General features: G+C 44.1%; 2 protein-coding genes across 5 annotated transcripts; one reads left to right on the plus strand and one right to left on the minus strand.

The window, feature by feature from the left end:
- The first annotated feature begins 3,953 nt into the window (after window positions 1-3,953).
- On the plus strand, window positions 3,954-31,544 carry SYT13 (synaptotagmin 13). Its single transcript, XM_030559981.1, is given in 10 exon segments — window positions 3,954-4,497; window positions 9,597-9,600; window positions 17,600-17,659; window positions 17,662-17,754; window positions 17,757-17,816; window positions 19,286-19,334; window positions 19,336-19,424; window positions 21,334-21,644; window positions 26,522-26,651; window positions 27,912-31,544. Coding segments are annotated over 10 exon segments (1,284 nt in total). The 5' UTR covers window positions 3,954-4,314; the 3' UTR covers window positions 28,217-31,544.
- Window positions 31,545-39,882: 8,338 nt separating this feature from the next.
- On the minus strand, window positions 39,883-106,960 carry PRDM11 (PR/SET domain 11). Of its 4 annotated transcripts, none has more exons than XM_030559977.1 (8): window positions 106,778-106,960; window positions 85,566-85,684; window positions 84,763-84,866; window positions 83,232-83,494; window positions 80,387-80,454; window positions 53,938-54,125; window positions 49,922-50,572; window positions 39,883-49,163 (listed from the first exon to the last, which is right to left on the minus strand). In XM_030559977.1, exons 2-8 carry the CDS (start codon window positions 85,679-85,681, stop codon window positions 46,999-47,001), a joined length of 3,555 nt encoding a protein of 1,184 aa, XP_030415837.1. In that variant the 5' UTR covers window positions 85,682-85,684; window positions 106,778-106,960; the 3' UTR covers window positions 39,883-46,998. The 4 variants fall into 4 exon arrangements, with proteins under 4 accessions (XP_030415837.1, XP_030415838.1, XP_030415839.1 ...); XM_030559978.1 differs by lacking the exon at window positions 106,778-106,960 and adding an exon at window positions 106,592-106,617; XM_030559979.1 differs by lacking the exon at window positions 49,922-50,572 and having other exon boundaries at window positions 106,778-106,959.
- Between the last annotated feature and the right edge of the window lie 37,219 nt (window positions 106,961-144,179).

Below are 144,179 nucleotides of genomic sequence, written 5' to 3' on the forward strand. Positions count from 1 at the left end.
TGAACTAGCTGCTGTTTTCTGTGGAGCTTCCTAGGTCTTACTGGTGGCTCTGTCCTTTTCAACATCCCTAAGGGCTGGTCCAGACTAGGGGGAGGAAATCGGTCTTAGATACGCAACTTCAGCTACGTGAATAACGTAGCTGAAGTCGAATATCTAAGATCGGATTACTCACCCGTCCAGACGGCGCGGGATCAATGTTCGCGGCTCTCCGTGTCAATTCCGGAACTCCGTTGGGGTTGATGGAGTTCCGGAATCGATATAAGCGCGCTCGGGGATCGATATATCGCGTCTAGATTAGATGCGATATATCGATCCCCGAGCAATCGATTTTAACCCGCCGATACGGCGGGTAGTCTGGACGTGCCTTGTGGAAGTTCTGTTGTAGGGCATGTTTTTCATGCTGACCAGACTTGGATTTACCTCTCTGTTCCACTGGTGTCCATTCTCCCTGTTTGGCTCTGTCTGGAGCTCAACACCGATGGACACAGGAACATCTGGAAATTAATGTTGAGCAGATGGAACTTCTATTGATTGCTCCTTATGAACTTTCAAATGCCTTTTGCTTTTACACTGTTCCTCCTGATGACTTCACTTTGAGTCCAACAGCTGAGGTTGGAAACCTTTGCATTACTTTTACTTTAGGGCTGTCATGCCAAAAGAAGATCAATTTCATTATCTATCAATCCTATTTTTGGAACATCCTCAGGCTTGTATTAATGTGCACAGACCCTTGATTAGAATTGAAATATTGTAGTTCACAGCCAACTGGTCTCTCGGTTGTCCCTGTACATTGTCTTCAGTCATCAAAAAAACAACAACAGTGGTTACTGTTATAACAACAACAAAGTCAATCAATCACATAACACAATTCCATATTTTGGTGAACTATCCCCCGTCATCCCTGAGCCCTTGTGGCTGGGTATCCCAACACCAGCGTTACCGTCTCATTTCCCTTCTCAGGCTCCTAACGACTCTAAGACTCTTGCCTCCTCATGGCTGATTTATTACAAAAACATATCACAGATAATCCATAACAAAAGAACCAATGCAGTCTTTTTGTCACCCACAGCACAAATAGTCCTTACATCCCACAGCATCAGTCCATCAATATAGAACATACCACACTTAAGCATCTTCCACTACACGTGGGCTCTTTTTTGCTCCTCTCCTCGCTTTCTGTCAGGAGGACCACCCCAGCTCCTCCAGGTGGAGTGCAGCCCTGCTCTTCCCAGCAACAACATACACACCCAGCCTCTCTGCTGGAAGTTCATCCTCACTAAGGGAGCATCTATCACACTTCCTCCCATCCCTCTTATGTTAATTTCTTCTCTCAGATAGGTCAGCAGCTAGACCCTTCCACTGTTCCCCTGGCCGTCAGCCCTCCAGCATGGAAACATCAGGAGTTAAGACCCTCCACTGCTACTCTCCCTTCAGTCCTCAGCTCTGGCTCACCAACTTGGCAATCAGCAAGCAACTCCCTTTGCTGTCTTCAGCTTTCCCCACAAACCTCACACAGCTTCCTTCAGGAACAACCTCCTCCTTCTCTGATTCTCCTTGATCCCATATAGTCCTAGGTGCTGCCCCACAGTCTTAACTGGCCAAACTGGGGGCACCTGTACTGGCACAGGGGAGCTAGACCTGCCAGTGACCCTGTGACAATCTACATTAGCTTCCAGTGCAGAGAGTTGACCCCTATTGTGCATAATTGTGGAGTGTCATTTATAGAATTTCTTCTCTCCGATGAGATTTGCAGAGTGTTAATCTGCCTTTTTAAGGAAACCATGTCTATTTCATGCTCTCTGATAAAGAGCTATAAATCACTGCCCAGGGTCTGTGCTGACTTCTGCCTTGTCAGAGGTCTCCAGTGGTGCAGGAAAGTCTACTCAGGGGAAGAAGTTGTAACAATAGAAAGCTGCCATAAATTGCCATCCACTGGCATCCCCCTCAGGGACCAATTGCAGCCAAAAATTCTGTGGCACTGGCTTCAGAGGATTCACAACCATGCAGCTGGGAGATGAGGCTGACCAGACTTGGATTTACCTCCCTGTTGATTTAAAGTGCAGACATACAGCTGAAACACTTGGCCTTAGTGTTTCACGTGGCCTTAGTGATCCTCTTTCCAAAAGTGGCCAGCTTGGGTGAAAAATGATGTCATCTTGGACGTCAGTAATGGGGTGTCCATTGTCAGGGGCAACAAGCCAGTTGCTATCCTCTTTTACTGTTGTTTTAACAACCACACAATTTTCCTCTTTCATGTCAAAACAAATAGTTGATGTTTGTGCAAATACTGCAATTAAATTATGTATCTGCACTATTTGTGTACACCATTGCACATGTGCACTTCTGAAACCTTTGAACACAGTCCCTTATATGGGTTTATGTACTGCTGATGTCCAGTTTTTGCAGGTTTTTTTCCCCAGCCAAAGGCTGCTGAATGACAATTTCAATTAAAAATGTTGTCTTGTACTTTTCACAGTTTGTACAGAATGTGGCAAGAAAACCTTGTTCTCACCATGTGAACTTACAGAAAACATCACAGAAAAGTATAGTATCAAAGTACTATTTGGAAAACTGTTTTTTTTTTCCAGCCTTGCTTCCCCAATTGATTGTTAACAGTTTTATAAAGTTCTCAGTGGTGCTTGTGTGAAAGGTGTTAAAAAGCTACAACTGATGGGCAGAACTAAATTTCCATTTCAAGTTCCTTTTCATTCAGTTCTGTCCTTGTTGGTATTCCACAGCACTTCTCCGCTCATGGACTTGAAGAATGATTCCCAATCACTAAGGCCTTTGATTTGACAGTTGCAGTTTTGTTTAGGACCGTTGGAAGAGGTAAAAGAAAACAGAACCTCCTGGGCAATGTTGTTTACCCTGTGCCAGCCTCCCTCTTCATAGAGCAGCCTGAGGGACCCCAGGGAACTTCACACATTGTTTAATATGAATGTGAGACAGTGAAAAGAGGTGATCAAAAGGAAAGCTTCAAGGACCCATTAGAATTAGGCTTGGCAGAATTTGATTTTTATTTTTATGTAATTTCGATGGATCACATCGATGTTTATTTCTAAATCTTTTTTTCTATTTTTAGCCATTAAAATTCCCAGTTGAACAGAATTATGGGGTTTCAGCATTTTATTAAAGTTTTATCAATATGCATAGGGCCAAGTTTGATCTTGGTCCAGTCCTTGCAGGGACAGGTGTGCACATTACCAAAAACACCCTTAGAAGTGGCACCAATTTTCCCTCTTTATGTCCGTCTCAGCAGAGAGAGCAAGGACTGAATGGGACACTGAAAATGAATTGCCCTATCATCCCAAGAGGGGATCCTTCTAGGGAGGAGGAATGCTGGCAGGGCAGTAAAGGGAAGCATAACCTGCTGCTGTCCATGTTCAATTCTATTCTTCTCTGTTCTGTTCAGGTTTGTGTGGCACATGTTACTGCAGTACCGGAGATCCTTCCAGTAGGGCATTAAGCAATGTGACTACACATCTGTCACATGTTTGTTCTCTCCTCAGAGGGAGAAGCGTGTGCACTGGAGTGTCTTGTTTTGGTAGAGGATGGATGTGTTTATGTTAAAGCAGGTAGGTCAAACAAATGTGCTTTGAACTTGGAGAGGAAGGTGCTGAGGTTTACGGTGGCCCTTGGTTCCTGGGGTAGTGCGTTCTACTTTCTTGGGCTGGCCCCGAGAAGAACTTCTGTCTCCTGCACAAACAAGCTTTGCTCTGATTGTAGAGAGTTCATTGTGCCAGTTTCCACAGCTGCCAGGCTGGCAGCTTTCATCAACCACTACATTAACTTCAAGTAAAAAAAAAAAAGCCCTAATCCAATCCCCTCCTCCCTCCTGAGAATTAAAAACCCAGCCCTCCCAAACCCTGCTAAAGAGCTGATCCAACACTTGGACCGCTCTGTGAGTTAGCCTGCAGGGCCCACCCCTTTCTGCTGACGTCTTCCCTCTATCACACATCAGACTTTTCCCAGTGGAGCTGGAAAACAAGCTTCAATGAAAACTGCCTGCTTGTGGCTGTAAAGGGATTGCAGACACCACAGCCACTACTACTTCTGCTTTTCCCTTCCTGGCCAGGAACATAAACCCAGAAACTTCATCAGCAGGTTGGAGAAGCTGCCTCATTGTCTGGCAAACCTGGGATAATTTATTTCTCTCTTCAGAGTCACTTCTTTTCCCTGCTGTTATTGAGGCTTTTTTTCCTACTTCAAAGTGAAGGAAACCAGGCTAAACTTTGAAAGGGACTGAATGAAATACATACTGCTTGAGAAGAAGAATCACATGATTCTTGTGTAACATCTGTGCAGCCTGAAACAATGGTTTTGTCTATCCCAGTTATAGCTCTGGGTGCCACCTTGGGGACTGCAACTAGCATCCTTGCCCTCTGCGGTCTCACCTGCTTCTGCAAATGCAGGCGACATAGGAAAGGACTCTTGGGAAAGGACCAAGACATGGACACTGAAAATGCTAAGCCCAGTATGCTTCAGCCAGTCCAGCAGGTAAACCACCTTCTCTAATTTACTCTGCCACTTTTCTGTAAGTGTAGATGGTAGGAATGCAAAATCCATGCCAGACTGTGGTGAGTGATTTATCACATCCTATTTGTTTGCAGGATTCAGGATGTAGCAACATTTCAGTGGGGGAGGGGAGACTCAGGTGAGCTGCAAAATGCACAAAGCAACAGTCAGCTCAGCTGTCATTTTACCAAAGAGAAAGCTCCTGGTGGCAAAAATACAGAAGAAGATTTGAAATTCCACTCGAATTGTCAGGCTAGATCCCAGGGGAAATCATTCAGCTAGAACAGAAACCTGGACTTTCCTAAGAAGCAGTCAGAACATAGTTGTGTGCAGAGTAGGAGCAGAATATCAGCAGTGTAAGAATCTTTTATAATTTTTCTCTCTCTGCACACACATACACCTATGGCTACTGCAGTATAGTAGTGGACAGGTTTCTATGTAAATAGCTGGTTTGTTATGAAAACAATCCTCCTCCACATGTGAAACAGATGAAGTTTTAGGAAAGTTAAGACATGAGGTTAAAATAAGGTTTATAATATAAATCTAATAACCTTAACTGTGGAGAGTCTACTTTCAAAATCACCATGCCTACTGTGACATGCTTTTTCTTTTCCTTTACATTTACTAGAACAGCTGTTTTGAAGGGCTGCAAATGCCAGATATTCTTGGTGATCTGACTTAATTGCTCAAAGGATTCAATCAAAATAGGAGCATAGGAATTGGCAGGCTGGAACAGACTTACGGTCCATTTACTCCTGTGTCCTGTCAGTAGCCAGATGCATCGGCAGTAAAGTGTAACACTTCCCTGATGGACCTAATTATGGAACACTCAATGCTGAACCTTGGGGAGAATTGTTTTTAAAAAACTTTTTTCCCTTGGTTGATTATGACCTCAGGTCTGAAACATAAAGCCTGATGGTCACTGAAAGCTTTACCTTAACTCATGTTACTGTAGATGCTATTCTCATTTATATGGGTCTAATGAATTTTTTCTCATTCTCACTAAGCCATAATAACATGCTACATCAGCTAGTTCCAAAAGCTGATGATACATTAAAGACTTTGTGATACATTCATTTGCCTTTAAATTATACGGATTGCTCTATTATTTTGTATCACTGAAAACCACAGTATGAGCCTGATGGCTTTCTCTATGCCATTCATTAGTGTATACTCAGTCCCTGTGTAATGGACTCTCTTTTTCTTTCCAGAGTAAATACTCCCAGTCTCACCATATTTCTGCTGTGGTTGTTTTGAGACAAGATGGCCAAAGCTGATTATTTGCAGTGTTGTAGCCATGTTGGTCCCAGGATATTAAAGACACAAGGTGGGTGAGGTATTATCTTTTATTGGACCAACTTCTAGTGGTGAAAGAGACAAGCTTTCGATCTACACAGAGCTCTTCTTCAGGTCACCTGAGCCGTGTGTAGCTCGAAAGCTTGTCTCTTTCACCAATGGAAGTCAATCCAATAAAAGATATTACCTCACCCTCCTTGTCTCTCAAAGTTGATAACATTGTGGTATACAGATGTAATGGCACCAGGTTTCCATATTATCGATTCTTTTGGACTGCCACTAGGTATTGAGTAGATACCCTTACTTAACTTAGGGCTGGTCCAGACTAGGGGGGGGGAAATCGATCTTAGATACGCAACTTCAGCTACGTGAATAACGTAGCTGAAGTCGAATATCTAAGATCGGATTACTCACCCGTCCAGACGGCACGGGATCGATGTTCGCGGCTCTCCATGTCGATTCCGGAACTCCGTTGAGGTTGATGGAGTTCCGGAATCGATATAAGCGCGCTCGGGGATCGATATATCGCGTCTAGATTAGACGCGATATATCGATCCCCGAGCAATCGATTTTAACCCGCCGATACTTAAGACTGAGGGGAAAAACAACTGAGGAAAGTTGGCAGTTTTTCAAGGGACGCTATTAAGGGCCCAAAAGCAAGTTATTCCGATGGTTAGGAAAGATAGAAAATGTGGCAAAAGACCACCTTGGCTTACCCTTGAGATCTTGCGTGACCTACAAAATAAAAAGGCGTCATATAAAAAATGGAAACTAGGTCAGATCACGAAGGATGAATATAGGCAAATAACACAGGAATGCAGAGGCAAGATTAGAAAAGCAAAGGCACAAAATGAACTCAAACTAGCTATGGGAATAAAGGGAAACAAGAAGACTTTTTATCAATACATTTAGAAGCAAGAGGAAGACTAAGGACAGGGTAGGCCCACTGCTCAATGAGGAGGGGGTAACAGTAACGGGAGACTTGGAATGGCAGAGATGCTTAATGACTTCTTTGTTTCGGTCTTCACTGAGAAGTCTGAAGGAATGTCTAGTATAGTGAATGCTTACGGGAAGAGGGTAGGTTTAGAAGAGAAAATAAGGAAAGAGCAAGTAAAAAATCACTTAGAAAAGTTAGATGCCTGCAAGTCACCAGGGTCTGATGAAATGCATCCTAGAATACTCAAGGAGTTAATAGAGGAGGTATCTGAGCCTCTAGCTATTATCTTTGGGAAATCATGGGAGACGGGGGAGATTCCAGAAGACTGGAAGGGGGCAAATATAGTGCCCATCTATAAAAAGGGAAATAAAAACAACCCAGGAAACTACAGACCAGTTAGTTTAACTTCTGTGCCAGGGAAGATAATGGAGCAGGTAATCAAAGAAATCATCTGCAAACACTTGGAGGGTGGTAAGGTGATAGGAATAGCCAGCATGGATTTGTAAAGAACAAATCATGTCAAACTAATCTGATAGCGTTCTTTGATAGGAAAACGAGCCTTGTGGATAAGGGAGAAGCAGTGGATGTGATATACCTAGACTTTAGTAAGGCATTTGATACAGTCTCGCATGATATTCTTATAGATAAGCTAGGAAAGTACAATTTAGATGGGGCTACTATAAGGTGGGTGCATAACTGGCTGGATAACCGTACTCAGAGAGTAGTTGTTAATGGCTCCCGTCCTGCTGGAAAGGTATAACAAGTGGGGTTTCCGCAGGGGTCTGTTTTGGGAGCCGGTTCTGTTCAATATCTTCATCAAACGATTAGATGTTGGCATAGAAAGTACGCTTATTAAGTTTGCGGGACGATACCAAACTGGGAGGGACTGCAACTGCTCTGGAGGACGGGTCAAAATTCAAAATGATCTGGACAAATTGGAGAAATGTCTGAGGTAACAGGATGAAGTTCAATAAAGATAAATGCAAAGTGCTCCACTTAGGAAGGAACAATCAGTTTCACACATACAGAATGGGAAGAGACTGTCTAGGAAGGAGTATGGCAGAAAGAGATCTAGGGTCATAGTGGACCACAAGCTTAATATGAGTGAACAGTGTGATACTGTTGCAAAAAAAGCAAACGTGATTCTGGGATGCATTAACAGGTGTGTTGTAAACAAGACACGAGAAGTCATTCTTCCGCTTTACTCTGCGCTGGTTAGGCCCCAACTGGAGTATTGTGTCCAGTTCTGGGCACTGCATTTCAAGAAAGATGTGGAGAAATTGGAGAGGGTCCAGAGAAGATCAACAAGAATGATTAAAGGTCTTGAGAACATGACCTATGAAGGAAGGCTGAAGGAATTGGGTTTGTTTAGTTTGGAAAAGAGAAGACTGAGAGGGGACCTGATAGCAGTTTTCAGATATCTAAAAGGGTGTTATCAGGAGGAGGGAGAAAACTTGTTCACCTTGGCCTCCAATGGTAGAACAAGAAGCAATGGACTTAAACTGCAGCAAGGGAGATTTAGGTTGGACATTAGGAAAAAGTTCCTAACTGTCAGGGTAGTTAAACACTGGAATAGATTGCCTAGGGAAGTTGTGGAATCTCCATCGCTGGAGATATTTAAGAGTAGGTTAGATAAATGTCTATCAGGGATGGTCTAGACAGTATTTGGTCCTGCCATGAGGGCAGGGGACTGGACTCGATGACCTCTCGAGGTCCCTTCCAGTCCTAGAGTCTATGAGTCTATGAGTCTATGATACGGTGGGTAGTCTGGACGTGGCCAGAGATCTTTTCCCCTAGACATTACAGCTATTTCTGAAACCCTCAGGTGAGTAGGGTAGAGTGTGTTTTCCAATAGAGATTTGCCTGTAATTATTCTGAATTTCACCTGTTAAATGTGTTGCCTAGTTTCCTAGGTCCTCCTCGGGTTTCTCATTAGTTTTGGCTAACCTAATAGATTATCATCTGCTGATTTTTCCAGCTTACTCTTTGATACAATACTACAACAAGACTGAGATTTTCAAAGTTTACAATTAAAAATGTATGGGAATTGAGTGCCCACGCCCCAAGGCTGCTTTGAAAAATTTCATTCCAAACCTTTACGGTGCATCTCTTTCACCTATTTCCAGACTGTAAATATATTGACCAGCACTATCCACAGAGCACTCCATTATCCACTTCTTCACACAAAGACAATTTCTTTTCTAATACTACTTTTTATTGTTTTAGCTCTAAACCAATTTTTAATTCTTTATACAACTTCACCCTTGGAGTAACAAACTTTGCTGAATAGCCTCTTGAGAAAGACTTTAAGAAAAGCCTCTGGAAAGTGTTGATACATTTCTGCAGCTTCTCCCTTAGGGTCCCATCCTGCAAATTGCTAAGCATTCTGATCTATCACTGAAGTGCATTTAGATCTACCACTGAAATCAAACTGTGCTCAGGGTGCTCAGACTCTCATAGGTTCAGGCTCTCATAATATTTATTAATTTAGCAAAGCTTGCAATATTTTAATATAGTATGTGACCAATATCTTGTTAAATTATTCACCCAACTCTTAGTACAACATTAGTCTCCTCCTAGTGCTCCAGGGTAATAGTATTTTGATCATCAGTTAGTTATTATGGTTAGTATCTAATGTTTTTTGCAAGAATTCCATAAAGACGATGTCTGCAAGATGAACAGAGTATTCTGTTACTGAAGGTGCAAAATGTCCCTAGTTCCCATATTCCATATGTTTGCTAGTTCTTTCCAAATTAAAAGGAACCTATTGCCAGGAACATGCACTCCCTAAAATGTCTCTGATTTAAAAGTCCTCCATATTCATTGTAAAGATTAATTTCAAATCTAGTTTTGTCTGTGAAGTGCTGTACATCATCTGTGTCATTTGTTATGAACAGTCCTGTCTTTTTTTTGTTGTTGTTGTCCACTAACAAAAAGCTACTCTAATACACTGTATGTCCTAGCCAGTGCTTGGAACACTTTATTATTGAGGCTTGTCAATATCAGGCGATTCTGATACACAGAGATGACAAAGAGAGAGGAAGCTAGACTATATTGGATCCAGTGTTGTTGATGTAGGTCAATGTTAAAGAAAATAACACATGAACTAGTTATCTCCTAGGGTGCGCCAGCAGGATCTACATGGGGAAGTTAAAGTGCTCTATAAATCACACCTCACTAGTGCCCTTTGCCGGTGCTATGTAGACAAGCTCTATGTTTGCTGTATAGAAAAGCCCCAGGGCTCTGAAAAGCACCTATAAACAGGATTGGGTCTTGTGCAAACAAAGATTCATAGATTCTAGGTCTGGAAGGGACCTTGAGAGGTCGAGTCCAGTCCCCTGCCCTCATGGCAGGACCAAATACTGTCTAGACCATCCCTGATAGACATTTATCTAACCTACTCTGACATATCTCCAGAGATGGAGATTCCACAACCTCCCTAGGCAAATTATTCCAGTGTTTTACCACCCTGACAGTTACAAACTTCTTCTTAATGTCCAACCTAAACCTTCCTTGCTGCAGTTTAAGCCCATTGCTTCTTGTTCTATCCTTAGAGTCTAAGGTGAACAAGTTTTCTCCCTCCTCCTGATGACACCCTTTTAGATACCTGAAAACTGCTATCATGTCCCCTCTCAGTCTTCTCTTTTCCAAACTAAACAAACCCAATTCTTTCAGCCTTCCTTCATGGTCATATTCTCAAGACCTTTAAACATTCTTGTTGCTCTTCTCTAGACCATCTCCAATTTCTCCACATCTTTCTTGAAATGCTTTGCCCAGAACTGGATGCAATACTCCAGTCGAGGCCTAACCAGCACAGAGTAGAGCGGAAGAATGACTTCTCGTGTCTTGCTCACAACGCACCTGTTAATGCATCCCAGAATCAGGTTTGCTTTTTTTGCAACAGCATCACACTGTTGACTCATATTTAGCTTGTGGTCCACTATAACCCCTAGATCCTGTTCTGTCATACTCCGTCCTGGACAGTCTCTTCCCATTCTGTATGTGTGAAACTGATTGTTCCTTCCTAAGTGGAGCACTTTGCATTTGTCTTCGTTAAACTTCATCCTGTTTACCACAGATCATTTCTCCAATTTGTCCAGATCATTTTGAATTATGACCCTATCCTCCAAAGTAGCTGCAATCCCTCCCAATTTGGTATCACCTGCAAACTTAATAAGCGCACTTTCTATGCCAATATCTTAGTCGTTCATGAAGATATTGAACAAAGCCAGTCCCAAAACAGACCTCTTTGGAACCCTACTTGTTATACCTTTCCAGCAGGACTGGGAACCATTAGTAACTACTCTCTGAGTATGCTTATCCAGCCAGTTATGCACCCAACTTATAGTATTCCCATCTAAGTTGTATTTGCCTAGTTTATTGAGACTGTATCAAATGCCTTACTAAAGTCTAGGTATACCACAACCACCACTTCTCCCTTATCCACAAGGCTCATTATCCTATCAAAGAAAGCTATCAGATTTGTTTGACATGATTTGTTCTTTATAAATCTATGCTGGCTATTCCCTATCACCTTAGCACCTTCCAAGTGTTTGCAGATTATTTCCTTAATTACCTGCTCCATTATTTTCCCTGGCACAGAAGTTAAATTAACTGGTCTGTAGTTTCCTGGGTTGTTTTTATTTCCCTTTTTTATAGATGGGCACTATATTTGCCCTTTCCAGTCTTCTGGAATCTCTCCTGTCTCCCATGATTTTCCAAAGATAATAGCTAGAGACTCCGATACCTCCTCCATTAGCTCCTTGAGTATTCTAGGATGCATTTCATCGGGCCCTGGTGACTTGCAGGCATCTAACTTTTCTAAGTGATTTTTAACTTGTTATTTTTTTATTTTCTTCCAAACCTACCCCCTTCCCATTAGCATTCGCTATGTTAGGCATTCCTTCAGACTTCTTGGTGAAGGCTGAAACAAAGAAGTCATTAAGCATTTCTGCCATTTCCAAGTTTCCTGTTACTGTTTCTCCCTCCACACTGAGCAGTGGGCCTACCTTGTCCTTGGTCTTCCTCTTGCTTCTAATGTATTGATAAAAAGTCTTCTTGTTTCCCTTTATTCCTGTAGCTAGTTTGAGCTCATTTTGTTCCTATGCCTTTCTAATCTTGCCCCTGCATTCCTGTGTTGTTTGCCTATATTCATCCTTTGTAATCTGTCCTAGTTTCCATTTTTATATGACTTCTTTTTCTTTTTTAGATCATGCAAGATCTCTTGATCAAGCCAAGCTGGTCTTTTGACACATTTTCTCTTTCCTGCCCAGCGGAATAGCTTGCTCTTGGGCCCTTAATAGTGTCCATTTGAAAAACTGCCAACTCTCCTCAGTTGTTTTTCCCGTCAGTCTTGATTCCCATGGGACCCTACCTATCAGCTCTCTGAGCTTACCAAAATCCGCCTTCCTGAAATCCATTGTCTCTATTTTGCTGTACTCCCTTCTACTCTTCCTTAGAATTGTAAACTGTATGATTTCATGATCACTTTCACCCAAGCTGCCTTCTACTTTCAAATTCTCAATGAGTTCCTCTCTATTTGTTAAAATCAAGTCTGGAACAGCTTCCCCCTAGTAGCTTTTTCAACCTTCTGTAATAAAATGTTGTCTGCAATGCAGTCCAAGAACTTATCGCAGCGGTCACCAACGTTGCGCCCGCGGGGGCATCTAAATACACTAGTGTCCTGGTCAGCGGTCTAGCATCTGCCGAAATGCCGCTGAAATTTGGCGGCATTTCGGTGGCAATGCCTCTCGATGACACCGCTTGCCACTGACAAGCGGAGTCATCGAGAGGTGTCGCCGCCAACAAGCAATGTCATCGAGAGGCACTGCAGCCGAAATGCCGCTGAAATTCGTCAGCATTTTGGTGGATGCTCGACTGCTGCCATGGTCCTTCGTCTGGCGCCCGCCAGACAAAAAGATTGGGGACTGCTGACGTATTGGATAGTCTGTGCCCTGCTGTGTTATTTTCCTAACATATATCTGGATAGTTGAAGTCCCCCATCATCTGCAAATCTTGGGCTTTGGATGATTTTGTTAGTTGTTTAAAAAAAAAGATGATATCTATAGAACAAGTAAAATGAGCTGGCTTTTATATTGTCACTTTGAAAAAGCCTCAGAGCATCGGACACAGTAACTACCACAAGCTTGTATTGCTTGTGAGTCAGATACAAGATCAGACAAGGAAATAATCTAGGCCAGCATTATAATGATGTCAAGGAGGAACACAGAAGGGTCAAGAGCAGCGTCCAAACTAATTTGGTTTTATTTCATACAGAATGGATTCAGCTCTCTTGCTCTTCACTTTATTTAAGAGTGCTGTAGTTTGATTTGTAAAAAAGAGACTTTTCGTGGGCAATGCTCAGTAAGAGTATCAGCTGCCAGCACTTGCGAAGCAGAGCTGGCAGCATGAACAATAAACAAAGGCAGATGCAGTTGGAGGAGGGGGTGGATTGGTCCCCGCTGGTTTGCATATGTCTCTCATCTCTAATTCTGAAGAGCAGACAGACTAACCTATTATGTGAACCCAGTGGAGCTGTCAGTTGTTGTGTGCTGATGGATTTCCTGACTAAGTGTCTGGTTTTTTGCAAGCAGAGGAAGTTATAGTAATAACAATACTTCATATTTGCATTGCATCTTTCATCTCAAAAGTTCCTCAGCTGCTTTGCGTAGTATAGACTTACGCCACTGAAATGCAGCCACCTGTGGTCTGGAGGGCAGCAACCAGGTGGACAGCTACTGCAGAGCACTCTTTGTATAAGAGTGAAGAGAGAGGAGATGTTGGTCACAACCCCCAGGGCATGGGACCTTGTTTTTCAAGATATTGCCCAAAGGGTCCTTTCCACTGCACAGAACACAACTGATTTACTTTAGGAAGAGGAATGTCTGACCTGACCATGCTAGTATTTGAACCTATTATTTCAAGGAGTTTAAGTATTTCAGAACTGATGTTTAAATCTCTAAGGGCGAAATCTTACTCCCTCCTTTTTGCCAGCAACAGGCTTACTCACTGTGCAAGTCCCACTTATGGCCAGGGCTGGTCCTCATCAAAGGGGCAAATTTCTCTCTAAGAGTATAGACCTGAGGTCATAAACTAGAGTGGAGAGAACATGGATAGTGGACTATAGTGAACAATCCTGCACTGGCTACCTGGGGAGATAGAGGCAATGACCTAATAGGACTCTTCCATTGCTAATGGCTATGACACTATGACTCTGTGGGCATCAGATGCAGAGTGGGGTTAAAACCAAATTACATTATTCTTTTGCTCTATTGAGCTGCTCCTTGAGGAATGGGACTATTCCCTAAGGACATGGAATCTGGGAGCAAAAGGCTAACTCAAGAGACTGCTTCTCCCATGGCACCATCCACATTCATTATTAATATGAATCAAATAACTAATGGAAAAACATTAATTACAATTAAGAATATTGTCTTGCTCTCTCTCTCTCTCTCTCTCAGTCTAAATGTAAAATGAAATAGCTTGGCAGTTAATGGAACAAGAGATCCTTCCACCACAGCATGCTCACAATAAAACTGTCTTTTCCACTTCTCTAGCACCGTTCACACAAGATCCTTTAAATGCTTTAGAAGCACAAAAGCAAACTGATCAGAGTTGGGGTAGCTCCTACTCAGTCTCTGTTTTTTCCATGGACAAATCCAAATATATGTTCACACAGAGTGATTTAAATTTCACATAGCTGGGATTTACATTTAGAGTGTAGGTGGGGATGGAATTCAATGTCCCATTGTCAATTTTTTTACCTGTCTCGCCTTATCAATGAAGGGTTCCTATGTTGGGTGAGCTATAGCAACAAACCCACAGCTCTGGGTTCATTGCTGTGCTTTTCACACTATCCTTCTGTACTCTGTGTTGATTCTTGTGAACCAGCATGGGACTGAAACCATAAAATGAACTCTGGCCTATCAGACCATCCAATCAAGGAAATTTTACCTTAATTTGTTGATGCTGTCATCTTGTTTGTTCCATGGAAAGTTCTCTGACATTAAGGTACTGGGTGAGGTATAAACCAGAATCAGTAGCCAATGCCTGATGATTCCAAGAGAAATGGAAAAACCCCATCATATAGAGGATAGTATTGATAATATTTTTCCATGAAGCTTTGAGAGAAAGGCAGGGCCTGCTGATCTAAAACTGAGATGGCCCTGATCCCACTCCAAACTTTGCAACTGGCCCCTCTTTGTGGAATTGGCAAAACAAAAAACAAAACAAAACAAGATCTGAACAGTTCTGAAATCAAGTTTTGTGACTCAGGCCTGTCTTGAGTTCAAAATTCTTACTGCCAAACTGTTGTTATGTATATTACAATAGCATCTGGAGATCCAACTCAAGAATGGGGGAGTGGTAGCTCAGTGGTTTGTAGCTAAGGGTTAATGTCTCTTACACCTGGAAAGAGGTTAACCTGAAGCACCTGATCAGAGGACCAATCAGGAAACAGGACTTTTTCAAATCTGGGTGGAGGGAAGTTTGTGTCTGAGTCCTTTGTTCTGGTCTTCTGTCTGACTCTTTCTCGGCTATGAGAGGATTTCTGTTTCCGCTTTCTAATCTTCTATTTCCAAGTTGTAAGTACAAATATAGTAAGGCAGTAAGGTTTCTATTGTTTTCTTTGTATTACATGGTATAGTTGCTGGAATGTTTTGAATTGTATTCTTTTGAATAAGGCTGTTTATTCATATTTCCTTTAAGCAATTGACCCTGTATTTGTCACCTTAATACAAAGAGACCAATTTTATGTATTTTTCTTTCTTTTCACATAAAGCTTTCTTTTAAGACCTGTTGGAGTTTTTCTTTAGTGGGGAACTCCAGGGAATTGAGTCTGTGCTCATCAGGGAATTGGTGGGAGGAAGAAGTCAGGGGGAAATCTGTGTGTGTTAGATTTACTAGCCTGACTTTGCATTCCTTCTGGGTGAGGGAGGAAGAGAGATTAGCTCTCGGTACTTTTGTTTTCCAAGGCTGGAAACGGGGAGGGTGGAATCCCTCTGTTTAGATTCACGGAGCTTGCTTCTGTGTCTCTCTCCAGGAACACCTGGAGGGGGGAAGGGAAAAGGTTTATTTCCCTTTGTTGTGAGACTCAAGGGATTTGGGTCTTGGGGTCCTCAGGGAAGGTTTAGGGGGACCAGAGTGCCCAAAACACTCTAATTTTTTGAGTGGTGGTAGCTTTACCAGGTCCAAGCTGGTAACTAAGCTTGGAGGTTTTCATGCTAACCCTCATATTTTGGATGCTAAGGTCCAAATCTGGGACTAGGTTATGATAATATTACAATAGCATCTGGAGATCCAACTCAAGAATGGGGGGAGTGTAGCTCAGTGGTTTGAGCATTGGTCTACTTAAACCCAGCATGGTGAGCTCAATCCTTGAGGGGGCCACTTAGGGATTTGGGGCAAAAATCAGTATTTGGTCCAGGAAGTGAAGGGAGGGGGCTGGACTCAATGACTTTGCAGGGTCCCTTCCAGTTCTATGAGATAGGCATATCTCCATATGTATATTTTTTATCACAGCCCCATTGTACTAGACATGACAAATGCATAGTAAGAACCATTACCTGACCTAAAGAGCTTACAGTCTGAATAGATAAGATGGACAACAGGTGGGAGAGGAAACAGAAGCTCAAGGAGGTTATGTTATTTGCCCAAGGCTACACAGTTGGTTAGTGACAGAGATTAGAATACAATCTAGGCTTTCTGATTCTTAGTCCAGTGCATATCCATTAGACCATACTGCCTCTCACCATGTATTTTTAAAGCTACTGACATTTATTTATTGACAGTTCACTGGATCACCAGTCCCCAGGTTTGCCCCAGACCCCCTTTTGAGCCAGGTTACCCTTTAAGCTGTTTCACAGCAAGTTTCTTTATAGTAAACATTACATATATTTCCTTTGCTGCTTGTATGAAGTATTTTTGCTGCTCGCTTTCTTGGCTCAATTAGCTGTCACTCCAGCCAGCAATTGATTGCAAATTCCTACTGAAGTTAGGATAAAGCCACTCGGAGGCTAAGCATCAGGATATAGTCAGCAAGATAAGTCCAACCACAGGAAATATTTAAATGAGCGAGGGTAAATGAATGTTCAGAAAGCAGGGAACAGATGTTTAGATAGTTGGATGTAGATGGGGACAGGAAAGAAGTTTTTACATTACCATCCTGAACACAGAGATAATAAGATTCAATATTTGCAGAGCAGTTGTTGAAAGAACAGTAGGACTCTTAGATCTGGCCTTGTGAGTATGCAATAAGCCTTCCCAACTTCTAGGGGCAGTCACAATCCCAGTCCTTGTGTTTCCTGAGTCCAATGACAGGAGAAGTAACAGCACTGCCAATGGCACTGGACATCCTAAAACATGTGGGGAGGTGTGACTGTCGGGCTGTGGCTGGCAAATCTGTGGGAATGCATATTACACCTTCCCAAGGAGGCAGTGTGAGCATTAGTCTGCCTGATTGTGTGATCCAAAAGAAGCCAGACATCAGTCACAGCACAAACCCAGCTCCATTCACAAGCCTCTGAGCCTGGCGAGGAATTGGCATAGACATATAAAGTAGGGGCGCTATGCTACTGTGAGGTGGGGTGGGAAATCAACAAATGGGAAGTTTCCCTTTCTATTGCAAAACAAATGTGTTGAGGTGCGAGGTCTGAAGAGGACACAAACTGAGAAACTGGGCAACAGGTTTGGCAAGGAGATCTCTTCATGGTAGATCAGCCAAGTAACAATGGCATTAGGAATGACTGGATGGATCATTTTTTCCCTTGGTCTGGGCTCAGCTGGTCTGGGGCAAGTTGGTAGCATTAGTCTATTCTATACAGAATAATGAACAGGATCTTTATTTCAGTTCAGCGTTTAAGAAGACTACTGAACCCATCCAACCTCAGACCCTCCTGAAGTTTCCCAACATCTATGGCCAAAGCCAGTCGTGACTGCCCCAGAAATTGTTAACTATGTGGATTATGCCTTGAAGACAACTGAAGAGCCAACTAGAGGAAAGATGACATTCAGGATCAGAATAGAATGAAGATACAAGTCAATGAAGAGTTATGTTGTCTCCCTCAAAATGGTAGGAACATTTCCAAGTCCAGTGGAACCATTTCCCGTTCAGACTAGTGATCACAGCTCCAGTGCCCAGGTGTCTGATAAGCAACACAGGACTTGTACACACGATTAAATGCAGTTATAATCAGAATGGTAGACTAAAATGACCTTTTGGGGCTCCATAGTTCTTCTCTCTCAATGATCCCATCACAAATGTGCTCAGTTAGCAAACCATCGGAGGCTTGCTCTGTCACCATCATTTTAAATGTGGTTGATTAAGATAAAGTCGAGATGGAGCCCATCGGGGGTTCCATTAGTGAAGCAGGGGCACACACCAGTGCCCTGAATAGTTTTAAATCCAGAGTCCTCTGACCTTAGAGAGTCTAATTCTAACTGTTGCATCTGGCAGCATTTCATGCTTGTAATGGTTCTGTGCCCATATTGATTTTACCCACCTTAGCTGCCTTTTTAACAGCACATTGATCGGGTGGCTATAATATTAATACAGTCTTTCTGGGGATTTTCCAGTGGGAACAATGCACTCCATGCCTGGTTTATATAGAGATTTATTTTTTAATTTGAAAATCACTTGACAGTTTCTCTGTCTCTTTCTGGGCAGAGAGCCACTCTCCCAAGCCCTCCTCACTGGGAAAGAAGGAGGCGGTGAGCGTTTAAGCATCAGCCTACAGAGTCAGAAGGAAGGCAATAGGGACTGAGCTGCTAAAGCAAGCTGGCTGCACATAGGCTGGCACCAGAGCTTGAGGTGTGTGAATCGATGCACTAATCTCTGTGCACTACCAACTCCACAAGTGCTCTGGCTTCCTGTTGTGCTTGATTCCATAGGTCACGTGTTATTAAAATAAACAAGAATGTTCGCTTTCTCCTGTGTATACCATGTCACACTGATTTTGATTCTGACTGGCATTTGCTTGGGGAATAAGTACCATTGCTGCCTTCTGGCACCTGATCCAAACTGATACTGCATGCACCAGTGTCTGACATAAAATATTGTGGCTTCCTTTTCAGTCCTGCCTGTTGCTTTACTTGAGGTAATTAACCTAATATATACCCCCATCCAAACAGCCTCACCACTTTCTACCTAGCCAGGCACTGTGGGAATTAAGATAACATTGGCCTTCTGTGTGGAAAAAGGATCTCCTAAAAAGGATTCATTCCAATAGCTTTAGTAAATTTGTTAGCATTGTAAGTTGGGATCAGAGTCAGCTGTGAAGTCCTTACCCCCAAAAACATACAGTCTAATTCAGGGAATACATGACAAGAAATCCAAGAGCAAGATCATGTGTAGTTTCCATGGGTGGGTAATGGAGTGAGATATATGGCTGGCTTCCTAAAGCCCAAGTAGCACACAGAAGTGAAGTCTGGAAGGAGGTGGAAAGTGAGACAGGGAGGGCAGTGCTACAGAACAGTAAGTGAAGCCAGGTGGTGAATTTGGCTTGACGAGGAATGAAGCCATGCTAACTGGGTTACTTCCAGTTCCAGGTGCAGTAAAGGATGTGTGTGTCACCGAGCACCTGAACCCTGAGAGCAGCCAGCTGTAACCAGGTCCCTGAACTCTGCTATTCCCTTGGGTATGATCGACAGAAAGCTGAACTGTGTGTGGCCTTTCTTGAAGGTAAGTGGCTCCCCATCCTGCATACTTTATATAAACAAGCCTTTATTTGAAAGATACAAGATATCTTCTGACTCAAAGTGTTTCATCTCCCACATAATAATCAACATGTCCCCACAGAACCTAGAGACATTTTATTGGCTATGAGGCTTTCAAACTAGAATTGCGAAGAGATTTCACTGCTTGAAAAGAATGCACCATGGTTTAGCAACAGCTTGTGTGGTTCAAAGGCAGCATGAAGGAATCAGAAGGAGTTTGTCCTATTCTACCCATGTTAGGGCGGGCAGATAAGGATCCTTCTCTCCTACTTTTATTTTCAGGCGATGCTCCCAATGAGGTGACAGGCTCAACATCCCCTTCCTTCTCCCACCACTCCAGCCAAACGTTTTTTTTTTGTTTAGCCCTTCTGTCCAGTCCTGTAAAGCAAATCCAGATGAAAGACAAACAAGCACATGGATTTATGATTCATGTTAAGTGACAGGAAAAATCTACAGAGCTTCCCACAGCTGGACTATCAAAAGAAAGGTCTAACACTACATATAACAACCCTCTTACTCAGGCCAAGTTGGAGGAAGGGATGTTTAAATCACATTTCTCTTATAGACCCTGTGGATAAGGTAACTCCCTCCAGCTGAGCCCATCCATGTGGCCAGGCTCTCTGGCAATCTCACTAAGGACAGGCAGCTGAGGGAGCACCCTTACTACTCAGAGATAGAATGCAGCTAACCCTCTCCTTGCTAGTTACAGTCCTCCTGGGAGTATAAAGCAGAGCTGAGTGAGTAATGCACAGATAGTATGAGTTCCCCCCGAAAAACAGCCCAGTTATCATCTTCCCAAGTAAGAACTGAAGGGGTGTTAAATTGCAGCCACCATCATGGGCAAGCTGCCAGCAACAAGTCCAGAGCCTTGAGTTTCTGAGGTTGATGAGCACCCATACACATGTTGTACTCTCCCTGTCAGCTCAGAAGGAGCTCTACTCTCTTAAGGAGACAGAGGAGTCTCCTGGGTATCAAAGACTTGCCGACTCACAGCTGCTGAGCCAGTGGGCAGAAGGGCATCTTTCCACTAACAGACAAGCACGCTGACTTCTGCGGTAACAAAGAGGCCTTGTTGCTACATTATGCAGCTGAGGAGTAGAGACATTGCTGCAGATGTTGCTGCAGCCCTTGGCCTCGAGGGCTTATAGGTTCATTTGTCACTGTTCATGGAACGTGTGAAATGATATTTTATGTACATTTTTCATTTGAGACCTTCCAGCCTCGGGATGAAATAAAGAATAGGAAAATCTGGGCCTGAATATCAGGAGGAAAATCCTAACACTAAGAGCAATTAGACTGTGGAATGGTCTCCCAAAGAAGCCATTTCAAAAAGACTGGACAAAATACTTGGGAATGAACTTTAGGGACATACTGCGCTGGCCCCTGGGGGATGGACCAGATGTGCTAAGCAGCCTTGTACACCTCCACCTTCCGTGACTGACCAAGTCCCTTTAATGCATTTTATATGAGGCTCTCTTTCTGATCTAGTGCGAAGATAAATTAAAATGCCCCCTCCCCAAATATCTCATGTTGTGTCTTCTCAGGCTACTGGTTCAGTACCCTTGAATGATGCACATTTTCTTGAGTGTGATTTGAAAATCTCCCAGACAATAACAATATCCTTGTGCATTTGTTGAAGGACAAGGACAATAATATTCTTGGGCATGTTGAAGGAAAAATAAATAACATTAGGGCCTGGACTTTGGTCTCTCCAGTGCTAGTTTGAAGGAACAGCAGGTTTTAGCAACAGCTTGGATTTCATTTTATGACTATAGTGAGACAGGCAAAGGCCCCACAGCCTTCTGCTTTTGCATATCTAGCCCTTGTGGTAGGGTGTTTCTTTTAATGCAAGCTTCCCTCTCTTTGTCCTCCAGCTGTGCATGGAAGCATGATAGAAGACCAGGATGCTGGCTGTGACTGCTACATCCTGGGCACCTTGGTGAGCAAGTCTGGCACCACAGAGACCCAGACTGTGCTGAAGAAGAAAGTGCACATCATCTGGGAGGAAGCTCTACTGTTCCCATTAGCCGAGGAGGAGGTGCTAGAAGGGATGCTGACTCTCACCTTGAGGAACTGCGACAGGTTCTCTAGGCACAGCATTGTTGGGGAAATTAAGCTGAGCCTGGCTAATGTGGGAGAACCCTTCAAAATGGCACAGTGGGAGAAACTGAAGACCCCTGAGAAGGTATCATGTCAATACTTATCAGTAGCTCAGGCAATATAACAAGAGTTAGTTTCCAAAGTTAGAGATGCTGATTTCAATATGACCGATATCAATATGCGTGTAATAACCAGGTCTGCATTTACACTGGGCCAGATTCTGAGGGGTGATGAGCCTCCGCAACTCCAAAGACTTCAAAAGATTAGCAGCAGAACTCAATATCTGACCATTTCAGCAAGTAATTAAAGTGCTCCAACACAGCTCCTAACCTTATAGCTTCCAACACCTACATACCCCTTCTTTCTCCTTGTGTTATCTGATAATCAATCACTGAACTACAGTAAAAACAACAAAGAGTCCTTGTGGCACCTTAGAGACTAACAAATTTATTTGGGCATAAGCTTTCATGGGCTAAAACCCACTTCATCAGATGCATGGAGTGGAAAAATACAGTAAGCAGGTATAAATATACAGCACATGAAAAGATGGGAGTTGCCTTACCAAGTGTGGGGGAGGGTCAGTCCTAATGAGGCCAAATCAATCAAAGTAGATGTGGCCCATTCCCAGTAGAAACCTCCCCCTGCCCTCTCCCACCCTCCCATGTGGACACACTTGTTCCAGTATAAGGCCACGTCCACACTACAGAGTAAAATCGAAATTAATAAAATCGATTTTATAAAATAGGTTTTATAAAATCGATTTTGCGCGTCCACACTAGGGCACATTACTTCGGTGGTGTGCGTCCATGGTCCCAGGCTACCATCGATTTCTGAAGCGGTGCACTCTGGGTAGCTCAGTAAAAGAATGGGACCAATAACTTCGATTTCTGTCCACATTAACCCTAAATCGATATAGTAATATCGATTTTAGGGTTACTCCTCTGGTTGAGCAGGAGTACAGAAATCGATTTTAAGACCCCTTAAAATCGATTTTAAGTGCCTTGTAGTGTGGACGGGTACAGCGTTAAATCGATTTAACGCTGTAGTGTGGACCAGGCCTAAGAGTTGCTTTTTTGGGTTTAACTTAACACTTCCCCACCCAAGCCACACTTCTACTGGAATAAGAGTGTTTACACAGGGGATTAGATCAGTATAACTGTATTGGTCTACATTCACACCTTAGGCTATACTGAAAAAGCATTTCCATGGAGACGAGGCCAAAATCTGCTCCGGTAGCCATTATACAAAAGCTGCAAGAAGTCCCTGTATATAGGATTAGGAGACACCAACATCTTCAAGAGACAGGACTCTAGACAATTGCCTCTGCTATGGTTCATCTTTACAGCCATCGCTTGATAAGGAAAGACTGATTCCTTTTCTAACCCGCAGGAGTAGGTTAACGTTAACAGTGGCTATGACTAATGCCCAGTTTGAGCTGAAAGATGTGCAGTGAAAGCTGTATTTGCATCATCAGGGACCTGGGCGAATCAATCATTACACAGCCAGCTTAAATACAAGTGATGAATCATTAATTGAGAGCCAGGGCGGGAGGGAATCAGGGAGCAAGAGAGAGAGAGAGAGGAGAGATAGGAGCTATTTTTGTCAGCGTACATCCAGGAACAACATTGCTGGGATTTGTTTAAAGTTTGATATTTCCTTGAAAAACCATGAGATGCAAAAATATCCAACCCACCCTCTCTGGAATAGTCCTACACAAATATAAGAACGGAGACAGGCGCTCACAACTGACCAGGTGATGTCATTGCTTTTGGAAATGTGTAGAGTGCTGCCGCTGGTTCACAGCAATGTTCACCACATTATGAAAGCTTCAGATGTTAGACTGGTACCACTAGTCGTCTCCTCCACCCCTCCCACTCGTTTAATGCTCTCTGCTTCCATAGCACTTTCCATCTCAAGCTCTCAAAGTGCTTCACATACATTATTAACTGATGAAACCTCAGGGGTGTTAGAGTCTGGCAAATAAGTGATTTTTTTTTTAGTTCACTGCAGTTTTGAAAAATTGAAAAAAGAATTGATTCTACCTGAACCAAATACAAAAATTCAGAAGAATTTTGATGAATCAAAACAGTCAACCAAAATTTCATTTCCAGTTGAACAAAACATTTCATTCAACCTGAAACAAATGGTTTCATTTAATTTCCAGGTACCTTATAACATTAAAAGCAAAGGAAATGGATAACTAGATTCACAAAACAGCCAGAGAAGGAGGTTTCACTGGAGCAGGGATTTGAAATTGGGTCTCCCACATTTTAGGACAGTGTCCTAATTGCAGTGGTGTAGGGTATTTTGGGATAGGGCTTTCTCAATCTTTTCTGTCAAAACTGTTCTATTTTGTTTAAAATACTTGGATAGCCAAATAGTCAATCCTCAGTGCTGCAGAGCAAGTCACTGGCTATGTCTTTACTGGGAGGGAAAAAGTGTGTGTATTTACGTTGAGATAGATAGCTCTCTTGATATGAAATCCTAGTGGAGACAAGTCACAGCAGTTTTTTCCTAGCGGTACCTCAACTAGTTATGCTGAGGTGAGAGCCACCTGTGCCTTATCTCCAGTGGGATTACACATTAAGAGAGCTATCTTCATCTCCACAATATTTTCAGTGAAGACGTAGCCATTGTCAAAAGTCTGATTAGAATCCAGGGCTACTGCCTCTCTTTAGATTAATTTAGATTTAGGACACTTTTTCCAGAAGGTGGATGAGTACAAGGTATTCAGTGTTGCCTGCGCACCTTACCTGAGTTCATGAAAAAGGTTTACATTGGCTCCTCTGAGGACTTTGCTTAATCTGAGTTTGGAGTTTCCCTGGTAATGACTTCTTGGCTGGTTTGTGTACGAGTCATTCCTATCAGAGAGTAAATCTGTTGTTAATGAATGTTTGTTCACATCCACAGCAGCAAGCAAGAAAAAGAAAACTTAATCTGAAATATTTATAGCCTACTTGGAACTGAGAGAGGAAGGCACAAAAAAGTCCTGGATAAGGGATCTCTTTCCTAAAGATTCTAGTCTTTGTTGGAAAGTTCAAAGGGAATCCACTCAATCGATCAGTGGCTTGCAAGGACCTTTCTGGACCATTAACCTCACATTAAAATGGGGTTTCTGTCACAAGCTGGTGCTACTTGAGTGAATAATTACTTCCCCTTTGCTTCCCTCTTTCATATCTCTGTGCACACACACATTCTCTCTCTTTCGCTCTTCTGACGCTCCACTAGAAAACAATGTCATTTTCAAAGGAAAGATCAGTTGTCAGCGTGATTATTTTCCAATTGTTCTGCCTACAGGTATACATGAGGGCGGGGAGAGGGAGGGAGAGAGAGAGAGAGGGCGGCCAGAAGGCTAAGAAGCCAATCACTAATGGCAGAAAAGGAATACTGTGGCCTTGTAAAGTGAGTTTGATCATTCGGAGAATGTACCTTAAAGAAACTAGAGCAGAGGGGGGCAAACTTTTTGGCCCGAGGGCCACATCGGGATTATGCAACTGTATGGAGGTCTGGGTAGGGAAGGCTATGCCTCCCCAAACAGCCTGGCCCCTGCCCCCTATCCACCCCCTCCCACTTCCTGCCCCCGACTGCCCCCCTCAGAACTCCCAAGCGACCCCCCCTTTGTCCACTGACCACCCCCTCTCAGGACCCCTGCCCCCTATTGAATCCCCCTGCTCCCTGTTGCCTGACTGCCCTGACCTCTATCCACACCCCCACCCCCTGACAGCCCCACAGGCACTCCCACCCCCCATCCAACCACCTTCTGCTCCTTGTCCCCTGACCACTCCCTCCCCAACTGTCCCCCAGGATCCCACCCCCTTATCCAACCCCCGCTGCTCCCTGCTGCCTTACTGCCCTCCCAACTCCTATCCACATCCCCGCCCCCTGACAGGTCCCCTGAGACTCCCACTCCCCACTCTCCTTGTTCCCCATCCCCTGACTGCCCCCCCAACCTCCACCCCATCCAACCGCCCCCTCCTCCCTGACTGCCCCTCAGGACCCCCCAGTCTCCTACCAGAAGCAGGAACTCGCAGCTGTGACACCTGGGCAGAGCCAGCTGCGCTTCCCACACTACCCAGCAGGAGCAGCAGGCCAGAGGGACTAGGTTCCCCGGCCAAGAGCTCAGGGGCTGGGTAGGACAGTCCCATGGGATGGATGTGGCCTGCGGGCCGTAGTTTGCCAAAGTCTGAACTAGAGCTTGGGAAAATAGAAGGAATCACTCTCAGATTTGGCAAAACAAATGGCACAAGTGCTGATTTTATACATGTATTTTTAAAATACCCTTCCAAGCTTAAGTGACTAGCTCTGGTTCTTTGGGTGTCTGAGTGTAAGTTAGTGTTGTGGTACCCATGGGCATTTTCTTCTTTCCCTGGGTATAGCCCATCCGGATTATTTAAAACCAGGACTTAAGTTTAGACAGAATTTCCTCACACAAAGGGTAGCTGATATAAGGAACAAATGATCAAAGGAAATAATCAAAGGAAGAGACATGAATTCCCTGGAGAGGCAGCTGCAGGAGAATCTGTCAGAAAAGGCTAAAGGATGCAGGTAAAGTTCTCTGTTTAAATCTTTCTGGTACTGCCCAGCATACTATATCTGTTACATCCCGACTCTCCATTCTCTCGAGTAAATGTCCCACTGAATGATGCTGCTGTTAGGAAACAGTTATTTTCCAGCAGCTACGAAAGGGTTAACCCACACAGTCAAGTGAATCAGTGAGAGGAGCACTACTGTGAACCTCCTTTCAGCAGAGTTCTGTCCAAGAGTCTACTCTCTGCTTCATTCCATCAGACCTCAACTAGTCTAACTGGGGATCTGTGTGTAATAGGGCTAGGATCCAGAGAAAACATGACTTGCTGCATTTGAGAGTTTCTCCTTGATCTTTGGCACCACATTGATCAATGGTATGGACAAGACTGGATTTTGAATTTGCCTTTCTTTCATGCTTTTTTCCTTGACTTCTAGGAGCCAGATGCAGGCTATGGGGAGATACTCCTCTCCATCAGCTATCTGCCAGCAGCAAACCGCCTGCTTGTGGTGCTCATAAAAGCCAAGAACCTCCATTCCAAACAGCTGAAAGATCTCCTGGGAAAAGGTGAGTGAAGAACAGCAATAGGGAAACTGGACAAATTTCTATAGAACACAATTTAACCAGGATGATCTGATTTATGGTGAGACAATACAGTCACAATCTAATCTAATGCCCCTCATCCCCATATCTAGAAACCCTGCACATAATTAAGGCAGTATACTAGGTACATAGTACATAGTCATATATTCACTTGCCTATTCATTGTAACTGTATCATTCTATGACCATTAATGGTCTAATTACAGATAGAAACCAATGGCGGCAAAGACTGCATTTTGTGGTGTGGTTTCAGGACAGGCAAGGAGAGGGTGGAGCAGTAGGAGTTCAGCAAGAGCCAGCAGCCCTGCTACTATATTGCTAAAGTAGTGCACAGCAGTTTCAGATGCTTCGCCACACTCTCCTGGGAAAGGAGGAGTTCTGCTTGTGTATAATGATTCTTTCTTGCCCTTGGCCTATCTGAAGGCTTTCAAGGAGTAGGGTAGGGAAAGGAAGTCAGTTATATTCTTCCAAGACTTCCCTCCAACCTACAACCCTGAGGCTACGTTGACTTGCACTGCTTCATCCTCTGCACTGCAGAACTTCCCACCACATCCCCTTATGGGAAGAATGGGAGAGTCTTTGGAAGCATGCACCTGCAAGACCTGTATAGCCAAGTGGTAGAAGGGAGACAAAGGTCGTCACTGTGAATCCTTTTTGCCTCCTGTGATCTGTAGGTTGAGGAAGGAATCCATAGGATTCTTTCAACATGGGACGAACCATGTCCACTCTGGCAAAAGAATTCATATTAGAATTCAGCAGTTTCCTTTTCCCTTTGCAGGTTCTTTCCATGTAGGGAAATGGGACCCATTGCTTTTGCAGATGGAATACTGGATGGAAACTCCAAACTTTGGAGGTGTTCAGAATCTAACCCCATATCTGTGTCCTAAACTCTATCTCTGGCCTTCAGCTCTATCCCAGGGTACACAAAAACCTTGGATTTAAACTTCTCTGAGCTCCAAAGGAGTGTTCTAGATTCAGATGCTGATCTCAGTCTGAATAGGTTGTAGCATGTGTTATTTTATAACGTCTGCCTGGGCATTTTGGGCTTAATAAACTGGGATTAAAAAGCAAAAATAACTAAAATTTTAAGAGAGAAAACAATTAGAAGTTGCTCATATGCTTTTCCTTTGGTCCATAGTCATTAGTTCAGATTCTCTTTTAATGGTTGTCTGCCTGTCCTGTGCTCACCACTGTGGTGTCTTTCTTTCCTTCATTTCCCATGCAGATGTATCTGTCAAGGTGACCTTGAAGCACCAGTCTCTGAAACTGAAGAAGAAGCAGACAAAGCCTGCAAAACACAAGATCAACCCAGTCTGGAATGAGATGATCATGTTTGAAGTGCCCCATGAGCTGCTACGTGCCTCCAGCGTGGAGCTAGAAATGCTAAGCCAAGATGGCCTAGGGCAGAGCCAATCACTGGGCAAGTGCAGCCTGGGTCTGCATGCCACAGGCACAGAGAGGAACCACTGGGAGGAAATGCTGAGGAACCCCAGGAGGCAGATAGCCATGTGGCACCAACTTCATATGTAGCCATGCAATCTCTGTCATGACCAGCCAACTGCCTTTCATACTGGGAGGTCTCTGAGTCAGGAGGAGTAAGCCAAGTTATATTTCATCTTGCAGGAATGTGAACCACACCCATCCACAAAATGACCAATCACAGCATTCTGTTATGGACACTGCCTTTTTCGGGTTTCTTGCCACAAGGACTCTCTCAAGCTAGACCAGGCAAAGTCCTGGAGCCTACATTGTAGGGAAGAGTCCTGAACTCTCTCATAGGGATGGAATGCATGACCCCAACAGACCTCTAACTTCTACAAGGACAAGATTCTGACACTGAAAAGCCGCTGGTGAAAATAAATGGGGACTGTCAGATAGGCTATTGTATGTGTTACATTTAAAGGTGAGCTGAAAAGGGAAAAAATGGGCTCGCGCTATTATTTACTGCTTTATGATGGAGAAAGAAGGCCTGATTTTTAATTATTTAGTTAGTTCTCTGCTTATTTTATATGTTCAGGTCTTATCTACCCTGCTTTCCCTTGAAGACTCTATAGATGACTGGAGAGCTAGCAGGTATACAGCATACTTAATCAGGTTCCCCTTCTATGATAAGAGGGGAAGTGAGTTTTATTCACGGTGTTCAAACTACTTTGTCTTTTCATGAACATTTTTAAATCAAACACTTGACAAACTGTTTAGAAGAAAAGCTCTCTTTGTTAAAGGTTTAACACCTCTAGCCCTTCAATTAATGGCAGAGAGAGAGCTCCGTTTCTGTGTCTAGCTCTGCTACAGAGATCGCCGGCAAAACTGGGAAGCACAGATTGAGATTTTTAAGGTTAATATGTACAAGAAGAATTTTTCTATGAATACAAAATGAGAAAAGGGCACAACCCTCCTTTGTTTGTTTTTGCCACTGTAAGTCTTTTTTCAGAAACACTGGATTTCTGAACTCCTCTTGGGAATGTAGAGTTCAGACTCAAAACTCAGGCCTTCGCCTATGTCATAATGTGGTAGCCAAGCTTCTCTAGTGGAAGCAACTGGGCTCTCTGCATGGTTCAACCTCACCAAATTAGAGATGCTAAACACACACTATCATTTTCCCCTGGTATATACTTAAAATATGTCCCTATTCCTGTGGAAAAAAACAAGTAATGGAAATAGATGGGCCAAAAGGTTATAACTCAGTCCCAGGTTTCTGACCTGTCAACAAATCTTCCTCACCAAAGCCCCCATTGAGGTGGTGGTCTCTGCAATAGTTGTGTCCATTTTGCAGTCAATGTTTTCCATATTGCTTTAGGTGACCATATGGAACAAAGATAGCAAAAATAAACTGATTCCTGAGATATGAAAAAGAGAGAAGCTACGTGAAGGGAAAAAGAAAGAGACAGTAGAACAAAGAGAAAGATGGGGAGAGAGAGAGAGAGAGAGCAGATTATATAAAAACAGTGAGAGAGGCAAAGAAGCAGAAGTATTCTCCTGATAGGGTACTGTACAAACCCAGCCTTTGAAGGGAGCACTTCCAAACCCTGTGTCTGGATTCCTTCCTGTTCCTTCGTTGCTGGAGTCTTTGCTATCTTGGATTTAGGGTTGCTAAAAGCCATTGAAAACATGAAAGTTTCAAAGTCTCTTATCCCAAATCTGTGTGTGTAAGTAGTGTATACCTCTTTCCTCCCAGCGTTCTTGGGGGAGCTCTCCTCTCTGTCTCTCACATGCAGGTCATTGACATAAGAACAGCCATACTGGGTCAGACCAAAGGTCCATATAGCTCAATATCTTGTCTTCCGACAGTGGCCAATGCCAGATGCCTCAGAGGGAATGAACAGAACAGGAGATCCATCCCACAATTCAGAAAAATCACTGACGGCGTTCTATCCAGTTATTGACAATAACTTGCCACAAATCCTTCTACTTATTGCTATCCTTTCTGCTCAGAAATAGACTAATTTCTGAAGTGAGCAGGTGTTGGATATTCTGATTATGTTCCAGGAAGCAGATGAGACTGAGTAACTTACATAGGATTGTTTCACCAAGTTTGGGTTTGATGCTGAGGTGCCATACTGAAACCCAATCTTAGTTACCAGCACCGCTTAGAAGAGCAACCCAGAAGGCTGCCAGGTACTACATCATCTCAGGACTGAATAACTTTCTTTTCACTGGCCACTAACTCACCATCACCTTTCTCTTGTGCTTTTGAGATTTGGCATGACTTAAGTGTATTATTTACACTCCTTTCCATGTCTTGGGATACAGAAGGGGTATCATCAACAGAGATGTTGCTTTGTCTCTATGAGCTCACTGCTTGTCCTGCCACTCCATTGCAAACAGCGGGCTCACCTTTAAGAGACTTGCCTGGGGACAAGGCATTCAAGGGGCTAAAGATATAATCATATTGTCCATAGCTCTGGAATACTTAAGAGTAGGATACAAGACTAAAATTACAGTGCTTTCCACTTAATTCTAGCAATGATCGATTGATCCCCCTTTAATTTGAGTCAAACTACAAAAACCAAAGCATTTATATTAGCAATTACCCAATCTCCACCACATTTAATAAGATTTGGTCACTTTAAACCAGTGTTATTCACAGGTTGTTCCCTGGCCTATAGAAGATTGCGGCTTAATTAATAAGCAAGAGCCAAAATTCTGAACAAGATGGAGGAACAGCCCGCACAAGACTCATGGAGATGCTAAAAGATGGATTACAGTGAAAAGTTGTGTTAGCCACTCTGGTGTGCATTCCAGTTTACACAGCATGATGCCTATATCATCAACAGCAGTATAATAAGATCAAACATTTATTTAAATCAAAGTAATAAGTTTGGACTTGATTGGAATAAGAGGCTGCATGTTGGTGAATCATACCCTATACATCTTAGCTTCTGATTATCCCTGTTTTACACTGTTTTATAATTATAAAATTGTAATATACCATGAATTAATAGTGTTAATTTACAGTAATGATAAGACTATAGAATCATTCAGGATGTTTGATCCCAACCTCTGCAGTATAATCTGGAACTTTTTTTGGTTTGTTTTAACTGTTGCAAACCGATTTTAACATTGTCTCCTCTATAGTTTCCTCAGAGTGGTGTTAACCTGCCTTATTTTGATGATAAGTTATTTTTTTCATGTTGTTATGATAGTTAGCTGGCACTGGAGAGCCCAAGGGGCCAGATATTTCTGTGGCCAGAAATCCAGGTCATCAAGTTACTGATCACAATTCAAGCATGGTGGTACTAATTAAACTGGTTGTTATGGTTCATTATAGTGCAGAGGGGAGTGAAATTGTGGAAATACAGCAAAGAATCCTGTGGCACCATATAGACTAACAGACGTTTTGGAGCATGGCATGCATCTGATGAAGTGGGTATTCACCCACAAAAGCTCATGTTCCAAAACGTCTATTAGTCTATAAGGTGCCACAGGATTCTTTGCTGCTTTTACAGATCTAGACTAACACGGCTACCCCTCTGATTGTGGAAATAGTGGGGTAGCATGAGGAAAGGCTACTGCATTGGCACTGCAGCTCCATAATTCCATATGTACCACTTGTCATACATGGTTCCCCATCTGTGGATATTTTTACTATTGGGACTACAGAACCTGACCTTGTGACCAGTAGTAAAAAAAAACAAACCAAAAACATCTATCGTTACAATATGTCTGTAACTGTAGGGTTGCTGTGTCCCAAGCTGTGTGGATAGTTCTGTTCTCTCAGTTAGCGCTGAATCAATGTACCATCGCTGAAGTAAGGGAGGATAGCTGGAAAACATTGTTGGTTATTAAAGTTTCCATGCTATGCTTTGTAAGTCAGTGTTATATTTGGTCTCTTGCCTAATTCTAATGATGTAGCAGCTCAATCCTGTCCTCCCTAAACTGCCCCTGACAATTTCAAACTTCTGGTCCTAAACTGTTCAGCATGTGGCTGCTTGCTGTGAAAAAAATGGTGTGTTTGATATGCAAAGGAATTTCATTTCAGTGATGAATGAAGTGATCACTATATATCCTCACCAGGGTCAGCATGAGGCTCAGTAAATTGATGGACTCAGTTATGCTTTCACACATTGAAATGCAACTCCATTAAAGTCAAATAGACTTGCACCAGTAAAGTGAGAGGAGAATCTGGCCCCATGTTTTGGAAAGACTCAGAGAAAGGAGCTAGAGAAGTGTATGATATCACCAGATACAAAGTTTTCCCCTCACCCCAAGATGGGAGGAGGTTGTAGTTTGGCTCCATTAGAGAGAGAAACCCAAGAGCTGAAGGCTCTAAATTCAAGTTTCCCCAATGTTTGCCTTGGATTTGAATCTGAGATTCCAGACTGAGCCCCTCTTTTATCATTAATGATACACAGGAAATTCAGGTTATCTTACAATTACAACCAGCATTACTTGATTCCTATTATGTCCAGCTGAAGTACATACTGGACTCACTTGTAATTACCTCCACTTCACAGTGTAAAGAGTTATTGATTCTCTGTTATGTACTGTGTAGTGCAAGTTGTCAATTGTTATTTCACCAGCAAAGCAGATTCATATGTGATTCAATAATGAGGTGGAAAAATAGGGTACAATCCACATCAGTAACAGAGGCTAGAATTCAACATAATGACATTTATTAGCACTATGACAAATTTAACAAAGGCACTGAACTGATGTGGCTTTGGCCTCATTCTTGCACTTTTGTGAAGGGTCAGTTTAGGTCTAATTAGATCTAATTAAAGAGCTGAGATGGAACATGTTACATGTTTTAAAGTTCAGATCAATCACAACTGAATTTTGTTCTCTTAAAGAAAGAGAACAGAGTGATGAACTATCAGAAATAATAATACTTAGCAGTCAGCTAGTTCTTTTAACTGGTAAGTCTCAAAGGAAGGAAGAATATTGAACAGCACAGAAAAATGGTGATGTGTGCTTCCAAGAGGAATGACCAAGCTCTTCTGGTACTCAGTCCCTTTCACTGAGTCTTAATTGTACAGAATCAGCTTTTGGTTGTCCACCTTGTACTCACAGTCCAAGACACAAAAGGAGAGCATGAGACTTGTCAATCGTGTAGGACATTACAGCACAAATGTAAATCTTCAATAGTAAATAAATAATTCCAAACTGTGAACATAATGTCTGTTTTAATTGTGGTGGATAAGTCCCTATGTTTCTAACTCACAATCAGACAAGTAACATTTTTGTGGTGGGTCAGTGGAAATCTGAGGAAGACTTTTTGAGCTATGCCATGAGTACATAGATGGTATAAAGTTATGCTGCAGCATGAGACAGAATTCAGGGGCACACCCTTGCCAAACACAGGAAGAGTATTGCCTTGCTTTTCAGCAAGAAAATGTAAAAGCAGTGCTGGAGAGGCTTTCGTGAAGCTGTGAAGATAAGAACGGACATATTGGGTCACACCAATGGTCCATCCAGCCCAGTCACCCATCTTCCAAAAGTGGCCAGTGCTAAATGCTTCAGAGGGCAGAACAGGGAATTATTGAGTGGTTCATCCCATCGTCCAGTACCAACTGGATTTCGGTACCCTCAAAAGATGGAGTTGCACCCCGACCATCTTGGCTAATAACTACTTATGGACCTATCCTCCATGAACATATCTAATTCTTTTTTGAACTCAGTTATACTTCTGGCTGTCACAGCATTCTCTGGCAATTAGTTCCACTGGTTAACTGGGCATTTTGTGTGAAGTACTGCCTTTTGTTTGTTTTTAAACCGGCTGCCTTTTAGTTTATGGGTGACCCCTCATGTTTGTGTTAGACAAAAGGGAATAAACAAAACTTCCCTACTCACTTTCTCCACATGGATCATGATTTTATAGACCTCTATCATATCCCCCACAGTCATCTCTTTTGTTTAAGATGGACAGTCCTAGGCTTCTTAAACTGTCCTCATATAGCAGCTGTTCCACACCCTTCTTCATTTTTGTTGTCCTTCTCAGTACCTTTTGCAAGTCTAATATATCATTTTTGAGAGGGATGAACAGAACTGCATGCAGTATTTAAGCTATGGGCATATCTTGGATTTATATAATGGCATTACTATATTTTCTGTCTTATCTCTCTCTTTTCTAATGGTTCTCAGCATTGTTAGATTTCATGACAACTGCTGCAAATTGAGTGATGTTTTTGGAGAACTATCCACGATGACTGCAAGATGTCTTTCTTGAGAGGGTAACAGCTAATTTAGATCCATCATTTTGTATGTATAGTTGGGATTATGTTTTCCAATGCATATTACTTCACACTTAAAGATGAGAAGGGATGAGCAGATAGGATTTTGGAAATTAGGCCTCTTATGATATTGGAGTTGACTCTGAATCAAATTGTAAAGGTAAATTTGGATCTGAATTCCCATCTGAATACCCTAACTGGTGCATGGGATTAGGGGAGCTGCATTTCCAATGTAGTATCTTCTCCTTCCAGAACAGCCAACAGTGGTGTGGATTTGAGGTTCTGGTTTGGGCCTGTCCCCAGAATTAATCCCTTCAGTGCTGACTTTCTCTCAAACATTAGCACTTCAGTGAAATACCAAGTCCCTAAGAGCACAGGATGTGTCCTTTGCATCTCAGAGGGAGAGAGCAAAAATTAGAGATGGGAGACAAAAGCATGAAGACTGAGACACAGGAGATTGAGTTCTGAGTCATCCACTTAGAACTGGTGTTCAAGGTTGTAACTAGCATGAGCTGTCACTGAGGGAGAAGAGCAAAAGAGCCAAAGAAATAGCTTTGAGAGAGAAGGTGGGGGAGGCTGTACAGCTCGATTAACAGTAGAGACATCATTATGATTAAGATAATTGTAAAACATGGTGTGGAAATGGTATAGTATGTCTCATAGGGGTTCCCCCCCAGTGCTACTGTCTCAAAGGAGATCAGCAAAACGTTCCCACCTGCAGAAGGCTCAGATGGTCAATCAGGCCAATTCTACTTAATCCTTTTTTAAATATAGGAGGAAGATGAGAGGTTCTGAGGATACCCTTACTTCCAAACAAGATTGAGGCAATTAGTCATTGGGAATTCCTTCTCACCAATTTGCAGTGGTGTTATTTCAGATAAAATTTACTCAAAGCTTCCTTATTTAAAAAAAAATTAAACTGTCATGGAATTCCCAGCCTGCTGCACCAGAGCGTAACAGAATCCAGGCCCTTGCCATAGATATTGCCTAGAGAACCTGGGAAATTGAAGACTCCTCCTCTCTACCCACCCAATCCCTAGGAAATTTTGCCCAGGTTACTTCACATTTTCTCATTTAAATCTTGGTGGTTGTGAAAACTGAGGACCGATAGCAATGCCCAGAGCCAGACAGGGGCTGTGGAAATGTCTCTCCAAAGCTCTTGAATTGATATAGGTCTGCTAGTACACCCACAACCCAGACCTGCAGGCTACCTGATTCTCAATCCTAGGCTTTCCAGCACAGCTCTACTGACTCACCTTAATCCGGTCTCTGCAGCAACCTCTGCTATTCTAGTCCTTCAGCTTCTTCCACAGCTCTGTCAATGGCCAACGCAGGACCCAGTGCACTTCAATATTCACCTGCATCACACTCTGCTATAGTAAGCCTAGCCCTTCATACACACACTTCTGCTTCTGGCCTGCCTCTCAAACCTGATCTGCAGCACTCCACATGATTGCCAGTCCTGGATCATTTCAGACCTAACTTGTAGCCCTTTCCCGCTCCTTTTTGAAGGCCACTCTGCTGAGTGTCCCAATCACTCAGAAATCGAGGCAGCTGTAAGGACTACAGACAACCACCTATCTGAGGTCAGCAAACTTGTTTTTTTTACTTGGACTAAAATGGGCTTCAGCGTGATGACAAGTTGAGTCACAACATCTGTTCACAGCAGCCTTGTGCCTTTGATTTTCTGTCAGATATTTGCTATTTTTAGACACCCAATGCCCCTTGTAAATGAACTGCAGCACAATTCATGAGGCAACTGTTCTGTCTGCAAAAACTGGCATCTGCTGCTCGCTCTCGCCCACAGCTCAGTGTCTCCAGAAGGAGACAGGCATGTGGCACAGCCCACTGAAGGCTGCTCTTGCAATTTAACACCCTTGGTGAGCGATGTGTTTATTGAGCCCACTGGGGACAGGTCAGAACATACAGCTGTGTGTTGGGCATGGTGTGTGCCTGCTGGCAAAACCTTCCTTCCAGCCACTGCTTGCCTGAGACACCTTGGGAGGGGGAGGGGAAGATGGAGACTGATAGGAGAGCAAGGCATCTCCATAGAAACCAATCTGCTTCATTAATAGGAAAGTCACACCATGATTCCTTTCCTCTCAGCCTCAGCCGCTAACTCATTGAATCAGACACATCATTGCAGACTCAGTCTCCTCATACAGAGCCTGTCCTGAGGTGCCCTGCTGAATTTAAGGAAACTTACAGCATTATAGTCACATCAAAAGGAAATTAACAAGTGAGCTGACTAGGGAAATCTAAGTTTATTAAAAGGAAGGAAGAGCTGAGAGAAAAGTGTTAACCCATTAACTGCCTCTCTCCCACATAGGCATACATGCTCCCTCATTTCACCTACTACATTAAAGAAACAGTTAACAATAGACCCAGAAAAGTTGCTGACAGCCTCCCCTGCATGACTGGGTCAATTTAAAAGCAAGATGACCCCTTTCCCTCAGTGTGGGATTGCAATAGGACTCATGGGCATATGTAATATTCCTCACCAGGAAGAAACTGCAGGTTTGTTTTTCTGATGTTAGATACCAGCATTTCAGAGCCTCTTGCCAGCAGCAGCCATCTTGATGAACGGTGATAATGACACCAGCAGGAATAGGAGAGAGTTTGCCAGTGGCTTCAATGCTAACAGAACTATTACAATTATTTCCTCTTTCTCCCCTTTCACTGTTTTCATGTACATTTGGTGTTTGTTAAAGACATTAAAATCAGCAGCCCTGGAGACTGAAGTTACCTTTAGTCACAAAGCAGGTAACCAGCAGTGCAAGCTTCCCTTTCACATACTGTCTCATCCCCTGTACTCTGCTTCCATGGCCCATGTAGTCCTTGGCCTGAGCTCCCAAGATAGAATCCAATTACAGCTAATTGTGATGGTGATTTTGTGTGCCATGGACACCTGGCTGCTAGGAACTAAACTGAAACTCACCAGTTCATTTCACATGCTGTACTTGCATTTCACAGATTGGTTTAATTAGCTTGGTTTGAGATGGGGCATTGCACTGGTTCTGCACCACTTCCACAGTACAAAAAGAACTCTGGAGATCAGGGTTCTATCACTATCCCTTCCACTGACCACTCACGTGACCTTGGACAAGTCACTTAGGCTCTCTGTGTCTTTGTTTTCCCATTTGTAAAATGGAGATAAATATTTACCTACCTCAAAGAGGTGCTGGGTGGCTCATTAATGTTTAAAAAATCCTTTGAGATGCCTAGGATGAAAGTTTCCAAAGAAGGGCAAATTAATGTAAAACTTGGGTTGCTTGGTGGCCTTGAGCAAGTCACTTATGCCAAAATATTCTAAAGTAGCCACTGATTTTGGATGTTTATGATTCTGGGTGCCAAGCTTGAGACACTTTTGGCCCTGATTTCCTCAGGTGTTCAGCAGCTGCAACTCCCATTGACTTCAATTAGAACTATGCGGGGCCGATGACTTCTGAAAATCAGGCTCCAAAGTGTCTCATGTTGCATACTCCAAAACTGATGCACCCCAAATCAGCAGACACTTTTGAAAATGTTGGCATTTATTTATTTATGTGGATAGAGCTTTGAAAATATAAAGCACTAGATAAGTTCAATGGGAAAGCTACTGACCTTTCAGAATGCGATCATCGGGGAAATAGTATCACACAATTCTTGCTCCTTCATCTGAATTTGGTGGCATTTCCTCAAAGAATTTTAGCCCCCTGATGGTGGCAGTTGTGGGGCAGAGTGTGATCCAGGCCCACCTTGGGCATAAATGCTGCCCTTTGGATCTTTTAGTCAGTTCCTTCTGCTGTGCAGGACATGAAGCTCCCAGGATGACAGGGCAATTCAAAATGATTAACTAGGACTAAAACAAGAAACAAAAAATAACTCCCTCGCTCCCCCAAAAGCAAGATGCAAGCATTGATACGCTTTAAAAGAAGATAATCCCCAAACTCTGAGGGGAGGTGGGTATCCACTTGGAACAGTATCTTTATTGAGGCAGCATTCAGATAAGTAACTTTCCTTTCTCTAAAGACACCATTCACCAAGATGCTGATTCACAGGGAGTAAGAAATTTGTCGTCTTCTACACTTAAAAGTAAAGTCAACAAAACTGTCACAGTCAGGGGTATAAAAAACTACCCCCCTACTGACATAGTTATGCCGACCTCACCTCCAGTGTAGACGTAGCTTTGTTGACAGAAGAATAGTTTCTATCGATGTAGCTAACTTTGTTCAGGGAGGTGGTTTTCCTACACGAAGGGAAAAACCTCTTGTTAGTGTAGGCTGCACCTATACTACAGGGCTATGTCAGCATAGCTACACCAACATAGCAATGCCAGGTTAGTCTCTGTAGTGTACACACAGCCTAAGACAGATGTTCAGAAAGAACGGGTCCAGACCAATCAGGGCAGCAGTCCATCTAATATAGGATCTGGCAGTTGTGTAAGAAAGTGTCCCCTTTCAGTAGTTTTACATTTGCTGCTCCTTTGTCTCCATCTGAGTGCCCCTTTTTGTCTTTTATTATATAAGAAGGGGTAAATACAAGTGCATGAATTACCTGCTCCATACAAGTACTTTTTATATGATCTTTATTTGTTTACTCACTAAAATAAATAGTTCCAATCTCTTCTTGTAAAGAAGTGGTCCATTTGTGGACTCTTTCAGATATATCCTGAGACAGGGTGACCAACACAGAATGCAGCGTTGTGGGTGAGGTTGTATTATTAATTTATATGATGGCATTATCATTTCTAAGCTGGTCTTTGTTCATCCTTTTTGCTGCCTTTTTTGTTAAACTCTTCACAATGATGTCTAGGTCTTTTTACTTGTCCCTAGTCTACCCTACAGAGTTAGTTTAAAAAGTGATTTAAGTTAAACCATTACAAACCTGTGTGAAAGCATCTATATTGATTTAAAAACATGAGCCATTGTTTTAACTGATATGAATGTCCACACACAAAGTAGTTCTGGTTTAACTGAACTGGCTTAAAATCACAACTTTAGTTCACCCCATGCTGCTGTGTGTGTAGATTAGGCCTTAATGAAAACTGCATGCAAAAAATACACCAACTTAAAAGAAGGAGCATCCTGAAATAAAACTTATTTTGAGGGTGGGAGAGTCTGGCCTCCCCTACCTTCGAAGCAAGGAGAGTCCGAAATGGGATTCTGTTCTGCAAGCCAAATCCAACCAACGTTTTGTGAATGTGTGGAGACAGCTGAGCTGGGTATGGAAACACACAGGAAAAGCACCAGTGTGACTGAAACAAAGGTCTCACAATTTAGGCAACTGTAGCAGAAACATTGGAAGGCTGTGGCACTCCATATAAGGAATACAGAGAGACTGTGATAGCTGAAGTGAGGCAGAGGCAGAAGGGAGCATCTTTGCTGACCATCCTCAGGAAGCAACAGATTGGATGCAAATTATTGGTGCGCTCCTAGCAAGTTGCCAAAATAGGCCTTTTTGGGGCAGTTTAGGTGTCCCTCCCTTTAGGAAATTAAGTTATATTAGCCTTAAATAATAACATAAAGAGAAACTAACCCAACCTGATAAATTTAAATGTTTTTATTAACAATCATCTTACATTACAAGGATAATATGACAAAAGGAAAGTTCTCGTGTACATACTATGATATATCAACATAGCTCTATTCGTATCCAGTGTCCTAGGTCCTTTCACACAGGTACTATAAAGCATAGTCTGCAAAGTAATAACATTTTAACTTTCTCCGAAAATGTGATATTAACATATTAATACATATGTAATAATAGACTTCTAGATATTTTTCTCTCATTTCGTGTGTGTGTGTGTGTGTGTGTGTGTTTGAGTGGGGAGGAGGTGTTGAAACAAACAATTCAGCAGGGCTGTGCTTTCGGTGGGGGGAAGGGAGAGACTTTGTTTTCTGTAGGAAGTTTAACAAAAATGTATTGTGTAAAATGGTTGATGAGTCTCTGAGGATGCCTCAGAGGATGACAGGAACCCTAATAGCCCTCCAATCATAATGTAGTATAGCATATGGGACATGGTTCCCCCGCACAGCCCAGTGAGCATTCTGTACATGAGGTGAAGTGCATAAAGGATTCCAATGCTAGGTAGGAAATACTTATTGGCAGCATGTGGACTGGGGGTTGGTTGCTGAGTTTTAATGTCAGTGGCATTTTCAGGAGAAGGCGAGGGGTGGGGAAACCATCCACGAGGTTCATGAGGAATTGGTACTAGTTTCTCTCTGCTGTATGTGTTTAACTGGGTGCCATTCAGCACATTTGGCAGTCATAGTTGAGAGAGACTTAAGAAAGGCAGGTTTGTGACTGAGGCGTATTAACAGAGTTGTGTGAAGGGAGAGGCCCAGGATAGCAGGGGATTGAGGTTGCATGGGGGAAGTCTGCACAGCATGTGCTAATGCAATACCAGTGTAACTAGTCACTCAACGGGCAGAGCTAAAATGCACTGAACTCTCCCTCCTCCCAAAAGAAATGAAAAATTAAAACAAACATAAGAAGTTAAGTGGTTGCTAGGCTGACTCTGGAGCTGGAAAGCCAAATCTCCATTTCCCTCCTTTGGAGTTACAACAGATCTCTTTCAGGGAAGAGCAACAATGAATCCATTACCTTTGAAAGGAAAGCTACTCTAGTCATCCCATCCTGCCTCACACATGAAAAGCATCACTGAGGAGGCATGCCAGTGTAATCCGTATACTCTGTCCACAGCAGCAATTTTGTGAGGAGAGAGGAAGAAAGGAAAGAGGCGCAGACATCAGCACACACTCTGTAAATGTCAATCCATGGAAGCTGTGTCCTGGATCCACCAAGAAGTCCTCAAGTTGGAACTGCCCGTCATAGAAAAATATTTATCTTAGTTTTCTTTCCGAGGGAGGGAGGGAGGGAGGTGTTGAGCCCCCTGAATGGCTCAACTCAGCAACATCAATGCACCTTGTCTATTAGCTTAAGTGTCCATCATGTGTCATTTACAGTGTCCGTCAGTTAGCCAAATAATTCCCTTCTCCACCAAGAAAGCAATCTAGATTATCAGTCAGGCTAGTTAACAACTGAGAAATAGCTGCCCTTTGTGAAACACAGCACTCGTCGAGGAACATCAGTGCAATTGCACTCACTGGGTCCACTGTAAGGGAAGTGGCCTCTTGGCTCAATTTGGTGGAACTGCAGGTGTGAATCCCAGTTCAGTATGAACACACATATCTTTATCACTTCTAACTCACGGTCCATTTTCTTTTGTTCTACTCCCTCTCCATACATCATTGCTCCCATCTCTGATTGTACAAGAGTGACTGCACCAACTCTGCATTTTCTCTCACTCTTGTTTTATTCTAACCCCATCTCTAAAACATTGGCTGATGCTGTGTGTGAAATATACTACATATAAACAAATTCTATTGTACTGCACTGGACTAGTTACTGCAGAGTACTGGTTCCCGCTTACTGCATGTTGGTGGCCACCAAGGAATGCCAACCAGGTGAAGCAGAAAGCCACATCTTCATTGCATTCAGACCCCTGGTCATCGAACCTCTCCATGAAGAGAGAGAAAAGTGCATAAACGAGTGAGATATGTATCAGCCCAAGTGTGAGTACACAGGAGCTATGGTACGCTTATCCAAAAGAAGACAAGGGTGTTCACCTTTCTCCATCACCAAGACACAGTCCCAATACTACAGTTCCACAAGCCTTATTCAGCACCTTATTTAACATATAAGGAAAGAACCCCCTTGTCCCGACCACAGAAAAGTCCTTATACACACAAATGTAGACCCCCTCAGCATAAGATTAAAGCTGTACTGAAGTCCTCAGTCTTCTGTATTACATACCTCTCACTAGGACACAGGGCCAGGGCCACGTTTATACAAGGGCAATTGATTCTATATCTATATTATAGGTTTATATCTATTGAAAACATAGAAATATATAAATATATAGGATTTTATTTATAGATATATAGGCATGTGATTTTTATTTCTTACGCTGTGTGAAAATGTACGGGGATGTGCGTATATACAATATATAGACTGTATGCATAGGTACTGTATACATACACTAGCTTACATGCACACACGTTATACATGTCTCCAAGGGAGACAGGAATTGCATAGGCATTACTGGATTGACAGTACAATGGTTGGGGGATCAACGTACCATTTATTTACTTTTACAACCTCTTTTTATGGGGTTGAGAGAGGAATCTGGCTAAAGCAGATGTTACTGAATGTTTGCCAAGGAAACTGTCCATTGGCCAACCAAATAGCAATATTAACAAGTTAAGAAAGAAATGTAATTTCAAAGAGCCCCAGTGGCGAACTGGCTGAGTTTGCATTGTGGGATAGAAATGTATTTAGAACCTGAAAAGCAAACATGCAGAGAGTACACCTGCATACCACAGAGATCAATTCATTGTTTAATGCAAAGAACATTCCAGGACAATGCCTTCTTAGGGACACTCTTGCATATTTGGTACATGATCCTTGTAGCATGAATATGTAATCCTTACACTCTTGCTAGTACAGGAAGAGCTTTGATTTCCTGCACCTTTAGTATTGTCCCAGTTGTGATCAGCCTAGTGGTCAGGAGGCCTACACTTCATGCAACCACTGGCAAGCTCTGTAGAAGAAAACATCCATGTGCTTAGTGCACATCTGCCAACAAGCAGGATAAGGAGTATAGGAGCCTGAGAAAAAAGAGGGTAGGATTTCAGCAACCAAAAACCCCAAGGGCTACAAAACCAAGGGTCTGAAGAAGTGCATGTTATTCACGGTCAGCTGCCTTAAAGAAGACGGAAAAGAAAAAAGGCAAAGCTTATTCAAGGAATAACAAACCCATTATTTCTTTGCTCTTGAAGACGTTCGAGATACCATGAGCAACACATTCAAAACAATTGACTGTTGGTTAAAATGGAGCAGGAAGGGAATAATTTAACCAGATCCCATTCATCTCCCCATCTCAGGAGGAATCTGTCCAAGATGTCTACATCTACCCCATCAGATTTCTGAATGGTAATACACTATGTGATGCAGCTACAGCTACACTGGAACCAAACCGATTTTGTGAACTGGCACCCTCTGCTGTCCCTCAGTTATCACTACAACCCAACAAATTTCAGCCTCTTTTGCCTGTGAGAGAAACTGGCAAACTAACAGTTAAAAATATGATAATGAAATAAATCTCCGTAAGTGTGGTTCAGCTAGTTATTGGACTGAATGCTTTTTGCTTTTAAAAGCTAAATACTAGGCATTTCTTGCCTTTCCAGTTGACAGAAACAGCAGATCCAGCCACTGGGAGTCACTCATATCACTGACACACAAGTGGGGCATTTTTTGCAAGAGAAGCCCTCGCTGTTTTACAGACAGAATGGGGAGAAAGTAACCCTATACACATTTCATTCTACTGTTGAGAATTTGTTATGAGAGATGTCACCAATGATGAGTTGTATTTGAGTCACTTTTGAGCCAGTCTCTGGTGGTACTCAATGTTGAGGTTGTAAACAGGCTTTTTTGTGTGGATTTAACACTGGTTTGAACAAGGACCAGGTGAGCTCTACTATTTAAAAACTATTTTGGGGATGGACCTTTCCAGAAAGATGGCCACGGGGTTTGCAGCTCCAGCCTGAAAAAGGGCCATGTGCCAAATTACTTATTCTACTGCAAATAGAATACACAGATTTTTCATGAGAAGGCGTGTGGAACACTCGGATCTTCCAAGTTCTTATGTTGAGCATAAAAAGAGGAGCACAGAACTACAAAAAGGGGAGAGGGGAAGCTGTCTTTAAAGTCTCCCTCACACTCAGAGCCATCTATATCAAGCACTTTTTCTACTGATATGATTCACTTTGCTGCAGATTTCCTAGATATCTGTGTGTCATAAGAAAGAGAAATTCCCTGCAGTACGCCCAGTATCCTCCCGCAGTTGCATCCCAGTTCACATTGTCTGGCTATAGCTCAGAGTTCAGGAGTGGCACAGTGGTTCTTTTGGGGATTTCAATTTTTATCTTCTCACATTTTAATTTAAAAAGGTGGCAGAACAGCTCCCCAAAGGAAATTGATCTGATGGTATTGTGACAGTGCAATAAGCAGTTTTTTACTTCCCAGGTCAGTAGGGGCTGTGAACACCTTGGGTCTCTAGCAAGAGCTTCCCCGCTTATGGCTAAGCAATGAACTGTTTGAATCTGCACAATTCCACTGGGCCTCTGGTCTAGAGCTCTCCTCATCTGGGAGGATGGGTCGTCCTGATGCAAGGCTTTGTTGGGAGTGAAGGGGATCTCAGAAGTTTATTACTATTATTCACTTGCCAGGTATTACATTGCCTTCCCCGTGCTGATATGGAACAGTGTCATGACCTGACTCACTTGTTGATTTCTAAGGGGATTCCAGGGGGAAACATTCCAGTTCCTGGTTCTTAATGGTGATTTTGATGTACACTAGACAACCTCACTCTGGCACATCTGCACTAGCACACTCATTCCATATATTGTATGGGGAATGGCAGGGGTAGAAAGGAAGAAGTTAAGTGCTGCAAACTGTATTGCTTTCCTTCCACACATCACTATTTGAATTCAGAGGCTCCTTGGTCTTTTGTAACCCTTTCAAAAGTGACTAGCTAAACATCCTTGCTATACAGTATGTGTGGCAGGATTAGGGTAAGGAAAATAGGAAGTCATCACAATTAATGCTTCAAACAGTATCCAGCTCCACTCCTCAACGCACCCCATAAGGGGTATTGTATGGATAGACAGGATGCACTTTCAAACCCATCAGACATACAAGTTCTGCTGTGTCCCTTGGGCTTAGGAGCTGAGCCGGAATGTGGTGGCTCAGCCACATGTCTCCACCTGACCTGTGTGCTGCTGTTCAGCACAGATTAGTTTGGAGGGTGCGGCAGGATCCACGCAGTGGTGTGTGTTTTGTTGGGGAAGACAGTGAGCGAATCCTGGCAGTAGAAGTGACTCCAAGAGAGATTGATTTAAAACATGCTACATCACCATTTAAAACAAAAAAAGTTAAAAAATAAAATAATTATATATATATATATATATATATTTTTATATAAATGAAAAACTATCAACTAGCAGCAACGGTTCTAGAGATATCTTAGCACCAAGACCAAGGGCAGAGGGTAGCGGTAGAAAGGAAAGGTTCAGTGTTGCTGACACCGCCATCATGTTTCCAAACAACACAGCTTGGCACAAGACGTTTCCCTCTGGGAATTGGGAATATGCCAGCCTGATTCTTTTGGACAACACGATCTCAACTCCCGTGATGCTCTGGTCAGATTGGTGCTGCCCATACACATCAGCAAGGCAAGGCACTGGCATCGGGGGAGTTTTTGCACCTTTTTTTTTCTTTTCTAACCTGAAGCGATAATTGTGTGAACGCATGATTCTGTTAAAAAAACCCAACTCATTTGTGATTCAAGGTGAAAGTGCTACTTCCATATTTCTGCTGGACTTCGCGCCCTTTCAAGGAGGGACAAAATATTTCACAGGAAGAAGTACAGCATTCTTCTTCCTTTTGTCGCCATTCTGCCATGCTGTGAAACATGTCACCTTGGTCACAAGAGAATACATGAACCTTTAAAAATACATCATCACACCATTATAACCCAAGATAGATCTTGCATTGATATTCCCTGCCATGGAATTAGAGCAGGTGTTTTTTCACTCATTCAAGAAAATAAAACCAAAACCACAACAATCTATGATTATAAAGACAGAGTATAAATAATGTAAATCAGAATATAATTTTTAAGCCCTGAAATCTCCACCCTCTGATGGGTCTTGACTCATTGGCTGTCTCACTTCCACAGCAGCCCTGGTTCTGAATGAACAGTTGTATAATTTTTTTTATCTCCTACAATATAAAAATATAAATGCAAAAAACTCCCCATGCCTTCTCCATTATGCTATCTTACAGTCTGCATATGACACTGTTATATTATGTCTGACCGGTAATGGGGTTATCACAAGGGGACCTGAAAGCTTTGCCTTACTCTACAGCCCACCAGTGGGGAGGACTGAGAAATGGGCATCACAGTTTAGCTGATATATTTGTTCTTAAAATAGGGGAAAAAATATCCAACAACTTGCATAAGTGAATAAAGCTTCTACTTCTAAACAAGAAAACAAGGTGAAGTTGGGGAGCTGGGGAGGGATCCCAACACACATGCACAAGTCGTTCTGTTGGAAATCAGCCATCAGTGAATGGCTCAAATGGCTCATAACTAGACTAAACAATGAAAAGAAAGGCAGGGGGTAGCCCTTGCCCCCACCGCCACCACACACACATACAAACACACAAGGAAAACAACTGTGAGGAGGAGGTTGACAGAGACCCGTCATCTAGCTTATAGATTGATAGCTAGGTTTGAACATGTAGAGTGTGGCCCCAGCACATGCTTCTGAGAAATGAAATGTTGCCACTTACGCTGCAGCTGCCATGTTTGGAGAAATCAGTAAATTTCAAATATTGTCCTTTTCTTAAAATTTCACTTAGCTTCTACCAGACGCACATCGCCTTAACTTTTTAATTTTCAGTGTGAGTTTTTTTAATATATATATATATATAATAATAATATATATATAATATATATTTTATATAATATACCAAAGTTTAGAGTACAGACTAAAAAAATTATTCAATAGCTTTCAGAATTTGAGGCATTCCTTCCTAAATATCGGGATAAAATTCAGAGCCGTGGTCCATGCTCTGCAACATAGGCTTCTGATCAAGGGAGGACATCCTGCTCAGCATTTCTGCTGACAGTGCATAACTATTGCCTGACTTCTCCTCAAACCAACTATCTAGTGCCCTTTTGGCATCGAAGTTGGCAATGGGTGGCCCATTAACGGCAATTGTCAAAAGATCACTGAGCTGTTCCAGAGTGAGCCGAGAGCGGTTGTTTTTGCGCACTCTCTGCAGGGCATTGCGCCCCTTCTCGCAGCAGGCTGTTGAGGTGGGAAGGACTTTGAGGATCTGAACTATTTTATTTAAGAGTGGGAATCTCTGTTTGTATTTACAGATGTGACCGATTAAGTCTTTAAAACCATTTTTGGTATAATAATCCACTTTGAGTTCTCTCCATTCCATCAGCAAACTCCCTCTGGTGTCCAATCCCTCTCTGCAAACTTCTCTTGAAAATGACGGAACAGCTTCCAGGTGCTCAAATATTTGTACCATATCCTCCTTTCCATAGTTCATGAGCTCCTCCGTATTTCTGGGCCAAGTTGCAAGATCAAACACCTGACATGCTTTCACAAATGTTCGGCTACGGGAATCGAACCTTTGGGCCAGGATTACCTGGGTCTTCTGGCAGATCTTTTCTCTGATTGACTGGAATTTGGCTTCAGCCACCCGCAGGTTTTTCACAGCAACTCCGTTAAAGCTTTCACGGAAGTTCTCTTCAAATTCCTGCAAGTACTCTCCAGGCGAGTCTGCCAGCCTACTGATCTCCTGGATAGCCTCTTCTATTTTGTCATCCACTTGTGACACAAGGAGGTATTCACCTTGGAAGATGTAGGCGAGGCGCGAAAGCACAGCAATAACATCCAGCAAGAAGTAGATCAGTTTAATTGACTGGTAGTCCATAAGGAACTGCAAGAGAGCCAAGGCAATGGCAGAAGCATCTGCCCGTTGTGTCTGACCACTGACATCTTTGAGATGGGCCACGACTTCAAGGTAATCCTTGATCAGTGCATTGAGGACATTCTGCTCCCCGATGATCCACTTCACTGCTCGGATGTCTCCCAAGAATTCTGTCTCTTCACAAAGAGTGGCAGCAGTGACTCTCAGCTCACACATCAGCCTGGGAGAGTAACGATAAAAGCTAAGCAATTGCTTCAAATTGTTTTCTAGCTCCTCCAGACATGGAAGCTCCTTCCCACTGATGGCATCCAAAATTTCCAAGTGGGGCCTGTGTACCATAAAGGGTAAGCAAAGCAACCAAGGCAGAGTCTTTCTGATTGTCATGAACAAGTTGGCTCTCAGGCTGGCAGTAATGTTAGCACCATCTACTCCCAAGCCGATAGTTGGTTTCTCATCCTGCAGTCTTATTCCCAAACTGGAAAAAGCCCTGTCTAATGCTTGGAGGTAACTATCTGTTGTACAAAAGCCAAGCTCTTGAAGAGACAGGAATTCAGTTGCTGGAGGTCCATCGCTGCTTGTGTACTGAACATAAACCGCTACTGTGTCAGCAAGCAAGTCGTCACTCTGCCCATCCAGAATGATGCTGAGAAAGGGAGACTGCCTGATACGTTCTACTAGATCCTCTCGCAGAGCCCGGGCGATATGATGGATTAAGATTTGGCAGTCTCCCTCGTTCATGTACTGATCCACCACTTTGAGTTCACACTTTCTCAGTAGTTCTGCAAGAGGCCTAAAGTCAAAGTAGGGCCTACCTTCCAGAGCCAAGTGATAGGCTGTGTTGAAGAGCAGAGTCATATTCCGGCACATCTCTTCTGTCTTCTCTGGATGCATTCTGAGCTTGTAAAGCTGCAGGCACTTCTTGTGGAGGTTGCTCTGGCTGTGAAGCTTTATAGTGTGTATCTTGAACTGCTTAGAGCCAATGATGAAGGCTGAAGTCCGAGAGGATTGCACCGTGTACTGCCTGCAGACATGGCACCACATTTCATTCAACGTAGGGGAGTACCGAAGAAACCAAAACTTTTTAAGCCACTCTTGCTTGAAGCGTCGAATCCTCCTGCCAGTCGCAGAAGACATCTTTGAAGGCTCATCTGTCGCCGCTATCATGTCATTGGAAACTGATTCATCAGCAGAGTCCACTTCTTGGTCATCATCCTCCATGATTGTGGGAACAGAGATGATGCTTTCAGAAGCTTAAAAGAAAAAGAAAAGATATTTACAAAGTTCAGAGATGCAGCAAACATTCAAAACATAACACAGAATATTGTCTAAACAACTGACCCAAATTCTACTCTTCATTGGTTGCACACAAATCAACATAATTCTCATAAAAATCTTACACATCAGGCCACTTTGGACCAAAAAAAATAGTATGACATTTTGGCCACTAGCACAATGCATAAGGTAAACCATGTACTGCTTTGGAAGAGAAAGTTACTAAGTTCCTGGAGGAAATGAAACGTCTTCAGAAAGGGTCATATGCTTCCATTAAGGCTGTAGAGAGAACAATGAATGCTTCCAGGGGAGGCAAAGAATTCATTATGCTTTACACACATGCAGTGAACTAGTATATTTCAGACTCAGCATTTCAAGTCGTTCAGACTTTCAAGCAGAGCTTTCTGGTGCTTCTGCTGAAAAAAAAAAGAATGCGTCAAGAATACAGCAAACAAACCAGCTGCAATGGAATTCTGTTTTTTTATTGACAGTGTATTGATTACAATAGAAACAAACAGAGCATGTCATCATTACAGAATCTTCCCCAAACCATGTCTTCTATTCTACTCACAGCAACTGCTTCTGCCTCCTGCAAAACCTAGTCAGCAGGCTTCCATAAAACAAGGCCTTCCTCAGAATATTCAGGGTAAAACATTTTGGATATACACAGCAGATAGTAACTCCATTACTCTCCTTAAGCAGGGTTTGAAGAACATTCTAATTCTGCATGACTTACCTGTGGGGTCAGACAACTCTTGGAGCTCGGGTACCTGAGGTGGTACAAGAGGTGGCTCAGGTAACTTTCCAGATCTCAACATGTCTAGCTCAGCCTGCAGCTCACGGATCTTCTTCTTCAACCGTATGCAGTTGGGACAGAAGGAAGTTGTGGGGATTTCATGTGAGTTGCCTTGAGTCGATGCTAGTGATAGCTCAGTCGGGCTGTCTGCTGTGAGTGACAGAGGCTCTTCGTCTTCATCTTCCAAGAGGCCCATCTCTTTGGCCGCACTGTAAGAGGAACCATGGGGGACCTTCCATTCACCTTCATTTTGGTTTCTGCTGAAGTTTGGGGAGCTATGCTGAATGGCAGCTCCACACCTTTCAAAGATGTCTTCTGCCTGGTATTTGGATGCCTTTCTAATGGAAAGGGGTGTGCTTGTTGTCAGCTGGTGCTCCTGCCGCCTTGCTGATTCTAGGGAAGCCTCCAGCACATCTTTGAAGATGAGATCTATCTTCTTTTTCTTCATCTGGGTGTGGGATTCCCCCTCATCATAGCTGCGCTTGTAGGGGCTCTTCCCTTGCTTTAAGGTGGTGAGCTGGAGGGGGCCTCTCATATCCTCTTGGTTTTCCACATTTTTTTCTGACTTTTCCCTCTGTAATTTTTTATCTCCTAGAAAGGAAAGTGAGGGGTGGGGATCATCAAAGAGAACTACGAAATATTCCTCACTCCAAAACTAAAAAGAAAAGAAAAAAGCAGGTCAAATCCCTGCATATTTGTTTACTGCATTACAAATAAGGGAACTAAAAGAATTCAGAGGACATCAAGACTCAGAAGAAGAGGAGCTCTACTAATGGGCAAGCCTTCAAAATGGAGAGACAGTATCTAGGTAGCCATATAGGAGTAGGACCCATACATTTTTAAGAGAAGAAAAACTATAGGCAGGTTGCCAAACATAACAGGTATAACCAACCTGTGCTGGAATGAGACTACAGAATTAATTACTGATCACAGTGGAACCCAGGGCCCTGTGCCCAAATACCTATTTCCCTTCTGGAAGTACAGTGACTACTTTGACTTGGTAAAAGGTATCAGGTGAACCACACATGAAGCTTGAGATTCAGAATTTTCCATCAGAACCCCAGAATCTGCCCATTTCACAACAGAAAGCTTGGAAGCCTTTTCATTCTGTTTCAGTTTGGAGGCTCTTTCAGAGATGAGAGTGCAAAGAGATCAAAGACCTGCAGTCTTAATCCCTATGGTACATGTTGCCAACTCAGCTAGAGCTGGTGAATGCATTCCGAGGTCGGGACAGCTATCTTGTCCCAATGGATTCTAATAATGTGGCCACTCTTCAAAATTAAAAAATAAAAGCAATATTATACAAATGATTAATTGCTTAAAACAAAGGGAATAGCCAGATTTCCTTACCTGGATATTCAAAGGATGATAGGTTTGGTTCAATTTCCATCTTTCTTCTATCTTGTAAATAACTTCAAGCATTGGTGACTTCCCAAACAAGAGGTTGCTTTATGCTGATTTTTTGTTTTTAAAACATATTCATGCTTTCATAAGTTACAGTGTAGGAGTTACTAGGATCTTTCTGAGGACAGCAATGCTAAGAATGCAGAAAAGATGCAAGACTCAAAACACTCAGGGTATGCCACTACATGGAGGGCTGGACTGGACAACCAATTTCATGCTGGGTTGTTAGGATAGGGTTGTATCCCCACTTGCCATCTTGTATGAACCAAAACAACAGCCTGTGTTTCAACACATTTCACCAGGGCATTTCTAAGGGCTTGAATATTTTATCTTATTTTTTTCCCTTTAGTGGAGGACTGCAGCAACGGATAAAGGAACTGACTTAAGACTGATCCTACTTCTTTTATAATTAAATAAATGGTTCAGCCCATATAAAGATATTAAACCACATTAAAACCCCTTATATAATAGGTCTTAAGGCAGAAACTCTGATGATAAAAACCAAATGAAAAATAATAGCAGCTTTGTTACTTATTGGGACTTTACAAAGTCTGTCTTTTTACTTGGCAGGCTGTGCATGCTTCGGGTATGCGTCTAAATATAATATTATTTAACAGATTTCTATTTTCTACTGATCAGCAAGGTGAAGCACTTTCCAGAGCCGCCCTCAGAGCAGATGCTGTAAAATCTGGGAATTCTAAACAAAATCTGCAAGTGATGCTCAGGGCCTGTCTACACTTAACGGAGGATTGATGAATGGCGATTGATGCATCAGCGGTTGATTTAGCGGGTCTAGTGAAGAGCGGCTAGATTGACTGCAGATTGCTCTCCTGTCGACTCCTGTACTCCACTAGATTGAGAAGAGTAGAGGTAGTCAATGGGGGAGCATGTCCTGTCGACATCGTGTAGTGTGGACCCTGCGGTAAGTAGATCTAAGCTACGCCAATTTGAGTTACACTATTCACGTAACTCAGATTGCGTAGCTTAAATCAAATTTCCCCTGTGGTGTAGACAAGACCTCAGTATTTGCAATGTCTCCATTTCTGTTCTGCAATACCGAGCACACTGCAGAGAGCAACTGGCTCCCAGAGATACCTGCAGGTTTCTCGGTAGGCCTTTTCAACCATCTCAATTTCTCCTAAAACAAGATCACGCAGGAGGATTTTGTTGGTCCTAGTGAGACGCAGACCCAGTTTCTTCACTACACATATAGCTTCACTCTGGTCCAATGTGCACTGTGACTTAATCTCTGAATTCATACATACCCAAGGTCTAAATGCAAGTGTGGTGTTTGTGTGGCAGGGCTATTGATTTTCAGAACCTGTGATTTCCAGAACCAAGCTCAGACCAGCATTGGGGCATACCACTTAACTGCCAGCTGATACGTGGGACACCCAGGACATATTCCTTTCCTTTAGTATCTTCTGAAAGTTTCAGAATATTTGCGCAACTGGCGCATATGTGGGATAAAGCAAATCCCCTAAAGCTTGTATACAGTACAATTATTAATATAATTGTTCATGGAATAAGTGCATATTTACCAAATATTATCATTGATATATCATATTTCCAAAGCGTAAAAACCAAGGTGACAGAATAAACAGATCTTCCAGGAGGTCCTGCCCTAACCATGTTTTAACAGAAGACACCTTTTACCAAGTCAAGGCAGCAGCTGTGCAATAAAACACATAGGGTTTTTAATTATAAAATTGTATTTAGTTTGGCTGCCTCTCAGAGGCCCTGCCATTCTGTGGCTGGGCTTGCAAAGAAATTCCCTTGGTCCCCTTTGTGTCATTGCATTGTACAGACAATCAGGTGCATAAGAGGTTTTGTGTTTTGTTTTGTTTTTGTCATCCTCTAAATTTCCCTTACTGGCAACTGAATGCTGGCCCAAAGGACAGGGGGATTTGTTCCAGTGTGGCTATTCCTGCAAGAAGACAACAATACTAATCCAAGGAAAAAACAATGTGATTCCACTGCCAATTACAAAGCCTGCCATATGCATTACAAGCCATGTAAAGCTGTATGTCTGATGAGTCTCTAGCCAATGCAGTGATATTCCCAAATTAACTCACTGAAGATAGAGAGAAATTATGTTAGGAGACCAGACATATACAAAACACACCAAGGAAACATCCCTTTCACACGCACACAGAACCATCCAAATACTAGATGATCACAATGGTCCCTTCTGATCTTGGAATCTATGGTCTTCAGGAAGCCATCAGCTCAGCAGCCATCAGAACAGAGAGCCTTGTAGAGGGGAAGCTCTGACATCCCAGTGCTTTGTTTCAATTTCTTACAGTACATAAAGTGAAAACATCCTTCTGTGATCCTTCATTCCAAAAGATGTGGGTTTTTTTACTCATATCTATCCCAGGGAACCAGGCAATAAGGACCCTGCACTAAATGGGCTTTGTTATAGACATTCAGAACTCCATACAGAGGTTGAGTATTATTTATTTCTATTATGCCTTCAATTGAAAGCACTTGGTGCACAAAGCTTGATCACAGAAAGGGAAAAAAGGGATGATGGGAAGGAAAGAACTCACCTCTTGTGAGGTTTCTGTTGATGGTCTCCTGCGACATACTATGCAACCGCTTCATGTAATCCTCACTGTACCAGACTCTCAGCCTCTCCCCAGGCCGGATGTCCTGACAGGCTCGGAAGTAAATCCTCTCACTGTGCTGAAAGGCCAACAGGTTCTGCTCCCTCTCCTCTCGGGATATGACCACATACCTATGGGTGAGGATAAGGCAGGCTTGAATCACAAAATTCAGTGAGAGTGTTCCCCCTTCCTTTCTTATCAAAGTCAACTGAGACATATCCACAGTCATGTCAGAATGATCTTCAAAGACAGCCACAGAAACAGCAAGATTGGATAGCATTGAATTATGAACAATGATATGCCAGTGTATAGATACAAGAACACGAACAGGGATTTTAAGGACTATTAAACAGGTTCTTGGGTCTGTGGTAACTGTTTCTGCCTGTGAAGGGAGGTTACTACTTCTATTACTGTAGCAATATACATGCCATCTGAAGGCCTATCAGTGCCAGTGCTTGTGATGCACACATTCACCTTTAACGTTTTTCTTGCCTAAAATGTGTTAAATAGAATTGGTGACTTCCTGGACTCTGATACCGCCTGTTCCACCCCAGGAGTCCCTCTCATTCCTGGAAATGACAGAACCTTCTGGCCTCCCACCAATCCTGGCCTCCCACCAACAGCTGCTCAAACACCATTGGACACTTCAAGATGAGACGTATTTCTTAGCCTCTTCCTTGCTGGTTAAGCAGTACCTAGGTATTCAAAAGGGGGACGATCATGGTAGCTGATGATGAGTGCATGAGCCAAACATTTTGAACTGCAGCGTAGGAAAAAGACGGTTACTCACCTTTGTAACTGTTGTTCTTCGAGATGTGTTGCTCATATCCATTCCAGTTAGGTGTACGCGCCGCGCGTGCACATTCGTCGGAAAACTTTTACCCTAGCAACTCAGTGGGCCGGCAGGTCGCCCCCTAGAGTGGCGCCACCATGGCGCTCCATATATACTCCTGCCGGCCCACCCGCTCCTCAGTTCCTTCTTGCCGGCTACTCCGACAGTGGGGAAGGAGGGCGGGTGTGGAATGGATATGAGCAACACATCTCGAAGAACAACAGTTACAAAGGTGAGTAACCGTCTTTTCTTCTTCGAGTGATTGCTCATATCCATTCCAGTTAGGTGAATCCCAAGCCTTACAAAGGCGGTGGGGTCGGAGTGAAATGTGGCAGAATAAAACTGCTGAGCCAGAGGCTACAGCCTCTCTTGACTGCTGAACCAGGGCATACTGCGAAGCAAAGGTATGGACCGAGGACCAATGGAGCTTCGCGACAGATCTCGTGGGTAGAAACACGAGCCAGCAAGGCGGCAGATGAAGCCTGAGCCCTGGTAGAATGCACGTTGATGTGGCTTGGGGAAATATGAGCCAAATCATAACAAGTGGGGATGTCCGCCATCACCCCAGATGAGATCCTCTGAGAGGAGAACAAGCAAGCCCTCCCTTTGGCCCGCTACCGGGATAGAGCTGGGGCACCTTAGGGAATGGTTCTGTCAGCACAATATAATGCGAGCACTCCACAGATGTCCAAGGAGTGCAACGGTTGTGCCCATTGCGTTGAACTGTGGGTAACATGAAAAGCCAAAACCACCTTAGGGAGGAAAGCCGGGTGCGGTCATAACTGCACCTTGTCATTGTGAAACCTAGTGTACGGCGGAACCCCCGTAAGAGCTCTGATCTCAGAGACCCGTCTGGCCAAGACTAGGTTGAGGTCCCAGGTCGGGGCTGGGCGGCGCACCCGAGGGTGCAAGCGCTCCAAGCCCTTGAGGGACCTCGAACCCATAGAGCGTGAGAACACTGAACGTCCATCTCAGCCTGCTGGAAGGTAGAGATGGCTGCTGAGTGTATCCTCAGCGCTGATACCGCCAGGTCCTGCCGCTGAAGGCCAGAAGCAGGCCAAATAGAGGGGATCGAGACCTCAGCAGGAGCAAGATCGAGCGAATTGCAGCTGTAAAAGAAACGCTTCCACCTGGCCCGGTACGTCGACCAGGTGGAAGGCTGCCTGTCACCCCGACTCAGGAACGCAGCAGCCACCGCGAGGTGAAGAGGCTGCAGGTCCGAGTGACGAAGCCTGTCGTTGCCCTGAGTGATGAGGTTTGGGCTGACAGGCCGAGTAACGTGGTATGTCAGTGCTGCCTGGACCATTCTGGAGTGATCATGATGATGCACGCTCTGCCCCTGCGGAGTTTGAGCAGGACCTAATGAACCAGTGGGAACAGTGGGAAGGCATAATGCAGTTGGCCTTTCCACGGCATCAGGAATGCGTCCAAGATCGATTCCGAGGAGAGCTCTTGGAAGGAGCAGAACACCTGGCATTTCCTGCTCTCGCGGTGAGCGAACAGGTCTGTGTGAGGAAACATCTCCACTTCCGGAAGCGGGACGCCTCACATGGGGCAGAGTGATCACTCGTAAGGCAGGAAAGACCTGCTGAGGCAAAGAGTTAGGACGTTCCAAACGCCTGGGGGAAAGGACGTCGCCAGCTCCATCGAGTGGGCCATGCAAAAGACCCGGAAATGGATGGCCTCCTGACAAAAAAGGGGGGGGGAGGACTATGTCCCCCCTGAATACTTATGAAGCACCTGGTCGTTGTGTTGGCTGTAAACACTGAGATACAACGGCCTCGCAGCTGCCGCTGGAACCCCTGGCATGCCAGGCGGACTACTCTCATTTTTTGGGGGCATTGATGAGGAATGCCAGCTCCCTAGAAGACCAAAGGCCTTAAGCGCAGAGGTGACCATGAGCACTCGAGCAGAGAGATGAGGCGTCCCCCGTCAGGGGCAGTGAGCCGGACTTGGAGAGGACGGAGGCGGAGCTTGGCGTGTTTGGTTACAAACTTGCGGGCAACCATGGACCCAGGAGACTGAGACAAGAACGAGCTGAGGTCGTTGGGAAAGCCTTCAGACCTCAGATGATTGTTGCCATCGCCTAAAATCTCAGTTGCGATAAGCAGGCTCCGGCTAGGTAGGAGACCAGGATAGCCCCTAGGGAGCCCAACCTCTGCGTGGGGACCAGAGTGGATTGCTCTATAATAAACAGCAGGCCTTGACCTGTGAATAAGACCGTGGCGATGCCCACGCGCTGAGTGGTTTGTGTCTCAGAGTCTCCGCGGATAAGCGAATCGTCCAGATACGGAAAAATGCATATCCGACATCAGCGACGGTAGGCGGCGACTATGGCCGTAAACCGGGAGTATTGACTGTCGGCTATAGAGCGGAGGCATCTCCCGTGCGGAGGGAAGATGGCATTGCGAAAGTACGCGTCCTTCATATCCAGGGCGGCACAGTAGCTCCCAGGAGGCAACGATGGAATAATGGTTCCCAGGGATACCATGCAGAACTCCAACCTTATCCTAACCCGGTTGAGTCCGTGCAGGACCAAGAAGGTCTGAGACCTGTGTTCGAGTGGGGGACTAGGGCATAACGGGGGTAAAACCCCTTACCCCTTTCGTCCGCTGAAGTGGGACAGGGCTGGAGCAAATTAAAGGTGGTACCTATGCTCCATCGTGCGCAGGACCCAGCGATCTGAAAGTAACTGGGGCCATGCCAGGAGAAAGCGGGATCGGGATCCCGTCCTGCGACTGGTACACCGCCCTCAGGTGAACCTTGGAAGGTCCGTCTTTGGTCCCAGTGGTAATTGCGAGGGACCTTGACTTTGGCTCTTTAGGGGTCCTGACGTTCGTCTGCGACCACCTTGGCCCTGCCGTTTGCCAGAGTTCTGCCTCTGGCTAGTCACAGAGTATGGCGGCTGGGGCCAGAAAGGCCTGCGTTTGGTCGCTGGCGTATACATGCTGAGACGCATTAGGACCCTATTGCCCACCAGACTTCGCAGTCTGGGGCTGTCTCTGCCGCGAAGATGCCTTTACCAACAAAGGGTAAATCCTGAATGGCATACCGCAGCTCCGGCCGGAGGTTTAAAACCTGAAGCCATGAAATGCACCTCACGGCGACACTCAAGGCCAGAGTGCTGGCCGCAGAGTCTGCTGCGTCCAACGAGGCCTGGAGGGACGCTCTGGGAACCTTCTTTCCCCCCGTCCTCCAAGACGGCAGCGAACTCCAGGTGGAAGTTTTGAGGGAGAAACTCCTTCACTCAGGTGCTATAATTATCGCAGCTAAGCAAGGCTTGTTGCTTTGCTACCCCGAGCTGCAGGGCCCTTGCAGAGTACACCTGGCGGCCAAGCCTGTTCATTCGCCAAGCCTCTTTCTGCTTCGGGGCTGGCGCCCGCTGGCCATCATATCAGGATCGTGGTCCTGAGCATAAAATCTGCGCATATGGGATGACACGGATGCGTGTCCGGACGGCCATGGAGGTACTAAAAGAAGGCACAGGCAGAGTCTCTGACTCACTCGGACCTTGCCCAACTCGGCACCGGGGACTGGCATCGGGAGGCGTATCGGTACCTGGAACGAGATCCAGACCCGCAACCAGAACGGTGTCGGGAGGTCGACCTAGATCTCGAGGCTCGGAGAAGGGCTACAGGAGTCAAGGTACCTGCCCCGGTGCCAGGGGTCGGAACGGTGCCGATAGCGGGTCGGCGAACGGGATACCGACCGGTGCAGCGAGTGTGACCAGTACCGAGGAAAACAGCACCGGGACTGCCAGTGGTGTCCGGCGTGCCGACAGGACTTGGAGTGTCTGCGGGACCGTGATCATGAACGGTGCCGCTCTGCTGTGCTGACAGGGGACAGTCCCCTGAAGAGACTGTATTACCCGTACCGGCGGTGCCCGGGTCAGGCAGCACTGACTCTGTCATGGCACTGAGAGCCCTCGCCGTTGGTAACATCTCCGGCGTGAAGGGAACAGCAGGCTCAACCACAGTGCGTACTGGGGAGCTGTCAGGCACCGGATTCGACGGCCCTCGTGGGACCGGGATCCACGGTACCGAGGTCATCAGAGCTTCGGTAGGTGTCGGTGCCGGCGATCCGAGTTAGATAAGCTGTCTGGCTGCGGTGCCGTCAGCACTGAAGCAGCGGGAGTAATACGCTCAACCACGGCGCGTGCCAGGGAGCCGTCGGGCACCGGATTCGATAGCCCTTGTGGGACTGGAATCGACGGTGCCGATGTTGTCGGTGCCTCAGAGGCGTCGGTGCCGGGCAATCCGACTTAGACTAGCCCTCTGGCTGCGGTGCCGTTGGCATGGAAGCAGCCGGAGCAGGAGCTCAACCACGGCGCGTGCCGGGGAGCCGTCAGGCACCGGATTCTACGGCCCTTGCGGGACCGGGATCGACGGTGCCGACGTCATCGGTGCCGCAGCAGGTGTCGGTGCCGGGCGATCCGACTTAGACTAGCCCTCTGGCTGCGGTGCCGTTGGCACGGAAGCAGCCGGAGCATTAGCTCGACCACGGCGCGTGCCGGGGAGCCGTCAGGCACCGGATTCTACGGCCCTTGCGGGACCGGGGATCGACGGTGCCGACGTCATCGGTGCCGCAGCAGGTGTCGTTGCCGGGCGATCCGACGTAGACGAGCTCTCTGGCTGCGGTGCCGTTGGCATGGAAGCAGCAGGAGCAGTAGCTCAACCATGGCGCGTGCCGGGGAGCCGTCAGGCACCGGATTCTACGGCCCTTGTGGGACCGGGATCGACGGTGCCGACGTCATCGGTGCCGCAGCAGGTGCCGGTGCCGGGCGATCCGACTTAGACGAGCCCTCTGGCTGCGGTGCCGCTGGCACGGAAGCAGCAGGAGCAATACGCTCAACCACGGCGCGTGCCGGGGAGCCGTCAGGCACCGGATTCTATGGCCCTTGTGGGACCGGGATCGACGGTGTCGACGTCATCAGTGCCGTAGCAGGTGTCGGCGCCGGGCGATCCGACTTAGACGAGCTCTCTGGCTGCGGTGCCGCTGGCACGGAAGCAGCAGGAGCAGTAGCTCAACCACGGCGCGCGCCGGGGAGTCGTCAGGCACCGGATTCTACGGCCCTCGTGGGACCGGGATCGACGGTGTCGACGTCATCAGTGCCGTAGCAGGTGTCGGCGCCGGGCGATCCGACTTAGACGAGCTCTCTAGCTGTGGTGCAGTTGGCACAGAAGCAGCAGGAGCAGTAAGCTCTACCACGGCGCGAGCCGGGGAGCTGCCAGGCACCGGATTCAGTGGTCCTGGGGGACTGGAATCGACGGTGCCGAAGTCATCGGTGCCTCTGCAGGTGTCGGTGCCGGGTAACGCAACTTAGGCGAGCTCTCTGGCTGCGATGCAGGTGGCACGGAAGCAGCGGGAGCAGGGGGCTCAACCACGGCGCGTGCCGGGGAGCCGCCAGGCACCAGCAGGAATCGTAGGCTCTCTCGACCTCGGAAGAAGGGAGCGGTGCCGAGTCGACATCGGTGCCGGCGACGGTCGGTGCCGAAAGGCCTTGGTAATACCGGCGGGGTCCGGTGCCGAGGAGGCGCTTCTGCCCGCCGCTTGAACATCGCTCGGCGCCCAAGGTGGAGGGGTAAGTGAAAGTCCCGCACCTTTTTGTTCTCGGCTTAAAAGCCTTGCAAATGGGGCACTTATCTGTCAAGTGTGATTCCCTGAGGCACTTCAAACAGGAGTCATGTAGATCTCTCTTCGGCCGCGGCTTCTGGCAGGCCGGGCCCCTTTTAAAACCCGGTGAGCCATGCATGGCTCCGGCACTGGGCTCATGGAAGGGGCTACTTCCTGAACCCCGCTAACTAAACTAACCATGTTAGCAAAGAAAACACGTATAACCGTACAAATATATATATAAAAGGGTTATAACTGCATAATTATATACGAGAAAACGAGTAGCTAGGGAAGTGGAGGTCAGCTAAGCCGCGCTCCACTGTTCCAACGACCGACACGGGCGGTAAGAAGGAACTGAGGAGTGGGTGGGCCGGCAGGAGTATATATGGAGCGCCATGGTGGCGCCACTCTAGGGGGCGACCTGCCGGCCCACTGAGTTGCTAGGGTAAAAGTTTTCCGACGAATGTGCACGCGCGGCGCGTACACCTAACTGGAATGGATATGAGCAATCACTCGAAGAAGAATTAAGGGATCATCTACACTGGTGGCTTTTGCACTTGTGCAGTTTCACTGGCATCCAGTACAAAAAAACAGTGTAGACAAACTGTAAATGCTTGAACTCCAATAACACAGGCTAATGACCTGCTAATGACTTTTGATTGAAAGATTGAAGTTCAACAATGAGATTTTTTTTTCCTGTTCTCAAGAAGCCCAATTGCAGCACAGTGGGAACATGGAAATTAATCTTGTTAGTCAACCAATCCTCTACATGCATCTCGATAGTATACAGATTTAGAGGTAGACATATAATAGGCTAATGCCTCCTTTTCTTCGTCTCAGGGCTTGACTACACTCAAACTTTACAGCGCTGCAACTAGGGTGTGAAAAAACACTCCCCTGAGCGCTGCAAGATACAGCGCTGTAAAGCGTCAGTGTAATCAGGGCAGCAGCGCTGAGAGCGCGGCTCCCAGCGCTGCATGCTACACCCGTAAGGGATGTGGTTTACATGCAGCGCTGGGAGAGCTCTCTCCCAGCACTGCCGCTCTGACTACACTCACACTGCCGCGGCAGCGCTTTGAAATTCGAAATGTAGCCATACCCTTAGAGGAGGAAAGAAAGGCATCCTGTAAGCCAAAAAGGTCCTATCCATTGCTGCTTAACCGCCTTTTGTAGTCCTATATGACTAGAAGCAAAACCCAAAAACTGTGCATATAAAACTGGTTGATGCTATTTGAAAACTATGTATTATATATTTTATAATTTACAACATCTTCGCCCCTTTTCATTCCTCTTCTCTTCAGCTTTAAAGGCTCCATGTCACAATGACCCCAATGTCAGTATGGAAGAGCAGCCAATATGCCTCCTTCTACAGTCTCCTACTGTTGTGGCTTGTATGAATCATTGTTATTTCAAAGCACAGCTTCTCTTTGGATAGAGAAATGTGTGTATTTTTCCTTGAATTCACATTCTCTCTCTCTTACACACACACACACACACACACACACACACACAAAATTGCGGCAGGAAAATTTCACAAACTTGATCAAGTTTTGCAAATACAAGAAACCCTCTGGCAGCATGAGCTTCAATCAGCTCTGGTTTTAGTGTTAACCAACTGCCCGTTTGACTGTAATCAGTATGTTTTATGTACTGTTGTGCTATACACAGTACCCTCAATGGTCTATAGTCATCAGTAATTATGCAAACAATAGCCTTTATCACTCCCACCAGCAAAATAATCCAAACAGCCTACAAGACTTTTTAACTAGCCTTTTATAAATGTCAGAAAAACTGAGCCCTCATTCACAGCTACATACCACTGAGAAGAAGGCTACCAGAGATTGTGCTTATGCATCAGATATCACTTCTGTGTTGACCTATTCAGGCATTCAAAAAACAATGCCTAGAGCACCCAGGAGATATGCTACTTTGCTATCATCTGTTCAGTGGTTAGTCCACCTGAGCAGCATAAGTAGGTGCAGTGAATGTTTGCCCCAGCACAAGCAAAGTTACAGAAACGTTCCAGAGATAGTTAAGACCTGATTCTCCAGCTACTCTTCATCCCCAGCCTCCCAGTTCCATGGGAACGTTGAGATCATTCTGCTCCTCTACATAAGCACGATCACTTTTAGATATTTCATATCTTCCACAAAGGCATTCGTCCTTTACAGAATGCGTATGGTTCAATCCAGCAGCCAATGACACTGATATTTATAGGATAGTATCTTGTAGGGCAGGAAAATCTTGTATGTGCCCAATAACTAGATTTGCCATAGAGATTTTGAGAATTCAATAAGGTTCATCTTTGTGTGAGAGTGAACTGGTAACATTTTCTATTAGGTCACTCAAGAACAAGATGTTAAAGCCACGTTTTCCTGTTACATGGCTTACTATGCCCACCAACTCTCCAAACCTCTCCAATTTTCTGCCTGATCCTTAGATACACTAAGGGACCCAAAATACCCACCTGATGATTCCCACCCATTTTTCTTTTGCCAGCCTGGCTTCCCCTCCCAGGTACAGTGCTGGCTGCACACTGTTTCTTTCCAGCCACAGCTTCCAATATAACCTACCTTGCCTGCCACTTCCTGATCTTCCATCACACCGGGAACTAGTGATGTGTATGTGTGAAATACAGAGAAATGCAGCAAATGCTATTGTGGATCCATTGGATCTAGTTCAGGCTGTCTGACAGTGGCCAGTGGTGGATCTAGTTCAGGCTGTCTGACAGTGGCCAGTGCTGGATTCTTCAGAGGAAGGAGCAAGAAACCCCATAATGGACAGTTCTGGGATAATCTGCCCATACGTAAATTTCTTCCTAGCCTTGGGCAATTAGTGGTTGGTTTATGCCCTAAAGCAGGAGGGTTTGTATCCCTTGTATTTTTCCAATCTAATGTAAATGTGGATGTTCTCATCCATATAATTGAACTTTTAAAATCCTACCAAGCTTTTAGCCAATAATATCCTGTGGCAGTTAGTTCCATAGATTCATTATGCATTTTGTACAGAAGCACTTCCTTTCACCAGTTTAAAATGACATTGTCACTGAATGTCCCCTTGAGGTATGAACCATGAGAGGAAGGGAGAGAAACACTGGAACTGGGAGCATGTTTAAATGGCAAGGCAGATTCCCGAAAAATAATGGAGTGAATAATCAAACAATCAATTTGTAAGTACCTAGCAAGTAACAGTCAACATGGATTTGTCATGAATAAATGATGTCAAACCAACCTAGTATCCTTCTTTGACAGGGTAACAAGCCTTATGGATGGGGGAGAAGCAGAAGATGTGATATATCCCAACTTCAGTAAGGCTTTTGATACTGTCTCATATGATCTTCTCATAAGCAAACTATGGAAATGTAGCCTTGATGAATCTGCTACAAGATGGGTGCACAATTATTTGGAAAACCATACTCGGCATTTATCAATGGTTCACAGTCAAGCTGGAAGGGCATATCCAGTGGGGTCCTGCAGGATCTGTCTTGGGTCTGGCTCTATTCAATATCTTCATCAATGATTTGGATAATGGCATAGAGAGTACTGTTATAAAGTCTGCAAATGATACCAAGCTGGGAGAGGTTACAAGTGCTTTGGAGGACAGGATTAGAATTCACAATGATCAACCAGGAGAAACAGTCTGAAATAAATAGGATGAAATTAAATAAGAACAAATGCAAAGTACTACACTTAGGATGGAATAATCAACTGCATAAATACAAAATGTGAAATGACTGCCTAGGAAGGCGTACTTCAGAAAAGGATTAGGGGGTTCTAGTGGATCACAAACTAAATGAGACTCAACAATGTAATACTGTTGCCAAAAAAACCCAAACATATTTCTGAGATGTATTAGCAGGAGTGTTGAAAGCAAGACATGAGAAGTAATTCCTCTACTCTATTCAGGAGTGATAAGGCCTCATCAACTGGAGTTCTGGGCACCACACTTTGGGGAAGATGTGGACAAACTGGAGAAAGTTCAGAGGAGAGCAACAAAAACGATTACAGGTCTAAAAAACATGGCCTACAAGGAAAGATTGAAAAAACTGGGTTTGTTTTGTCTGGAGAAGAGACATGATAACAGTCAAGTATGTAAAGTACTGTAAAAGGTTACTATAAACAGGAAGGTGACAAATCATTCTCCTTATCCCCTGAGAGGACAGGACAAGAAGCAATGGGCTTATATTGCAGAAAGGGAGATTTACATTAGACATTAGAAAAAACTTCCTGTCAGAGTATTTAAGAATTATAACCAATTACCTAGGGAGGTTGTGGAATCTCCATCATTGGAGGTTTTTGAGAACAAGTCAGACGAACACCCATCAGGGAAAGTCTAGACAATATCTAGTTCTTCCTCAATGCAGGGGACTGAATTAGATAACCTCTTGAGCGCCTTTCCATTCCTACATTTCCATGATCAGAGAATTCCTAGCTGAGAAGAAAGGCCAGGTGATCTGCATATTCCCATAAGACCTTTCCCAAGCCAATCTCCCAGCAGCCAAAAACCTTCCCTGTTCCTTTGTAGACAGTGGCACCCGCCTACTCTGGAAAATGGTTAGTTCCCAACTGTTAACCACCTAGCAATTAGCCAGTGTCTTTGGCCTGGTCTACACATACAAATTACACTGTTGTAATTCAACCTGTTTAGGAACTGATGTAGTTAAGATCAGTACAATCCCATTGTGTAGGCATTTCTGAATTTAAAAGCACTTTTTAACAGTATTGAATCATCTTAAAACTGATGTAAGGCTACGTCTACACTGCAGTGGCACAGCTACGGCACTGCAGCTGTAGCACTGTACTGTAGACATTTCCATCACTGTAGCTAGGTGGTAGCTAGGCTGACAGAATTCTTCCATCAATCTAGTGGTGTCTACACTAAGGCTTAAGTTAGCTTAACTACATCTCTCATGGGGGCAAATTTTTTCACATCTGTGGGTAATGCGAAATGGTGAACCTACGTTTCAGGTGTAGACACTGCCTAAGGTGCTCAAATCAATTTAAGACTGTCTACATGAAAGGGCTGAAGCAATTTAACTATATCTACACTAAAAAGTTAGGTTGACCCAGCTATATTGCTCAGAGGTGTGAAAAATCCATGCCTCTGTGCGACATAGTTGAGCCAACCTAATCCCCGGTGTTGATCTAGATAACATCTCTTGGGGAGATGGAGTAACTACAGTGATGGGAGAACTCTTGTCATGGTAGTGAGCATCTACACTGAAGTGCTATGGCAGTGCAGCTGTAGCGCTGCAGCATTCCTAGTGACGACGTAGACACTGGTACAACTTCTGACAAGACCTTAAAGGCTGTTTCCCAGCAATATTCCTAAGTGAGGTGAGGTTCCAAAAGGAGAGAGATACTGGTGACCATGGACATGTAACTCAGTCAAACCCATCCATTTGCAATAGTTTCGGGTTCTGAAGAGGTACCTGCAGATTACTGAGTAAAGTGAAAATAATGAATTTTAGCTCTCATATGGATGATAAAGTCTCCCAGCTGTCCCATGTCCTGGGACAGAGAAGCCAAAGTGCAAAGTCATAGCAAATCCCTCTTCAAATGCAGACAAGGACTTTGCCCAGTCTGTTCCAACCCAACGAAATGCCAGGTCTCAGATCAACAGCACTGTTCAGATATTACACTGCTCAAAGACATGGGAGCCTGCTGCTCTTGCTAGTGTGTATTGACTGGAATTGATTCCTTAGCTGTTGGAGAGGCCAATAGGCACCAGCAGTGATTCTAGCTGTGCAGAAGCTGGCCCTGCAGTATGTGCTTTCCATTCAGTGGCTGAATGCTGTTCTGTATTCCCTTTACCCTGCTTCTCTCTTACAGCTGACTCACGACTCCCAGTGACCACAAAGCTCTCAGCATCTCCCTGCTCAGAGGAAGTTGGTGTAGCTATTTCTCTCACAGTTCAGAAGTAACGGAGATTTGGAGGGAACAAGGGGGGACCTAGCGGAGATTCAAGTATTGGAGAGAGCCAGAGGCCACTGGAGGGCAGGGTGTGTCTGTGTTGTGGGACAGTTGGGAAGCCCAGGAAAAGGTTTTTTATGGGGGAGCCTCAGTCATTCTGCCCCTCTCCCTGTCAGCCTCCCTAATTCTGTCCTCTTTTCTGCCCCCATTTACCTGAACTATCTCCTCCCTCAGGGCTCTGTCCTGGTCTGATGCTAGTAGAAGCCAAGGGGAGGGAAGAGAGAAGTCCACCTGGCTGCCTGAAGGCATGTGCCACAGCAGATCCAGGAAGAACAGCAGCAGCTTACTGCTTCCATTCCAGTGACCACAGGAGATGCCTGCCGGCAGCCCAGCCGCAAGTGACAGGGCTGCCAAAAGCTTGTGTGTCACTCCAGGTTTGTGACACTTGGCAGCACTGGGATGTCTGGGAATGTCAGACAGCAAATAGATGTGGCTGCTGAGATGGCTGCGTACACTAGATCTTTAACTGGCACAAATCCACGCTGAGATGGAGTGGGAAGGACAAATGACCCAACAAGCATGTGTGTTAAAAATGTTATATATTTATTGTAATTTAACAAAATACTTTTAAAGAAATATTTTTCCAGCATATACAAGAAATGGAAATACTGGCATAAGCACAGCAGTATGCTTCAACATGGGCACTTTCTTTATCAGGCATCAGTCACCAGTCAGTGTGATGTGCACAGGAGGACGTGCCCTTTGCAAGACAGTACAAAGCAACCATTTGACTGAGGGTCTACACAGGGCAGACAATTCTCCCTGGGAACCAGGCCCCATCTGTAATACCCCACAGAGGAAATTCTGTATATAAAACTTCATCTAGTCATTAGATTTTATAATACATGGTCCTTTCTTGTCACCAATCCCCCGTGCCCTGATGTTTCAGGGGTTTGCGCTTTAGGCTGTCCCATTAGCAGAACAGAAAACAGGGTCATCAGTGGTGGCTCCAGGCATAAAAAGACTAAGCAGATGCTTAGGGCCCCAAGCAACTCAAGAGGGCCCCCGATTTAGTATTACCCCCAAAATACTATTCGTCTTATTTAATATGGAGATTTTAACAAGCATATTAGTATGTGTTGTGTTGGTACATTTTTTGGTACATCAGAAAAAATGCAGTTAGTATTTTTAAGGAGTGGGTAAGGGGTAACGGAGGGCCCCTAAATTATTCTTGCTTAGGTACCCCAAAGGACTACCACCTCCGAGGATCTGAGGAAGTGGGTATTCACCCACGAAAGCTCATGCTCCAAAACGTCTGTTAGTCTATAAGGTACCACAGGATTCTTTGCTGCTTTTACAGATCCAGACTAACACGGCTACCCTCTGATACTTGACTCCGAGGATCATCACTCTTTAAGTGCTTCTGTACATTAAGGGCTTAATCCTAAAACATTCTGAGTATCCATAATGACCATAAAAGCCACTGGGAACTGTGGATGCTTACCAGCTGCAGTGGTTAGGCCTCCATTGTCTAGCTCTGAGAGTTCCCATGGCAGCTCTCTGAGGACAACATAATTGGGGGGCTAATCTTGTAGCTGTATCAACAAGACATCAGCATGGACCAAAATGTTATAATAAATATAAACTAAAAATGTTACTAATAATATCCAGCAGTAGCACCATATTTACTCATACAAGCTTTTTAAAACATTTGCCATTTCTCAGTTTCTCCTTAAGCCACATTAGAAAAGTTTCTCCAACCTCTGACCAAATACATTCCCCCACCAAAAAACCCCCCCCCCCCAAAAAGTATTTTTCTACAGAATACAAATATTGCAACTGAAGCAAAATGGCAGACTAATAGAAAGGAAAGTGAGCATTGCCCTGCTCTGGCCTTGATGCTCTGGAGAAATTCCTCTATGAGAATCCAAAGTTGATTAATTCCTAGAAGAAAGGAGGTTTTCTCCTCACCAGACCTTGGCTTTCTTGAACTAGAGCCCTTTCTCAAGCAATTGAAATTTTACCTATATGTATTAGGACAGTCAAATAAAAATATACACACCAGGAAAGGCTCAACCACTGCAGTAACACTGAACTGAAGTATGTTAGACAATTATCACAGTATATTTTAGAAGAGAAATGGCAAACAGTTGAAAGAAGAAAACACTCTTAACAGATTCAGAACAGTAAAGTAGGTCTCACATATTGTGCTGTCTGAGTTCCCTGTCCACTAAGACTTTGCCTACCCAACCTTTAGCTGAAGGCTTTGCCTACACAACTTTTAGCTGAATTTGCAATTGGCTTGTGACAAGGCTGGCTCTAAACCGGATTTGTGTTCACATAGCCAACATGGTTAGTACTTGGTTAGTAACTGGGGCAGTTAACTTTGTGTCACCATTTCAAGAGATCTAGGATAACATGTGCTGTCTCTGTGCAACCAGGTAGTAACACTTGTGTACAGATGTGAATCCCCCAACTCTGTTTGTGTCTCCAGTTTGGATAATCCTCCTGTTACCCAGCTCAATGAAAAGTAGGACATCCCAGAGAGCACAGGCTCACAAGCTGCTGGTGCTGCTCTGTGTGAATGTCCTCTTGGCACACAGGAACAACGGCGCAGATTTTTCTACAGTTCAAGGTGGCATGACAGATGAGGATGTGCAAACCAGGGTAACACCCAGTGGTGCTGTGAGAAAACTGCTGTGCAGATTCAACTCAACAATGTGTGCTGTAGCCAGGTCGGATGAGGGTGTTAAAACATAGTTTCAAAACCAAGATTATACATGTAAAGGCAGATGGAGCCTATGACAACAACAAAGATTAAAATGCTGAAATATAGTTCTCTCTTGTTTGGACAGAAACAAAGTGTTTGAGGTTTTAGCTTAGATATCTATTAGGAAATTTAGACTGTAAGCTCTTCAGGGCAAAGACCATGCCTCAAATTCTGCCCTAAGATACCCCAGTTAAATAACTCCACTGAAGTCAATAGAATTACACTGATGTAAAACTAGTGTACATGAGATCAGAATCAGGCACCATGTCTTTACTTGTTTCTGTAGAGTACCTAGCACATTTTTTGGTGTACAAAAACAACAGAGGTTATAACATGTCAGAAAAAAACATAGTACAACCCTGTTTGGCCACAATCATATTACAAAAAACTAGCCATGTTTAACCCTGACTGTGACGTGCAGACAGAGCCTCAGATACACTCAAGGAAATAGATGGATTAGACCCTGCAGTGCAAGTGTGCGCAATACTGCAGGGTTCTGGGTAAGTGCAACCCCACATCTTTGAGGGTTTTATGGAATCATAGAAAAGTAGGGAGGATAGAGTGGTCACCTAGTCCATCCTCACATGCTAAGGAAGGATTAAGTATACCTAGGCCAGCCCAGATAGGTGTTCATCCAACCTTTTCTTAAAAACCTCCAGTGATGGGGATTCCACAATCTCCCCTGGAAGCCTGTTCAAGTGCTTAGCTATCCTTATAGTTAAGAAGTTTTTCCTAATATGTAAGCTAAATTTTCCTCTGCTGCAAACTACACTGGATTACTTCTTATCCTACTCTCAGTGGACACTGAGAACCATCCTCTGTGTCAAACAGTGCTTGGACAGTCTCTTCCAAGTTGCAGTGGGTGGAAGGTTCTCCCTGCATCTACTTTCTCCCCGTCTCAGCATTTGTGCTTTTATATCTCCATTCCCAAAGCTGCATATAATTATTACAGTAAGCCCATTATTGCAGAGCACAAGATGAACTAATGAGCAATTACAGCCTTTAAAGCTATAATGATGCATCACTTAGTTAAGAATCTGCATGGCACATATGCCAATTTGCAGGATAATGGTGGGAGGACAGAGGCTGGGATATTTTGTGTTTTGTTTTTTAAAGGAAGTTTGCAAATATGCTGCCCTAACAATGTTTCACAGGCATCCTCCAAGATCAAAGAAATCAATCTAATTGCATCTCTCAGCCTCTAGAGCACTTAATTACAGGGGGTCATGATGGCTCGAAATAGCTACATGACAAAAAGAGTTGAGGTTTAACTTCCCCGCAGTCCAGGTTCTAAAAGGCTTGAGACACCTGTTTGTCAGTCTATCGGGCAAGCCTACTACTCAGCTGCCATAACTCATACTCCTTTACAGGTAAGGGGGGCCAGCTGCTCCTCCCCATGTAATACTGATCCTTAGGTGGAGGCCCTGTGAATTCACAACAGCTCAGGATGGGCCTCCCTTCTTTCATTTAACATGACGCAGATTAAAAATGGTGTTTTCTCTTTTGTGACCTGGTGGTCCGTGCAGGAGCAGTCTGCTTTGGGGGGCTTTGGTTAGACTCTGCAGGGGACTCAGATGGGTTCTTTGAGCAGGGTGCCTGCAGTATGGTCCTCAAGGTGGCATTAGGGTCCTGCACTCTATGAAAAGCCTGGACCCCATCACGGATTTCTGTCAGGGTCTGGCACATCTGGCTGACTTGCCCAGTCAGGTCAGCCATCCTCTGGCCAATCACATGCATGTTGTCCGCCATGTCTCTATGGATAGCCACCAGCTCCTGGCAGAACTGCCTGAACAGGTCTGTCTGCTGGGTGTGGGAATGGAGTAGTTGCCGATCGAAGCTAGAAAGGGGTGGGCTCCTGGTACGTGGGTGAGGGGGTTTGTAGGATGACTGGGCATGTGGGGACAAGTGTTGCACTTCCTGCCTTTGGTTGGTAGCTTCAGATTGATCAGATGAAGAAGAAGTGCGGAGGAGAGAAGGCCCAGAGAGCTGGCTGGCTTCTTCACCATTCCTCTGCAGCGATGAGAAGTGTTGCTCCTGCGAGGGGCCTGGCATTTCCTCATCTTCATCATCTTTAAACAGAACAAGAAGTGCAAATTATTATGGCAAAACTTTCTCTCCAGTGACTTGTTTCAAGAGATCTTAGAGCAGCTGGAAAGCCTTCTCTTCATTATCCTAGCATTACAGACAACCCTCCAGATACAGTTTTTGGTGCATAATTTAAACATGCTTGCCCATGTAAAGCAAATATTAGCACCTGAGCAAGAAATGTTGTGATTCAGGCATTCAGACTGAAGGAACCCAATCAGCTGAGGAGGGATTCAACCTGAGAGGGTATCCAGTATAACCACATGGGTCAGGATTTGTTACCAGAAAGTAAAATAATTTTGAACATGTAGTGGTGACCTACCTTCTCCAAAAGCATGGCTAAGTAAAAAAAAATTGCATGTTCTGGTTAAATTAAGACAGCTGGCCTTCAGGCTAGTGTCAAAACTCACCAGAGATGTGCAGATATCTGATGACAAACACCTGGTCATGTACTATTGTTTACATTATATTTTATATAATGGTACCTGGTCCTTGCCAAATTTGACTTGCATTGCAATATTTTTGGTTTGGTGCCAAGGGATGTAATTTGGTAATGCTGCTTTAAAACAACAGGACCCCAAGTTAACTAGGTATGCGAGACTGATGCCGGGGAAAAAAGCCACACAAATAAAACTCCATTTCAATATAACGACACTGATTTTTATTACAATCTAGTGATAATCCTGTTCATGGGCATATGTACCTCAAATATAATGATAATGCCTTATACTCCTAGCTATTTACTGATATCTTCACACAGACATAGTTAACTATTTTGAAAAAGGCTATAAATTCAGATGTGAATCTCTGGATGATAAAGACTAGAAACCCTGTATAAATATGCACATTACCCTTCTGATTCTGAAAGATAAATTACTTATTTCCAAAGGTAGGCGCAAGGAGTTATCTAAGGGAATGTCTATCTTGCCAAAAAAAAAAAAAAAAAAAAGAGATCATCCCCCCTCACAGGGTTTCAGAGCCCAAGCTCCAGCCCAAGCAGAAATGTCTACACTGATATTTTTAGCCCCACAGCCTGAGGCTTGTGAGCCCGAGTCACTAGACCCAGGTTCTGAGACACAGCATCATGGGTTTTTCTCTGTAGTATAGACATACCCTAACTGAGCCCAACTTTGCTAGTGCTAGTAGAATTCTGTCCTTGCATTTCTATTAACAACATTAACTGGTAGAGTACTAAGGGAAGAAACACAACAGGTGGGAGAAGACCAAGAGTGAAACTATACTTAGTCTATCTTCCAGAATAACAGATATCCCTCCTTCTCTACTTCATCTCTCCAAAGGCTTATACAGCAAAGCAAGTTCCACATCCACACAGAAAAATTCATAAGTAAAGGCAAAAAAACAAACCAACCCAACACAGAATAGAAAGGAGCTTAGGCCTACAGAGCTGGAAGGGGTTAGTAAGTTTCATTATAAGAAATGTAACTAAAAAGCAGAGTTAAATTTGTGTTTCAGGAAAGAAAAAAAATCATCATCAACATGCCCTTTCTATTGATATTACTTACACTGAACACTCAAACCACTAGATAAGAAGCCCACAATGGCCTGAGCACAAGAGTCAGCGGTCACCATAAAAAGAGGACCTTGTTGAAGCTAGTTACAGTGCAGCAGATCCAATAGTAATGAGATTTGGTACAAATCTCCTCCCTACTGTGATGCATGTTTGGTAACCCTCCCTAGTCCTTCCTTCATAACTGCCTTTCCACTGACTGGAAGTAGTTGCATTTAGTTCCCTATACCTGGCTGGCTTGGTTAAGGCTTTGATAGCTGCTGTCCACTCCTTAAAAAGGCAGAATCTTATTACTGTCCAATCGGGGGGGGGGGGGGGGGGAGAGAGACAATAGGGCAAAAGGCTGGGAGAAGTGGATGCAGAATAAAATTTTAATTTGGGATGGGGGAAACTCACTTCCATCTCACTTCATCATGATCAACAGAGACCTATTTGTGACCAACACCACAGTGAGCAGGAAAGCAACACAATACCTCGTATCATACACAAATGACACTGTTGTGTCAAAACTGAGATAGGTGAGCATAAAACAGAGGTTAATGTAGAGATACTTACAGCTCGTTGATGGGCTGTCAACCACGTCCAGATCCGCTCTCCGGAAGCCGTGCATCTGGTGTGACGAATGCAGCGTCGACTCGATGGCTCTCTCGTGGGCGGTCAGGACGATGGCCGAGGGCCGCCCTGTGCTGCCAGGGCTGGAGAGCGACCTCTGCATGAATGCCAGTTTGTCTTTGGTCCTTCTCTTCATGTCGTCCCATCTGTGCTTAATGTCTTTTACAGACCTGGGGACCTGGCTGACTGATGTGATTTTCCTGGCTATGCCTTCCCAGATCTTGTCCCTGTCAGCATGGGATAGACGCATTGTCTCCCTCCCAAACAGCATGGCTTCGTTCCGGGTCACCTCAGTGACCAGAATGTCCAGCTCTTCCTTGGAAAACTTGGGCTTCCTCTTTCGTTCAGTCATATTCCTTGGGTTGAACATCCCACAAAGCACAATTGGGTAAAAAGAAATCAGCGCCAAGTACCACACCCCCCACATCCAACCACATGGCCAGTGCTGCACTGGGGCTCATCTCCAGCAAGAGGGAGTTGGTGGGGACCAATTCCGCCCACACCCACAACAAGCTTTCAATATTTCTCAGTTGAGACAGAAAAGGGAGGCCATTTTGTTTTTTAAAAGGTAACTTTCAAGCTTGAAACTGGGACTCTTATGGAGGGGCTAGTTTGAGCTCCACAATTAATGCTGAGTTGAGTTCAAAGCAGGGATTCAAAGCCTTTGTTATGTATGAACATTTCAACATAGCCTCACCAATACACTGTAAATTCTCACAAAATTCATTCACTACTCAAAGTCCACTAATTAGCTTATGAATTAACAACTTAAAAATGAGACCTTTTAAAAAAAACCTTAGTATGCTGTGTCAGACCTTACTTGTGTGTTCTAAATGATTTCAATAAGGGAACACAATGCAGACTCAATTTCCCTTAAAGTTAAAACTCACTGGAATCTTATCTACAGGCTACCATATGAATGCTCTTTTTAAATTTAAGAACTGATTAATGGTAATTTTTTTTTACTTATTATCTTAAGTGAAAGTTTCTTCTTCGGTGTAGTTAATGAATACTATTCTTCAGAGAATTCCACCAAACAGCCATACAGTACACTGAGCAGTGCTGGGTCACTACACCACTCATCCAAGTTTGGCCCGGCTGCCCCTCTGCCATAGTGAGCAGCAACACTGAAAAGAGGCTCTAGCAGATCCACAACATAGCCAGCCCAGCCATGGCAAGTGTACTTTATAGCTGTTTGCTATTCATGTGCAGAGAGGGGCCCAGAAGTGTATATTTACGTAGGACCCAGTGATGAGTTAATCTGGCCCTCGTGGGTGCAAGAAAATGGAAGACTGGAGGGGCAGGGGAAACAGGTGTGTACTGAGAACGCAAAGCACCTGTAAACCCAGCTGACCTAACCAGTATGTTCAGGGTGCTTTGTGTTATTCCAGAGCAGAGTAAAGCAGTCAGAACATATAGGTGACTCTGGCCCCAAAATTTCAAATAGGTATGATTTAAGGATGATACTACACATCTTCCAATCATTAAATATATATGATAATGTTCTCTTTGGATTTCCTGTTTAGCACTGATGTATGAAGTTTCTGATCATTTAAAAAAGGAAATTCTCACACAAAATCTACATCAAGATGGAGTAAAGTTTGAAAGTATAGATCTGTAATTTAAGGTAAAAACAAATCAGTGATGACGAAACTAACCCAAAATCAACAATTACAAACCCAAGAAATTCAGACATATGCTAAAAATTAAAAGAAATCCAAACATGTTAAGTATGGAAATATCCAGTTAGAGCATCCAAACCACCTTAACTCTGTATCATAGTAGCACCGTGGTGGCAGGGGGGAAATGAAAAAAAATCTAACTTGTCTTTAAAAATCAGTTTAATCTAATCTAATCTGGCACCACACATTAAAATGTCTAATTATATTGTTACTGCATGGTGTCACTACATGTTCAACCAGAAGTTATAGTTAATATCATGCAGTTGGGTGGGAGGGAGTTTTAGTTGAAGGAGATCTTAAACAAAAGGTCCTGTCTGCGCTGCATGGACACTAAAGATCCCAAGATACGTTTTAAGGGGTAGTAATATGTCCCATTTTTGTAATCTGCACTAGTTATCAGCAGGGGGCTGCCTCCCAGTGTTGAGAGCTTTGGGACACATTGGCATGAAAGGAACTAGACAAATGTAAACTATGATAAAAACTTATGGAAAAATAAGTGGACTCTTTTCAGGTGTATTTGTTTGTTTTCCTTCGTACTGTTATGTTGAGGGAGGAGTGAAACTTCACTGAAGGCACAACAGTGGCTCTTGTTCAGGATCAAGGTAAGAAGCAGTTAAGCTCCTTTATGAAACAGATATCTGAAACAATAGGAGCCACTGCCCAAAACACAGGCCACATAAAAGGCTGGTCAGGAGCTGGGCTATGTGGGCTGAGGGGTTTTACTGGAGGCTGAATGCAAATACCGAGGGTGGCGTATTGCTCTGGTGGAGTTGTGTGTGTGTGTATACAGCTGCCTGTGCACAGATGATTCCAGAAACACCTCAGAAGCACTCAGAGAAGGCAGCAGAAAGCCGACAGCCAGAGCAGCAATGTAGCGTGACCCCAAGAGAAAGCTAAGAAAGCGCTTTGGGGGCAGAATGCTGGCTGGGAAAGGAGGATTGGAATATTTGCAAGGAAATTGTCTCCTGTATGATTCCTACTGTGTTCAGGGAAACTGGACTTTATGCACATTCTTTGTAAATAAGCAGAATTGTATCAAACAGATACCTGATAACATCATCAATTTCTCCTTCTAATTGAAACAACTGGCAAGATTTCCAGTACTGGCTAACTGTTCTGGTCAAAAGGGGTAACAGTATGATAATCCTTCTATAACGAGAAAGCAGGTGAGATTTTAACAGAGAACTTGCTTGGGAGTTGCTCTGAGCAAGGTAAGCTGACAGTGTTAACAAGACTGACCCCTGTCTACATTTACTGCTTCCACAACGTTTATCATTGTTGGAGCTGCACCGGAGGTGAATTATGGGTTCCAAATTTGCCATTGCAGCTAATGCCGTACAGGGAATTGCACAGACGCACTTAGTCACAAGCTAAAGTGAGATGTGGCAGTTTCAGGTCCTAGGGGCTCATACCAATTTTTCCTTCTGAGTCCGTGCATCAAAGTGGAATTTTCCTTTCAGTTTGCCAACAAGTGTCAGGTTCCCAGCAGCCATGGTTTGCACAGGCTTGTGATAGACTCGCGCGGTGTAGTGATAGTTACCAGGAGCCTGGGATGAGTTTTGGGTTGGTTTTAAAACCTAGTGTTTTGCCCTTTAGAGATTCTTCAGGCCTCTAGTTTTGGCACCTATTGTGTGAATGGAAGGAGAAGCTTTTAACTTTCAAGTGTTGTGGCCCACACAGAATGAAATGTGCGATGTTGCCAGGGCCTTCCCACAGGAGCCATAACAGCCCATCCATAGTTTTGAATTCACTCCTCAGCTCAGAAGGGGCAGGTCCCCAGAGACAGCTTAAAGCTGTACAAGCTTCACTTTCAGTTGCAAAGGAATATTTGAGACTTGCTAATGTGTGATATACAGAACTGTTCTGAACACAAAGCCACCTTACACTCTACACTGCTTCTGAGGAGCAAATGCACAATGGCCTCAGAGTGCTGTTTGCAGGGAGCTCGTGACTCCATCAGAGTTTCAGAGTGATACTGCTATACATTACTTTTTACTCCTTCACAGCAGTTCACTGAAACAGGAGAACCCATAGGAGCACTCAGGACCCACACGCAGACAGCTAACAGAAATGGATGTATGCCACCCAACTAAATTAAATGAGCATGGGCACTGAAGCCAGGTATCCATCCCCGGCCATGCCCAAAGGGCTAAAGAAAGTAAGACAGTGCTATTACAAACCCATCCCAACCGTGTGCATATGCAGCCATCATAAACCTGGTAGGAAAATGTTCCCAAGGAGTTGCACCAACAATGCAAACCTTAAAAAAGCAAACACAGAGACATTTCCATGCACATATGTGCACATGGTGAGGGAAATTAAGACTTTCCTATCTCAAGGTTGGGAATTTGGACTAGTAATATGTTTTTGAGAATTCAAGTGCTCTCTTCCAGCAACAGCTTGGAAACTGTAACCTGCCACAGGAATTCTAGGACTCTTACATATGAGACACTACACTTGGCTAATCCCCTTAGACACTGCCACAGCTCCAGATCTTCCCTTCACCATCTTCCAGTGAGGACAATGGTGAGTCACCCAGAAGGGTGTCCTGAGGGCTCCCTGCCCTATTTCAAAGGTAGTTCCCTTTTCCAGACGTATCCCCTGCCTCATCCCTTATGACAAAGAGTCACCAAGAGCTGTATGAAGTGTCTCCTTCACATCCCAAAAGTAACTCAATACAATGGGGCTGGTTCTCGGTTTTGTGCGAGCCATTGTAAGATTTGGGATCGGGGTAGATTCATGTTGTCTTTATTAAAGCTGGAGGCAACATAGCGATTTTGACTGAGGTTTGACTTGAGTCAGGGCATTTGTTCAAAGCGAGTCCCTATGTGAAGTGAGACTGAGGAACTCGCTCACACAAATCCCTACAAACAAAACCACTACGTTCCACTCAATACTAGAGACAACAACCCTTCATGCGAAGAGAAGACTGTTACAGTGACTGGTTCTTGGATCAGTGGCCATCTCAACATGCAGCCAGCTCCAACAGCTTCTCAGAGACAAAGCACAACGAGAAGGAAAAATACAACACTATATGTGTCATCTGACAGCTGCTTGTCACTTGCCCTGTCTTGTGTTCTTCCCTTCCTCCTATCCACTGCCCTAGTTAAAGAGGATCTGGATTCCTCAAAGAGTAAGAACTGGAAGGTGCCAAATTCCATCATTAGGAATATAAAGATGACCAGATTTGGTGGGTCAAACACACATAAAATGACACATAACACAATACAAAGTGAATCAGCTCAGGCTGCTGTCCCTGTACGACCCCATACGAGTGAGCAGACCCACTCTGTTCCCAAAGAGAATGCTTTGCAACGGCAAGGAGACAGCTACTCTTTTTTCAGGTGCTGTACAGCAGTCCTAGCAGTATAGCTTTTGAGGATAATATCCAGGAGGGGTAAGATGCTAAGGCAGGACCCTGAATACCTACCCAATCTGAAAGTTTCTGAATTCACAAATATGTTCCCCATCAATCCTTTCTAGTAACATGTTTGTTAGCATGAATCCAGTCATAGTCCCCACACTTTGGGAAGCACATTTCCAGGCTGTATGTGGATGGATCAGAAATATTTCATTCCATGGAGTTCAGTTTCTGCATGACCTGTCTGGGGTCTCCCGATAAACAACCCTTAAAGGAGTCTGGTGACCCTCTTGAACCTTATCTCCACTGTTGTCCCGTTTCTCTCCATCCAACCTTTTATAGTCTACTCACTCTACCAGGCTGAGCAGAACGGTTTGGTCATTCCATAAGGACATAACCAAGGCAAATGCTGGTTTATGAAAAGGTTCCTGTGAGATCATTCAGTCCTATGGTGCTGTACTGGTAACTGGTCCTGCATAGGGCCAATATGAAATTGGTACTGGCAGGGCCATACAAGTCAAATCCAGGAAGATATTATTATAAGATTCTCATTTCATGGGACCATGTTTTCTCTATTCCCACTTTTTCCCCTGATTGGGTTACGAGAAGAGGTAACAATAGCAGAAAAAATCTCTGCATGGCTTCTGACCATGAAAATCTCAACTATGGCTTCTGATCTCTGAAATCTATGCTGTAAGGGCTACATCCAAATATCCATCCATTCCTCCTCCCACCCCTTCTCTTTTCCATAAATTCCATAACTCCAGACTAGAGACCAGTCCTACTGGAATAAAGGTTTCTCACACACAGAAGACCACATGATAGTATTAAGAACTCCAACCTTTCTTGTCTCATTGGCTGAACATCCTGGATACAAGTGTCAGGACACCCTTCATGCAAGCAGACAAAAAGGAAGCGCAGTACCAGAATATGGCCGCCTTTGTAGTGTCTCCACACATGTTCCACACTATGCCTCTTTCCTTGGTGAAGCTAATAAGGGAACTGTTCATTTGGGCCAACAATCCAATTAACCCCAAAGTTATTTTGTTCTTGTCTGGAATGCTTTCCTGACGCCAGCTATCTAGCTCTTCAAAAATCCACCACTGAAGGCAGTGTTATTGATTTGTAAGAACACAGAAGTAGCAAGAAACCCACAAGTTCTCATGCCCTCTGTTAACTCTGCTACTGATACATCTGTGGCCTTGGGCAAGTCACTTCACCTCTTTGGAGGTGCTTCCCCATTTATGCAAGGTAAATGCTACCTGCTTATAACGTCAAAGGGGCTGCAAAGAGTACATCAATACTTGTAAAGAACTCTGAAACTAAAGAGTGCTGTATAAATGCTAAACATCTTCATTTCTTACTGTTCCATTCAAGAACCAGATCCACTTTTTGTCCAGTATCTACACTGCTCTGTGTTCTGATGCTATGAAGCCACTCAGCCAGTAGAGTTCAATAACAAGTGCTGTACCTATATAAACAATCAGACTAATGACACAAACAAGAAAACAAACAGAAGAGCGCCATACCAGATTTTGCTCTATTAGAAACATAAGGAAAAAGTCTCTCTTTCTCTCTCTCTCTCTCTCTCTCTCAATGTCTGGAAAATGGGAAAGGATAAAATCAACATGGAATATTTTCTGCAAGATTATTTGCAAACACTGGAAAGTAAAATGAGGTGGAGGAAACATAGAAAACAAGAGTGAGACTTGTTAATGTTTGTAAAAAGGGGGGGAGCGTATATCTGTTCACTATTTTTACTGTGCTTGCTCATCACAAGGAACAGCCATTCTCTGCACACACCTCTCTGTTAGATCTGACCATTCAATTTGACCGCAGAGGACTCTCACAAGAGCACATAATGGAAGAACACAAGAGTTGAACCCTGTAAAAAAGGGCCCCTTTGCAACTGTCACACAGAAGGATGAGAAGGGCATCCTGCCTTTTCTCTGGATCATAAGCCCCTTCCAGGGTAGTCAGAAGAGAGTCGGACTCACCTCATCCAATTTGCTTTGGTTTCGTCTGTCCCATCTATAGATTTGTAGCGGTTGTTCTTATCAACAATCTGTAGAATAATAAAATAAAAGTAACAGGAAGACTGGCTGGCTCAGAGGGAATCAGGGAATACAGAACTCTTCACCTCTAGATCATATTTCCATTCTAGCCCCTGGTCAGGGCATCCTGGGATATAAAACATTTTACCCCTAGGTCATGGTTTCAAACCTAGCCTGGACCAGTACAGTGTCTAGCTTGCTCCCACTGGATATGTGTTTGCAGTCCCCTCTGTGAAATGAGCTTGGTGGTATCAGTCCATTGCCCAGTGTACAAATATCCACATCACAAACCTATCACTTCAGCTGGCACTATTTTGTGCATTGTTGACAGCCTCAGCTAAGATACTAGAGACTGAATTCCCCTCTTTCTCTTCTCCCTCAGAACTGAGACATATCCTCACTTTGCAGATGGCTACACTGAGGCACAGAGATAAGGACCTTGGGTCAAGGTCACGAAGCATATCAACAGCAGAGCTGTGAGCAGAACTTGGAAGTCCTGGTTCCCAGTTCTGTGCTTTAACCACTCACAAGCAGTTCTCAAACGTTTCATATCCACAACCTCAAATCCACCTAGTGGTTTCTTTACGGCTGAAAAGGGCTGTGGGATTGGGATAATAGCAGGATGGTTTTTAATGCTGAAGACTGTGTGTGGTAGTGGAACTGCTCCCTGTAGCCCATAGGATTATTTCGCTAACTATTATACCCTACTAATCCAGTCAGCTGTATCAAATAATATGTTTCTCTTTCTGAATTAATCCATTTCATTTTTATATCATATTATATATTCTTTATCAGTATTAACTCCTATGAAATTAGGATGTGTTGAGGCATGTGATATAAATTTCCTAATAATTATACACAGATGAAGTTTTGCTGAAATGCAAGAAGCCTACCGGCCTGTATCCAGTAAGATCTGCTAAACAGCTAAAAGTATAATCAGTGAAGAGTAAATCAGCATAAAAGCTGGCAACCTTTGGCACGGATAGGAATGGTCCCTGAATTTTGGGGAACCAAAAGGGAGGAACTACACACAACCCTGAACGGGTTAATCTGGCGTCTGCAACTGGTTGGTAACCACAGGGTATACCACAAACCTGGGAGTCGCCAAAAGAGCCTAGGGTGGCAGTTTTGGAGTGAGATAATATGTAGAGAGTAATTGTCATAATCCACTAGCTAGTGGATTATGACAATTACTCTCTACATATTATTGGCAACTTTTCAGAATTGGTGTGCTGAGTCTTCATTTATTCACTCTAATTTAAGGTTTCGCGTGCCAGTAATACATTTTAATGTTTTTAGAAGGTCTCTTTCTATAAGTCTATAATATATAACTAAACTATTGTTATATGTAAAGTAAATAAGGTATTTAAAATGTTTAAGACACTTCATTTAAAATTAAATTAAAATGCAGAGCCCCCCCAGACCGCTTGCCAGGACCCTGGCAGCGTGAGTGCCACTGAAAATCAGCTTGTGTGCCGCCTTTGGTACGCGTGCCACAGGTTGCCTACCCCTGCAGTAACCTATAGGATAAGAGTACCGATAAATTTCTTAGGGTGCGGAAATAAGATTTGGGTATAGTAGGTTGGGCCTGAATAGCATAGGGTCAGGATCCTATAAAATACCTTGTAAGGATATCATAGGAGGCTTCTAGCTCTCTCTTTTCTTTGTCCTCCTATATTCTATAGACTTCTATCTTCTATCACACTATCAGCTCAGTGTGTGCAGTATAGCGTAACTACTGGACATTCTTAACTATTGGGGAAACCACAATCATTGTGTTCTCAGGCATGCCAGGAGTAAGGCTGGTCCTTCACCTCTTACTACTGGGTCCTCAAGGAAGGGTGTGAGTATGTTAAGTTAAGGCACTTACAATAGCAATGTTACCACCAGGAGTTTTGGAATTCTTCTACTGTTTTGCATTTATAAGTTTCATAGCATTTATTATTCTTTTTTTAATCTCAATAAAGTTTTTATCAATTTGGTATTGTCCTCAGTGTGTTTTTGCCAAGCACCTGGAGAGTCTTCTCCTGATATAAAATTCTCTGAGTTCTCAGACCTTGTAGTCTGAATTGGACAAGAACCTATAAATCTTCTGGTCATATGCGATCAGTGGCGAGCCATAACAACTAACCCATAAAATTCAGGTCAACATCCCGGTGGATGACAGATTTAAGGGGTGCTGGGACTGTTAAATCCTAGTTGGTGGACTTCTCCCTCCTTCATGCTTCACAGTGCTCTGCTTCAGGGGAGGGGGAAGTGCTGTTTCAAGAGGCCATGGAAACAGTTCTGTAATCTGCAGAAGTAATCGTCCCCAACTCTTAGAGTCAAGGAAGAAAACATTGAGGAGTTTCCTCCGGATTGGCTGGAAGGCATGTCAGAGAAAACATCAAGAGGCAGAGGAGAGGGAGTAAGCTATTTATTCATTCCTTCTATGTTCCAGTGACTCTCAGACTTTGAAGCTTTCTCAGCTGGTAGGCTGTGACCCAGAAGGCACCCCTTTGTGGGCCACTTGTGGGTTTTGCCCCATCAGTTCAGAAGTCCTGCACTAGACCACATTCCCTTCCAGATCTGGGAATACAATCCAGGAATCTTGACTCCCAGCCCCCTTCTCTAATCTGTATCCCTAAAAAAATAATAATTACAATAGGTGGACCTGGAGCTGCTGCACATTTAGATCAATAGAAAGGCACCCATTCTTTTAGCACAGCTAGCACCATCACCCCACAACTCGCTGCTCTAGGCTGTGTGGTTGGATCGTCACAATTAGGGAGGCAGTTAGGACACTCACCAGCCAAGAGAAGAATCCTGCTGACTTGTCCTGGCTGGAGATCTGCCCCTCATACGGCCCAAAGACATGACCTTTGGGGATAACCTCGTTCACACAACGTACGTCATTCTCCCCGCTGGGTTCTTTCACTACTTCCATGCCAGGCGGGATGGTCAGTGCTGCCCGGTCAGGGATCCCAACGGGTACCGGAGTGTCTGACACAAACACGGGGGGACCATGGTTTGGACATTCATCCACGAAATACTCCTGGCAGGACTCACAAACTGGAGGAAACAGGAATTGTCTTGTGAGCTGAAACTTCCACTGGCAGAAATGCCAACCTCTGAAAGCAATTATTAGCTTATACAACCTTCAACAATAAGGATAGAACTCAGATTCTTCTACTCCAAAAGCAAAGAACCCGGCCACTGAGGAAAAGGAGACTCTTTCAGCAATACAGAGCAATATAGGGGATTATGACACCATCTAGCAGTCTTGCCTCCATTCAGCAGGGGGCAGAAATGTGTTCATATGCATTAATGCACACACAAAAAGCCAGTTCATTAAAAGAGGAACAAGACTGCCTTCTTCTCCTGCTGCTCTGACCACGTCTCCACACCGCCTCAAGCCCTTCTCTAGCTTCCACACACTTTCTGTATCAAGTTAATTCTCCTTCCAGTCCAGGATGTATACAATTCTACTCCCACTTATGTCTCTTCAAATATCCCCTCCTATATCCCTTCTCTTCCCAAGCTCCCTGTCAATGGTTCCTTTTGTGGCTCCTCCCATATCACAGCTTACATCTAGAGCAGTTTGCCAACCATTTTATCCTGCAAGTTCCTCTTGAAAGCCTACCTGTTCCTGAGAACATGTCAGCCACAGAGGCCTGTATCCCACCTATTCTGTGCTGTCTCCTTTAAACTACTAGCTCTTGGAGGCAGCACTCTCATTTGCTTGTTGGGTACATGACCCATTGTACGCATCCAGTAAATATGCTTGCCACCATAATCCCACTGCCTTCGTCATATGCCTCAGAGACAGACAGCATCATATACTTCTCCTGTGGTAGGAAGGGATTGTAGCTTCCTTAGGGGGCTAACAATACTCAGCGTGTGCAAGTGTATGCCACTTTTGCCTCCCAGGATGTGGAGAAAGAAAAGAGGAGTTACCCATGCAGTGCTCCCTTGCCTGAGAATGATGGTTCCAAAACTCCTAAATCTGGACTTTGTAGGTTCTCTATCGGGCTGCCAGGCCTACTCCACTGTTACCCAATCCTTATGCTTCAGAGCGCCTAGCACATTTTCCATCTATTTCCCCACAGAGCCCCACTATAAATCCAGAACTTTGGAGACTGACTGCCACAAATACCTGCCTGTCAGCTTCACCACCAAGTATTTCAGCGTCCTCAGGAGTTTAACTAAAGTGATGGGTTTACAAGTAAATTCTGTCCCAGAACCTCCTTTCCTATCCAGGGGGAAGCAGGTGGACTGGGAGAGGAGGAGAATTCTATCTAAGTGGAGGTGTCTATTCCCTCCAGTGATAAGACACTTACACCAGAAATCCACTTGCTGAAAGCTCTTGGTCATGATCAAATCCCGCTTCCCTTTCAGTTTCTTAGACTCCACTTCCATGGATTGAGAGTCAGCCCTCCCAGAGCTGGGGAGAGAAAGCAAGAGAATAAAGAACTTAAGAATGTGATATGCTGGAGAAAGAATAGAAAGGAACAGACCATGAGACAAAAGGTGTGTGAACAGCCATACCCTGCTTCCCCAGACCTAAAGTGTCAAGCTTGATTTTGCCATCTAAGGGTACGGTCAGACTACCCGCTGGATCGATGGGTAGCAATCGAGCTATCGGGGATCGATATATCGTGTCTCATCTAGACACGATATATCAATCCCAGAACGCACTCCCGTCGACTCTGGAATTCCACCAGGCGAGCGGCGGAAGTGGAGTCAACGGGGGAGCCGTGGCCGTCAATCCCATGCCGTGAGGACAGGAGGTAAGTTGAAATAAGATATGTCGACTTCAGCTACGCTATTCCCGTAGCTGAAGTTGCGTATCTTACATCGACACCCTCCCCTCCGCCCCCCGTGTAGACTAGACCTAAGTTGCTGATACATAGTGCCCCAGGCTGTCCTGCCAGAACAAGGTGCTCCAATGGCATCAAGTGCCCACTGCTTACATTGCCTGGGAGCTTTGGGTGGAGAACCATCATGTCTGGCAGACACCTGCCATGTCTGCTGCAGGTCAGGGAGACTCAGGGGGATCACCCTCAATCCAACCCACCTTAAACCTATGACTGAAATGGAGACAAGATGAAGGAACATATTAGGCAGAGGTACAGTCTCTTACCAGGGTTGCCCATACTCCTGGTCTCGGCACGGAGAGCAGGCCTCAGTCTTTATGGTCACCATCTCCCCTAAGGAAGTGTGGGTCTGGATCAAACAGTCCTTCAGGTTTTCACTCATGTTCTGAAAGAGAATGAAAAAATAGGAACAGAGAGAGAATTACATATCTCGCCACTAGAAAAACCTATCTGGGGCACAAACAAAAATCCCTTCTTGGACCAAGAGGCAATAGTAATTCTATCACAGGTCAGGCCTAGGTGCAAGATACAGAGAATAACATGGGACATTGGGAATAAAAATACAAGGCAGGAGGACTACGCTACACAAAATCTGCAGGAAAAAAAAAGCTAATACAGGGCTACAAGCTTTGAGATCATCAGATGGAAGACACTACAGTAGTGCAGAGTATAATTATATAACCAAAGACTTGTTTTTAATTAATGCTTAGAAACAAAAGTCTATAGAGGGGCAATGAGCCATGACTTATCTAGGTGTTTGAATCCACCATATCCCACTGTACCACAGAGGTTGGATATGGGCTCAATGAGGAGATGGGCTCATTGAAGTCTTCATATGCTTTTGGCACTATGACACAAAATCATGTGTCTTCAGTGCCAAAGGCATGCAGGAATCCAGTAGAATGGCATTATGCCTAGCAGTCACTTCTCTCTCTGCCCTTTGTGATTAACGGGGATCACTTATCACTATCCGCTTAGAGGTGTACTGTTTTAATTAAAATGCTGCTCCCCTGTCTCAGCACAAGAATATGGAAATATTCAAATAAATTAAAAGATGGCTAATTCAAATGCTTTTTCACACAGCCCATTATTACAGGATCCCACTGAGGAAGATTCACAAAGACATTGGATATACATATTGATGTCAAGAATATTCAGAGTTGTTATAATTAATGCTAATAAAAATTTTGGAAGAGGGATTAAATTTCATGCTTCAGGACTTCAGCCAGTTTGTAACTATTAGGGATCAGGATTACCCCACATATGCCTACTGTGGGGTTCTTACACTTTCTTCTGATACATCTGGTGCGTGCCACTATCAGAGAAAGGAGGCTGGATTAGACAGAAATCAGTTCTGATCCAACATGGCAATTCTTTTACATCACAGATTGATATCATCAAAGTCATGCAACACTCAGGGCATGTCTACACTACATTATCTTAAATCGACCGAAGTTAGGTCGACTTATAGCCACTGCAATAATTACTGTGGTGGCTGACGTCCACACTACCCTCCTTCTGTCAGTGGTGCACATCCTCATCAGGAGCTCTTCTACCGACTGAAGAGAGGCAGTGCAGGTGATTGAGAGCCAGAATTTTCAGCTCTGCACAGCTCCCCATCAGGAGCCCAGCTGCCCCCCGGGCTTCTCGCCTCCAGCGGGGAGATCCATCCCTGGAGTCTGGTGGCCATGCTCTCTGCAGGGAACTGAGAGTCCTAGGCGGGGGTGGGGGGTGGGATCTGGGCTCCAGGCCAGGAGCCTCAGTGCAGCTGGGCTCCCTGCTGGGAGTGGGGAGCCAGGACCCCACGGGGCAGAGCAAGTCACCAGGCAGTAGGTGGGGAGCCCAGCTCCAGCAGAGCTGTGAAATTGACAAGACAGCCAACAGCTGATGTAAGTAATGCAGTGTCTACATTGCCACTGTGTCACCCTAACTACACCAACATGAGCCCTATGCCTCTCCAGGAGGTGGAGTTACGTCGATGTAGTCGGGCACGTACATCAACAGGACAAGGCTGTACTATGTACGCTGATGTAGTTAGGTCAACATAAACTGGCTCATGTCAACCTTATTAGTGTAAAGCAGGGCTCAGAACACTGGATATCTGCATACAGAATATTCAATTGTCAATTAGAACCCTTCTCTCAGAAATGCTCACTTAGGAACAATGGCTTGAGCACAGAATCAGAAACAAGATTCCTGGGTCCTATTCAAGATTAGGTTCTGGATTCTTACATTGTAACACTCTTGTCCATAACACGGCACAATGGGATTCTGGTCTAAAACTGGGGTCTGTGTGTGGTACTGCAATAAAAATAAATAACAGTATTCCTAGCTTTAAGACATATTCTTTGTAACTCTGAGGAAGTCACAATCTTTCAGCTTCAATTTCACACCTGTCAGTCAATCTAAACTGGAGGAAACAATGATTCGTATTGAGAATTCACAAGTTAATAATCAGTGGATTTTGAAGGTGAAGCCACAGTGTAAGTGCTATAATGCACACATGCATCTTTAGGCACAGACACTTTTGTTTCTTTATAAAACATTTCCAATCCCAAACCAACAAAAGAGAGAACTTCCTTCAAGACCTCTGAGCTAATTCCAGGGAAAGCAAGACATTGCACGTCACTGCCCTCATTGGGCTTGGGTATTTCTTGGGGCTCAGAGCTCTGTTTGCACATCCACACACAGAGAGGGGAAAGAATTCTAATAACCAATTCTAGGTACCTGGGCTGAAGACAGAGGGAACCAGCCTTCTCCAGAGAAAAAGAAAATATTTTGCCTGAAGAGCTTACTTTAGAAATTAATTAGAGCAAAAAGAAAAAGCAGAACTAATGGGGAGGAAGCAGAGGGCTGTGAGGAGCTCTTTCCCAAAGCCTCCCTGAGGGGAGGGATGTGCTGTTGTTGGCACTGGGGCAGACATTCAACTTAACTTTCCAGCAATTGCATGCAAGAAGAAGCCCTGAGGAAAGGTCAACACCCACATCCACAACTCCAAAGTCCCTCAGCGGGAAAAACTTCGGACTGCCTGCTCTCATGGACAGAGCAGATATGTGGCTGTGTGAACAGCCATTGTCTTGTCTTTTTTTTTCCACTTCAAGGAAGCATTTGAAGTTCCCTCTCAGATCCAGGATAACTACATGAAGAGCTGGCATGTAAACAGAGGAAGCCAGCTGTCTATTAAGTGCTGTATACCAGCCCTCATTAACGTGCTGCAGTCACTTGGGTGCACTCAGAAGCACCTTCTTCATGCTGCTTTCCAATGGCTTGTGATCAGTCTGCACATCCACCTTGTGCCCAATGGTGAAATTGTTCCATTCCAAAGAGCACTGCCAATAGCTCTATCTGAGCATATTCCCATTCTGTGTCTGGCAGGGCTCTACTAGCAAATGTTGTGAGCTGCTGGCTTTGCATCCATGCTGCTCCTAAGCCTCCTTCTGAGGCATCTCTCTATAGCTCTTGCTGCTCTGCGGGGTTGTGGTACTTTAGAACTAATGCTTTGCTCAGGATTTTCTTTGCCCTTTCAAACGTCTGTTCTTGGGTCTCTGACCATTCCCATGGTATATCATTGCGTGTTAGCTGTCTCAAGTTTTTGCAGGCTTCCAATGGGTGCGTTCAGACTCTGGAAAGATAACTGGCTATTCATATAAGCCACTGGACTGCCTTCATATCCTTTAGTTTAGGCATTTCCTTAGTGGCTCTCAGTTTTTCAGGGGCTGGCTAGAGACAGTTGAGAAGACTGGGAGACTTGACCAAAATCATAGTGATTTAAGTGGGGAAGGCAGGAACAGAACTTAGGAGTCCTGAGACTTGCTCCATCCACTGCACCAACATGCCACCTTCTTGGTGTTAGTCCTGGCATCACAGTCAATCACATTCTACAAACTTTAGATTCCTCTAGTAGTTAAAACTGGATACAAGATTCATCTTCACTGTCAGTCCTAAAGTGTTATATACTGTGCTGTGCTGCTGACAGGGGCAGCTCCAGACCCCAGCACGCCAAGCACGTGCTTGGGGCGGCATGCCACAGGGGGTGCTCTGCCGGTTGCCGGGAAGGCAGCAGGCAGGTCACCTCCTGCAGCATGCCTGCTGAGGGTCCACTGGTCCCGCGGCTCCGATGGACCTCCCGCAGGCATGCTTGAGGAGGGTCCGCTGGTCCCGTGGCTTCGGTGGAGCCGCGGACCAGTGGACCATCTGCAGGCACACCTGCGGGAGGTCCACTGGAGCCGAGGGACCGGCGACCGGCAGAGTGCCCCCCGCAGCATGCAGCCGTGCTTGGGGCAGAGAAACGTCTAGAGCCGCCCCTGGCTGCTGAGCACCTGCCACATCTACCACAGGGCTAGATTTATTTTAGTGGGGGATGACATAATTCCTGAACAAATTTTTAAGCATCTCTCTCATTACACCCAGGATGGTTCTAGGTAGAGTTGCGTGTGCTGTTGACTTTATGGGATTTGGTACAAAATCCTACATCCTTGTTGACCCATAGCATTTCCCTCCAATTCCTGGCTGAACATAGGCTCCTGCAAGCAGGATTTTTTTTTATACATCTAACTTTTAGTGCATTATGGTGCAGCTTTTCTACAGTAAGAGTTGAGTCAGAACACGACTGCACTGCTGTATTCACTTAGAATTTAAATTTTAGATGGACTATACAGGTACAGAGTCAAAGTGTTAACACGACCCAGAAAATATCCAACATTAAACAGTTTTAAGCAAGGTTTGGCATAGTCCTCGGACTATTTCATACCACGGTGGCAAACACATTAGGAAATTCATGCCAAACATACAAAAGGAAAAGAATAAAAATAAGGCAAAAAGCATTGCCACTGAAATTGAGTGATTAAGCAAAACAAACAATTAAAACCTATTAAAAAAATCAGGGTTTGGAGGGTTTTTTTGGGAGGATGAATATTGCTTTAAAATCTCTTTTTCTGTCAAACAGTTGCCCTTGATGTGGAAGATGAGTTTATTGTGTTGTTTAAGTTAAGAATAATAGTCACTTTCCTGCTTTTGACAAAACAGACACGGAAGGGAGAGAAGAGGTAGGACAGTAAAGACAGGAGAAATACCACTTTTATTGATGTTTTCAGGATACAGGGCAGCTTGACAATCATGGATGGATGCTTTGGGCTGGCAAGTTGGCCAATGGCAGCTGTTGCTCTGCACCCTAGCTTACCTCCTGCGTCAGGAACATCATTTGGTTGGTTTGGTCAGGTCCCTCTTCTTTCCTGGTCCTTTTTAGCCCAAGCAGAGTTGGATGGGCTGTCTTATTTCACTATGCTGGTGCTATGTAGTGCAGTTGAAAAGCCAAGAGAGAGAGAAAAGAGGAAGATAGTGGAGGATGGAAAGGGACACACAAGGTAGGGGAAGACAGAGCAGGATCTCACGTGTATTAGGCTGGGATCATCGCTGGTGCAATGATGATTGTCAAGTATTCCTACTAGTGTCTTGATGTTTGAGGTTACAGCAAAAATCCTTCCTCCACAGCTGTGGTGATGGTAAAAGTTCTTTCCTTTCCCCTGAACCAGACTTTTTTTTTTAAGAACCCCAAAAAGGGATAATGGGTGGAATGGTCCTCTTATTACTCTGTCTATCACTTAGGCCTAGTTTTCAAAGCACTAATTTTGGTTTATTAATTTTCAATCCCTTACTTCTTTTGTTTACCAGTCATCATTTTAATACCATCCTAGTTGGATAATATTAGAAAATCTTCTTTGTTTAAATTAGTTTAGTTTTTTGTTTCCTCTTTGGATTTAATTTTTTAAACAACTTTACAGAACAGGTTATTGTGACAGTTCATGGACCTTTACCTACTTTCCACTGGTTAGGCTCACAGTTAAGATAGGCCTTCAATAGACCTGAGCTACTGAAACAGAACACAGGGATGCAGACAAGATTGAGCTCCAACTGAACAGTCCTTTAAGGTAGTACCATATTCTGTAGAAGGAAAAGAGCTGCTCATTGCAGATGATAGGATTGAGATTTAAATATTTTTGCCCTTCCACTATTAAATTTAAACCTCAAACTCACAAACTGCAAACTGTAGCACTTTGTGTATTCCATCCTGCCCCATACACACTGATCTCGTCTCATTACTTTATTAAGCTATGAGTCACACTGTATCTCAAAGGTGCCCTCCCCACTTTTTATCTGCCTCAATGGCAAGCAAGAGGTGGCGAGGAGCAAGCAGGGGGCACAACTCAGGGGAAGAGGCGGAATGAGGGTGGAGCCTTATAGGGAAGAGGTGGGGTGGAACCATAGTTCGGGTGCCAATGGCTCCCTGACTTCTGCGGAGCTTCTAGTGCTTCTGCGGCTGAGCATGCTCTGTCCTGAGCACAGCTGCACACAGCTTTGTTTATCTGCAGGACCCACACTATTATATAGTGTCACGTTTTGTTTTACAAATTCCTGAAAAACAACACATGCCTCCCTTACTCCTGCTACCACACACGACAGCCCCTGTAGATGGCAATATACACACAGTTAGTTAAAGGGAAGTTATGTTTGGGGTCTGTAAGGGCCAGATTTTCAAAAGAGCTGGCATCCAACAGGCTCAGCTTCTTTGAAAATCTGGTCCTACTAGTCTTTATACTGCTCCACATACCTCCTGCAACACTTGCCAATTTTAATCTTGGTGAGTCCAGGCAGTTCTCACTCATAAAATTTAATGTCTTCAGAATGGGTTTTACATTTTGGTCCTAAGCTAAAAGTTTTCTCCTGACCACCTCCCCTAGGAACCACTGTCAAGGCTCAAAGTTCCTTAGCATCAGCAGCATTCTCACCTGTGGGGTTTGTGTTTGTTTTTGGAAGGTGGGGCAGGGGAGACTGAGGCCAGAATCAGGGAATGCCTGGTACCAGTACCCTGGGCTAGAGTAATGGATTTCTCTTGTCTAGATTCTTACAGTAGGTGTTGTGGGGGAAGAGAGGGCACCGAGTGGCTTTAGCATTTTATAACATACACGTCAAGTCCAAAAGGTTCCATCAGCCAACCTAGCTGTGAATCTGGGACCCTGCCACATAACACTCAGCAAGTTACAGGCCAGGATCAAACTGCTTCCCTGCCCCTCAAATGAAATCTCCAATGCATTTCAAAGGCATTTTCATGCAGGTTCTAAACATTCACCCAGTGTGCACTTTTTCTGGCTAGCCAGTGAAATGTCCTAGATAAGTGACACCAGTTCTTGATGTATTTCAACATCTACCCCAAAAGAAAGAGTGTGGGCAGGAAGCAGACCCCAGAGATGGAATTTTAAACAGCAGATGTGGCTATCTCAGCTGGTAAACTGCCATTTTAATTTCTTACTCACAGAGATGGGAGGTGATTCATGAAAATCAACAGGAAAGAATTAGCTAGAAAGCACAGAGATAATTCATATGGCCCAACTGTCATGGACAGAACTGCCTGCAGTACCAGCAGTGCCTGGCATCTCAACCTCCAGTGCCCATCAGAAGCACACTCAGCCAATGATCAAGGTTTCATATGTATTAGTCCCTCTGAAGAGCATATCAGTATTACAAAGAGGTAGCCTTTCACTCTTTCTGTTTCTAGATGTTCAAACCATTCATTACTTTACCAATAATATTTTCTTTTCCCTTATTTAGTTGAGTGCTGATGAAAGGGGTAGACAGAGCACAGGTGACAGACAAGTGAAGCACTGGCAGATTCTGTGAAAACTTCCCACATGGAGCTTGATCAATCACCTCTATCCATCTTGCTGCTCCGACAATGTACTTCAATACAGCCTCCCCAGATGTATCACTGCTAGGATCCCACACAATTCTGACAATGCACGTAGCCCTGAGTGTGCCCTATTTTTTCAGACTTTGGCTTCTCCTAAATAGATTGATGATCTTATCGGACTGTCTAGTGGTTTGCCACTTGGACAAATGCCCACTAGAGACTAAGTAGAGACTAAGTACAAAACTAACTTCCATTCATGATCCAACCCTCACGTGAAATCAGGTCTCTAGGGGTAGACTATATTATATACCTATTGCAACCTCAAGCCCTTCATCTTAAAAAGATGGGGGAGTAGGAGGAGATCTCAGGTCACTTACACAACCATCTACAGTTGCAGAGTTAGTCATACCAATAGACATACAGATATAGAGAAGGGCAGTTCTCAAACACACAAATCAAAAGTGTACTGTAGGAAAAACTTCTCAGATTTAAAATTTTTTGCAGCAGGGACCATTTCTACTTCTGTTCCTACAGCACCTCATGCAGCAGGGTCCCAATCCAATTCAGGCTTCTGGGCACTACTGTAATACAAATATTGAATAACAGTCCTGGCTCCAGAGAGATTGACTGGGTAGGACCCAACAGAGCTTTTTCATCTCTGACTTCTAGGATGATGATACTTGATGATACTTCATAATAACTCTTTACAGTTATTATAAAGAAAAACCACTATCAATATTACAGGATGTTACATATCACGTAGCTGCCTCCTTTCCAGAGATTTAGGGCTTGTCTACACTTAAAATGCTACAGCACCACAGCTGTGTAGCTTCAGTGTAGACACTACCTATGCTGATGGGAGGGATTCTCCTGTCAGTGTAGGTAATCCATCTCCCTGAGAGGTGGTACCTAGATTGACTGAAGAATTCTTCTGTCAAACTAGTGCAATGTTTCTCAAAGTTTTTTCTACTGCTGACCCCCTTGACATAGCAAGCCTCTGAGTGCGACTCACCCCCCTTATAAATTAAAAACAACTTTTAAACGTATTTAACATCATTATAAATGCTGGAGGCAAAGTGGGGTTGGAGTGGAGTTTGACAGCACACGATCCCCCATGTGATAACCTCACAACCCCCTGAAGGGTCCTGACCCCCAGTCTGAGGACCCCTGAACTAGTGCCTTCACACCCATGACCTACATAGTTAAACTGACCTAATTTTCTAGTGTTAACCAGGTCCTAGCTTCATTCTCCAAATGAATGGGGGAGGTTTAGCTTTAGAAAGGAAGAGGGAGAAAGTAACCAAAACTCCTGACATAATTGACATGAATTTTGAAAATTCTAAGAAACTCACTCAGCTCTTTAAAAGCATAACAATAGCACCAGTTATAACAAGAGCAAATAGAATGTTCTATAAAATGGAAACCAAAGCAAGAGCCATATTTGTTCTTCCTCATTTGTTCCTTCTTACAGGCCATTAGGAAGATAAGATCTCACAGTACAACAGACATTATTCAGAGCTGGTAAATCTGCCTGTAGCTTAGGAGTTCATGTTACATAGCTTGCATCCTTGCTGCCTGGGTGTGGGCATTTTGACCGCTTTTTCCTCAGCGTAGGCTGCAGGTCAGATACTCCTGGGATCAAATCTGCCAAGAAATCAGATATCCGTGTGCTGAATTCATCAATGCTATAATTCATTCTGCACATTCCCTTCTATATTGAGATGGGGAAGTTTGGGCACTGCATTCCCTAACCCAGTTACCCTAATTGCACAGAGCCTCTCACAGAGACAGGGCACTTCTGAAGTTATATTTCCTCATCTCTCTGTTCTGAGGGTGCATTCTATCCCCAAAGCAAGCAGTTTATGCAAGAATAGCTGCAGCTAAATTTAAAGAACACACACTAATGCAAACAACAACAACAAAGACTGGAAAGGCTTAATCCAATTCATAGCAAAGTTAATGAAAAACCTTACAATACTTCAGAAGAACAAACTATCCCATTGACCACAGAAACCCGCATGCTAGCCCAGAATATCCAAAAAAGCCTTTCAAACACATGGCCACAGAATAATCCTACTCAACAAATATCAGCAAAGTCCACGGAATCACAAAGGAAATAGCATTGATTTCCTTGGCGCTCTCAATGCCACAAAGAAAGCAATCCAGCAAGTAGTTACAGCCTCTGGATGTGCAAGATAAAGAAAGCACAGCCCCTGCAATTGCTCCATATTGAGCAGACCCTATAGCACTGGAATCCTATCAGTTTCGTTTCCGATACATTTCTGCAGCGTACAGAACAGAATTCTCAAGGAACAAAGCAACCCACCATGCACGTAGGGATATTTAACCATATATGAATGATGGTTCTGGAGGGCTAAAGAATGCACAAGACTTGAAGAATTCATAAGTTCTCAATGGCCCAAGGACTTTGCCTACTAGCCAGGATTATGAAAGCTACTTTTGCTCTGCCACACCATCTTCCCTCCAAAACCTGTAAGAAGCAGAAGCTGGGTACCATCAAAATTCAGGCAGACATCAATGCATTGGGTTACATGCTATTCACGTATGGAAGTTTTCTTTATAACCGTAAGTGATAGAAACTCAGAAGTAAAAAAACAGAAGCTTAGATTCTGCTAAAGTTGATAGTACCTATTCAGAGATGCTTCCTACTTGCCTAGGAAAGTGGATTTTTCAAGCCCTCATGAGACAAGTGCATGTGCAGTCTCTAATATATATTTTTATATATGAGAATGTATTATGATGACTGAGTAGAATCAATCACCAGTACTGATTTCTGTTGAGGTCAGTTTTCCAAGTTTATTGACAGAGTTCAGTAATTGCTTCTTGAGGTGGGTTAAAAGGCCAGTCACTAACTGCAGCCATATCTAACATCTGTTCTGGTACCTTCCAAGCAAAATGTCTCCTCTTTCAAAGAAAACAGCAGACTACAATAAGGAGACAGGCTGCACAGACTGGGTGTAAAAGAGAAGCCAGCAATCAAAGGAGCATTTTGGGAACCCAGAGTGAAAGGTACAAATGATTTTAGAATTTTCATCCTTAAAACAATTGCAACTGAAAACATATTTTCTCCCTTGCATATACCTCTCTTATTAGTTTCTTCTTATTAGTTATTTATTCCTGTCTTATTAGTTATTATTTTACTCTGCAACTATATTTATTTAACTTAATACAGCAGTTTAGGATACAGTTTCTATGAAAGGTGATCAAAATAAAGTTTCATTGTACTGAAAGAGAATGTGCTATACAGTGTTTCAGATGTTGCCTTAAATTGTCAGCATTGAAACATTTGACGTCTCCCAGCAATAATAGCTCCAATTACTGACCTTGAGTGGGTGAACTTAGAAATAGGACTCATCAGGAACTTGTAAAAGTTTCAGGTCTGTAACACTCCTGTTTATTGTTCACAAGTGTGGGATTCCCAAACATATATCTGTGTCTTGGCTCATGAATTCGGATAGGAGTGAAAATAAATAGGTTCACTTTGCTTTATGCTAGTGTAATACAAACAGAAATGTGTGCGGCTTTCAGTGGAAGTTAAGAAAAAATGCCTAAATATGAGATAGTGTTTCATACCATCAGCTCATGCATTGTCACCAGTTTATACTCATGCACCACCCCAGTTACACACATGCGTCTTCATTGACTTTGAGAATTAATTTGAGAGCTAAGCCAACCACAGGGGCTTGCCCAAAATCAGGCTCCACAAAACTACAGGCACTCAGCTTTACCAGTGCAGATTATTTCTGACCCACAGTACCCCCTGCTATACCAGTCTTGGGTTCCTTTCACTCACCTCTGACGATGCCCCTAAGTAATGACAGACAGCATGCCTTTCTATTTTAGTTCTGCTCTTCAATCCATTTGGGACATCAGCACTTCATATGTGACATACCTGGCACATTAGTTAGCACCCAAGTGGTCACAATATTGTGGTTGCAAGGGCTAATCCAACTGTCAAGACCACTCTGAAGCTTTAGTTAACGCAGAATATGATTCTCCATTTGCTCAGCTGGGCATCTTGCCAGGGGGACTGCCATGTGCTCTATGAACTATTCAGACTTTCTGTTAAATGTGAGGTATAATTCAAACTGCTGGTTTAACTGATAAAGCCTGTTATGATTTGGGTCCTCTGTATCATAGGGTATTTCTACATAGGAACTAGACACCTGCAGCTGGCCTGTGCCAGCCGACGAGGGCAAGCAGGGCTTGCGCTGTGAGGCTGTTTCACTGCTGTGTAAACATCTGGGCTTGGGCTGGTGTGTGGGCTCTACGACCCTGTGAGGTGAAACGGTACCAGAACTCGGGCTCCAGCCGGAGCCTGGAAGTCTACAGCCTTGCAGCCATGAGCCTGACTCCAAAGGCTCAGCCAACTGTGGGATATTTTTTGCTGTGTAGACTAGGGATGTAAAGTATTAAATGATTAAACAGTTAACCAATAAGTATTAGCTTACCGTTAATATATTGCAGTTAATGTTTAAAACAGATTGGCAGCAGCATGGACCCTAGACTTCACTGTGTGGGGTCAGGCAACGGTCCCCAACTCTGTCTTGTCATGTTAACGATTAAATGGTTAACTGATATAATTTTAATAGTTTAAATGGGACTTTTAAAAACCACATTTACATCCCTAGTGTAGACATACCCTAAGAAACCTGCCTCTCTCTCCACGTTATACAATGGCATGTTATATCTCCAGCTGAGGTACTGAAGAAGATAGGGGACAAGGACATGATATATTTGGTAGAGAACCTTGATTCTGGAATTTGCTTCCCATCTTGGTCGAACACAACTTCAAACCATTGGTTTCCCAGGCAATCCATTGCCAGGCCTCTATTGTCTTTTAGCAAGGCTTTTAATGAGACAGGGAAGATCTTAGCTCTGTAGGTTAACACTGGGCCAACTTTAATTTCTTTACTGATATGTTTTTATTAAGAGTTCAAAAGCCTACAACATTTCTGTCAGACACACTGTATAAACTGACATTACAAATAAATACCATCATATGGGGCATGCTGTGGTTTGCCTAATAGCTGTAAAATGGCTGGGCTATGTTGCTGATGAAGGCAGACAACTGAAGTAAAATTGTCATCTAAGAAACAGCAGCATAATGAGAGGGGGTGGAGAAGCTCATCCTTTTGTGTATGCCCACACAACAGCTAAGAAGTATGGTTCCCAGCTCACACAGACGCATATACTCTAATTCAGCTCAAGCTAGTGTTCTAAAAATAGTGGCGTGGCTGCAGCAGCAGCAAGAGTGGAAGCTCAGGCTAGCTCCCCGAGCAGGCACCCCAGGGATCAGGTGGGATTGTGCTCAGGCAGCTAACCTGAGTCATTGCCTGTACTGCCACACTACACAATTATTTTTAGCATGCTAGTTCCAGCCGAGCTCGTTTATGTCTACAGGAGTTGTGGAGCATACCTACCAGCTGCAGTATAGGCATGCCTTTTGTGTGAAGTGTGCTTAAATTATTAGACGAATGCACCTAGATACCCTGGCGATGGGCACATTATAAAAATGATAGCTATTTGTGACCTATGGGTTGCATTGAGATGGTAGCCTGTAGTATATTTCATTGACATTTCTTTGGAGACCATCAGTTTCCAAAGACTTTAGCTTTCATTTAAAAAAAAAAAATGTTTTCACCTTCTGAATGCAAACAAAATGTTTTGAACGTGAAATGCTTGGAATGTTGTCTTCTGGAGGCTGAAGACACAAAGCTTTTAAGCAATAGTTCTGAGAAATGTGAAGTGTGAGACTGGCAGAGACCTAAAAGGTTTTTTGTCTTCCTCTGCAGCATAGGGCACAGGTCTCTTGCTGGTTTAAACTAGTGTAAGTGCTGGATTCTCTGTAACTTGACCTCTTTAAATCATGATTTCAGGACTTCAGTAACTCAGCCAGAGGTTATGGGCCGATTACAGGACTGGGTGGGCAAGGTTCTGTGGCTCGCATGTGCAAGAGGTCAGACTAGATAATCATGATGGGCTCTTAATGTCTATGAGTCCCATTCCTCTCAATGAGGTCTTGACTCTGAAGCCTAAGGGTATCAGTCTAAGCATCAGCATTCTGAACAGCCTCACTCTTTCAGCCAAAATAACTTGAGATTTTGGGAATTCAGATACCTTCTCTTTCCCCCCACGCTGCCCCTTGCTGTAACCTGAATCACTTAATGAGCAGTCTAAAGTGTGAAAACTGTTCACAGACCAGTTTCCATTAGTTTACATTATATACAGAGTATTTCCAAATGGTAAATATTTGCCTATACAGCACCTCAGAATTACCACCTTTTCCTTTCCCACTCTCTCACCTACCCAATCTTTCCTATTATTAAAGTGTTTGACATGAAATATGCACTTTGTAGAACAAAAACATATGCCCCCTGCCTTGGAAAGCTTTTCTCTTTTTCTCCCATCCACCTCTCTGTTCTCACCCGGTCCCTCCAGAGGCTACATGTAGAGCTTTTCTGTGTTCTTTATATGGCCTTTCCAGCCTGCAGTGTGATTGCTCTCTTGGGGATCCCCTCTATTCTGAAAATTCTCCCAGCATGTTCTCCTCTCTGACTTTTTTTCTAGGCAGTGAATCAAGTGACCAGCCCCTAACTTTCCCTCCCTGAGTTCAACCAATAGGGAATCCTTAAAACAGAACATTGCACTAGGCCAATGTTGTGCTAAAATGGGACCATCGGTATAGAAGGAACCTTTCCACTTAGGGGGGAAAAAAAGCCTTCAGCAGCAGAGAGAAAATGGGGAAGAGAGCCAAAGCCTGTAAAATGAGCACCCACTTGCCCCATTACTAGGGAAACGGCCAGTGCTAAGGGAGACGCTACAACCTCCTGCAACTGTGCAGGAGTCATTGGTCCATGAAACCTTATGCTTCTCATTCCAAAAGCCAGGGCTGCAGAGGTGACCTTCTCATTTTTCAAGCAAAAACTAATCAGTGCCCTTGTTGGTGGAATGTGTTGCAAATGTAAATTTAATGAGAAGGAGAGTAGACTGGGATTAGGTGCAGAAAAGCTAAGGGCTTGTCTACATCACAAAGTTGCAGCGCTGGTGCGGGGGTTACAGCGCTGCAACTTAGGAGGTGTACACATCTGCAGGGCATCACCAGCGCTGCAACTCCCTGTTTGCAGCGCTGGCCGTACTCCCGTTTTGTCTCGGGTGTAGAGGATCCAGCGCTGGTAATCAAGTGTAGACACTTACCAGCGCTTTTCTTGACCTCCGTGGAATAAGCAGGTATCCCAGCATACCTGAGGAAGCCTCTGGTAATCAAGCTGGTCTCCTTCCCCGGTTTGCTCTCGCGTTCCCCGAACCCCGAGCAAGCAGGTCTCCTTCCCTGCGGTTTGCAGGGTGGTTCGGGGAACGCGAGAGCAAACCGCGGCAAAGCTGGTCTCCTTCCCCAGTTTGCTCTCGCGTTCCCCGAACCTCCGTGCAAGCAGGTCTCCTTCCCTGTGGTTTGCAGGGGGGTTCGGGGAACGCGAGAGCAAACCGCGGCGAAGCTGGTCTCCTTCCCCGGTTTGCTCTCGCGTTCCCCGAACAAGCAGGTCTCCTTCCCTGCGGTTTGCAGGGTGGTTCGGGGAATGCGAGAGCAAACCGCGGCAAAGCTGGTCTCCTTCCCCGGTTTGCTCTCGCGTTCCCTGAACCTCCGTGCAAGCAGGTCTCCTTCCCTGCGGTTTGCAGGGGGGTTCGGGGAATGCGAGAGCAAACCGCGGCGAAGCTGGTCTCCTTCCCCGGTTTGCTCTCGCGTTCCCTGAACCTCCGTGCAAGCAGGTCTCCTTCCCTGCGGTTTGCAGGGGGGTTCGGGGAATGCGAGAGCAAACCGCGGCGAAGCTGGTCTCCTTCCCCGGTTTGCTCTCGCGTTCCCCGAACCCCCCTTGAAGCCGCCCAACAGCGCTGCAGTATGGCCACATCTAACACCACTTGCAGCGCTGGTTGCTGTAAGTGTGGCCACTCTGCAGCGCTGGCCCTATACAGCTGTACTAATACAGCTGTAACAACCAGCGCTGCAAAATATTAGATGTAGACATACCCTAAGCAGCCCAACCAAAGCCAGTACAGTCTAGATAGGGCACTGGACTGAGAATCAGATGACCTGGATTCTATTCCCCGATCTAACACAGACCTATTGTGCGACTGAGGCAATTTACTTCACCTTTCTATGACTCTGTTTCTCCTCTAAGCCCTTTTCTGTCAGGTTGACTTAGGTCATGGCTACCCTGGCACTTTACAGTGCTGCAACTTTCGCGCTCAGGGGTGTGAAAAAACACCCCCGAGCGCTGCAAGATACAGCGCTGTAAAGCCTCAGTGTAATCAGCGCTGCAAGCTACACCCATAAGGGATGTGGTCTACGTGCAGCGCTGGGCCAGCTCTCTCCCAGCGCTGGTGCTCTGACTACACTCACACTTCAAAGTGCTGCCGCGGCAGCACTTTGAAATTTCAAGTGTAGCCATACCCTTGGCTTGTAAGCACTTTGGGGCAGACAAATTCTCTTATTTTGTGTCTGTACAGAGCTTAGCAAAATGAGGGGGCACTAGTCTAATAAATATTACCATGTGGTAATGTTTCTGTGGTTTGCCTAATAATGGCAGCTGCTGAATGCACAGACTGCTTTTATAACAGATAAAGTGCCTTTGGAAGTTCACTTACCTGAAGTCAGAAGAACCTGTACTCACTGTGCTTGACATTAACCAAACGGCAAGTATTTGAGACAAGAGAACTCCAATTTTGCACTGGGAAAGCATGTGAATTATATCTAGACAAACGGCAAACAGAATCTAAGGGACTATCAACTTCTTAAGATTCCAAAGAGCTGCACTACATATTCAGCAAAATGTCGTTTTGCTTATTTTGGCTTCTCTTGTGAAAACAATAGATTTTTCTCTGTGTTAGGTACATGCGCGCCCTCATGTGATGCATATGGGCTATGTTTAGCTTCTCCAGGCAAATCTTCTGGAGAAGATTTTAAGAAGTTCCTTCATTTTATTGCTGGGGATAAAAAACAAATAAAAGCAAAAATTCTCAACAAAAAAAACCTTGCATTACTACATTAAATGGGCAAGCAATAAAATAATTAACTGCAGGAAATCAAGTTTTCTTAAAACTAGATTTCAATGCAAAAGTCACTGTTACCAAAATCCTTCCCACTGACCTATCCAAAAAGCAAGTGATTGTTGCCAACCTTAGAGCAGCTAATGTGACTCAGAACCAGAAAGCTAAAAAGCAACCCATGAAATGTCAAGACAATAGCATGCTTGATATACATGTGTGTGAACTATATTTCAGGGAAATGCTAGACCAGGGGTCCCCAACACGGTGCCCGCAGGCGCCATGCACCTAAATGCGCCTGCGTCCTGGCCAGCGGTGGAGCATCTGCCGAAATGCCGCCAAATTTCTGCAGCATTTCGGCGGTGATGCCTCTCAATGACGCTGCTTGCTGCTGACAAGTGACGTCATCGAGAGGCGTCGCCGCTGAAATGCCACAGAAATTTGGCCACATTTCAGCGAGTGCTCCCCCGACGCCATGGTCCTTTGTCTGGTGCCCGCCAGACGAAAAGGTTGAGGACCACTGTGCTAGACTGTTGTCTGTAGGCCAGTAGAGAATAGTGTCTTAGACAGAAATGTCCTTTGCCTGAAAATAAATATACATCCTAATACTATGTTTTGTTTCACATCATAATCTTCAATTTAAAACAAAAATGTCCTGTCCTAATTTTTATATGTCATTAGAGAGCTTAAAAAATAGAGCCATTTCCCTCCCTCTTTTCATTGGTTTGTAACATTTCACTCCATACCAAGATAACATTTAGGGTCCAATTCTGTCAGGTGCCAAGTACCCTTAACTTCTACTGACTCTAGTGGGAGTTGAAGTTGTTCTTTACTTCCCAGGAAGTGCTTAGCAGGTTGGATCCTTAGACTGTAAGCTTTTGGGGGCAGGAATCAATATTTTTTTTTTAAGTACACTACACCTAATGTAAAACACTCTATGCCCTCACAGTGCTAGAGGAACAATGGTTTGCTGTTAGAGGTGTTAGGTTGTTTTTTTTTAAGTTAGTACTTTTTTCTCTTCAATTTATATAAGATCCTAGTCAGTGAAAAGAGAAGGGAACACAGGGCCCAACAGTTTTGTGTAGAGGCTGAACTAAAGCTTTCCTAATTCAACAAGCCAGGGTTCTACTATGGTTTGATGTAGTTATCTCACTTCCCCAACCGGAATGCCTCAAGAATCAAACAAATTGATTTCCTCCCAGCCCGAGAAGCCATATTCCTCACTTCTTGGGAGTGGGTTCAGAAGTAAGCATCAAGGATTTAATAAGAAAAAAGGAATTTCGCTGCTCATGTCAACAACAAGCATTCAGCTCAAACAAAGAAGGTGAAAGTTTTCTACATGGTAAATTATTTCAGCAAAGCACTGCAACAACATTTCCATTTCCACTGTGTGGGGGACCTAGGGCAGGGGAGAAAGTGTTTCTCAGTTTTAATTTTAAAACCAGACAATGTGAACCTTATTAACATTAATACTGGGTAAATGAAAATGCAGAGACCAGCTTTGACTCAAAATGGAAAATGTCTACTTTGACATAAGTAGATCCCTGGATAGTACACGTTTTAGTTCCTCCCAAGGAAATGTACTCCACATGGACTTAGCTTTTAGCAATCATATTACAAACCTTGAGGGCTCATCTGTCTAGACAAAAGCATAACTCCTAATTCTTCTAGCAAGAGTCAGTTATTTGTTAAATTATTTATGGTGTTTAAATGATTTAAAAATACAGCTGATATAAAAAAACAATATTACATTGCACTACGTAGCTCTTTGTCTTCTCTCATCTACTCTTACTTTAAGTACTACCAAAAACCTTCTTAATCCTAAACAATATTTCACATCTTCCAATTCTGACTTGCAGCCACTCTTCTTTTTCCCCCTGTATGCATTACAGGATCACCAAGTTCAAAGTTTTTAACTTTGTATTTTGGCCCACCATCGTTTAAATGACTTCTAGGTTTTTTTATACATATATGGATCTAGGGTGACGATTTTATAGGGACAGTCCCAATATTTGGGGCTTTCTCTTATATAGGCAGCTATTGTCCCTCATCCCAATTTTTCACATTTGTTATCTGGTCATGCTATATGGATCAGAATCCAACAGGCTGAACTTGGAGCCAGGATCTAACAAATTCTAATTCTGGTAGCTCTAGCGTGGACTTGCCGTGAGATCTCGAGTTAATGACTTCACCTCTGAAACGTGTTTCTCTTAATAGGGGATAGTGCTTAATTACCTACTGAAGATATGGGGTGGTGAGGCTTACTTTGTAAAATGGTTTGAAAATGTAAATTATTTCTAAGTGCTAAATCCAGGCGCCACACTAACAGGCACTATATAAAAGCAAGTAGCTAGGCCTTCTTGAATTATTCACTGCAACTATTTTATTGTTGAAGATTTCATACTTATTCTGGCTTCAAATCATTCACAACCAAACTGTGATTTCTGCAAATCTGTTATTTGGAAGTATCTGACTAGTGACTTATGAGAACAAGTTTCAGCCTCTGAGGTGTTTGTGAGAGGCTAACTTGGGTTATGCATGATGTATGGTTCGTCACACAAACCACACGATACTGTGTCTGTTCCCTGAGTGGCAACAAATGGTTTAAGCAGAAGTAGAAATGAATGATCAATAGCAAATAGTTTAGCCAATTGCTGGATGAATAATCATTTGTAAAAAGTTTGGGATTTGCAGTGGCTGTCTGAATACTCATGAATACTACATATTACTCCACAAAAACAAAAACAAAACCTTAACTTTTTATTTGAGAATTTCTCTCTGTGCTATCTATTTGTAACAGTGGTTATTTTGGGAACAAAAACGTGATTGTACACTACTCACGGCCCACCTATAATCTCAAACCAGCATGAAGTTTTTGTTAAAACAATAAACAATAGAGTAATTAGTGCTGACATTTAAACTGGCATCCTTAGGATTCAGAGTTAATGACATCTTTATACAAATGGGACCATTTCACACTTCTCTGAGTTCGCTATGTCAGTGTAGCTACACTTACATAAGATAGTGTTTGCTCATGTTCAGAGATTTGCTTTGCTGTGCTAGCTATAATTATTTAATGAAATCTTAAATTCTGCAGTAGCTGACAAGACCAGGTGAGAAATGCTAGCAAGGCATGACACTTCCCAGTGGCGCATCCCAGAATCTTGGGGATGGGCAGGCTCAGCACAGAAAGGTCCTTATCGAGCAAGGAAAATGAAAAGCTAACCCAGCAGTACTATTCTGAGTTACACCTTTAGCTTAAGGGGACTAGGGGAAGACACTGATGGGCACAGTATAAGAATCTGAGGCCATGTCTACATCTAAAATTTTGCAGCGCTGGTTGTTACAGCTGTATTAGTACAGCTGTATAGGGCCAGCGCTGCAGAGTGGCCACACTTACAGCAACCAGCGCTGCAAGTGGTGTTAGATGTGGCCACACTGCAGCGCTGTTGGGCGGCTTCTAGGGGGGTTCGGGGAACGCGAGAGCAAACCGGGAAAGGAGACCAGCTTCGCCGCGGTTTGCTCTCGCGTTCCCCGAACCACCCTGCAAACCGCAGGGAAGGAGACCTGCTTGCTCGGGGGTTCGGGGAACGAGAGTGCAAACCGGGAAAGGAGACCAGCTTCGCCGCGGTTTGCTCTCGCGTTCCCCGAACCACCCTGCAAACCGCAGGGAAGGAGACCTGCTTGCTCGGGGGTTCGGGGAACGAGAGAGCAAACCGGGAAAGGAGACCAGCTTCGCCGCGGTTTGCTCTCGCGTTCCCCGAACCACCCAGCAAACCTCAGGGAAGGAGACCTGCTTGCTCGGGGTTCGGGGAACGCGAGAGCAAGCCGGAGAAGGAGACCAGCTTGATTACCAGAGGCTTCCTCAGGTATGCTGGGATACCTGCTTATTCCACGGAGGTCAAGAAAAGCGCTGGTAAGTGTCTATACTTGATTACCAGCGCTGGATCACCAGCGCTGGATCCTCTACACCCGAGACAAAACGGGAGTACGGCCAGCGCTGCAAACAGGGAGTTGCAGCGCTGGTGGTGCCCTGCAGATGTGTACACCTCCTAAGTTGCAGCGCTGTAACTCCCTCACCAGCGCTGCAACTTTCTGATGTAGACAAGCCCTGAACAGAAATTAACCAGGGCATGTACCCAGTGCAGTGGGGGAGAGTGTAACACACTCCCTCGTCCAACACACAGCCTCACCCACTCTTTCCCAACATATAACTATGTTCAGCATTCCCCTCATAACCAAATCCCCCTCAACACAGTTACTGCCCCTACAGCCTCCCACTTCAACCCCCACCAAACCAGCACCTCACCTCCTCTGACCGCCCCGCCCCTCCCTTAGCGGCCCCACGGCTCCGCCCCCGCGTTCCAATCTCGAACGCTCGCCGCCTCGCCCATCGCCCATTGGCCCGCTCCAGCGTCACTCACCGGATACAATGTAACAACTAGGGGAAGAAGGGGCGGGGAGGAAAAAAGGCAACATCGGAGCGGGCGGGGAGAAGGGGGCCGAGCCCAGCGCCCGCCCGGGGGAAAGGGAGGGGGAGGCACCTACCTGCCCGCCCGCGGACCCCGGGGCAGGCCGGTGGGTGGGGGGAGGCCCCTTCCCGCCAGCGCCCGTTCCGCAGAGAGTCCCGGCTCCCCGCCCTGCGCAGCTCCGGCCCTGCAGCCCGCCCCCGTCCGCCCCCGCGCTCCGCAGCCATTTTCGTGGCCACCTTGGCTACCAAAGGGGCTGACTCACCTCGGCGCTGCGGGCTCGGGGGCCCCGCCTCGGCGTGGGGGGGCCCGCTCCGCCTGGGGGCCCCCGGCTCCCTGCCCCGTCCCTCCCCGCCGGCCCGGCCAGCCTGGCTCGCTAGTCCCAGGCGAGGACGGGTCCCATGGCCGGGCCGGGCTCGGCGGAGGCGGCGACGGCTCCCTCCCTCCCGGCCGTGACCACCATCTTATTAGCACAGGAAATGACATGGAGAACGGAAGAGAGGGGCGTTCGGGGGCCGAGCCCGGGGACCCCCCGAACCGGGGGAGGGAGGCGCAGCCAGCCGGGCCCCGGGATCTCCAAGTCCCCCTGCGCTCCCCCCTTCCCTTCGAATAGCCTCCCAGCCCAGAACCTAATTGCCACCCCTTTCTGATCATGCACTTTCAGCAGAAAAGGGCATGAAAAGTAGGAAAAGGAGGAGGACATAAAAAGGGTTAAAAACACCCAAATTGTGTGTGTGGAAAAAGCAACTTTGGGGAAAGAAGAAAAAAATTACAAAGCCAAGTTGCAGGACTTTTTTTCTGGCTTCTTTCTTTCGCCCTCGGGCTCCACATTTCATTTACTCCCCTGATCTCTGCTGTTGCCTGCTGCCTTGCAAACTCATCTCACTTTTGACTTCTAAAAAATATTCATAATCACATGTGACTTTTTGGGGGTGGTGTCTTAGATCAGTGACTATTTCAAATAATAAAGTCTTCAGAAAAAGATAAATGCCCCTCTCCCCTTCATTACACTATTGTTTTAGGTGCTGATCCTGCAAAGGCTTACAAGAGATGCCTTTAGCCTTCTGCACTGAAAGTGCTTATTGAAGTCATTGGAACTATTTGCATAAAATTAAGCGTGTGTTTGGAGGATGGAGGCCATTGATTTTAAAACTGGATCTCCTTACATATGTAAAGGTATTTCCATGTAAAGGTATTTGCATAGCTGGGCCCTATTTAGTGCTATTGAAGGAAAGTTGATAGAAATTCCAACACTCTGGACATTCTTAAAGAAAACTGGACAAAGCGCTAGGAAACATCCCTTAGGGCAGCATATGCTGACTGGTATGGGAGCTATCAAGCCAGCTATCTGGAAGAAGTTGATTTTAAGTGTCTAACTGAAATATGAAAATCCTTTGTCACCCAAAGGAAGTATTTTTTGGATTCACCTTGAGGCCATTTTAAAATTGAGGAATCTTCCTCCAAGTAGCAAGACTCAGCAAGTCTGGGACGTGTACATATATTCCCTCACTAATTCCCATGATTCTTTGGAATCTTCTTCAGCTTGGAAACATGAACTTTATAGTATCAGAGGGGTAGCCCTGTTAGTCTGGATCTGTAAAAACAGCAAAGAATCCTGTGGCACCTTATAGACTAACAGACGTTTTGGAGCATGAGCTTTCGTGGGTGAATACCCACTTCATCATGCTCCAAAACGTCTGTTAGTCTATAAGGTGCCACAGGATTCTTTGCTGCTTTTACATGAACTTTATAGTGAAATTGCAGTGCATAGTTGGTATTCAAAGCAAAAAAGAACTGATGTGTTATATGGCCAGGAGCTCTGTGTACAAATTAAGGACAATATGACAAAGGAAAGACAACTAGGCATAATTTAATAATCACATGAAGCATATTTTGTCAATAAAATGAACATTCCAGCTAAGGCCATCTGCAAACATTAAATTTTAAACTAAACAATGCAGACTGCCTGCTGCTATGCCAAATGGGACATAGTGAGGATGAAGGGAAGGATAGATGACTAGTTTTCCGATTCCTGGGTTGACCACAGGCTTCTATGTGAACAGCGCTATGATGACAATACAAACACTGGCATACCTCCCTTTTTGCTGTCCTGATAAATGAGATTCTTTTCCTTTATGGAATATCCCCAGATGTGTGTTGGAAAAAGGATGGGCTGAGTTGAGAAACAAAGTGTGTGGAAAAAGAGAATAAAGAAATGTACTCCGACAAAAACAAAGGCACAATCCTGTACCTTTTGCACCCATTGATTTCAACGGGAATTTAGGGTGTGTATAGTTGGTAGATTCACCCCAATATGTTGCTCAAATGTATAAAAGATCAGCTGTCTGACAATATGATCAGGAGGTAATCAACTGAGTTCCAAAAGGAGCTTAATTTACAAAACAAGGCCTACGCGGATCAAATTGCTATATTGAAGTCCTAATGTATGTCACTTTGTGGTCTCCCCGATTGTGGGTAGGCTTTGTGCTCCCCATTTCTAGCCATTGAGGAATAGGCTCCCACATAGAGGATAATTCTGCTGTATAGTTTTATCCCCAACTTCTGATGACAAATAACTTCAAGGCAGTTACATAAATAAGCGTGGGAAAGAAATACCATGAGCTATCAGCATCTTCACACTCTTCAGAAATATATCAGGTCCCAGTGTAGGCTGCCTCTGGTTTGCAATTTCTGTTTCTGTGTTGAGGGGTGCGGTGTGTGTGTGTGTGAATACAATTTGCATCATATACAATATTGGGCTTGTAAAGATGATTAACAAACAGCACAGGGAGCTGCACTTGATGACTTCTTGGGGTCCTTTCCAGCCCTACCTTTCTAGGATTCTATTAAATTAGCTGAAAGGAAAAAGGAATAATGAAAAACTTCCCTCAAAATATGGAATTAATAAAGATTGCTGCTAAATGGCACTGCCCATTTTTGTGCTTCTTGTCTCGTTACCCCTTTCCCTGTGTGTTGTCTGTCCAGATTGTAAAATCCTCGTGGCAGAGATCTTGTCTCCTTTCCTGTCTAGAAAATAATTATAATAATAATCATTATAGGAGGAATGCAGTGGAAATTTGAGCAACACCTGCAAAAAGCTTCCTCTCCCCACTGAAGAGAAAGCCCCCTCTTCCAATCCATTTCCTCCTCACTTATTACTAAGCCATGTTAATTTTTTGTAAATGATTCCCTAGGCAGTCCTCCCCACAATCTTCATGTATTCCCTAGTGTTCTGAAGTGCTGCACTATAACTCCAAGTGCCATTGTTTCTTCTGTGCTCTCAGGAAAGCTTTGCAAACAACAGCCCCTCTATAGGATCCAGGTAGCTAGAGCTGGAAAAGACCTTTCAGTATGAGATTATTAACTCCATTGCCCTGCAGGAGCAGGACAGTCTCCCAACATAGGATGTATTAGATATTAAAAGGTTCTTTTACTGAAACTTAGCTTTGGGGCTTCAGGAGAAAACAGTTTGTATACTGAAGTAAACACAGAAGAACCTAACAACAATTATGTTTGAATAGCTTTCAGGGCCTCACGTGGAAGGTGACAAGTACTCTCAGCTCTGAATGAAGTCCAGGTTAAGGGCACTCATTACGTCTCAAAAGCTAGGCAGTATCTTGAAGGCCCAAACTTTCAGAACACAAAGGAATAGATTTTCTCTATTTTCTCTGAGGTCAGTGGGAGCAGAATCAAGTACCAAATGGAAAACAGAGAAAAAAGTATCACTTTAATGAGTGAGTGTGCATGGCAGGGTGCATTCATCTCAGGTATGAGAGCCTAGGCAACTTTGTGACATGCTTAATCACACCGATTGTACACTGCTCATAAAATTTCCACCTAGAGACTGTTTTAGACATGTTATTTATACATGATTCAGTACAAATTTTAAAAGATCCTATAATGGTTGTAACCAGATTACCAGTGCTAACCCCAAAAGACTCATGTCCAGTTTGGATGATTATTTCTACTGACCTAAAGATTACCCTCACTCCCCGCTCTGAATTGTTGGAAAGCATTGTTGTAAACTCTTTAACAGTCCCTCCCTAAAGATGGCCGCACCTCAGTGGTAGGTGTGATCTCTGTGTATATAAAGGGACTAGTCTTGCTCCAACTAAAATCAATAGTAGAATTTCCACTGACTTGAATGAAAACAGGTTCAGATATAAGGTTAACCTGCATTGATTCTTTGCTAGAATGCCAATTATATGCACTATTGGGAATAAATGAGGTTGTTCTCCCTTCTAACAGCATTACTTGGGAGAACTGAAATAATTCAGGGTGCTGGTTATGGCTGAGAGGTTTTTCACTTCTAGGTCACTAGTGTAAATCAAGCACTAGACTGATATTTACTGATAAGCCATCAAAATGGTAGTGACTGTGAAATAAGTTGGGGTCAGAGGTGGAGTGGGGGATCTCAGGGTATGTCCACACGATGGATACTATGCTGTCCAACAGAATGTCCAACAGAAGGGATTTTTCTGTCAATGCAAGATCACCACCTCCCTCAATGAGGATAGCTATGTTGACAGAAGCCTACTTCCATGTATATAGCTGTTGGGGGTTATTTCAGCAAAACTACATCAGTCAGGGCGTGTTTTTTCACACGCCTGACCAATGCTGATATACCTTTTCAGTGTAGTGTAGATCCAAGTGGATATTTGTTCACAGCACAGACTTACAAGTTAACCCTATTGGTTGCTGCATTCACAAACAAGGCAAAGACTGAATCACCACCTTTCTCTCTCTCACACTGGTCTCTCCAGCTTATGGATGGGGAAGAAATTGTATCATCATTACCTGGCCTATATCCATTCTGAGTGCAAAGAGAAGATTAAAATCTTCACTGCTATCAAGTTGGCATTATTCACCAGCATGAAATTGACGAACAATGAAGTCTCTGTGATTCTGACGTTCAGAAATACTGAAGTACTCTTAAAAGTAACAACAATAAAGCCCACCAAAACCTCAGTTAAGACAGAAAGAACCAAAAATGTACAATTTTCTCTTTGACAATCTGACAGATTTCCCACTAAGAAATTGTAAGAATGGTCCATCTCATCATTAAGGAAAGAAAAATATAACAGGCTCTTACCAGCTGAGAAAGAAAGAAACACACCTGGAAGCTACTAGTTTCAACTGGTTACAAAAGAGCAGGTTGCTGCTTGGCTCTGCTATATTTAAAAGGCCAGACTCAAAAAGACATTCTGGGAAAAAGTTCTTAGAAAAGGACAGCAAAGTATCAGGGACTGGAGGTGCGCTTATTATTATTTTATAATAGGACTGGTGAGGGCCTTCTATACAGCAATACTGTAACTCTGGTCTAGCTCCATTACTGAGTGTCTTTCTTTGTAAATGAGAGATGAATAATAACCCTTTAAAATTATACATTAGTAGCTTCTATGTGAGGGCCTGAAAGAGTTTTACAGATGCTGGGAGACAGGCATCCAGACAGCTAGAGGGAGGAAGCAGTGCCCATGGCCAGAGGCAGAAACTTATGTACCTAGGGAACTTTTATTGCAAAAATTTGATCACAGAGTTTAGGTGCCTAAGGTTTCGGTGGCAGCCAACTGTGGGTTTTGTAGATTGCAATGAAGCCTAAAACTGAGATTTAGGTGTCTAAATCTGGGGTTTAGGTCGGTGCCTAAATAGCTTTGTGGATTTGGGCGAAAGTGATCTGCTCATAGTCAAATCTAAATCCTTTTACTCACTTTTGGACTGGGTGAGGTCTGTGATTCTCATATGAAAATAGGTGCATACTCTTCTCAAAATATCACGAGTAGAGAATTCAAGCTGCTGTTTGTGTAAGATGTTTCATTAACAAAACTTCTTTTTAAGGTCTCGACAGTTAGCCACTAAGCTCTGAGGTGGTTATGCTTATAATCACAACTACTTAATATTAAGATGCCTCAGGCAGTTTGTTTCTAGAAATCTCTAACATGTCAGATGGAGACATATAGCCAAGGACAAGCCAGTTCTCAACATATCATTTTATTCTGAAGTGTGTTTTGTACTCAAGAAGTGTTAATACAATACATTCAGTTCAGACATAAATTAAAAACAGATACTTTTATGCTGAGAGAGTAATTTAACTGCATGAGCAGGCTAGAGAGCTGAAACATTCTCTAAGAAGAAGAAACCAGTTTTGGAAGGTTTTCGCAGATAACTCTAATCAGACAGTGCTCTACAAAGGGTATTAAATTACAAGCATTGTATCATGAGCACATGATATCAAAATCTAAGAATTGTCTCTTCTAAATTAGAGACATGTAGGTCAAATTTAGCTCTGAATTTAGGTTTTGTTTAAAACAAACAAACAAATCTACAACCAATAAATATGCTTTAATGTATTGGGAAAATCCCAGCAGAAATAGATTTTAGAAGTAAATAAATGTTCTCCTGTAATGTTTGCAATCCAAACAGCTCCACATTGCAATACTGCATAAGAGTCTGAAGTGATATTAACTAGAAGCTAATTATAAACAACCAGGAAACTGGCTAGTCTCAGGGGCGGCTCCAGACCCCAGCACACCAAGAGCATGCCGGGGGCGGCAAGCTGCGGGGGGCACTCTGCCGATCACTGCGAAGGCGGCAGGCAGGCTGCCTTTGGTGGCATTGCCTGCAGAGGGTCCGCTGGTCCTGCAGCTTCGGCAGACCTCCTGCAGGCGTGCCTCCGAATCCGCGGGACTGGGGACCTCCTGCAGGCAAGCCGCCGAAGGCAGCCTGCCTGCCGTGCTTGGGGTGGAAAAATATCTAGAGCTGCCCCTGGCTAGTCTAATCTCATTCTCCACATTGAAAGAAACATAAAAAGTAAACCTGAATAAGTAGAGAAAAGAAAATTGGATGTTTAAAAATCTTTAATTTTTATCAGTCTCAGGTGTTGTTAATGACATGAGTATGGAGTGTTGTTGCTTTTTAACCCAATAGTGTCTTTTTTGCAGTCTACAGTTACAACTCCAGTATCAAAAAATAACTATGAAGTTGCAACTTTTTGTTTTGTAGTAAAAAAGCAGGACCTAAAAATAATACAGGGGCACACAAATCATGCACTGTTCTCAACCCTTGTAAGATCTGATATTTTCCTAACACCTCTGATTGCTTTCTTTCTTACTTAAAAAAAAAAAGTTTCTAGCCCTGATAGTTGCAGAGAAAAACTTGAAAACATAAACTAACTGACCTTAAAGACTCAGAAACCAGAAGACGCATGAAAAGATCTCATATTTTATTAATTTTTAAAACGTGATGATTTTAAAGCCAGTTTCATGATGTTTTGGAGTGTGTCTCCTGATTTTTGAACTCTTGCAGGTGGCAGTACTTTGTCTTCTACTTAGATTGTGAACCCTTTGGGCCAGGGACTGTCATTTTGTTCTGTGTACAGCATGAGGACAATGGGCTCCTGGGCACTATGGTAATACAAATTATTTATTATTAATATTATATTATTTATTGAGGAATTTTTAAAAAAGCCTACTGACTTCTTTAGAACCATGACCACTGAAGAGCTTGTTTGTATAATCCCTTACTCAAGATGGTAAGTACCTACTTGTACATGTAGTTCCATTCATTGACCTGCTTATAATATGACTAACTCCGGGAGTAAAAGTTGCACCAGGCCTTAAATATTAAACAACTCCTGAAGTTTTTTGTGTTATTCCCTAAAGCCAGTACTGCATTCTCTGCCTGCAGAGGTGTCCCATCCATATAGGTGAACGAGGCAGTCACCTAGGGTGCCAAGTTAAATGGAGTGCCAAATTCAAGGAAAAAAATCAAATAAAAAAATGAAAAAGATGAAAAAATACAAATAAAATAACGAAGATGTCATTATCTCAATTCTCATGCACATACGGAGGAAATATGAATTATAATTCATTTCTCTACATTTCCGAGAATGTATTAATATGTCAAATATTTTATTTACTGCAAAAAATAATATTTTAGCACTTTTTTTTTCAATTTGCGACGTACGGTCAAGCAAATTTTTTTTCAATTTGCGACGTACACTCCGCAATTTTGATAAGCAATAACTCAGCCACAGTGAAACACATCCACCAGCAGCAAGAGCTGCAATGCTAGTGACACCTAACTTGAATATACATCGATGTCGCATAGCCGGAAATTCATGTAGAGTGGAGATACATGTCAAACGGTCATTTTAACACACTTTGCAGGTAGATGGTTAAAAATCGAGCAAATACTGTGGAAAATTGTGTTTCTGGTGCCAAAGAATAAAGAATAACGTCTTTCAGCATTATAAATTGAAAATGTGAGTATCTTTAAGCATTATTAAACCTTAGTGTTATTATCGGGCTGTATAATTATGAACTTTTCTATGTTATAACTGGTTCACATGTAATAAATAAGGTCCATAAAAGAAAAGTAACAGCGTTAATGCTTAATATACTACGAAAGTGATGACATCACACTCCAAGTGGGTAAGCGTGAGGGAGGGGATTACTTTCCAAACAACCGGTGTTGGGTTAAAGCGTTGAAAAAGGTCATTTTGTTTCCATGTAAATGCTGTAACTAATTGTTTTAATAGGCAAGAGAGTGTATATTACTAATCACTGAACCTTTAAGCAGTGAAAAGACGTGTTAGGATGGCTGCAATGTGGTTTAAATCGCCAACCGCGTGGTGGGTGTGTCAGCCATCCTTAATGCTATAATGCTTGCAGTTGGGAGCATGGTACATAACAATATTCAAATGCCTCATGGCAGAAAGAGGAAAAAGAAAATCCTCAGGAGTTGAGTATCCTAAACGAAAGGCTGAGAAGGAAAAGGACCAAGCAAAACAGCAGGGATCCTTCCTGAAATACCTTCTCTTTAATCCAAACAAAGATGGAGGCAGTTCACAGCATCTGGATGAAGGAAGTTTGGAAGCTCACTTCTAGAGGAAGGCAGCTCACAGCATCAGACTGATATGGAAGTGGAGAAGATGTATTCACCTTCAGAGACACATGCAGAAATTGAAGTAAATGAAGTAGAAGGGAGAAAGGACGAGGAAGTTACAAACACATTTTCAAAATTGGAAATAACTTGAATTACAATTCAAAAAAGAAAAAAGGAAAAACTATCAATGAAGAAAATGTACATGTGATCAAGGAAAAAGAAGAATACTGGCAACAAATATTATAGCGTCTGATTGCTTTAGTGAGAGTTCTCAGTGGGCAAAATTTGGCATTCTGCGGCCACAGTAGAAATGAAAAATTATACACTCCAAGTAATGGAAACTTTTTAAAATTTGTTGAATACCTAGCTTTGTTTGATCCAGTCATGAAGGAGCATCTGTGTAAAATAACTGATCATGAAACACAGGTTAATTACTTAGGAAAGAATATGCAGAATGAACTGATTCAAATCCTAGCAAATGCCATTAAAAAGAAAATGTAGAAGCTGCCCGTTCTGCAAAGTACTTTTCAATAATACTAGACTGTACACCAGATGTGAGTCATGTTGAACAAATGATAATGATCATTCATTTTGTGTATATGGAAAAGTCTGCAGATGAAGATAATGTTGAAGTGTTCATAAAGGAACATTTTTTGGGTTTCATACCACTGAAGGAGACAACTGGAACATTTATGACTGAAATTATTCTACAAGAGCTTGAAACAATGTCACTATCTGTTGAAAACTTATGTGGCCAAGGCTATAATAATGGGAGTAATATGAAGGGTAAAGACAGTGTTGTGCAAAGGAGAATGATGGAAATCAATCCTAGGACCTTTTTCATTCCTTGAAGTGTGCATTCTCTGAATTTAGTTTTCAGTGATGCTGCTAGATGCTGTCTGCAGGCAAGCAGTTTCTTTGACCCGGTGCAAGCTGTTTATGTGTTTTTCTCAGGCTCAACACGCTGTTGGGAGATTCTGACTCGCTGTGTGAATTCTCTAACTGTGAAACCACTTAGTCAGACAAGATGGGAGAGTCACATTGATGCTTTGAAGCCTTTTCGCTATGAACTTGGAAACATTTATGATCTCCTAACTGAAATTTCTGATGATACTACCTTTACTGGATCATCTGGCAATACGGCACGTTCAGATGCAGAAGCTCTTGCAAATGACCTTTCCAAGTTCAAATTTGTGACTTCACTCATTTTGTGGTATAATATCCTTTTTGAGATTAACCTCACTAGTAAGCAGCTTCAGGAAAAGAACTTGAACATACATTCTGCTATTCAAAAACTGCAGCAAACTAAAAATATTCTGGAGGAATTCCGAAGTGATGAAGGGTTTGAAAAAACACTGGTAGATTCTCTTGAGCTTGCTGAAGAAATAGACTTTCTGACAGAATTTGAACCAGAGCCAGTTCGCATTCAGCAAAAGAAACAGCAGTTTTCATATGAAGAATGAGACACACCCATTCAGAACCCAAAACAAAGGTTCAAAGTGAATTTCTACTTTGCAGTCCTTGATACTGCTATTCACTCCGTTGACGAAAGATTTCAACAGATGCAGCAGCTAGAGTCAGTATTTGGCTTTCTATATGATCTCCACAGCTTGCAAAAGAAAACAGCAAAACAGATAAGAGAATTTTGTATAAAATTGGAGTTGGCTTTAATCATGAAAATTCAGAAGACATTGATGCTACAGATTTGTGTAGTGAGCGTCAGGCTTTTTCAAGATGACTTAAAAAACATTCCACTCCTGAAGAAGTACTGAAGTTTGTTTGTGAAAATAAACTCTCAGACAGTTTTACAAACATTTTTATAGCTCTACCATTTTTTTTAACTTTGCCAGTTTCTGTAGCTAGTGGGGAACATAGCTTCTCGAAGTTAAAACTGATAAAAACATATCTGAATTCAACCATGGTGCAAGAGAAACTTGTTGGACTTGCCACAATGTCAATAGAGCATGAAATAGCTGGAAAACTGGATCTAAAAGAACTAGTGACTGAATTTTCAAAACTTAAAGCAAGAAAAGTCATGTTTTAAGAGCACAGAGTGTTTTTTATTCGGCATGTTTTGTAAATACAAGTTAAAGTTCATTGAAGAGTTTTTTTATTTCTTTCTATATTTGATATCGTGGTAATGGCAGTTAAAGTAGGATAGCGTAATGGATGATTTTGGATTTGTAATAAAAATTATAATTAACATTTTAATGCATTTTTATTTGAAATTGGACTGAAATATCATCTAGCTATTGTGTACAAATCTGAAAATTTTGTGTCTCTATTTTATCTGATCTCAGAAACATTGGTTGGACAGATGGATGGATGGATGGATAAACCAAATAATTAAGCTTCTGTTTAAAAAAAAATTAAAAGGAAAAAAGGGGCAAAATGTTTCCCAGTTTACCAAAAATCTCAGCTTAGATCTGCCCTTGGTGTTTGGGGGTGGAGGCACCGATTGCATGGTTTGCCTAGGGCCCCACATGCTGGCAGCTAGTCTAGGGCCATCCCTGTCTGCCTGTATCTTAAAACAAAAACCAAACCAAACAAAAAACATGTTCAGAGGAGGAAGAGGTAAAGAAATTTGATTTTTTTTTAAATGAAAGGTATTGTGGTTGAAAAATGGTCCTTTAAATTGCACTATTTAATTTTTCATAAAAAAAGTGCTTTTAAAAATATTTGTTATTGGAAATATTGAAAATGTTTGTTTACCAAAAACCAGGTGTTTGGTCAATGAAAAATTCTGATAATGTTTTCAATAGCCATTTTGATAACATTTTTTGAAAATATAATTGAAAAATTCTTGAAAAGTTTTGAAAAAAAGAAAAATATCTTCACTTTTAATACTTGAGCACAAAAAAATCTTCAAAATTTTGGACATATTTCACACATATAGTTTTTCATTTGCCAATCAGTTCCAGGGAGAAAGGGTACTGCTTTAGAGTGCGTGGTGGATTCAATAAAGGGTCCCCATACTTGCATATGTTTTGTGTTTCTTTTTAAAGTGGCAACACCAGTTGAAGTCCAGACTTATCTGAACAATTTTTGTCTGATGTTTTTACAAATAACCCCTAGAATCAGAGCAAAAATGTTTTTTCAGTTTACATTGTGCATTTGTTAACACATTACGAATACCTATTTTTGCTGTTTCCTCCGTATAGTCTGTTGGACAATTTCCCCTGTTCATCTAGGTCTTTTATTATAGTGACAAGATATAAGTAAATGTGGTCACAAAACCACAAACATTTGCAGGTGCAGGACTATTTTAGACTCTTTTTAAAACTGAGGAGATTTCAAACTGACTATATTCTTTTAACTGTATGAGGTTCTCTAGCATTTAAACTTCCCATATTTCATTGAACTACAGAGGCCCTCTCTGCATTAGAGTTCAAACGGTGGCCCCTATCTTGCAAACAGATCCAAGTGGGTGAATCTTCATTCAAGTCAATAGAGATCAGTGCAGACACAAGAGTCTACCTGTTCAGACCCAGTTGCAGGATCAGGGCTCGAAGTAACCAGAACCTTGTCCTTGATTAAACATGGCTTGCGTAAGCCAACTCTAGGATATCCTCGGTCTATAGTAGAGTTTATCCCTGCCTACTCTACTGGCCAGGAATAGGTCTACCAAGAACCATGTTAACATAAGGATCTGGCCTAAGAGTGTGAATTCTTGCATAGATAATCCTTTTATCATTCCAGGTATATAAGGCTATGTCCCTTAGAAGCAATTGTTCTTAGGGCTGGATCTACCATTTTTGCCGCCTCAAGCAAAAAAACCCCAAAAAACGACACTCGGGACTGTGCCGCCCCAAGAATGGACAGAATGCCACCCCTTAGCATGTGCCACCCCAGGCACGTGCTTGCTCCACAGGTGCCTGGAGCTGGCCCTGATTGTTCTTCAAGCTGCCAGGAGGAAAAGGTACCAGTGTACAGATAATTCTTCCTCAAGGTTTTGGGTAGATCATATCATTCCTCTTCTCTGCAAGAGAGGCTCAAGCCTCAGCATTCACACCTGATTTGAAACACTCCAAAAGCTGGGGTATGATTGGGCCTGGGGGATTGATTTAAGTTTATCTCTGCCTCAGATCTGACCATCTAGCAGGAGGCCTCTCTTTTGTGTTATCAAGCTCCCACTTCCTCTGCAGGTTTGTCTTTGTGTGACTGGGTCATTGTGCATGTTGTGATCAAGTGTTGTACATCTCTCATTTCACCAAGGATCTCTCTGTAGCTTTCCTTAGATGTGCCCATGCTGGGCATGGTGTGTGTTTTAAATGAGGTTTCTTGGGAAGGTTCATCTTTGCTTAAATTCAAAATGTTTGTTGGAATCAAACTGAGCATAAGCAGAATTCCAGGCACTCCAATGGGATGTAATGATTTCTTCCCCTCATGGACATTTGTGTTATTATAGTTTACACTGATTGCATGCAGGGAAGGTGCCAGCATGCAAAACAGAGGGGAATGGCAAGCAAAGAGTGTTCCTTGAAAGCAGCTTTGTGGGTAGGGCTTAGAGAAAAGCATGGGGGGCAAAGGGAGGCCTAAATCAGTTCAAGGGGGGGGGGCTCAATCCTTGGACAAGTATCCATTGACTTTTAAAGTATTAGTTGCAGGGCCTTTGCCCATCTCCAGGATGTTTTCTTATGAGGAATAATAATTCTCACTGTTTGAGGCTTATATAGTCTCCTCTCATTTGTCTAGCTTTTTGAACGTCTCCCCAGGAGCGGTGTCAGGGTTTTTGGCGCCCTAGGCGCAGGGCTGGCTCGCTGCTCCCGCGGCTCTGGTGGACCTGCCGCAGGCGTGCCTGAGGGAGGTCCACCGGAGCCGCGGGACCAGCGGACCGTCCGCAGGCACGCCTGCGGGAGGTCCACCGGAGCAGTCTGCCGCCCTCCCAAATCCTGGTGCCCTAGGTGACCGCCTAGGTCGCCTAAATGGAAGCACCGGCCCTGCGTCTCCCTGTTTGTGAAGGAAGCACTGCACTGGTTGATGGGAAGAGGACAGGACAACCTAACAAGCTTTTACCATCTCTATGACATAATTCATGATACAATAAATGCTTTTGTTTATTTGGAGACCCAATGGGTTAACCTGACAAGCATCTCACCTCTACATGCCATTAACACACATGGGAATCCCAGGAGCCTTTCACAAACAAGCATTTGGCACAGAGAACTGTGCCAAAGAAGCTGCTCTAACACGTTAGTCTTCTGTATTGTCCCATGCTCAGCACAGTGTTGGAGCTTACATAAATAACGGGAATGGTTTGAGGGTTTTTGGTTCAAATTATGGACACAATTTCTCTCTAATTTCTGCCTTTGTGTGTCTGTGACAGAACTGCACAGAGAAAAATTCTGATTCTCTGGCAGCATTTTGGGTGTGTGGCTTTTCTGCTGTACTGCAGGATGTGCTTTATCTCTAGCACATACTTATTATGATATGTAAGGAACATATTATACTGCCAAATAACTTAGACACAACCTCCCTCCCCCGACCTTCAGAAATTTGCTGACTTAAAACATTTAATAGAACAGGAATCTCTGTCAGATTCTAAATATTTCCTTTTTGGATTATTGTTTGTTTGTAGCCAGGGTTGTGAGTCATCATATTTAGATGTACTTTTTCTCCCCTACGCTCTTCCTCCTCAATCCTGTTTCATGTATATTTTCTGGACACGTGTTTTGACTATTTAAGGACCTGACAAGAAGGAAAATCTACTGATTCCTTGTAGAATACTCTTGGTCTTTAAAATTTGATATATTTGCAGTTTCAAAAACATGCTGCTGCTTTTAACATTGAAAAAGCATGAATAAATAAAACAACATTGAACAATTAATTAGCCACTGTTTATGCAAGACCTAGATTGAAATTAGTTTTGTGCTGTTGCAGTAGGAGCAGAACTTTGTTAACAATTCCCTTTGCATTACTTTGTTTCCCTCGCTGCAGACAGAAAATCATAAAGGAAGAAGTGAAATTTTAAAAGCTAAGTTCACTTACTGTATGTGCCATTAGGAACACAGATTAAATTGCAAACAACCAGAGTCACGTTTGCCAAATTGAAAAGGACTAGTCAGGATAAAATAGGCTATTTTCAGGCTTTAAAAAGCATGTCAAAGCACTAATATAATCAGTCTATGGAATCAAGAAGATGACATTCAATGAAGACAAGTGCAACATAATATACTTAGGAAGGAAAAATCAAATCCACAACGACAAACAGGTAGACAGTGGCGGTGCTGCTAAAAGCATCTTGGGATTCTAGTGGATCTTAAATTGAATATGAATCAACAATATCATTGTGGAGTTTATTAACAGGAGTGCTATATGTTACACACAAGAAGTAATTGTCCAGCTTTACCCTGACTAAGCCTCAGCTGAAAAGATGAGATAAGAAAGATGTGGACAAACTGGAGAGAGTCCAGAGGAGAGCCACAAGAATGATCAAAGGTTTAGAGAACATGAGCTATGAGGAAAGTTTTAAAAACTGGGCATGTTTAGTCCTGAGAATTGAGCACTGAGGCCTTGGCTACACTGGCGCTTTACAGCGCTGCAACTTTCTCGCTCAGGGGTGTGAAAAAAACACCTCCCTGAGCGCTGCAAAATACAGCGCTGTGAAGCGCCAGTGTAAACAGTGCTGCAGCACTGGGAACGCGGCTCCCAGCGCTGCAAGCTAACATGAGGATGTGGAGTACATGCAGCACTGGGAGAGAGCTCTCCCAGCGCTGGTGCTGCAACCACACTCGCACTTCACAACGCTGCCGCGGCAGCGCTTTGAAGTTTCAAGTGTAGCCATACCCTGAGAGGAAACCTAAAGCAGTCTTTGAATATGCTAAGGGCTGTTAAGAATGATGATCAATTGTTCTCCATGTCCACTGAAGGCAGAAGGAGTAATGGACTTAATCTGCGGCAAAGGAGATTTAGGTTAGACATTAGGACATTTCTAACTATAAGGCTAGTTAGACTCTGGACTAGGCTTCTAAGAGAGGCTGCAGATCCCCTCTCAACACATGCCAGGGATAGTCTAGGAGATGTACTTGTCCTGCCTCAGCACAGAGGCCTGGCCTAGATGGTCTCTCGAGGTACCTTCCAACCCTACACTTTTCTGATTCTATGATTTATCTACCTCAGCACTTACATGGTGCCCCATCACTGTAGTTTCTGAGCATAGTCTTCTCACAACTAATTACACCTTCTTTTGTACAGATGATTAAACAGCAGATATGGTCACTGATTAATTATAAATCCTTGCAAGTGGCCAGACCAAGCAGGGAGCTCTCTCTGCTCTACTCGACAGGCTAAATTCAGTTTACTGTACGCCAAGGAAGGTATCGAGTTGAAGAGGAGAAGGGAGGAGCCATCAGAGACAGGAGTCTGGAGAATGTATAAGCGCTTGGACAGATTACAAAAGGGAGAGAAGCTTGGGGGGCAGGGAGGAGCAGAGTGTAGCACAAGAGTGGGCAAACTTTTTGGCCCAAAGGCCACATTTGAGTGGGGAAATTGTGTCAGGGCCATGAATGTAGGGCTGGGGCAGGGGTTGGGGTGCAGGAGAAAGTGCGGGGTGTGGGAGAGGGTGCAGTGTGCAGAAAGTGGCTCAGGGCAAGGAGTTGGGGCAGAGGAGGTTTGCGGAGTGTATGAGGGGGCTCAGGGAAGGGGGTTGGAGTACAGGAGGGGATGCAGAATCCAGGGGGGCTCAGGGCATGGATGCAGGGAGGAGTGTGGGAGGGGGCTCAGGGCATGGGATTGGGGTGCAGGAGGGGGTGTGGAGTGTGGGAGGGGGCTCAGGGCAGGGGGTTGGGGTGTGGCAGAGGTCTCGGGTACAGGAGGGGCATGGGGTCCAGTTGGGGGCTCAGAGCAAGAGGTTGGGGTGCAGGAGGGGTTTGGGGTGCGGGCTCCTGGCCAGTGGGGCCGTAGTTTGCCCACCCCAGTGTAGCATGAAAAGAAGCAATAGAGGGGAATGAAGAGGGCATTGGATGCTGTTAGGGAACAAAGTAACACAGAACCAGGTGAAGAAAACCTGACTTGCCACATTTCACTGAGTTTTAATGGATACTAACTCAAACTCTGAGTAATCCATGAATACGTGAACCAGGAACCTACATCTGTCTTCAGTTGTGGCAACCATATAATTGAAATCGGCTACATCTGTAATTATTTGATATTGTCATGTTTGACATGCAGATACTACTAACCAAGATCGGATGTCTTTCTAAAAAAATGTGCTCTCATTCTACCCAGTTACCGTGCTCTATGCAGGAACTGCGTGATGAAACTCTATGGCCTGCATTATGCAGGTCAGACTAGATGATCATAAATGATTCCTTCTGGCTTTAAAATCTAAGAATACATACTGTATTTCATCAAATGCATATGGGCAAAGCATAGTAATGATGTCTTTCTCTTGACCATACTATTTTAAATGGTCCTTTGTGATGCATTACGAGTAAAGGACCCCTGTCCACTGGAGTATAGACCCATGATACACTTTGCTTTCTCACAGTCCTGAACCAACATTTATGACCTGGTAGCATCATCATTGCACTGTTTCTCCACCAAGGGGCATAGGAGGCCTTTGGCTGAAAATAGCTGCCTCACCATTTTCATAGCTCCATTGATTCTTTGCAGGGCTGTTTCTTGAGGTTCAGAGGAGTACCCAGTTCTAGGTGATTGTGAGCAGCTTGGATCAAATAAATACCCACTATTGTCTGGACAACTGCTCCTCCCCATTTGGCCCTAGAAATGGCTTTTAGATCTGGAGTAAATGAAGAAAGATAAATGTTACATTTTCATTGCTGTTAATACAAACAGCCCTCACAGATGCTTGTGATGGTTTCACATGTTAGATTTCTACAACTGTGCACTGTGCAATGTAATTTTACAAGCACCAGCAATAAAGTAATATATGATTCTATATCATTTCTCATTTCACTTTACACACCATGGGCTGATTTCTATCAGATACCTGGAAACAGCCACAGTCCCTCTCAACCAGGCAAGTGTATCCGCTGTCAAAGCCATGATATGATGTGTCCATATTCTGAACAAGACCAGTCCAAAATGCAGTCTTCTTCTGTACTCTAAGGGATGGATCTTTTAGTGGTGTTATATCAGGGATGAATTTAGCCCAACAGATACAGGGGCTGATACCAGAAAATTATATGCATGTGCAAGCTACCAGCTGACCACTTAGAAAAGCACCACGATCCCTTCAGTGATGTATGTAGTGGAGGACCTGCAAAATGGTCTATCCTTGAGATTCTCTAGGAGACAGAATTAGGCCAGAAAATTTCTTCTCTGCATCCTTGCTGCTAACTGCAGGTTTCTTGGCAGGTGCCTATTTATATCACTGCTGGAATTTGGGCCTCTGTGCAAGAATCACTGTGTTCTCTAGAGGAGCTTCACATAGGGGGAATAGGGAGAATAACAGGGAGTCCTGGGAAAGTTCTGATCCAAGATAGAGTCTAAGAGTTTGTACTCCCTAAGGAAGGGAACCAGCAAACATTGGGGGAAAGGAACAGCTGAATTGCACAAAACCTAGGAAACTTCCTTTGTAGTCTGGTTTATTTTTCAAACAAGATGCACTATTCCCTGCAAACTTCAGAGAGCAAAGTTTTGGCATGAATGACAGATATTTAGCTAAGTGGTCAATGGGTGCCCATTCTTTGGGCAGAGTGAATTCTGCTCTGATCTTGGCATGACTGGGCCTTTTCCTAACTGGCTCCTCTGCACCACATATTGCTTCCCAGAATGGAAGCAAAACACATTCTGAGATAGGAGGAAGAGTTCCTGAAGGTTATTTCTATTACAGTAGCACCATTGTGCCAGGAGCTGTACAAACACCTAGTAAGAGACAGTCCTTGCTCCAAAGAACTTACCACCTAAAAAGACAAGACAGACAAAGGGTGGAGGGGAAAGAGGCACAGAGAGGTGAAGGGATTTGCCTACAGTTACACAGCAGGCCAGTGGCAGACCTGGGACTTCTTCCCGAGTCCCAATCTGGTGCCCTAGCCATTAGACCAGCGGTCCCCAAACTTTTGAGGATTGTGCCCCCCGCTTACCCCTGTCTGCACCCCTCCTTCCCAGACCTGGGAGCGGGGCCGCAGCTCCAGGAGGGACACAGCCAGGGGTAAGGGTGCCAAGGCTGGGAGTGGGGCCGCAGCCAGGGGCTGAGGCTGGGGTGGGATCAGAGACGCAACTGAGGGCCAACAGCTGGGCCTGCAACAGGTGTGGCTCCACTCCTGGCTTTGCCCCCAGCCTCGGCCCTGGGCTAGGAATGGAACCACGGCTGGGGGCTGGCATGGGGCTGTCAGTGTAGCCATGGCAAGGCTGTGGACAATGCCAGGCACAGGGCCGGGAGCTGGGGACGCATCTTTGGGCAGAACTGGAGCAGAGCTGGGGGCAGGGAGGAGGTGGGTGGTGCTCCCTCGGACCTTGCTGCCCTCCACCATATTTGGCGTGCCCCAGACTTTGGGGGACCTCTGCATTAGACCACACTGCCTGCCTTGATGAATGGCTCCAGCTATAAACTTCACCTGCCCTTTCTCATGACAGGGAAGGGGTTTCCTCATTTCACCCTTCTCTCTGTCCCACACAAACTTGCCATCCCACTGTTTACTGTTATGTTCCCAGCCCCAAAAGTAAAACCTGCACTTTCAATCTAAAATTACTTATTTTGGCTGAAGAACACAAGAAAGAACAAATGCTAAGTCTCCAGGACAGAAAGCACAGTGTATGTGTCTAGGTCCTCTGTTATGTGTTTAATCCTGAGTGACTCTCAGGATTAAATGTATGCTGTCTCTGCACTCATGCAGAGTTCTTAGAAAAAGATGCACTGCAGTTTTCATAGCTATGTATTGTACCTTCTTCTTCCTTGTGCTAATCCCATGAAATGGATCTAGGGTGACCAGATGTCCCTATTTTATAGGGACAGTCCTGATATTTGGGGCATTTTCTTCTATAGGCGCCTATTACCCCCCACCCCCATCCTGATTTTTCACATTTGCTGTCTGGTCACCCTAAATGGATCTAGTCTACAAGTCTTCCTCCCCCTAAAGAGCTCTGTTCAATTCCATATCCTCTCTCACACTGCATGCTAGCATGTCTTTCTTTATGACATCCCACCACCACTTCTTGGGTCAGCCTCTCTGTCTTTTCCTTCAGTCGTGATCTTTTGGCTTCTCTTATCTGCGTAGTTATCAGGACTGCACTTTACATGGCCAGACCATCTTAGCCTGCATGCCTTTGGATTTTCATTGAGGGGTGTTACTTTGAGCATGTCTTTATGTGGTGAGGTGGCTGCCCCACACAGGGAGGAAGGGTTAAAGCATGCATAGAACCCTCCAATTAGAGGAGGGCTCATTAAGCAAGTCAGTTGGGAGGTGGCTTGTTGCAGTGACCAATGAGGGCCATCAGAGGCCATATATAAAGGGTTGCTCAATAATGCAGAGGGCAGTTTCTCTCTGTCCTGCTAGGAAGAAGGACTGGCTGCCTAGGAGTATCCTGGCTAGACCAGTGCTGGGCAGAGTAGTAGAAAAGAAGGAGCTTCTGGCTGACCATTACCAGACTGAGGCCCTGGAGGAAGGGCAGATAAGGTGCTAGGGCTGCCTCCACATGCCCCGAAGGAAGTGGCCAACACAGACTGCAGTTTGCCCCTGGAGCAAGGGACTCAACTGGCCAGTGACTGCAGCAGGCCACTTAGGTGAGTGGGACTGTAGATTGCCAGTTCCCCCAAAAGGGGGGGAGACAGTGGAGCAGGGCACAGCTGGAGGGCTATGCTCAGAAGAGGACACTGGGGTCTGGGAAGCAACACAGGTCACAGAGTGGTGGAGACAGCAAAGCGGGAGTAATGGTGAGTGAGACACCACCGGAGGAGGGTGCCCTGTGGAAGGCACTTGAGCTAATTCCAGAATGGCCAGCAGGAGGACCCACGATGGTGAGTCTCGCTCTGTGACGCTTTAACATACACATGCCTGATGTGGTCTTTCTTGCTTACACCACTCATCCACTCACTCTCCCATAGCTGGTCCTGAGTCGGGTTGAAAAAGGAGGAGAACTGGCATCAGGTTGGCAGGTAGTCATAAAAATTTGCTATAAACTGATAACTGAGTCCTCAAGTGAAGTAACATACTTTGTGGGTACAGTTAAAATTCTTTTGGATTACTGAAATCAGAATTGCTGAATCACATGAAACTGAAGTGGAGAACTCTGGGATGAACACCATTTTTTGTATGTACATTTGTGGCAATCTCCTACTATGATATCGTATCAGAAACTATTGATTCTGCCCTCAATCCAACTGTAATAATTTCATGAAATGGTTCCACCTGCTAAATGACTTAATCATCTGTGGGGATACTGAATACATTCTGTCCTCTTCCCCCAGTCCTCCAGCACTTGGCCATTGGACTATGAGATAACCTGACATACATATACCTACTGATCCAACTGTTGAAATGGCTTTAATCAAAAGCCTATGGAGCTGTGGCCACATGTGTGATTTACCAAAGCAATTGCTGAGTGATGAGATCCAGTGCAAAGAAAGGGTTATGGTGACAAAGTGGGGTTCATATCTGAATGAGCTTCATCTCCCCACATATCAAGCTGATTGTCACAGTTACTTAAAAGTTACTTACCTTTCTAACTTTGCCAGAGGTTTTTTTTTTCCAAGAATCTGGATTTTTGTTGCTCACTGAAATTGGTTATTCTGGGCATTTGTTGTCTAATGCTCAGTAACTGCTTCCATATAATCTTTTCATCAAAAGCTGGCAAAGATTTTCCCCAAGACCATTTGTCTCTGCCTGGAGAGCTGATCTAATGGTTAGATAATCTGTGGCCAGGTAAGAGATGGAAAACTTCATTCAAAGGAGAAGCTGCATATAAAGCTTGACAAGAGCAAGAAACAAAAGCATCTAAATAAGGAAAGCAAGGATTCTCTTTTCATAGTAACTCGCACAGAATATTTAACCTGCATCCCTCTCTGATGTCTGAAAAATGCTGTCATCTCGTCAAGATCACCACTTTTGACACTGATGTCTATGAGAGTACATACACATCAGTGCTCTCAACAAATTGATGTGGTTACCCAGAAAGGGCTTTTCACCGCATGATGGAATAATGAGAGTTGGGGCCTTTTTCTTTTTCATGACTAAATAGATGCACTAGTTAGCTAATTTGTTGCAGCTCTTGTGGCAGAGGTGGGTCTTGTGGAGGAACTTGAGTGAAGAGAGGGGATGGAGGGTTGTGGATCAGATCCAGGAAGGTATTCCAGGCAGGAGATGTGGCATGGAAGAAAGCTTGAGGACAGATGTTCAGGGGAGAAGGGAACAAATGGGACACAAAGACTGGAGTCAGTGGAGGACCTGAGAGCAGTAAGTGTGATGGGGAAAGGTACAAATACTAAGACCTTGTCTACACTACAGAGTTTTGTTGACAAATGTTAAGTCGACACTCAAAGTGTTATAATAAAAATTGGTATTGCATGTTCACACTTGATCCCTCTGGTGGCAGAACACGTCCACAGTTGGGGCACTATCATCGACAGTGTGAGCAATGCATTGAGGGTACCTATCCCACAGTCCAGCTTGACACCTAGTGACACACCTAGTGGGAAGGTGGATTGCAGCACATCTTGCGACCAGGCTTAATGTCCCATGATGCATTGCTTTCTGTCCCAGCATTCCATGGGCTTCCGGTTTTCTTTCATGGTATTTTTCAATGGCCTTTGTTTGCTGGGCACCCCGGCATCTTTGTGAGAAGGGAGGGATCCCTCACTGCTCTCCTATGCTCTGATAACTGTAACGAAGACCTCACGGATGGCAGTGCAGTTAATCATGAAGTTCTTAACTGAAGAAAACTCCCAGTTGCCTGACATGCTGTGTGATATGGATAGGAGCAGGGCCGCCGCTACCATTTAGGTGACCTAGGCAATGGCCTAGGGTGCCAAAATTTTTTGGGGGGGCACTATTTTGGTGGGGGGCGGGAAGCACGTGGGTCCGGTGGACTTACCGCAGTTATGCTGGCGGATGGTCCACTGCTGGAAAGGCTCCGGTGGAGCTGCCGCAGTCATTTTGGCGGACGGTGCGCTGGTCTAAAGTCACTGCGGCAGCTCCACCAGAGCCTTTCCAGCAGCGGACCGTCTGCCGGCATTACTGTGGTAGGTCCATCGGGGCCCCGGGGGGCGGCGAAATGGCCGTCCGCCTAGGGCGTCAGAAACGCTGGCGCCGCTCCTGGATAGGAGCAACTTTAGATTGCTTTTGGCATTCACAGAACAGCTGCAGATGGTGGCCCATCGCTTTTGGGCCCGGGAAACAAGCACTGATCATATCATCATGCAGTTCTGGGAAGACGAGAAGTGTCTACAGAACTTTTGGATGTGGAAAGCCACCTTCCTGGAACTGTGTGCAGAGCTTGCCCCAGCACTACAACGCAAGGACACCAGAATGAGAGCTGCCCTATTGGTAGAGAATTGTGTGACAATTGCTGTGTGGAAGCTGTCGACTCCAGACTGCCAGTGGTCGGTCACGAATCAATTTGGAGTTGGGAAGTCGACCATTGGGGCTGCATTAATGCAAGCGTGCAGGGCAATTAATCACATCCTGCTATGAAGGACTGTCACTCTGGGAAATGTGCATGAAACAGTGGACGGCTTTGCAGAAATGGGTTTCCCTAACTGTAGAGGAGCGATAGATGGCACACACATTCCAACTTTGGCATCAGATCAGCTTGTGACTAGTACATCAGTAGGAAGGGGTACTTCTCAATGGTGTTGCAGGTGCTTGTGGATCACCACAGGCATTTCACTGACATCAATGTGGGGTGGTCTGGGAAGGTGCATGATTCATGCATCTTCAGGAACACTGGCCTGTATAGAAAGCTACAAGCGGGGACTTTCTTTCCAGACCAGAAAATTAGAGTAAGGGGTGTTGAAATGCCCATAGTGATCCTGGGAGACCCAGCATACCCTTACAGCCATGGTTCATGAAACCTTACACAGAAAACCTGGACAGCAGTAAGGAGCGGTTCAATAACAGGATGAGTAGGTGCCGTATGACAGTTGAATGTGCCTTTGGCAGATTAAAGGCTCCCTGGTGATGCCTTTATGGCAAGTTAGACCTCAGCTGTGCGTTGTATGTTGCATAATCTTTGTGAAGGTAAAGGTGAAAGGTTTGCTCAGAGGTGGAGAGTTGAGGCAGACCACTTGGCTGCTGATTTTGAGCAGCCAAATACCAGGGCTATCAGAGGGGCCTTGAGGAGGGCAATTCACATCAGAGAGGCTTTGAGGGAACACTTTGAAAATGAGAACCAGTAATGTATATCTCTATGATTGCAGCACCATTATTACATTACATATAGTTTTCCTAGGAAGCAATGGTGAAATTTTGGGCCTTACATTCCAGTAAGCAAATGATTAAACTGCCTGTCTATTTATTGGTAGTGCCTACTATCTCAATTTGTAGAAACAAATAAAGATGAGTTACTGTTCAAAAACTTTGCTTTTATTGCACAAGAAACCACATCCACACCCACAAAGATGCTTGGTGGGAAAGACGATACCAGGGAAGGGGAGACTTTCAGAGCTGTGTGTAGGTCCAGCTATCATTCTGAAAGTTGTCAGAGGGGATGGAGTGAAGGAGAAATCAGGTAGTTCCAGAAAGCAGAATGGGCAGTGCAGGTAGAGTTTTGGGGGAACACCAAAAAGAGTTCTGAATGTGCTGCAGGGGAGTGCGGGCATGCATCTGCTCAGTCTGCAGCATTATTACGGACTTTAGCATCTGCATTTGCTCCTTCATGAGTTTAATCTTCCTCTCAGTGGCGTCCTTAACACACTCCTGATTTTCTTTTCTGTCCTGCCTTTTGGCTTCCCTCCACTCCTTGTGTGGCCTTTTCTCTGCATTGGAGAAGTGCAGTACCTACCAGAACATGTCTTCTTTACCCTGTCTAGGGCACTTTCTGATCTGGTGGAGATGCTTGGCCGGTGTGTGTGGGGTGTTCCTCAAGGCCACATCTGCCAAAGCAGAAGGAACAATGTACAGAAGCATGCTTCTTATATTACCAGAGGTGTATTTTACAGAAATGTTTACATGCTATGTAAAAGCAGCAAAGAATCCTGTGGCACCTTATAGACTAACAGACGTTTTGGAGCATGAGCTTTCGTGGGTGAATACCCACTTCCTCAGATGCATGTAGTGGAAATTTCCAGGGGCAGGTATATATATGCAGGCAAGCTAGAGATAATGAGGTTAGTTCAATCAGGGAGGAGGAGGCCCTGTTCTAGCAGTTGAGGTGTGAAAACCAAGGGAGGAGAAACTGGTTTTGTAGTTGGCAAGCCATTCACAGTCTTTGTTTAATCCTGAGCTGATGGTGTCAAATTTGCAGATGAACTGAAGCTCAGCAGTTTCTCTTTGAAGTCTGGTCCTGAAGTTTTTTTGCTGCAGGATGGCCACCTTAAGGTCTGCTATAGTGTGGCCAGGGAGGTTGAAGTGTTCTCCTACAGGTTTTTGTATATTGCCATTCCTAATATCTGATTTGTGTCCATTTATCCTTTTCCGTAGCGACTGTCCAGTTTGGCCGATGTACATAGCAGAGGGGCATTGCTGGCATATGATGGCATATATTACATTGGTGGACGTGCAGGTGAATGAACTGGTGATGGTATGGCTGATCTGGTTAGGTCCTGTGATGGTGTCGCTGGTGTAGATATGTGGACAGAGTTGGCATCGAGGTTTGTTGCATGGATTGGTTCCTGAGCTAGAGTTACTATGGTGCGGTGTGCAGTTACTGGTGAGAATATGTTTCAGGCTGGCAGGTTGCCTGTGGGCGAGGACTGGCCTGCCACCCAAGGCCTGTGAAAGTGTGGGATCGTTCTCCAGGATGGGCTGTAGATCCCTGATGATGCATTGGAGGGGTTTTAGCTGGGGTCTGTATGTGATGGCCAGTGGAGTCCTGTTGGTTTCTTTCTTGGGTTGTCTTGCAGTATTCACCCACGAAAGCTCATGCTCCAAAACGTCTGTTAGTCTATAAGGTGCAACAGGATTCTTTGCTGCTTTTACAGATCCAGACTAACACGGCTACCCCTCTGATATATGCTATGTGTGAATTTAACAATCACTTTCTCACTGAGCCTTGGCAAGCATACATCTGGGCGAACACCCAAAGCATGGTGAGTGTTGGCTGGGGGCTCTCCATGAGGTAAAAGAGCATTCAGCAAGGATTGCAGTGTAGCTGACTAGGGAAAAAAATCTAAAATTCTCCCACACTTTTCCACAGCTAGGGATCATTGTAGCAGATATCTCACTGCTGAGGGTGAGCAGGGAAACGAGGGTACATCTACTACACACTTGTAGCTTCTGCCATGGTCCCTATGCTGCTCACCTGTGTGCCGCTTTGGTCCCTGCACAAATGATTGCCAAATGGTGCATGAAAGTTTCCTACAATGGAGGAAGGAACAAAGCTGCTCTGCCAAGGAACCTTCAGCAGAGGATTACTGATTACCTCCAGGAAACTTTCCTAGAGATCTCTCCGGAGGATTCCTGAGAGATTTCGGCATGCATCAACACCCAGTTCTGCCGTACTGATTAGCTGCACAGGCAATTGTCCAGCACACAGAAACACAGTCAGCCTTGTAATTTCTATACCCTGAACCCAAAACCACAGCCACTTACCAGGCATCTCCTCTCCTGCTTCTTGCTTGCTGGAGAACAACTGCTGAAACTGGCTAAACACCTCTGGAGTAGTGAATAGTTTTGGGCTGCCTGTCCCACCAGGTGACCCCGCTGGAAGATCCACGTAGTCTAACTCCACCTCTTCATCGATGACTTCATCCTCAGAATGAAGTCCTCTTTCTGCTGCCTCCAGGCCCGCCGAAGTATCCATGGGGCTGTTAGCAGTGGAAATGGGTTTGCCACCAAGGATAGAGTCCAGCTCCTTATAGAACTGGCAGGTCTTAGATGCAGCACCTCCCTTGCCTTATGGTACACCGGCCTTAGCTCCGTTATCTTTGCTCTGGACTGCAGAGTGTCCTGATCATAGCCCTTTTCGCACAAGCCTTGAGAAATCTGCCCATAGGTATCAAAATTCCTATAGCTCAAGCACGGCTGGGACTGCACAGCCTCCTCTTCCCATATCCTGAGCAGATCCAGCAGCTCCGCAGTGGTCCAAGTGGGAGAGCATTTGCTGAGATAAGCCAACATGGTCACCTGGAAGGATGCACTGAGACTTCTTCATGCTGAGCCAATAGGAAAATTCCTGGGGCTTCTAAGGGGGAGGGGCAGATGGTTGTTTACCTGGCTGCAGAGCAGTGGAGTTCAAACTGCTGATCAGAGTGATCAGGATGGGCATTTGGGGACAAGTCCTGGAGGCCAATTAAAATGATAAAATGAAGTGTGGTGTCTACATTGGCACTTTGACAAATTTTGTCTCTTATCGGGATGGTTTTATTTTGCCACCAAAACTAGGCATTTTTGCCACCAAAAGTCACATCACAGTGGTGTATGAAACCATGCTGATTGGTATGAATTATGTTACCATCTGTGAGTTCTTTATTGACTTCATTTTGTATTAGCTGGTCCTTTATTTTGCTCAGGATTGATGTCAGACTAATAGGCCTATAATTGCCTACATCACCCTCAATTATACTTTGAAAGTATTAACCAATACTATGCTTTCTTCCAGTCTTCTGGGACTTCCCAGGTTGTCCAAGTTTTATTTAAAAAAATTCCTCAAACAACTCTTAAAACTTTTTGAGCATTATCTGGACCTACTGATTTTAAAAATTTTTAATTTTAGTAGATGCTGCTTAACATCCTCCTTAATATTTTAATGGAAAGTATTTCATCATCACATGATATTTGTATAGAACAGAAATATTTATTGAACACTTTTGCCTTTTCGGCATGATTATGAACAATTTTATCATCTCCATTTAATAATAGACCTGTAATATGTTTAGATTTCCTTTTGTCCTTGATACTTTTTAAAAAAATCAATTTATTTTCCTTAAACCTGTCGACCCATAGAATTTCCTTTTATACCTTTTGGCTTCCTTTATCAATTACCTGCATTTCTTTATTGCCATCAGCCTCTCCTTTGCTCCTTTTGATGTATATATTTCTTTTAAAAAAATTTTTCCTATCCCTTCTTAACCAGGATGATTTTTTAACTCAAATAGTCTTTCATGACTGAGGAATTGTGGCTTTTGGGGTATCTAATAAAGTATTCTTAAATAACTCCCATTTTTTCCTCCTCCCAATCAGTTTTGCTCATAATTATTTTTAGTTTTGAGAAATTGTCCCTTTTGAAATCACCAAGTATATGTATTCACTGATTGTATGCATGCTGAATTTGCTCCTAAAGAGCATAACCAGCTCATTTTTTGTAACTTAGGAGCCTCTAATTTTAAGTTCAGTGATCAGTTCATTTTTATCTGCCAGACTGAGGTCTAATATTGAATTACTCCACATTGGGTGCAATGAAAGGATGAAGTGTCTGGTTGGACCAATGAGTTAATGCTTTAGCTTTTCATGTCTGAACATGTAGGGTAACACTGCAAAAAAACACCTGTGGCAGAGTCTCAGAGCCAAGGTCTACAGACTTGGGCTCATCCTATAGTGCTAAAAATAGCAGTGTAGCGTTCCTGCTTGGGCTCCAGATATTTTTAACATGAGCCCACATTTGTTGACCCGGTCTCTGAAACTCACTGCTATGGTGTTTTGTTTTCTTTTTGTTTTGTGTCTCTCTGTGTATGTGCTCACAAGTAGGGCAAAATGTAAACAGTTGCAGCAAACAACTGGATGTTCTCTTTGTCTTGGCTTCCATAAGATTTAGCTTCAAAGTAAAGGAATTCCTTTATCTCTGGGACCAGGTGAGATAGACAGATAGAAACAGTCAGAGCCTACCCCACTGACCTCTGTGTGGAAAACTAAATTCCAGTTATGTGACCAGGGTTAGAGCTCACTGCAAAGGGTGAAAAAAAAAAGAAGAGCTCTTGCAACACCTGTCCCCTGTTAAACCAGCACCAGAGAGGAAATGAGCCAGCTAAAAACTTTCTCTCTTGGGAAGGATTTAGCCAAACTCTAGGACCTGCCACTCTGCGTGTCAGCATCAGGAAGCATTGTCATCTGGACTTTCTTCCATTTTTAGCTCAGTTTTCTCTCTCAAAGAGTAATGAAGAGACTTAGTGACAGGTTCATTATTTCGCTGTGTTTTTGGTGGATGAATCAAAAGTGCCATCATCCTAGGCCAGGGACTCCAGAATTCATCTGACATTGCTGCACATAGGGAAAGTGGCAGCAGCCCTAATAGCTTTATGGTAATACAGAATGCGATGCTGGGTTGTGGGAAGCAGCTCCATAGACTTTAGGGGTTAATTTAGTATATAGTGAGAATTTATCTAAAATGTCATTGTATGTTTTAAAATTTTCACTGCACACCACTGTGCATTGGTGTGTCACTGCATGGCACTGTGTGTCCATGTGTCACTTCATCTCCATACATCATTGTGTTTCCACATGTCACTACACATTCCTGTAAACGTGTGATTGTATGTTACTGCATATCCATGCATCCCTCCTTATGTAGCTGTTCATCACTCTACCCCCATCTCATTTCACATCTCCAAGGTTTGTAAAAAGGTCACTTGTTAACTTGCATACAGCACACATTTGTATTCTACCATCCACTGGGATAGGAGAGCAGGCAGACTTTACAGAGAGGCAATGCAGTGGTTGGAGTTGGCTCTCCATTCTGGTGTTTCTATAAGAATGCCAGGACAGGCATCAGCAGAAGAAATCCTGTAGCTGTATGTCCATGACATCTTGAGATCAGAAATGTTGGTTGTTGACTTGGTCCTTCTCCCATCCTCCCTGTGATTCCCTATAGGAATGCTATACCCATTGCAGCTTAGTGTTTAATGGCTGTTTTACTTCACTGATATTTATGGTTCTTCCACTGAACAGGCAAACAGATCAATTTCTCTCTAAGAGACAAGTTCAATCCAAGAGTTTTACAATTGTCCCATTCTCTAGAAAGCCTTTTGCTTTTCAGTGGTACGTGTGGCAAGTTGATGTAAACACGAAATGGGGACTGCCCTGTGACAAAGGTGACAACCCACAGAGAGCGAAGCACTTTCTAACACCGAACAAAGAATTTCATTAGAACAAAGGACACTATTATCATTAAAACTGTTCTGTCTCTTTGCTCTCTGTTTGATAACAGAGCTTCTACCTGTCCTAAAGCCTTTGCCCGTTCCTCTCCTGCCTGGCTTCCTGTTACAGATTTTTTTTTTTTAAAGCAAGACGCATTCTGACACAGACCTCAAAGGAACGTTCCTTTATTATTCCGCAGCTGTAAAGAAGACTCCATTCTATCTTTCCCAAAAGAAACTGAGCTATTCAGCCTACTATCCTCTTCCAACTGCTTCTGAGCACTCAGCCCTCAAAATCAGTGCAGTAGAGTTGGTACTAGCTGAGCCAGGCCAAAAACATGAGATAACAGACATGCTCAGTACAGTTGGGGTAGCGGCATTGAACAAGGCCTGGGTTAGGAAGGGTGGAGAACAAAGACAGGCACAATATCACCTATAGGAGTGCAGTGAAATGGTTAGCAATGCTGCTGAATGTCCAGAGGATGGCAATGAAGGTACTTACAGGTTTGAATGAAAGATACATATGATGAGAAGTGAACTAGCTATCTTTCTACCTACTTTTATGGCTCCCCATCTCTGTAGTATTTGAGCTCCTTGCAAACATTTAATGCATTTATTTATACAACCCCCTGTGAAGGTGGGAAGTGCTATTATCCACACTGTACAGATATGGAACAGAGGCAAAGAGATTAAGTGATTAAGCTGGTAATTTATCCCAGAACTACTGAGTCCTAGTCCAGTGCTACATGACCATCCTTTCTAAAGTGCTATGTGTGCATGCTTGCACATATGTGCTACCACCTAATGGATGGAATCAGACTTGATCGCCTGTATGTCATACGCTCTACTGATGGCAGTTAAAGGAGATTCCCCTTTTACTCAAGTGGTGGGTGCCTTTGCTTTTGGAGCAGGAGAATTAGAGTTGCTGCTGCTGCGAAGCAGATTGAAACTGGAGAATTCTGATGTGGCCATGGATTTGTTACAGTTGTAAAAAGGGGGATTATTTCGCATGAAAAGACAGAGCCCAAAAAATCTGGCTGAATTATTGAAAATTAGGAAGGGTATAACAAAAAGAGAGCAGTTTCTTCCTGCTGGTTGTTCATCGAAATTTATAGCTGATTAAAACAAGAGCTAATAAAAAGAAATGCTCTTATCATGTACAATTCTCTTCACAGGAGGGTCATAAACAGGGGTGTCATTTGCTAGGGGATAAGGCGGGGAAGTTGCCCCATCCAGACTTTTCCCCTCCCCTGGACTTTTCATAGGTGTATAAGTCCAACTCTCTCTTCTCCCCTGACTTTCAAGATATAATATAATCACATATAATGTTCTACATTCTGACACAACTTTGCTCCACCCCCAAAAAAAATTTATGACATGACACTTCTAGTCAGAGGCTCGAACACTATAGCTGGATTTTAAAAAGAACTTGGTATAATGATACTTGAGCTTATGCCCTAGGCTAAGAGTAGTCACATAACATGCATCTGGGGAGAGGAACTAAACATGGGGCCAGCCTTAAAAATAGGATGAGGAGCCTATCCAGGGCCAAGGAGGTTCAAAAAAGCACAACAGGGATGGACCCTGTCAGCAATGATACAGTCCAGTTTCAGGAATGCACGGAGAGATCATATATGATTTTAACTACTCTCCTGAGAAGTACTAGGGTTTAGTGTTGGTATATGTCTGAGATTAGTGCTCATGAGCTGGATGGGTCTTTGTGTGAGAATTGGGGAGTGGGGAGGAAGAGGAGAGAGGTAGTGCTGTCTGTGGTGCTGAAAGTAGCACGGGTACTAGGAAGCAGGCAGTCAAAAACTGATGAAAATAATAGCAGTGAGATTATCCATGTGCTTTGCCCACTCAGAGAACCTTTCATCCCAATGGATCACCGAGTGCTTTACTCACTATGGGCTCAGCTGTGCTAACCTTACCCACACAAGTAGTCTCACTGACTCTAACGGGAGTAGATGTGTGAATACCTTTTTACCAACATGAATTGAGGGTTGCACAATTGGGCCTTAATTAAATAAGTTTCGATGTTCTGAGATGCAGGTAAAGGATTTATAGGAATTTATTTCACCAGCTGCAACTAACATGCAAGCCCTCTGGAGCAGCACGCAGCAGCAATTTAACAGTACACAACAGCATTAAACTATAGCTGAGAACAGAAAGTGAGTAAGAATCCAGTATGCAGTTGAAACTATAAGTGGAAGCAGAATGCAATTCCCTGAGCTGGAAATAAGACAGGATTCTAATGCTTCAAAAAATAAATCCATGAGGACTTTGATGACTCATTGGTCAAGACCTTTCTTGAGATATTCAAAGCAGCCCATGGGCACTCCCAGAAATTTTGCCCATGGTACACACAACTGAACCACACTGTAGTGGGGCAGTCACCTCGCCATGTCCCTGAAAGGGTAAAAAGGCCAGCCCTTGGAGATGGCTAGGACACAGCCAATAAGAAAAGGCTGGGAGGCAGCCAATCAGGGCCAAGCCAGGCCCTATAAAAGAACTGCAGGGCCAGAAGTCATTCTTTCTCACTCTCCAGCCTTGCTGGGATTTAGAGAGAGAAGCAGGGACACAGCATGCTCAGGGGAGGAGGCAGAGGCGGAAGTGAGGTGAGGCAGGGCAGGGCGGGGCGGGGAGGGGAGCTTGACTGCCGGTGGGTGCAGCCCTGGAGAACCCATGGAGTCGGTGCCTATGCCTGGCAAAAAGCAGTTCTGAGGAAAGGCAAAAGGAGCTAGGGGGCTCCAACCCAGCAACTCCCCAGGCTGAGTCCTTGTTTAAGGCCTATAGAAGTACTGGGGCTGAAGAGGTGTAGCCTAGGGATAGGCAGAAGCAGCTGGTCCTAGCCCCTTGCATTAACAGGTGTGTTGTAAACAAGACACGAGAAGTCATTCTTCCGCTTTACTCTGCGCTGGTTAGGCCTCAGCTAGAGTATTGTGTCCAGTTCTGGGCACCGCATTTCAAGAAAGATGTGGAGAAATTGGAGAGGGTCCAGAGAAGAGCAACAAGAATGATTAAAGGTCTTGAGAACATGACCTATGAAGGAAGGCTGAAGGAATTGGGTTTGTTTAGTTTGGAAAAGAGAAGACTGAGAGGGGACATGATAGCAGTTTTCAGGTATCTAAAAGGGTGTCATCAGGAGGAGGGAGAAAACTTGTTCACCTTGTTAGCCTCCAATGATAGAACAAGAAGCAATGGGCTTAAACTGCAGCAAGGGAGATTTAGGTTGGACATTAGGAAAAAGTTCCTAACTGTCAGGGTAGTTAAACACTGGAATAGATTGCCTAGGGAAGTTGTGGAATCTCCATCTCTGGAGATATTTAAGAGTAGGTTAGATAAATGTCTATTAGGGATGGTCTAGATAGTATTTGGTCCTGCCATGAGGGCAAGGGACCGGACTCGATGACCTCTCGAGGTCCCTTCCAGTCCTAGAGTCTATGAGTCTGTGAGATGAGTGGCCACTACAGACTGCCCCAGAGAACAGGGGCTAGATGATAACTGGCAGTAGCCCCTGAGACAAGGTGGGCATAGGGGGAGAAGGTTCCCTTGGGAGGGAAGACCCAGAGTGTGGGGGTACTGCTGGGGGCAGAACCCAAGGTAAAGGGCACAGGGTCTGGGAGGGACATGGAGCCTGAGGCAGGAAAGACACTGGCCAGCAGAGGGCGCTCCAGGGCTGGAAAGGAGCTAATTCCCGGACAACCAGCAGGAGGGGGCAGTAGCAGGGAGTCTTCCATCTGCTAGGCACGCTCACCATGCAGCAGCAGCAGCTCAGCTCCTGTCCTGAGTGGTGCTGAGAGGTTTTGGGGTCCTCTCAAACATGGGGCTGAGGGCAAACTGCCCCTTTTACCTCCTTCTCTGGGCAGCCTTACCTGGACTTGGTGTTCCTGCCAATGGTACACACTTTGTGTAATGTGTGTATGCCACTACATCTTCCATTAAAACTATTGCAAGAAGTGTGGCTAAATTTCCTGGACTCCTGTGAAAATCTCAATCCTAGATTTTACAATTAACCTGAAAGATGAACCTCCAGCATGAATATCACCCTCCCATGTGTTGGTTCAGTCAGAGGAACGATGCCTACTCAGTCATCTACAGCCCTTTCTGTATCATCTAATCACACCTTAGAGGTCTCCCATCTAAGTGTGGACTCTGTCCCACTCTGCTTAGCTTGTGAGACCTGACAGGCTCATGGCTCACAGTGATGTGATCGAAGGTGGCAAATGCTTATGATTAATTATGTGCCCAGCTATTGCCAGGGGCAGAGAGGTGGAGAAAATAGAACCCTCTCTGCCTCTATGAATGCCTCCATCTCTTCCCTCAACCCCTTTACTCTTGTTCCTTTAGGGTTAATAGAATGAAACATTGCATTGGTGCCCAATGACAGATACTGTCTGAGGGCTGAGAATCACATACACATGGAAATGGTCCTGTCATTTTCCTTTGTCAGGCAGGCAGCTGGCAACAGCCTGGACATTGTTTCAGAGTGGAGTGGCAGATGGAAGGAACCACCTCCTATTGAAATGGAAATGAATCCAGATGGCAACACTGAACATAGTTACCTTTCACATTAATCAACCAACACGTGTGCCATCCTGAGATATTAATGTTAGGGAGAGGTTGAGTGAGACACCGGGTTCCACAGACAAGACAGGCCTGTCAATGCAAGGAGAGGCCTTGGTCCCTCACAGAACACAGATGCTACCTTTGTACTTCCCGAGTCAGTGATAACCTGCTTTGAGTTGGTGTAAGTAGTCAAGAGAGGGAATATACATTAGACTCTCACACATTGGCACCTGGGTCCAATTCATGGTTCAGTCACACATTGGTCTTGCCCTATGCGGTATTGAAAATTCACTCACTTCAGGCTTAGAACTCACAGATCCAGAGGCAACAAGCTAGTGCCTGAATGCTGTAGGAACTGGAGACCCCTCGCTGCACATTTCTGAATCCTCTGCATCCCACAGAGCCCCTTTCACTGCACCTCTCAGCTGCCTCACCCGCTAAGCCTCTAAGCTCCCTTTTCCTGACCCTCTGAGCTCCCACTTCCTGCCATTTCAGCTATAACCCCAACAGCCACGTTGTACTTTTTTCTTTCTTAATACACCAGCCTCTCTCTCTGTTTTTCTAAGTTTCCCCCTCATTGATGTCTGAGCACCTCTGGCCAGCCCCACCTCATTATGGGTTTACCCCCTTGCTGTCTTCTGTCCTTCAGAGACTGAAATATATTCTTTCTTGCAGTAGCTGGATTAATCTCCAAGCACGTACCGACTGAGGCTGTTCATCCCAGAATCTTGATCAGTCTCTTGAATATACGCAGCTGTGGAGTTTATTTGAGTAATTAACAAAACTAATTAACAGGCAGCACCCCGTGGGAAGCATGTACATGCACGTACACAGACTGCTTCCAAAACCTTTGTCTCGTACCCAAAGCTGTAACTGTGTGTATGTGTATCACGGCACTATAGAGGGATACATGCAATATATACTACCTCACATCTAACTTCTTGTACTGATCACACATAAGCAGCAGAACTGCATTTGTGTTAGAAAGGATTTCTTTCCCATCTCAACTCCTTTGCTTTTAATCTTTTTAATCACGGGGTTTGTTAGTTGCATGCTGTATTGACCCAGGCAGCTGTCAGCAGCGCAATAATATCCCCACCAACATCAGAACAATTAACCAGTTCCTCTCTATTCTATATGTCCCTGTTGCCACCACTCATAAAATATTGGGACAGAGCCTCCTCTCCCTTGCACTGGGGAAAATCAGGAGCAACTCCTTGAAGTCAACAGAGTTACCCTGGTGTAGGTGGAAGGAGAAGCAGACCCACTTTGTTCAGTTCTGGGCACCTCATTACCGGAAAGGTATTGACAAATTGGAGAGAGTTCAGAGAAAAGCTACAAAAACATTTCAGAGATGGACTTAAGAGGCTAGATGAAAAGTAAGAAAGCTAAAGAGCTTGTCTAAGTGATGACTAAGTTAGGATATAACAACAGTCTGCAAACACCAGGGAGAGAGGGAAAGCATTTAGCTAAGTAGAGAGGATGTATAGCAGGGGATGATGGTTTGAAATTAAGAAGGGAGAAATTTAGGAAAAACCTCTTGGCAGTGGGATAGTCTCTTGGGGTAAGGATGGAAGCCCTGCTGCTATTCCAAATTAGACTGGACAAAGCACTAGAAAAATGTGCAGGAGGAGACAATCCTCTCCCTGGTGTGGCCAGTGAGATGGATCAGAAGGGACCTACAGGAGCTTTTCCATTGCTAGAATCTGTGATTTTCAACCAGGGATGGCTGTAGCTTAAACATGCAATTCAGAGGAAATTGTATGGTGCAGCTGCGGGACTTCCTCTAACGAAGGGCTGGAATGAGCCATTTCCAATCCCAGCCCAGTCTCACACCAATCAATCTTTAGTAGAGTTCTACATAGTATAACCCTTCCACTTCCTTGAAAAGCCTTTCTTTGGAAACCAAAGGCTGAGATCCCCTCGGGGGTCTCAGGATGCACTGTGGTGTTTGTACCTTTCACAGGATGTACTCTTTCCTTAAGAGCCAACTACCCAGTCCCACTGGCTGGAAACATAGCTTTCGGACTGTGTGCCAAGGCTGGCTGCACCCCCTCCAGCTCAGGGAGGAGGAAGAGGAGGTGGTTAATGGAAAAAGCCTTTGAATAATGTTCCTTAACATGCCTGGTTTTGTGTTTTCAAATCTGATTAGCATTTTTGTGTGACTGGCAGTGGCGGCAGTGGCATTTCATTCTGTGCTGGCTGGGCATTGATTAGCAATTTCAGAAAGAGATTTGGAAAAAAAATCAGGCTGCTAATGAAGGTAAATCGAACCCTGCTGAGCCTGTGATTACACATCTATCCAGTATCGTTTAACAGCCATCACAAGATGCTTCTCCACGTCTAGCAGGTCTCTGCTACTTGCTCCCTCACCTCTCTGTGTGCATTGACATCCACATTACCACCTTTAGTGTCTGCATCAGTGGCTAACTGAGAAATAGAGTGGCTGCTGTTTTCCAGTGATAGAGTGGAAAGGGGATGAATGTGCGTGTGTGTGCAGCTGTCTGTCCTTTTATAAACGCTCACTGCACAAGTTCCAGTTAGGTGGAGTGGAAATAAAACTTGCCTCTGCAGCAAGAAGGAATGGCAAGCAGATCTAGCTACAGCTAGGACTGTCAGTGCTTAGCAAAGTATGCTGGGGATCTGGATTGGAGAATAGAATCACAGGAACTTGTGTCGCTGTTTGATTGTCAGAGTGTTAGCCCAGGGTTTTGGTTTTAGCAGAAAAATAGATGATGCATGAAAACAATAATTAAGTGTTGATTAGAAATGGGAAGTATGGGAGCAGCAAGAAATGACACAGGATGAGTTATATACTTTTCTGGCTTCACTCTCCATACTCACAATTAATCTGCCACCCCTTTACTACCCATACATAATCTGCCCTCCTGCCCCACAACCAGTACACAATCTCTTAACCTCCCCATGTCTCCCTGTGAATGATTCTTTCTCATCCCTGTGCACCCTTTTGCAGCTGGGTGCCCTACCGCCAAGGTTACAATCTCACTGCCCTTCTCAGGCCCCTAAGGACTTCACAACAGGCTATCTTGCCTCACTAATACAGTGTTAAGTCCAACAGTCCTCTCTT

This window comes from Gopherus evgoodei, chromosome 4, assembly GCF_007399415.2.
Source record: "Gopherus evgoodei ecotype Sinaloan lineage chromosome 4, rGopEvg1_v1.p, whole genome shotgun sequence".
Taxonomy (NCBI): domain Eukaryota; kingdom Metazoa; phylum Chordata; order Testudines; family Testudinidae; genus Gopherus; species Gopherus evgoodei.

Excerpts from the sequence above, each read along its gene's own strand:
- PRDM11 (XM_030559977.1), bottom strand. The coding sequence starts at position 85,681 with ATGAGTGAAAACCTGAAGGACTGTTTGATCCAGACCCACACTTCCTTA. Across the intron at positions 54,126-80,386 it reads ACCAAAGCAAATTGGATGAG|GTATGTGGTCATATCCCGAG; the intron begins GTGAGTCCGACT and ends CCTCACCCATAG. Across the intron at positions 49,164-49,921 it reads AGAGTTGTCTGACCCCACAG|CTTCTGAAAGCATCATCTCT; the intron begins GTAAGTCATGCA and ends TTTTCTTTTAAG.